The 121,896-nt window shown below is 42.4% G+C and overlaps 4 protein-coding genes and 2 long non-coding RNA genes across 7 annotated transcripts in view; 3 read left to right on the top strand and 3 right to left on the bottom strand.

Annotated features, from left to right (window-relative positions):
- Positions 1 to 263: 263 nt before the first annotated feature.
- LOC144683982 (uncharacterized) lies at positions 264 to 7,631 on the bottom strand. The gene is made up of 2 exons (XR_013577376.1): positions 7,327 to 7,631; positions 264 to 496 (listed from the first exon to the last, which is right to left on the bottom strand). It is a non-coding gene; the product is annotated as an uncharacterized LOC144683982 (long non-coding RNA).
- An 8,282-nt stretch (positions 7,632 to 15,913) lies between these two features.
- Positions 15,914 to 51,461, bottom strand: upf3b (UPF3B regulator of nonsense mediated mRNA decay). Its single transcript, XM_078547627.1, has 10 exons — positions 51,252 to 51,461; positions 49,811 to 49,917; positions 38,194 to 38,300; positions 30,771 to 30,896; positions 28,244 to 28,357; positions 26,857 to 26,900; positions 26,526 to 26,717; positions 26,279 to 26,433; positions 18,445 to 18,748; positions 15,914 to 17,710 (listed from the first exon to the last, which is right to left on the bottom strand). Exons 1-10 carry the CDS (start codon positions 51,360 to 51,362, stop codon positions 17,543 to 17,545), a joined length of 1,428 nt encoding a protein of 475 aa, XP_078403753.1. The 5' UTR covers positions 51,363 to 51,461; the 3' UTR covers positions 15,914 to 17,542.
- A 182-nt stretch (positions 51,462 to 51,643) lies between these two features.
- ndufa1 (NADH:ubiquinone oxidoreductase subunit A1) lies at positions 51,644 to 55,175 on the top strand. Its single transcript, XM_078547639.1, has 3 exons — positions 51,644 to 51,838; positions 54,755 to 54,844; positions 55,030 to 55,175. The coding sequence occupies exons 1-3, from the start codon at positions 51,737 to 51,739 to the stop codon at positions 55,048 to 55,050; spliced, it is 213 nt and encodes a 70-aa protein (XP_078403765.1). The 5' UTR covers positions 51,644 to 51,736; the 3' UTR covers positions 55,051 to 55,175.
- Positions 55,176 to 55,551: 376 nt separating this feature from the next.
- LOC144683979 (putative defense protein Hdd11) lies at positions 55,552 to 68,972 on the bottom strand. Its single transcript, XM_078547636.1, has 5 exons — positions 68,811 to 68,972; positions 60,278 to 60,390; positions 60,047 to 60,162; positions 57,915 to 57,979; positions 55,552 to 55,750 (listed from the first exon to the last, which is right to left on the bottom strand). Exons 1-5 carry the CDS (start codon positions 68,908 to 68,910, stop codon positions 55,650 to 55,652), a joined length of 495 nt encoding a protein of 164 aa, XP_078403762.1. The 5' UTR covers positions 68,911 to 68,972; the 3' UTR covers positions 55,552 to 55,649.
- Positions 68,973 to 77,731: 8,759 nt separating this feature from the next.
- On the top strand, positions 77,732 to 87,491 carry LOC144683342 (uncharacterized). The gene is made up of 2 exons (XR_013577240.1): positions 77,732 to 78,028; positions 86,861 to 87,491. It is a non-coding gene; the product is annotated as an uncharacterized LOC144683342 (long non-coding RNA).
- A 30,332-nt stretch (positions 87,492 to 117,823) lies between these two features.
- akap14 (A-kinase anchoring protein 14) overlaps positions 117,824 to 121,896 on the top strand; it is a 12,005-nt gene continuing 7,932 nt past the window's right edge. For both annotated transcript variants that reach the window (XR_013577239.1, XM_078546279.1), the window contains exons 1-2: positions 117,824 to 117,918; positions 118,325 to 118,433. Coding sequence is in view for 1 of the 2 variants with exons in the window: in XM_078546279.1 (XP_078402405.1) it covers positions 118,331 to 118,433 (103 nt within the window). In the remaining variant the exon portion in view is untranslated. The remainder of the gene's footprint in view (positions 117,919 to 118,324; positions 118,434 to 121,896) is intronic.

The raw sequence follows: 121,896 nt of genomic DNA, 5'->3' as shown, positions 1-121,896 counted from the left end.
TTATAATCGCTTGACCTCAGATTAAGTCTTCAGAGAGCACAGCTTTGAATTACTCTAGCCATGGCAATCAGGTTTCAGCATTTGTGCTCATAAATGCAGGTCTTTTTCTTTCTTCTAATAGAAATACAAGTTAGATATATAGGTTGGAGCTAATGGGACTCTTCGTTCTCTGCTAACATTTAGGACATTTTGACTCGCTTTGGACAAATTTCAATTTGGGCAAACTAACTTCCTCATTAGTTACATAATAGTTTGCAAGAATGTGGAGTAGTTTCAACTTCGCATTGAAACAAACTGTTGTTTAATTGATCTGAATGAACTCAGTTGCCAATGTAACTAAAATACAATAATTAAATGCATTGTCCAGGTGAAGCAACCTCAGATTCCATTTTTAAAATTCTTTCACGCGAAGGTGGCGGTGAGCTGCCTTCTTCATCTGCTGCAGTTCATGTGGTGTAGGTACACCCACGGTGCTGTTAGGGAGTGTGGCTTGTTACTAGATGGAATAGACACAGTTCATGTTATCATTCGCAGTATAATTGAGGTACAATGCCCCATTAAATTGTTTCTTCGATCATCTAACTGGATACCAGAACAACAACAATAACTTGTATTTATATAGTGCCCTTAATGGAATAAAACATCCTAGGGTGCTTCACTTGTGTATTACAAGATATGACACTGAGCCACAAAAGGAGAGATTAGGGCAAATGACCAAAAGATTGGTCAAAGGTTTTAAGGATAATTTAAAAGAGGGGAGGGGTGGCATAGTAAAGAGGCAGAGGGGTTTAGGGAAGAAATAATAGGGCTAGGACCAGCTAAAGGCACAGTTACCAACGGCGGAGTGATTGAAATTGAGCATACCCAAGAGGCCCGAATTGGAGGAGTATAAATATCTGAGGGTTGTGGGGCTGGAGGAGATTACAGAGTTAGGGAGGGGTGAGGCCATGGAGAGATTTGTAACCAAGAGTGAGAATGTTAATATGAGGCATTGCTTAAAAAAGGGTCAATGTAGGCCAGCAAGCACAAGGGTGATACTTAGGTGGCACTTGGTGCCAGGCTTCCGATATTACATAAGATAGTATCGACAGCATAAAAACATGGCATAAATTCGTTGCCAGGACAAATATAGCATTGACCAGTCTCCCCTTTGGCTCTCCAAAGCAAATTGTACGATATAAGGTGTAACCAAGTGGTTAGATAACTGTGGTTACACACCAAATGTCCATTTATCCTTCATCCAGTGTAAGCTGTGAGAAGTGGTGTAGCAACAATTTTCAAAGTGGCTACACAACAACATGCATGATATTTATTTTCTAAGGTTCCGAGAGCATGCACCACCTTCCCTCCCAAAAAATATTAATTTTTGATACATTATTTGGTCAGTTTTCCATCAGTTGGGTAGACTTTTATGTTCTGTCACATACAGGATTGGACACGCGAAAACCTACCCTTAGTAAGGCAAACAAAAACAATTAGATTTTTGAACAATGTGCATTGTGATAACCTATTACCGGTAAAACTGACTCTTATTTCAAATTGTTCTTTACTACCACTAGTTGCTTTGAATTCAGAAATTACAGTTCATGATATTAGCAGACAGACGCGTAATAAATATGTACAATATTCTTCTGACTGCTATTGCAAAACAGATGTTTTCTCAGTAATAGCACCTATACTTTCATTCTAAAATGAATCGATGATGATATGGCAGTAGAGAATAAAAAAATTACTGAATCGGCATGCAGCCTTGTCAATGCACAATTAACCCTGTCGGCTCCACAAACCTGTTCCCCAATTCCCGAGGCATATCTGTAGTTTAGAAAGCTTCACACTCGCAATGCAAAGCTCTGCACTGGGAAGGTGTGTTTGTAGGGTACTCTCTAGTGAATAAATCTGTGGAAGAAATATTCATGAGAACTAACTATAAAGCGCTAAATTTAATTTTTCATACTTAAGACTATGGCAGTTTGATATACTGCGGTATGCCGAGCAGACCATCTAGAAAGAAAGAACTTGCATTGATATAGTGCCTTTTGTGACCTCAGAATGCCCAAAGCACTTTACAGCCAATTAAGTATTTTTTTTTGTATACTGTTATTAATATAGGAACTACAGCCCCACAGTGAGCCAGCACACACTCGACTCTCCCTCCAGCAGCACCGCCGCACCCTTTTTCAAAGCTGCGCGTGCCCCCAGTTTCATTTTATTCTTCGCCTCATCCGTCGCCTCAACAAGAAACTTTTTCTCTTTCTCTCAAGTGCTAAGGAACGCAAGCTCCAACAACTCATCGACTCCAACACCCATCTGGGACCCTCCACCCCTGCTTGTCCCTCCATCCTCACCCCATCTTCCAATCCCAGCCCCAGCCGCGTATTCACTATACCCCCTGACCTTCCCCTTTCCGATGCTGAACGTTCAGTGCTCAGCAAAGGACTTAGTTTCATACCCTTACGCCCTCATCTCAATGAATTTCGGGCTCGGCATGATGCTGAACTCTTCTTCCGCCGTCTTCGTCTCCGTGCTCACTTCTTTGGGCAGGAGTCCTCTCCCTGTTCAACGGATCCTTTTACCCACCTCCAATATTCTCCCTCCACTTGGACCCCTCCCTCTGGATTCTTACCTTCTCTTGATCTTTTCATTCAGAACTGTCGGCGTGACATTAGCCGTCTCAATTTCTCTGCTCCTCTCACCCATTCTAATCTGTCTCTCTCTGAACTCACTGCACTCCGTTCTCTCAGGTCCAAACCCAACATTGTCATCAAACCCGCTGACAAGGCTGGTACTGTTGTTGTCTGGCGCATTGACCTCTACCTCGCGGAGGCTGAGCGTCAACTCGCAGACATTTCCTCCTACCTCTCCCTGGACCATGACCCCACCACAGAACATCAAGCCATTGTTTCCAGGACTGTCACTGACCTCATCTCCTCTGGAGATCTTCCTCCCACAGCTTCCAACTTGATAGTCGCCCAACCTCGGACGGCCCGCTTCTACCTCCTACCCAAAATCCACAAACAGAACTGTCCTGGCAGACCGATCGTGTCAGCCTGTTCCTGCCCCACGGAACTCATTTCTCGTTATCTTGACTCCCTTCTCTCTCCCCTTGTCCAGTCCCTTCCCACCTACATCCGTGATTCCTCTGACACCTTACGTCACATCAACAATTTCCAGTTCCCTGGCCCCAACCGCTTCCTCTTCACCATGGATGTCCAATCCCTCTACACCTCCATCCCCCACCAGGATGGTCTGAGGGCCCTTAGCTTCTTCCTTGAACAGAGGCCGCAACAATCCCCATCCACCACTACTCTCCTCCGTCTGGCTGAACTTGTTCTCACACTGAACAATTTCTCCTTTAACTCCTCTCACTTCCTCCAAATAAAAGGTGTGGCTATGGGTACCCGCATGGGCCCCAGCTATGCCTGTCTCTTTATGGGGTATGTGGAACATTCCTTGTTCCAGTCCTACTCCGGCCCCCTCCCACAACTCTTTCTCCGGTACATCGATGATTACTTCGGTGCTGCTTCATGCTCTCGTCGGGACCTGGAAAAATTTATTAATTTTGCTTCCAATCTCCACCCCTCCATCATCTTCACATGGTCCATCTCTGACACTTCTCTTCCCTTCCTTGACCTCTCTGTCTCAATTTCTGATGATAGACTGTCCACCAATATCCATTACAAGCCTACTGGCTCCCACAGCTACCTCGACTACAGCTCCTCACACCCCGCTTCTTGGAAAGACCCCATCCCATTCTCTCAGTTCCTTCGCCTCCGTCGCATCTGTTCTGATGACGCTACCTTCAAAAGCAGCTCCTCTGACATGTCCTCCTTCTTCCTTAACCGAGGTTTTCCATCCACGGTCGTTGACAGGGCCCTCAACCGTGTCCGGCCCATATCCCGCGCATCCTCCCTCACGCCTTCTCCTCCCTCCCAGAAACATGATAGGGTCCCCCTTGTCCTCACTTATCACCCCACCAGCCTCCGCATTCAAAGGATCATCCTCCGCCATTTCCCCCAACTCCAGCATGATGCCACCACCAAACACATCTTCCCTTCACCCCCCGACGGCATTCCGTAGGGATCGTTCCCTCCGGGACACCCTGGTCCACTCCTCCATCACCTCCTACTCCTCAACCCCCACTTATGGCACCTCCCCATGCCCACGCAGAAGATGCAACACCTGCCCCTTCACTTCCTCTCTCCTCACCCTCCAAGGGCCCAAACACTCCTTTCAAGTGAAGCAGCATTTCACTTGCATTTCCCCTAACTTAGTCTACTGCATTCGTTGCTCCCTATGCGGTCTCCTCTACATTGGAGAGACCAAACGCAAACTGGGCGACCGTTTTGCGGAACACCTGCCGTCTGTCCGCAAGAAAGACCCAAACCTCCCTGTCGCTTGCCATTTTAACACTCCACCCTGTTCTCTTGCCAACATGTCTGTCCTTGGCTTGCTGCATTGTTCCAGTGAAGCCCAACGCAAACTGGAGGAACAGCACCTCATCTTCCGACTAGGCACTTTACAGCCTTCCGGGCTGAATATTGAATTCAACAACTTTAGATCTTAAACTCCCCCTCCCCCCATCCCCACCCCGTTTCTTCCACCCCCCCCCACCCCCCCCCCGCTTTTTTTTCAATAATTTATATAGATTCTTCTTTCCCCACCTATTTCCATTATTTTTAAATCTAAAACTAAAACCTTGTTAGTCTTTCCACCCCACCCCCACTAGAGCTGTACTTTGAATATCCTGTCTTCCATTCTTAATTAGCACTTTTCTCAGACAAATATCACCACCTTCAACACCTCTTTGACCCTTTTGTCTGTGACATCTTTTGATTATCTGCTCATCTCCACAATCACCACACCCTCAATGTCTCTCTCTCCCCCCACCCCACCCCCCCCCCCTCCACCCACCTTAAACCAATTTATATTTCTCCCTTCTTCTAACTATGCTTCAGTTCTGCCGAAGGGCCATGAAGGCTCGAAACGTTAACTGATTTCTTCTCCGCCGATGCTGCCAGACCTGCTGAGTTTTTCCAGGTAATTCTGTTTTTGTTTTGGATTTCCAGCATCCGCAGTAGCTTTTAGCTTTTTGTTTTTAGCCTTAATATGAACCAAAACAAAAACAAAAATACCTGAAAAAACTCAGCAGGTCTGGCAGCATCTGCAGAGAGGAGCACAGTTAATGTTTGGAGTCCGTATGACTCTTCAACAGAACTAAGGAAAAATAGAAAAGAGGTGAAATATAAGCTGGTTTAAGGGGTGGGGGGACAAGAAGAGCTGGATAAGAGGGCCAGTGATAGGTGGAGATAACCAAAAAATGTCACAGACAAAAGGACAAAGAGGTGTTGAAGGTGGTGATATTATCCAAGGAATGTGCTAATTAAGGGTAGAAAGCAGGACGAGCAAGGTACAGGTAGCCCTAGTGGGGGTGGGGTGGGGTGAAGGAATCGAAAAAGGCTAAAAGGTAGAGATAAAACAATGGATGGAAATACATTTTAAAATAATGGAAATAGGTGGGAAAAGAAAAATCTATATAAATTATTGGAAAACACAAAAAGGTGGGGGAAAAACGGAAAGTGGGTAGGGATGGAGGAGAGATTTCATGATCTAAAATTGTTGAACTCATATTCAGTCCGGAAGGCTGTAAAGTGCCTAGTCGGAAGATGAGGTGCTATTCCTCCAGTTTGCATTGCGTTTACAGCCTTCCGGACTGAATATTGAGTTCAACAATTTTAGATCATGAACTCTCTCCTCCATCCCCAACCCCTTTCTGATTTCCCCCCTCCTTTTTGTTTGTTCCAATAATTTATATAGATTTTTCTTTTCCCACCTATTTCCATTATTTTTAAATGTATTTCCATCCATTGTTTTATCTCTACCTTTTAGCCTTTTTCGATTCCTTCACCCCACCCCCACTAGGGCTATCTGTACCTTGCTCGTCCTGCTTTCTACCCTTAATTAGCACATTCCTTTAGATAATATCACCACCTTCAACACCTCTTTGTCCTTTTGTCTGTGACATCTTTTGGTTATCTCCACCAATCACTGGCCCTCTATCCAGCTCTTCTTGTCCACCCCCCCCCCACCCCCCCCAACCAGCTTATATTTCACCTCTTTTCTATTTTTCCTTAGTTCTGTTGAGTCATACAGCCTCCAAACGTTAACTGTGTTCCTCTCCACAGATGCTGCCAGACCTGCTGAGTTTTTCCAGGTGTTTTTGTTTTGGATTTCCAGCATCCGCAGTTTTTTTTGCTTTTATCTTAATATGAACCAAACCAGCTCGGAGGTGAATTCCAACTCCTATGTCAGCAAAGCCGAACTATAGGTCAAATTCCTATTACTGAGAAAACATCTAGACCGCTAAAACCAACAGTTGACAGTAGTTTGAAAACCACCTGAATTAGTTTGAATCACTGAAACAAAAACAGGAAAATGTCGGGAAAAACTCAAACAGGTCTGACAGCGTCTGTGGAGGGAGAAACAAAGTTAACGTTTCGAGTCCGTATGATTTTTTTTTCTAGAGAAGGGTCATACAGACTCGAAACGTTAACTCTGTTTCCCCCTCCACAGATGCTGAGTTTTCCCAGCAGTGTTCTGGTTTTGTTTCAGATTTCCAGTATTCGCAGCATTTCGCTTTTATCTCAGTTTGAATCATAGATCACACTTTCATACTGGCCACGGGGTGAGAATTCTGGAGGCGGCGCGTTACCAGGGAACTGAGATTTGAAACATGCGGTACATTGAGAGCTGACCTCACCAGAAATCCTGAGGTCCAGCTCATCGGAATAGAATTAACATGAGCCTTTTTCTACATTGGGCGAGGCGAGGCGAGGCGCGGCGAAAAGGGTCACAGACCGACCGGGAAAAGCAGCAGAGGGCAAGCGTGAAAAGGCAGGGGTTTTCCTGTTCACTGGAGTTACAATGAACTGATGGGTGTTCTGTACGTTTGAGTCTAATCACCGAAGGAAGCCGTTTACATTTTACAGACCAACCCAGAGGATAACCCACCCAGTGAGAACTCAAATCCGCCTTCAGAGGGATTGAAGGAGTACTCATGCCTGAGGCATGGAGATCCGCTCCAGATCACGAGGAAGTCTTATTGCGACTCAGACTCGGGGCGGTGGGAGTCAAATTTCATCCCAAAACGGAAACCAAACTGATTTAAGAGTCCGATGAATATCACATCGCTGAAAGGGACCTGCAGCAAATCCAAATTAAGAAGTGGTCCGTTCGCATCGGTGTGGAAACAAAATTATCGATGTGAAACGGGCAGTCCAACCACTTATTAACTAACAGTAAATCACTTTTTGGAAACTCCATTATTACCTTCATTTTGAACAATCAATACATTTCTACGCGCTTTTAGCGACCAGCAGCAAATAAGCTTTGTGCAGACACCGTTAGATGTTAAATAATTAATTGGCACTGGTGGTTATTTTTATTTTTGTGACTACTTTCTCCCCTGTTATATCCTGCAGGCATTGAAACCTTGCTGGTTCCAACCTCCGCTACATTTCCCAACTTGGCTACTTTTCATGTACAGTAGTGTGTGGGCATTGACAACAAAATAGTTAACAGGGTGTTCCTCCCTCGGGTGCTTTGCAAGGAAATCAAAACCGCCCTCATCTAAAGTGCACACAGATGCTCTTTCAACAGGGATTGCTCAAGAGTGAGAACCGTGTCTGATTTCCTCCCCCCCTACCCCGGCTCTCTGGTTTGAGATCCGCTAACTCAGCCCCAGAATGGGCGGGGATTGAACCTGGGATTGAACCTGGGTGTGTGCAGTAATGGACTGACTTGCTGACCCATGGGACAACCTGACAGTTCGAACTGAATTTTTGCTTTTCTTGGTTGTCGGTGGTTCATCTCCCTAGCGCTCTTCACATAGGGGGGGGGGCGGTGGAAAGGTTTGGAGCACCTAACCTTCCGTTTTGATGAGGAATAAGTCAGGTGGACGCTAAAGGCATAGTGGCACTGTTTAAAGTAGAACTAGGATTGTTAACCAATTTGTCTGGAGTCTCCAGAAATTGAAGATCAATCTCCAGGACACAGCAACCCTGGAGAAAAATCATCGGGATATTAACATTTTTTCCCATCATTCTCTTTGAACATTTCTCCTCGCCAGATATAAAAATATTGAAAAGGATGGGGGAGGTGGGGGGGGGGAGGCTGTTTGGCTGACAGTCAAGCATCATCCAATTGGGTACTGAGTCTTTTTTTTTGCTTTCCTATTGGTGTAGGAAGGCAGTAGGTCACAATGATGGATGTAATGGCCAATGAACGGCTGGAGCGTGGGGGTAAGTCATGTGGTGAAACATCCAGGAATACATTTAGTCACAGTTGGCAACTGTAACCCTGATTTGGACTTTGGACTAAATGGGGAGGGATAGTCAATACTGAGGAGTGCAACAAATTACAGGAGGGTATTAATAAACTTGTAGAATGGGAAAATAATTGCAGATAAAGTTCAGCACAGATGAATGAGGGGAACTTTGGTAGGAAGAATAGGGAGGTCACTTATTTCTTGGAAAGTGCAAGCTTAGGCGAGGGTAGAGGAACAACAAGAATGTGGTGTACAAATTACACCAATCACTGAAATTTGCATGACAGGTTAGCAAGGCCATTAAAAAAGCAAACTAGCCTTTAGAATCGATAAGTGGGGGAAGTTATGCTAAACCTGTATCAAACCTTGGTTAGACCACACTTAGAATACCACAGAGATAAGAACAGGAAGTGCTGGAAAGGTTCTGCAGATCTTGTAGCATCTGTGGAGAGAGAAGCAGAACTTTTGTTTTGAGTCCAATGTGACTCTTCTTTGGAACGCATGCACTGCATTCAGGTTGCCTTAATATAAAATGGATATGGAGGCATTGAAGAGTGGGGTAGAGAAGACCTACAAGGATGATACCAGAAATGCCTGGGCATACATACCAGGAGGGAATGAACAGTTTAGGACCCCCACCATAGTACACAGAGGGGCTGTAGCCCATGTAAAACCCCTCAGGATATGTGCAACAGAGAATGTTTGACATTAAATGTAATTGTACCTCATAAATTTAACCTGTAAAGGCAGGTGTAGTGAGAATTTATGATGAGAATGATGGTGCGGCTATCAGTGCTCACTTTTATAATGAAGAAATCTGACAGCAACATCTGGATTATGGATGTGTCTGGTTAAATGAGGAAATCTAGAAGTTGCTGTCAGAGGTATCTTACTCCTCCACAGAACATGGTGTTGTAGTCCTGGCCTATAGGCTTGGGCACTGAAATGAATGCGATGGTGTGGACTTGCTGTATTCACAGTAAAAACTGCAGAACAACCCTCGCTGGTCCTCCCTCCTGAAAAATGTGGAGTTTTATTTCTGTAGAGGAAAATTGCATTGAAGGTTAAAACTTGCTTTACTTCTTCTGTGTCTTTTATTTCTCTCCCTTGATCCTATCTTTATTTTCCAATCTTTATTTTGTTTTCGGTACATCATTTAAATCTAATTTATATTTCCTGCTTTATACCTCCTGTCTCAGTGAGGACACTTCAATCTGATTGATTGCTTGCCCTGTTCACAGCTGCCACAAATCCCCTATTGAAAGCACCTGAATGAGAGGAAATCTCCACTGACAATGCTGCAAAACATTTGTGGGCAGCAGTCAGTAAGTGAACATCGAGCAGCATTTCTTTGCCACAGAGAACAAAATCCAGGACTCTTATAGTTTCAATCAAATAAAATCTTTGTTCTTGTGGGTTTGAGGCCACAGAATGAGAACAACAGTAAAATGGTACTTAAATTAAAATAAAATATTTCTGGTAGCACTAGCATCGAATAGGCAATTTAGGAGAAATTTCTTTACGTAGCAAGTGATTAGAATGTGGAACACGCTACCACAAGGAGTAGTTGAGCAGGTGCATTTAAGGGGAAGTTAGATCAACACATAAGAAAGATATTAGATGAGGATAGGTGGTAGGAGACTCGTGGAGCATAAATATTGGGATAGACAGTTGGGCTGAATGTCCTCTTTTGGTGCTACACTTTCTATGTGATTCTATGTAATTTAATGCTGTATAAGAACAAAATATGTCGTAAACAGATTGGCATATTGCTTACTTGAGATTTTTGTTGGCACACTTGGGGGACCTGGTAAATATTTAATAAGAATAAACGAGACTTTGAGGCTGCTTTGTGATGTAATTCAAGACACAGCAATTGTAATTTCGTCTGATCAATTTATCCTGAACCGACCACAGTGCTCAAAGAAAATAGCCATTATTCAGAGTGAACCTGGGTATTTCTAGTTGTCCATTGCAAGTAAAGAGAGCACTTAATAGAGCCTCTGCCATCCTGTGTTAACTCAATGTTGTGACAATTTTGCAGTTCTTCCTTTTCCCTCCATGTTTGATGCTCTAACTACAAAGCTGAAAAGATCAATTCAGGACTCTACATCCAACAACCTGCTCTGAAAACTCTGCTCACACTTTGACAACTGTGACAAATTCCACCACTGCAGCTAAGACAACCCACAATATGCTAAAAAAAACCAACAACATTCTAAATCAAACCACTCATAACATTCTAAAAACAAAGGCCAACTCACTGTGTTCCAATGTTAACAGATCCTGCAAAAAAATTCCAGGATCCAGATCCTCTCCTTCACCAAAAACAAATTAGTTTTCTTCTTGAGCCATACCCTATCTGTGTACAAGCTTAATTGAAATCCTTCCATTAGTTTGAGATATATTGTTTACAAACAAATCAACAGACCGATAACATTACCTCCACCCATGTTCAGTGCTGCAGGTAATTATATCTATGAGCGGATCTCCTGTGGCATTGCTCGCCAATAGTGCAGGATGAGGAGTACAACTTTTGACCATCTACTATTTGTCCTGATGCAGCCTAAATACAGTAAGGGTTTGCCCATTGAATACAACAAATTTATTGAAGAAGTTTTTAACATAAAAATCTCTAGATAAAATATCACCTACATAAAAGATGCTGAAACATACAGGCTTCATTGGAATATTTATGATTTCTTAGCACTTCATATATTTAAGACGCAACCAAATTTATTATTTCTTCTTGAAAACTTATTCATTTTATTTACATGGTATTTTTTAAACTATGCCTCTCATGGTTTGGCAATAATTGCTAAAGACACATTTTATCGTACTTTCCTCCGTCCTGAAAACCTTTCTTTTTCTCATTGTTTTAATGACTTAAAATAATAAATAATATATTCTCCCTTACTTTCCATGGTGTGTAGACACTTCCTGCTGAAGTCAATGACTGCATGGGGCTCAGTACAGGATAGGTTATGGTTCAACAGAGCTTTGGATGAGTTGAAGTTTACAGAGGGTGAAGGATGGAAAGCCAGCCAGGAGAGCATTGGAATAGTTGAGTCTGGAGGTGGCAAAGGCATGGATGAGGATTTCAATGACAGATGGACTGAGGCAGAGATGGACAACTTTACTGTTGTGGAAGCCAATGATCTTCGTGATTAAGGATATAGGGTCAGATGATTAAACCAGAGACGTCAGTAAACAAAGTGGAGTTGAGTGGGGGGTATGAAATCAATGTTGAGAGCACAGGGTTTGTGGGAGGGACCAAAAGATGAAGGATTTGATCTTCCCAGAGTTTAGCTTGAGCTTACCCTAGCTCATCCAAGGCTGAATGGTCCAACAAAATCTCAATTATAAAATTCTCAACTTTGTTTTCAAATTCTTCTGACCTCAGCCCTCTTCATCTCTGCAAACTCCTCAATCGCAACAACCCTCAGAGATATTTGTGTTCTTTCAGTTTGGGCCTCTTGCACATCCCCAATTTTAACAACTCCACCGTTAGGGGCCATCCCTTCAGCTGCAAAGTGTTAAGGGTTCTAAATAAATGCAATTTTGTTGTTTGCAAATGGTCTCTTCACAATGTGCTTCTCTACTGTTGACAGAGAATAAGAGCATGAACTATAGAATATTTTTCATCTCCTTCACAGTCAATTAATTACTTCAGAAGTGTAGTCGCTGTTGTAATACAGTCATTATAAAGGGCAAACCATTGGGTCTGAGGAGTGCTGGAACAATTTCAGGAACATCTCCACCTTGTTCTCCTTTACAAAGTGTGGCTAAAAAATTATTCAATTTTCAAAAGGTCCAGGCTGCACCAGGGCTGGACTGCACCTCAACCACCCTTCCTCTTCACCCTCAAACCAGGTCTCCCCCATATAAGCCGACTGATGTACCTGCATTTACTTAGCATACCAGCTTCAAGGTATGGTTGAGAAAACTCCTGCAAGAGAACCTCCAGCCTCAACCATAATCTCCCTCTCAAACCAGTGTCCTTGTTTGGGGCAAGTGGAGACCAAAACCAGCACGCCAAATTCTACACCTAATTTGAGATCCTTTTGCCAAACTCTTGCCAGATGTGTACTGGAGCCAGTTTTTAAACCCCTAATGTATTGCGACAGAATTGGATGCATGGGAACATACATCGCCTCCAAGTCACACACCATCCAAATTTCGACTGATAGCGTTGTTCCTTCATTGTCATTGGGTCAAAATTATAGAAACATCCTCCCTAACAGCACTGTGGAAGTACCTTCACCACAACAACTGCGGCAGTTCAAGGCAGCAGTCCACTATCACCTTCTCAACTAGTGAGGAGCAATAAATGCTGGCTTGCTACAGAAGGCCACCCACATCCCAAGACGAAACAAAAAAAAACATACATGAAACAAGACTTAGACAAAAATACTTTTTATTGTCACAATCACTTCTGGCTCTCTTCCTTTTTTCAAATTTAGAACTACCATAGGAGCAAATTACAGTGCTGAAAAATTAGCTTGCTACGCTGAAATTCCAGCTGCAGCCAAGTCTTGTGACAAAAAGATTGTGCAATAACAGTCTTGTAATACACAAAAAAACCAGGAGTCAATAGCAAGAACTAATGCAGGAACTAGATATCCAAAATGCCAAAGAAAACAGAACTGTCAAAAAGTGGTAAAAAGTCAAATACATACTGAAAAGCTTAACACCCAAACAGAACAGAAAATCCCAGCAGTACCTGGCTTATATAGGCAAGTAGCACTGAATGAGTGAGCAGGTGAAATTGATTTCAGAATTTGGCAAGGGATCAACTTGCATTGGGCTGCATTACATTCGGACTTCTAATGATGGTCTTGTATGCCCTTTGTGAAATCTCCAAAAGCTTAAAATCTTTTTCCTTTGTTGATTCTGGAACATTGCAATTCCTGCACTCAGGGCAACTGAATGGATGGAGGGAGGTTTGCTCTCAGCGTGTACTATATCACCGACTCAGCTCTAAAAAATGCAGCTAAGTGAGACAACTATTGGGGTGGGAGCAGATCAAAGGTAGTCTGTTGCAAAGCAAATAAATTGGCAGAATCAAACAGCACTAACAATGGGATATGTTTTCACCTTCAGGTCTGTCACTTCTAAACGATTTAAGAACTAGAGGAACTTTGGCCGAAAAGGTTTAAGTCTTTTGTCTAAGCTCCTAAGAATAATTATTCACGGCACCAGTCCAGATACAAGTTAAGGTAGGTCTGGGATGATGCAAGTGGTGAGGAGGAAATTGCATGCAAATCAAAATTAAAATGCCGATGACATTTAAAGGATAGAACACAATGTGGAAAGAGCTACGGTATATAAAAAATACAACTTGCTATTGGAGACTGTGCAAACAAGAGAAGAGCCACAGTGGACTGCTTTCAGGAGTCCAAAATTAGTTGCTCTCCAGCGCTAGAGTGAATGGGGACTAGCTATCTGTAGAAAAAGTCAAAGAATGAAATGATGCAATCGCAAAGTTTCTAAAGAGCTTTTCGGTCCAATGGTTTGTCACAAATTTAAATACTGTATTGAAACCAAAACAAGTTGCATTTATTTTGTGCCTTTGAAACAGGAAAACATCACATGGCATTTCACAGGAGTGATCAAGCTAAATGACAGAGTCATATAATGATATATTAGGACAGGTGAACAAAAACTCGCTCAAAGAAGTTTCAAGGATCATCTTGAAGGAGGAGAGGGAAAGAGGCTTAAGGCAAGAAATTGCAGTTTAGGGCCCAGGCAGCCGAAGGCACGGTTGCTCATGGCGAGTGATTAAAATCAGGGAAGAGCAAGAATTGTGGGAATGCAGATAACTTATACAGCCACTGACAGATTCAGCCAGTCACATTCAAAGAAAATCCCTTAAAAAAATTTTTTTTTAAATGCGACCCTCCATATCAATTCTCATGCTTTTCAATTTGTGCCTTCTGGTTTCCACTCTTGCCTCAGTGCACTTTCCAATATAACAATTTACATTTACACAGCACCTTTATTCAGTAAAATATTCCAAAGCACTGGGCTTTAAGGCTGATACAACTGAAGGCACAGCCAGAGATCGCAGGGGGGGGGGGGGGCGTTGGTGAAAGGATCTGGAAATGCACAAATGGCCAGAAGTTGGAGGAACACAGCATTCTCAAGGAATTGTAAGGCTGCAGAAGGTTACAGAGATAGGGATTGGTTGGAAAAATGTGGGTAGCAAAGCTGTGGAAAGATTTGAACATGAGGATAAAGAATTTTCAACGAGGTGTTCAACTCAAATATCCAACAAAGGTAATTAAATTAATCCCAAAATGTCTTCCTCTTTCCTCTTCCTGAATGTCTTCTTTCCCCCCCTCTTCTGGAAGAAATAATACTTTACATTGGGATATGGCTCCACAGACACCAGCAGCCTTCTGGTAAGTGATCATTGTTTACAGGCGAGTCTAGACAGCTTTGGTGGATTATCTGATGAGAGTAAAGTTAGTTACGATTAACTAACTTTTCCCTCATGCAACATCCTGACTATCAATGCTGGCTATTGGATATTAACGAGGACCAAGTTTGCGAAACTGTTAGGATTGCATGTGTCACGTTTTCTGTTTTATTGCTCTTGGTTCAGTTCTTTTGTTCTGTTAGCATCAGGAAGCAATGTTGAACTAATTTACCAGACAAAGGATTTTAAAATTCATCCTAAAATTTTCTTGGTGATTTTAAGATACATCAGGAGATATTTTTCTTCCGATTGATGGATTACATTCAAGGAGATTAATTTTGAGTTCAGCCATGGCAACAGTTTAAGTTGGTGTCTGTTTGTGTGCTGCAGTCTATCATAAATAAAGTGGGGAGGCTGGATCAGGGTGGAAATGTGTCGCTCCCTCGTGTAGCCACCAAGCAGAGGAATTGATATGGAGGCCAATTTACTTCCTGTTCTGTCTGTCCTGTGGGGATGTTTTCCCTTCAGATCCATCACAATGCCTTGCACATGCTTCACTGTACACACTTTTCCATTTGTATTTTCCTTTAAACCAAGATAGGTTTCCTTTACCCTTCCCATATTACGTGCCCATTGGAAATTCTAATTTACATTCTGGCAAGAAAACTCATGTCAAGTTGGCCTTCTCACTTATGCCTAGCCTTGTGCAGCCAGCTGGCTGCAGTGTGCATAGGGTGACTGCTGGAGGTGGGGAATCTCAACCCTAAACTACTAAGCCCAGGGCAATGCTCTTCATATTCACCAGGCAGAATCAGCACAGTTGTTCACCCACTGACAGTTAATTACATTTTGAGTAGTGAGTTCACCCATTGAGAGATCAGCTGTTAATAGCTACAGCGATTTTGCCAGCATGTATAAAAGGGCAACTGCAACAGAGATTTTGTACTCACCCCTTATTTGTGCATAAGTGCAGCATGTACTTGAGGACATATGGGGAAAAAGTAATGGTATGGAACGAAATTGGACAGCTCTTCCAAAGGAGCCAATACAAGCATGATGGCCTGAATAGTCTTTTTCTGTAAGATTCTACGACAGTCTAGAAACATACCCAAATTAATAAAGGATGCCGTTAAAACTGCTCATTTCTGGACAAAACGGAACTGCACGCACTTTGTCATTTATATTTATTGATTGCAAGTGTTCAACACTTAAAAATATAAACAATTCATGAAAAAAAGCAAATGCATAGCCTTGAGAATTAAAAATAGCAAAAATTTCAATTTTCTACTGAAGGAATCGTTTCAACAGTTCTTGGAATGTACCACCAGCTTTGCAACCTTTCTAATGCTAAATAAAAAGTAAAGCCAACAGTGTTTGCTGTTCCTAGTTGCGTTTCTTTTTGATTGTTACAGTTTCACAGGCCCTGAACATATGCACAATGTCCACCAGATGTAAAAAAGCACAAGGAACCAGCAATGTTGCAAATCAGGGATCAAGAAACAGGCTCAATATTTACCTGTTTATTCTGCCACACATGATCCAAAACTAGTTACACTCTTCAGAAGTAAATTTTCAAAATAAAACTGGTTACTGAACAGATTTGATTTCTCCCTTCTAGGAAAACCCCCCACAACCCCCCATCACAATGAAGTTCAACTGTTTATCCTACTCCAAAATCAGACTACCATTCCAGTACCTTTGTTTAATAAAAGGCGTACACATCTATCCATCCAACAGCAGGTTTCCATAACACTAAGCATCAACACATAAAGACTCCAGGTTGCCATGTTATCAGCACCCTCTGCTGGATGGCCAGGCAGTGGCACTGTTGGAGGCTTCCTAAGACAAGGAATAGTGCCACGAATGAAACGGTGAGGGAGTTATATTGAAAACAAATTTTTGATGTCACATGAAGAGGCAAGTATGAATCATTTCCAACTATTATATAATAAGTTCTTATATGTACTTTATATATGACTGGGCAATGGGGTACAATTTGAGTTAAAAGAACTGGATTGGCACAGAAACAAGAAATGAACAAAGTTAAATTTTTCTAAGCTGTTCCCACCGAAATCACTTTAACCTATTAACTAAACTTTTAAAGAGTATAAAGAATAAACTGAAGAATTACATAACCTTCAGTCCCTTCAATATAGATTGCAACCGGTACTTTTTCCAAGTTCTTCGTTATAGACAAGTCTAACCCTAAAATGCAGCACTTATAGCAAATATGAAAGAACAACTGCGAAATTCCACTCCCCACCCCTCCTCCCTGGGCCTTTTCATACATTCCACAAGTGAAAAGGTCAATAAGGCCACTAAGAATTTGGTCTCCCATGTTATAATCTGTAATGGTGCACCAAACTTTTATTTAACTTACGACCCAGGTAAGTTACTAGCATTTGCTGGTACAATTCTGCTGTAGCTGACAGAATATTTCCTTTACTTGCTATTTGCCTACTGAAGCAAATGATGGGATGTCATTAATATATCAAAGCTGTTGGCTAGAACATTTTCAGAGTCACTAGCACCTGTCTAGTAAGCGCAGTGTCTAATTTACATCCCAGTCAACCACCAACTGCAATAATCTTGCACCTTTGTGCCCTGTCACAATCGTGATGGCAAAATAAAACCTCCATTCTTAAAACAGGGAAATTACCAGTTTCAAATATTTTATCTGACAAGCAACCACACCAGTCTTGTTCTCGGAACTCCTCTCCAATAAGCACACTTTTGGACTTCCCCATACTTGCTTGGTGTGCCACAACTGCTCAACCTTTGAACTAGCAGCAGCCTTTTCATTCTTCACTCTCCTTTTCTGCAATATTCCTGGAAGCCTCAAATTCCTCTTTTTTCTCCTCACTTGCTTCTGGCTGCTTTATGCTGCTCTCGCTAGACTTTGCACATGTCATTAATCGGCTGCGGCTCCGTGCCCCCGGTTGGTACAGCTGCATAGTCGGGCGGTCCTGTAAATAGAAACAAGTAAAAAAACTGAAAATATCCAGATGTATTACAATTTTGAAAGCTGGATTAAATATCATCACATTTCAATATGGTAAAATGCCTTTTCTTTAATTAAGCACATTGCAGGCAATGCAATAAAATCTTAAGAGCAAAGTGCACAATTTATAACTATATTCCAGAGTAACACTGTCAATACGTCAATCTTAGAAAGCTTAAAACAGGATGTCTACATTGGGTAAACTCAGGCCAAGTGAGGTACCCTTAAAGGTATTCCTTACTTTTGAAATAAAGTGGATATTGCACTGTTTGGTTTCAATACTACCACAGACCAGGGTTAAAAAAAAACTTAGTTATTAGTAGCTATAAATTAACCTAAACATTTCCACACATTATATTGAAATCAAGCCACCGAAATTGTACTCAAAATTCACTTTCATGGAATTATTAGGAGCGGGGGTTCATGTTAGCAATTTTAACTAGTTAAGTCCATTAATTGATAAATTACATTCATGATTGCTATCTATGTCAATGCATATCAACCAAAAAACCAAAATCAATGTCAAGACATTTGATGAAATGGCTCCAAAATGCACTATCAGGAGAAGTGATGGCTGAGTATTATATTTGCAACATAGCTGTTAATATTGCTGTGGAAAGCAGTGCTGATTTTACCAACACCCTTCCTTTGTTCTATTTGTTTCTATTACAAAAGGCTCTAAAGGAAACACTGCTGTACCTTATTTCGGATTCGTTCCTTTTTTGCTATACTATCTTCCTTCTTCTCCTCTTTTCCTTTCTCCAACTTGTCATAGCTTGACGTAGTCTCGGAGCTCTCCTTCTTCCTGGCCTTTTCATTTGTTTGATCCTTTTCCTTTTTGATCTCTTCATCTTTTTTTCTGAAAGGTTTGTCAGCCTCACATCGTTCCCTTGCCTTCCACCTTTCTTCGTCCTGCCGTTTCTGACGCTCTTTCTCCTTCAGCCTTCTCTCACGCTCCCTTTCCTCTCTATCCCGGTAGTCTCTTCCACCATCATCTTCAACCCTGTCAGCCCAAACAAAGTAAAACTTACTCAGAGTTACAACAGAATTGTTTTTTAAAAAACATAAATTATATTTGTTTTGGGACATATTGAATGCTACCAAGGTTACATTTGTTGACCGTCACTTGTTGCTTTGAGAAGATGGTGCACCTTAATAAAGGTTTTAAAACTGAGTACTTTCTAGAATGCGTTAAGAGTCAAACAAGTAACATGGCGCTAGAGACGCATCTAGATCAGACTGGGGTGAACGGTTTTTCTTCCATGAAGAAAGTAAGTGAGGTAGTTGGATTTTTGTGACAATCTGACAGTTTCCTATTCATCTTTTCCTGATGCCAGCCAATAAATTAACAGATTTAATTTCACAACTTAACTATATGCAATTCATTGCATGCGATGGCTAATTGGTACGAAGAACGATAGATTATATTCTAGCACGTCAGATGAATAAGTGTACTGGTAAAATTGTATGGGCCAATTCATACCAGTTCTTTTTGAACACCATGACAATTTAGATTTCTGATTAACATGGCTCATTACAACAAGCCAAACGTGCAGCAAACTCCCTTTGCTTTGGTGTTGTCTGCGGTAATACTCTCATCTCTTAGCTAGGAGGCTGTGGGTTAAAGTACCACTCCAGGCTAAGATCAAGTGTTGCAGGGGCGACACCATGGTCCTGCCAAGGCAAGGTCGGGATGGAAGGGCTATAACCAATCGCAATCCAAATCCATACCGTGGGTTACCTATCACCGTCCGAGTCACGGTGAACCACAGCGAAGGAGGATCACCTATGGATCGGGGCTTCTTCACCAGGAGGATCCTGTTGAAGGCGTGCGGCTTCGAAGCTCCGGAGATCTTCACCCTGCATGACTCCCGTAAAGGTGGTTATTTTGACGTGATGTTCAAGCGGGTGGCAGACTGCGTCCAGCTCCTGAGGGTGTTCGAGGAGAAGAGAGACCTGCCGGAGATGAAGATCCTGACGGCGGAGCCGCACTTTTCTCTGCCGTTGCAACGGGAACATGTGGTGATGGTGCATGTGTACAACCCCTTCGTCCCTGTCGCCGACGTGGTCACCTTCCTCACCAGGTACTTCGATAAGGTGGGGAGCGGCACCGAGATTCGAGACGACTTGGGGATCTGGACAGGCAAACGCCTGTTTAAGGTCACGCTAAAGACCGATGGTAAGGGAGCCATTTTCCACCCTCCTTCCAGTTTCGCTATCGGGGGAAACCGTGGCTACCTGGTCTACGCTGGGCAACCCAAGCATTGTCGCTCATGCGGCAAGGCTGGTCATGTGGCGGCCAACTGCAGCGCCTCCCTCTGCAAGATCTGCAAACAGGAAGGGCACCAGACAAAAGACTGCAAACAGGCCAAGTGCTGCAACCTGTGGGGCGAGGCAGGTCACCTCTACAGGACCTGCCCCAAACGCTGCCGTACTTACGCACAGGCAGCCAAAGCCGACCAGGGGGAAGCAGAAGAAATGTTTCGTGTCACTCCAACCACCAAGGCCCCCAGGGAGCTCAACGGGACAAAGGAGGACACAGAGAGAGACAAGGAGGAGAAAGAGATCGAGGCAACAGAGAGCCAATCAGCAGCACTACCCCCTGTACCTCCCAGTCCTCAGGACAGCGAATCAATGGAGGAGGAGGCAGCAGTGGAAAAGCAGCAGGGGGAGTGGCGGACGGTGAAGAACAAGAAAAGTAAGAGGGAGCGAAGAAGAAGCAAAGGCGTTTCCCAGAGAAGCGGCAAGAGGCGTCTCCCATCCGACATGGATGACAAGGGCAGCAGCTCTTCGGATGATGAAGTGCCAGGGCGGCACCGACAGAAGAGGCGGCAAAGCTCCAGGGCGTTGGAGGACGAGACACCCGAGCTCCAGAAAATTGGAGACAACAAGGAGACCAGCGCACCCCAACTTTGCCTGCAACCTGAGGAGGCCAGTGCACCACAGCCCCTGGAATCTGGGAGCAGTGAGGCAATCATCGCACCCCAGCCCCAGGAAGCCGGGAACAGCAACACCCCAGAGGGGGTGAGTTTTGGAGAAGCTTCTCCAGCAAAGGTCATCTCAAAACCCACTCTCTACGTGAACCTCCAGATGCCACCGGAGCAGAACACGGCCAAGGAGATCTACCTCAGCCCATCCAAAGTGAAGGAATTTGAGCTCACTACGGGTATGAAGGAGCAGACTAAAGGTCTGGGACTCTCAGAGACAGTGGGTTTGGTAGGAGAATAAATGCTTTAAAATGGGTTTAAAGATTGTATCCATAAATGTGCGTAGCATTAAATCTACTACGCGATGTGTTGCGACCTTGGACTACCTAGCCAAGATCAAAGCTGACCTGTTGTTTCTGCAGGAGTGTGCGATACCGCACCTCAGCTCCTACAGGCAATGGTCACGATGGTGGTCCCACGGGCCATCGATCTGGTCGGGCGGAAACGACTCTCGTTCCTCCGGCCTGGGTATTCTGCTGCGGGGAGGTAACTTCACCGTCTCCGAGGTCAAGGAGGCGGTGGGCGGGCGACTCCTCGTAGCAGACATAATGTACAAGAACGCTCCACTCCGGTTAATTAACGTGTATGGTCCGGCACAAGGGGCTGAGCGGCTGGAGGTTTTTCAGCAGCTCCCACTGCTGCTGGCGACCTCCAGGCCGGTCATTCTGGGCGGTGACTTCAACTGCATCATCGATGCGGCTGGACGATCCGGCAGGGCCGGCAGCAGATTGGACGCTACGTCCAGATCCCTGATGGAAACAGTTAAGGATGCCAAGCTGCACGACGTCTTCAGCAACCCTGCAGACGGAGCGCAGCGTAGATACACCTGGTCGCGGCCAGACGGGTCCATTCGTTCCAGGATAGACTTCCTGTTTGTGTCCCGTGCATTCACAGTCAGATCCACCGAGGTCAAGCCGGTGTTCTTCTCTGACCACTGCCTCCTACTGGCGGACTGCCACTTGGAGAAGGACCTGAGGGTGGGCAGGGGGACATGGAAGCTAAATGTGCAACTGCTGACCCCAGAGAACATTGAGGAGCTCAAGAGGGATTACAAAGGTTGGAGAACCGTGAAACCCCTCTTTGAGTCCCTGACACACTGGTGGGAAGCGATCAAGGGAAGCATCAAGAGGTTTTTCATCCTCAAAGGCACCCAGAAAGCTAGAAAGGAACAGAGGGAAATGTCCCGACTCCAGAAAAAGATGCAGAATCTGCTCCGGCTGCAGTCGATGGGGGTCGATGTCAAGGAGGAGCTCCAAGAGGTGAAGGGCCAGCAAGCCTCGCACTTTGCCTCGGAGGCCTCCAAGATCATCTTCCGTTCCGGAGTCCGCTCCGTGGAGCAGGATGAGACGTGCTCACGTTTCTTCTTCCAAAAGGTACACAGAGAGCGCTCTGTGATCAGCAGCCTGAAGGAAGAAGACGGCTCAGTAAAGTCATCACGGTCCGACATTCTGAGGATCAGCAAATCCTTTTATGCCGGATTGTATGACGTGAAGCCCACGGACAGCACGGCCTCCCAGTCCTTCCTGTCCTCTATCACGGAGGTCTTAGACCACAGTACGCGGGAGAGCCTGGACAAACCGCTAACTCCTGATGAACTGACTAAGGCCCTTGAGTCCTTCGAGAAGAGTAAAACTCCCGGAAGCGACGGCTTGCCGGCGGAGTTGTATTCGGCTCTGTGGGACTTGATCGGCCCAGACCTGCTAGGAGTGTACGTGAGTATGCTCCTGGCCGGTAGTATGTCAGAATCCATGAGGAAAGGCATCATCACCCTCACCTACAAGCACAAGGGGGAAAGGGAGGAAATTAGAAATTGGCGACCCATTTCACTGTTGAATGTGGACTATAAGATTCTGTCCAAGGTCATCGCCAATCGGGTCAAATCCGCTCTGGAATTGGTGATTCACCCTGACCAGACCTGCTCTGTGCCAGGCAGAAAGATCTCTGACAGCCTGGCGCTGCTCAGGGATACGATTGCCTATGTACAGGACAGGGGTGTGGATACCTGCCTCATCAGCTTGGATCAGGAGAAGGCCTTTGACAGAATATCGCACACCTACATGGGGGATGTGCTCTCCAAAATGGGGTTTGGGGAGGGAATTCGAAATTGGATCCAACTGCTCTACACTAACATCAGTAGCGCAGTCTCAATCAATGGGTGGGAAACAGATAGCTTTCCGATTAAATCTGGAGTCAGGCAGGGCTGTCCTCTCTCGCCTGTCCTTTTCGTGTGTTGCATAGAACCCTTTGCCGAGTCCATCAGGAAGGATCCGGGCATAAGAGGAGTGACGATCCCAGGCAGTGGAGGCACTCAGGTAAAAGCCTCCCTGTACATGGACGACGTCGCCGTCTTCTGCTCGGATCCGCTGTCGGTGCGCAGACTGATGCACATCTGCGACCAGTTCGAACTGGCCTCGGGAGCCAAGGTAAATCGTGGGAAGAGCGAGGCCATGTTCTTTGGGAACTGGGCTGACCGATCCTTTGTCCCCTTCACTGTCAGGGCTGACGGCCTGAAGGTGCTGGGGATATGGTTCGGAGGGACCGGGGCATGCGTTAGAAACTGGAAGGAGCGAGTGGCTATGGTGAAAAGGAAACTGGGCATGTGGGAGCGACGCTCCCTCTCCATTGCGGGTAAGAACCTGGTCATCAGGTGTGAGGTACTCTCGCTGTTGCTGTACGTGGCGCAGGTCTGGCCCATTCCAGACTCCTGCGCGATGGCGATCACTCGAGCCATCTTCCGCTTTATCTGGAGGTCGAAAATGGATCGTGTCCGCAGGGACGCGATGTACAAGCCTCTAGATAAAGGGGGAAAAAACGTGCCCAACATCGCCCTCATACTGATGGCCACCTTTGTGTGTGGCTGCATCAAGCGGTGCGTAGACCCTCAGTACGCAAACACCAAGTGTCACTACGTGCTGAGGTTCTACCTGTCCCCGGTGTTGCGAAGGATGGGTCTGGCCACGCTGCCGCGGAACGCTCCAAGTAGTTGGACCGTGCCGTACCACCTGTCCCTGGTGGAAAAATTTATGCAGAAAAACACCTTTGACCACAAGTCCATCAGGCAGTGGTCAGCACGTAACGTTCTAGAGGCCCTGAGGGATAAGGAGAGGGTGGACCCTGTGGGATGGTTCCCCGAGCAGACTGTCAAAGTCATTTGGCAGAATGCCTCATCGCCAGAACTTTCCAACAAGCACCAAGACGTAGCTTGGCTGGTGGTGAGAAAGGCCCTCCCCGTCAGATCCTTCCTACACGCCAGGAGTCTCACCCCCTCTGCACGTTGCCCTCGAGGTGGCTGTGGTGGGGAAGAGACCGTTGTTCACCTCCTTGTGGATTGTGCCTTTGCAAAGAAAGTCTGGAGAGAGATGCAGTGGTTGCTGTCGAGGTTCATCCCGAGCAGTTCTGTGACACAGGACTCTGTGCTCTACGGGCTGTTCCCAGGGACACACACCGAGACAAACATCAACTGCAGCTGGGGGATCATCAACTCGGTGAAAGACGCGCTTTGGTCTGCCCGAAACTTGTTGGTCTTCCAGCACAAAGAGTTGTCCCCGACCGATTGTTGCGGACTGGCACAATCCAAAGTCCAGGACTACGTGCTGAGGGACGCACTAAAGCTTGGGGCAGCTGCCGCAAAGGCGCAATGGGGAAGGGTCGCTGTCTAAGACCTTTCTACCACAGCGCACCGAGAGACTGGGAACTGTTTAGAGCCCCTCGGGCTGTACAGATCAAAATGAAAGGCTGTAAATGATTGTAATACTGTTTGTACTGATGCACCTGGTGATACATTTTGTAAAAGTTTAACCTGGATTGTACCCTTGTAATGTTGTTTTTGAAATGGTTTGGAATGTGATTGAAGATATTTTATGAATAAAGTATATTTTTACAAAAAAAAAAACCACTCCAAGCTCACAATTCAGTACAACAATGAGATCGGTGCACTGTCAGAGCTGCCACCTTTCAGATGAGAAGTTAAACTGAGGCCCCTTTTGTGCACTTGGGTGGATGTAAACGATCCCAAGGCACTATTCTGTGGAACAGCCTGAGAGTTCCTTCTGGTATCCTGGCCAATATTTATCCCTCAACCAACATCTGCGAAACAGACTATGTGAACATTTATTTATGGGACCGACCTGTGTGCAAATTAACCACTGCATTTCCCACAATGCAAATTAACCTCAAAAGTACTTAACTGGCAGTAAAACTCTTTGGGACTTCCTGAGGTTGTGACAGGTTCTACATAAATGCAAATTCATTCATTCATAGTACAATATCTACTTGAATCATACCTTATTGATCCAGATAAGGGTTTGGAGTAGTTACCAAACCTCCAGTCTTTTTCCACTATCATACATAGATGCCTCACCATAGATTGTTCCTTCAACAGACAAGTTTAAACTCCCCACACTGTTCTGCAGTGCAGTATGCTAGCAGTCCAGAATGGAAAGATACAGATCTGAGCCCACAAATTCTAGCAAATACTCTTACCATAAGACTTAGGAGCAGAAATTAGGCCATTCGGCCTATCGAGTCTGCTCAGCCGTTCAATCATGGCTGATAAGTTTCTCAACCCCATTCTCCCGCCTCCTCCCCGTAACCTTTAACCCCTTACCAATCAAGAACCTATCTATCTCGGTCTTAAATACACTCAATGACCTGACCTCCACAGCCTTCTGTGCCAATGAATTCCATAGATTCACCACTCTCTGGCTAAAGAAGTTTCTCCTCATCTCTGTTCTAAAAGGTCTTCCCTTTACTCTGAGGCTGTGCCCTCGGGTCCTAGTCTCTCCTACTAATGGAAACATCTTCCCCACGTCCACTCTATCCAGGCCTTTCAGTATTCTGTAAGTTTCAATCAGATCCCCCCTCATCCTTCTAAACTCCATCGAGTATAGACCCAGAGTCCTCAAACGTTCCTCATATGTTAAGCCTTTCATTCCTGGGATCGTTCTCGTGAACCTCCTCTGCACCCTCTCCAGGGCCAGCACATCCTTCCTGAGATACGGGGCCCAAAATTGCTCACAATATTCTAAATGTGGTCTTACACAGGAAAGGAGGAGGTAGAAAATATATACAAGCCCGGCCACTCATGCCAACCCCAAATGAACATTTCGAAAGGTGCTTTAGCAGATGCTACAGCATATTCCAGTCTGTTGCCTTTGCCAGGAATCGATGCTCAAAATTGAGAAAGAAGAGGTTTATCTAAGCTAGCAAACATAGCTGATTGCTAAAAAAAAAAATCATCGAAAAATCACCTAGGAAATGCCTCAAGGTATACTGGAAGAAAAATACCAAGAGAAGTCTGATCAGGATTGACAATGCAGCGATTCTGAACTTATACAGGGAAGAACCCAGTTCTTGAGTGTTAAGCTCATGACAATGAGCTCAGAATGCACAATTCCTTACAATTTGTACCAAGTTCCTCCTTGAATGCAGTGTGCATGCAAACCACACCAATTTAGTACCATGGGCAAGAGAATGTGCATACTGAACCAGCAATCAAATAATAAGACTGGAAAAAGATACAAACAATTTAATTTATTCTCACTCACTTCTTTCCTTTATCTTCCCGGATGGCACTCTCCAGGCGTTTACTCTGTCCAGCGAATGATCTGTCCTCTTTAGCTCTTTCTCTCTCCAGTTTCTTCACTTTCTCCCTGGGCTTTTCTAAACTGGAATCATCCCCTTTATCTGACTTCTTCAGAAGCTACAGATACACAATGATATTTTGTTGACATATTTTAGAAAAATGTTAAATAAAAAGTGATTTTGTTAGAATATTGGCAGTATTTAGGGTACCTTTATCTTTGGTTCATCCTTTGATCTGTCCTTATCTTTATCAAATCCTTTCTCCAACATCTTCTTTTGCTTCTCTGCTTCTCTCCTTTTCCGCCTTTCATCCTCTCTCCATTTTCTCCTTTCCTCTTCTCGAAGTCGCCTCTTTTCCAGCTCTCTTCTCCTCCTCTCTTCTCTTTTTTCCTCTCGTATTCTCTGGTGTCAGAATGGTGTGGGGAAAGGAAGGAAATGGTGACACACAAGAGACAATCAGTGACATATTCTGAATAAACACAAAATTGCTTTTCCATATTTTGACTTTTTAATTACAAAGAAAAAACCAGGGAGTCATTACCTGTTTATTTTTCACGTAGTCCAAAAGGGGTGTGGTTTTCTTAGCTGTCAAATGGAAATAAATAATTATTTCATCCATTTACATCCATGCAAAAAACTTTTGATTTTGACTTCTGAATAAATAGCACCCTAATACTGGGAAAACATAAATATATAAAATAAACCAAATGGGAAATTCAGAAGAAACTTATTTTCCCAGAGAGTGGTGTGAATGTGGGACCACAGGAAGTGGTTGAGGCTAAAAGTATAGATGTATTTAAGGGAAAGCTAGGTAAGCATATGAGGGGGAATGGAATAGAGGATTAAGCTGATATAGTTGGACGAGGAAGGTTGGAAACAACAAGTGGAGCATAAACATGGTATGACTGGTTGGACCAAATGGCTGCTTTCTATCCTGTATATTCGATGTTATATCACATAACCCTTGTGGCAAATGGTTATTTGGAATAAGAGTCCATTGTGTCATGGGTTGAAAGTATTAATGTAAAATGAGCTAGTGTGAATGAGCCAGCATGTATAAAATGTGGTCAGTCCATTCGTGCACGTATAATCAGGGCTGAATTTCTTAGGGATAACTCTTGTCGCCTTGAGTGACTTTCTAGGATGCTTCTGAGGGTATCAAGAGTCAACTATTTAGAATGGACTAGGGGCACATGCCATCCCAGAATGGACAGATGTAAACAGATTCCTTCCCTAGAAGGGGATTAGTAAATCAGTTGGATTAAACAATAACCACAGATACCCAACTGTTTCAATGTCATATTTTCAGACGTCAGCTCACCAATTCATTGAATTCAATTCATGGTAAGATTTGAATTCATAACCGTGCTGATACTAGTCTAGTATTATATGTATTGGACTACTTTACCTGGTTTAGAATTTCATCAGGGCCATGCAAGTATGTGGTGAAAAAGGAGCACAGCAGCACAGCAGAAGAACAGAAGAACAAATACAAGCAGCAGATAATGGGAAATGTGTTTTAAAATAATTTAAATGGCATGCATGCAAGTTGTTCAAGGCAAGGCCTGATTATGCATGTGTGATAATGACAGATGCGTTTCTGCCTCTCAAAGAATTACCAAACTTCTGACTGGCAGATGAGAATGATGTGATGCAATGTATACATATAGCCCGGCAAAGGAACATCACAACCACAAGGGAAGATTAAGGAAATAAATCTTGTTAATTAGTGTAGCCCTACATTAAGGATAATCACATTTAGAAAAAAAAGTGCAGTTAAGGGTTTATACATTAAGATTGAAGGGCATACGATTGGTAAATTAATTCTGCATCAAATTTTGCAATTGTCATTTTTATCTACAAACTGTGACAGGTAAATGGATGTGAGCTTGGAAACTGATCAGACTTATTTAAAAAGCTCATTTTACCTGCTAACTCTTTCGTTTTGGCTTCGATTTCCTCCAGAAGTGTTTCGGGATTGTTTGAATTTTTCTCATCATCTGCATTATTATAACTCTCCAAAAACTTTTTATATTCAGGATCTGATATATAAAAAATACAAAAAAGTGAAAAAAATTCTACCAATTCTAAAATAAATATAACCAAGACTCAAAAAGAAAACAAGACAGAACCAAAGTATATATTTAGTTGGTCAGCCATTTCTTTGTTCCCCATTATAAATTCCCCTGTTTCTGACTGTAAGGGACCTACATTTGTCTTCACCAATCTTTTTCTCTTCACATACCTATAGAAACTTTCACAGTCAGTTTTTATGTTCGCTGCAAGCTTACTCTCGTACTCTATCTTCCTCTTCTTAATCAACCCCTCGGTCCTGCTTTGCTGAATTCTAAACTGCTCCCAATCCTCAGGTCTGTTGTTTTTTCTGGCCAATTTGTATGCCTCTTCCTTGCATCTAATACTATCTCTAATTTCCCTTGTAAGCCATGGTTTGGCCACTGTTTTACTTTTGCGCCAGACAGGAATAAACAATTGTTGCAGTTCACCCATGCGTTCTTTGAATGTTTGCCATTGCCGATCCACCGTCATCCCTTTAAGTAACGTTCCCAATCCATCATAGCTAACTCCCACCTCATGCCATCGTAGTTTCCTTTATTAAGATTCAGGACCCAAGTCTCAGAATCAACCAAGTCATTCTATCATATTATGGTCGCTCATCCCCAAGGGGCCTCTCATATCTCACTAAAAACTCATGCCTTTCAGCGAAGAAGGAAGAGTGAGCCACAACTCATTAAAAAAAATGTTCACAATTTCAGGAATATTTTCCCTGTTCCCTTTCCCCAACAAGTGGTATTAATACAGTAAAAAAAGTATATTACTTTCATAAACTTCAACAGCAGTCAGCATAGTAATTATAATTAAGCACAGCACAGTAATGATAAAGAGACCAGAACCCCAGCAACTGGCAATTCAATTTGCTCAAAACATACAGAATAAATATAGCCACTCTTTTATGTAGCTTCCTTTAGCCAAGAGGAGGACAGCCCAGACAATGGGCTTCTCTCCAATTACCAGAAATACTGGTCCTGGAGCAGCTACACAAATCCCTGGTATTGTCACTGAGTAGTATTCCAGAGACCCAGGGTAATGCTCTGGGGACCGGGGTTCGAATCCCACCAAGGCAGATGGTTAAATTTGATTTCAATAAAAAAAAATTTGGCATTAAAAAAGTCTGATGATGACCATGAAACCATTGCCGATTGTTGTAAAAACCCATCTGGTTCACTAACATGCTTTAGGGAAGGAAATCTGCCATCCTACATGTGACTGCAGACCGACAGAAATGTAGTTGACTCCTAAATGCCCTCTGAACAAGGGCAATTAGGGATGCGCAAGTGCGTGAAAGGTTATCCCATGAATGAATAATAAAAAAAAGCAAAAAAATTCATGACAACTTAACATTGGCATGTTAAAGCGTCACAGACCTCTGGGGCTTGAATCTGCAACATTTGTATTAACAAACTAACTGAGTATCCTAGGTCATTTGGTTTAAGAAATAGATTGTGCTTCAAATTAAACAACAAAGCATGAAAAATTGATGGCATTTTTAAACATTTTACCAGAATCAACATATTCTTCGGTTGCCTCCACCAAACATGAATTATTCTGCAGCTCTTTCGGACCTAAGACATTAGTGTTCCCTTAAACTAATGGAGTTAAAAATTAGTTCAACAAAAAAAAATCTTAAGAACGGGTATGATTTTGAATCCTGCGTTTAACCCAGCAACGTTACCAAATTTAGCCAAATTTCTTGATACAGGTCTCCAACCAGTGAACCGGACACGAGAAATAATACACTGGCCTAGGATTTGAAATGATATACCAAGTCATAATTACTTCTGAAGAACCTCTTAGGCCCTGAAAAATTAATTTTATATTGTCAAATTTTTACATTACGATACAAACTTAATAATTTTATAATAAAATACATCAATTTAAGACCTTGTTTGATATTTCAGCTTTTAATATGTAGATCCAAATCTTTAATTCACTCTCTGCAAAACTTACAAAAAGTGAAGGATAACCAGTGCATTTTACTTCCTGGTTTCCTGTCTGTGAGAATTCTTCTGTATGATTGGTTGCTTACCCTGCTTGATGACATCCCTGTTCCTGGACACCTTGAGCTCTATCTGACCTGGTGCCAGATTTGAATTGGGGGAAGGCAAAATACACACCACAAAGATCTCTAGAATTTTGAGATCTTGGAGGTCAGTGGCAAGCACTATTGCTTTGCTGCTGACTGAAAAATTCAGGCCTTCGCTAAACACATTTTCTACAGTGACAGAACAATGGTGATGAACAGGAGAGTAGTTTGCATCCTGTCCATCCAGCTGAAGGACATGAAAGCAGAAACAAAATGGAATAGAATAGGACAAGACAATTACAGTTTACAACAAAATGTTTACATTGTAAAAGCATAATGTAGATTCTCCATACCATCACTAAAATGTATATGGTCCATACCATCTTCAACACTTCCCACTTTTGCATCTTTTTTCTTGCTCTTCTTTTTTGGAATTTTCTGAAAAGGGGCAAATTCTACAATAGCAGGGTACTCCTGACCTATTGGTTGGGAGAGAGATAAACACAGGGGTAACAAATAAAAGGGTTCTTACAATTAAGAATGGATCAAACTAAACTTTCTGCCAGCAAAATATGTTTCTGTCATCTTAAATTCATTAACAAAACAAAACTAAAAGCATATGAACATACAAATTAGGAGCAGGAGGCGGCCATTCGGCCCCTCAGGCCTACTCCGTCACTCAATAAGATCTTGGCTGATCTAATTTTCACCTCAACTCCACATTCCTGCCTAACCCCGATAACCTTTCACCCACCTGCTTAACAAGAATCTATCTACTTCTGCCTGAAAGACATTCAAAGACTGCCTCAGCCACCTCTTGAGGAAGTGAATTCCAAAGTCTCTCAACATTCTTAAGAGAAAAAAAATCCTCATCTCTGTCTTAAATGGGCAACCCCTTATTTTAAAATAGGTGCCCCTAGTTCTAGATTCTCCCACAAGAGGAGACATCATTTCCACATCCATCCTGTCAAGTCCCCTCAGGATCTTATATCAAGGCACCTCTTACTCTTCTAAACTCCAGTGGATGCAAGCCTAACCTGTCTAGTTTTTTCTCATGAGACAACACACCCATTCTAGGTATTATTTTAGTAAACGTTCTCTGAACTGCTTCCAATGCATTTACATCCTTCTTAAATAAGGAGACCAATACTGTACACAGCACTCCAGATGTGGTCTCACCAATGCCCTGTATAACTGAAGCATAACCTCCCTACTCTTGTTTTCAATTCCCCTTGCAATAAACGATAACATTCTGGTAGCTTTCCTAATTACTTTCTGCCACTGAATACTAACCTTTTGCATTCCTGCACTAGGACACCCAGATCCCTCTGCATCTCAGAGCTCTGCAATCTATCAACATTTAGATAGTAAGCTTCTTCATTATTTGTCCTGCCAAAACAGACCACCTCACATTTTCCCACATTATATTCCATTTGCCAGGTCTTTTGTCCACTCACCTAACCCATCTATATCTTTTTGTAGCCTCCTTATGTTCTCTTCACAACATACTTTCCTTCCTACCTTTGTGTCATCAGCAAATTTAGCAACCATACCATCGGTCCCTTCATCCAAATCATTTATATAAATTGTAAAAAAGAGTTGAGGCCCTAGCACTGATCGCTGTGGCACATCACTCATCGCATCCTACCAACCAGAAAATGACCCTTTTATGCCTACTCCGTTTCCTGTTAGCTAGCCAATCTTCTACCCCTGCCAATATGTTACCCCTTACACCATGGGCTTTTATTTTCTGCAGTAACCTTTGATGAGGGACCTTATCAAATGCCTTCTGAAATCTAAGTACAGTACATCCACCGGATCCCCTTTATCCACAGCACCTGTTACATCTTCAAAGAACTCCAATAAATTGATTAAGCATGATTTCCCTTTCACAAAACCATGTTGACTCTGCCTGATTACCTTGAATGTATTCAAATGCCCTGTTATAACATCTTTATTAATAGCTAACATTTTCTCTATGACAGATGTCAAGCTAACTGTCCTAAGTTTCCTGCTTTCTGTCTCCCTCCCTTATTGAATAAAGGAGTTCGATTATTTATTTTCCAATCTAATGGAACCTTGCACAAATCTAGGAAACTTTGGAAAATTAAAACCAACGCATCAACTATCTCACTAGCCACTTTGATGAAATCCATCAGGACCCAGGGACTTGTCAACATGCAGTTCCAACACTTTGCTGAGTAGCACTTCCCTGGTGATTGTAATTTTCTTCAGTTCCTCCTTCCCTTCCAAGTCATGACCTACAGCTATTTCTGGGATATTACTTGTATCCTTATAGTGAAGGCCGATGCAAAATACCTGTTCAATTCATCTGCCATCTACTTATTTTCTATTATTAACTCCCAAGACTCACTTCCTATAGGACCAATGCTCACTTTGTTAACTCTTTTCATTTTTAAATATCTATAGAAACTCTTACTATCTGTCTTTATATTTCTAGCTAACTTTCCCTCATACTCAAATTTTTCCCTCCTTATCAATCTTTTAGGTATTTTTCACTGATTTTTATATTCTGTCCAATCTTCTGACCTGCCACTCATCTTTGCGAAATTATTTGCTTTTTCTAAGTTTGATATTATCTTTAACTTCTTAAGTTAACCATGGATCGTGGGTCCTCCCCTTGGAATTTTTCTCTCTCGTTGGAATACATCTATTCTGTGCATTCTGAAATATCCCCTTAAATGTCCGCCAGTGCATCTCTATTGACCTATCCCTTAACCTAATTCACCAGTTCACTTTCACCAGCTCTGTTTTCATGCCCTCATAATTGCCCTTATTTAAGTTTAAGATACTAGGCTTCGACGCACTCTTCTCTCCCTCAGACTGAATGCAAAATTCAATCATATTATGATCATTGTTACCTATGGGCATGTTCACTATGAGGTCATTGATTAATCCTATCTCATTGCGCATTGCCAGGTCTAGTATAGCCTGCTCCCCAGTTGGCTCCAGAACATGCTGATCCAAGAAATTGTCCAGAAAACATTCTATGAATTTTTCATCAATGCTACCTTTGCCCATCTGATTATTCCAGTCTATATGAGATTAAAACCCCTCATGATAATCACTGTACCTTTCCGACATGCTCCCACTATTTCTTATTTGATATCCAATCCTACTATGTGATTGATGTTAGGGAGCCTATACACCACTCCCACAAGTAACTTCTTGTCTTTATCATTCCTCATCCCTACCCAAACCACTTCTGTATCCTGGTTTCCTGAACTTAGGTCATCGTTCTCTAATGTGCTGTCACCTTTAATTAACAGAACCACCCCTCCACTTTTTCCCCTAACTTCCTGTCCTTCCTAAAAGTCACATACCCTACAATATTCAGGTCCCAACCTATGCCATTCTGCAGTCATGTCTCTGTAATGGCTATTAGATCGTAATTATTAATCTCTATTTGCACCATCAGTTCATCTGTTTTGCTTTAAATGCTATGTGCATTCAGATACAGAGCCTTTTATTATTTTTGTAATCTCTAACCTCATCTATTGATTTACTCTTAGACATGTACTCTCTGTTGCTTCCTGTCACGGTCTATCATTTCCCATATTAATAGCTTCCTCTGTTCCCTTGTCTCTGCTATTTGATATACCACATCTTCCCACATTTGATCCCTTGCCCCCACTATTTAGTTTAAAACCCTCTCTACTTCCCTAGTTATGCAGTTCACAAGAACACTGGTCCCAGCATGGTACAGGTGTAGATTGTCCCAACGGTACAGCCCGCCACTTTCACCAGTACTAGTGCCAGTGTCCCACAAACTGGAACCCATTTCTCCCACAACAGTCTCTGAGCCGTGTATTCACCTCTCTAATTTTATGTACCCTATGCCAATTTGCAGGTGTCTCAGGTATTAAACAAGAGATTAAAACCTTTGAGGTGCTGCTTTTTAATTATGTGCCTAGCTCCTCATACTCTCTACTCAGAACCTCTTTCTGAGTTCTGCCTATGTTGTTGCTTAATATTTTCTGCTTAGATTCATTAGACAAACTATGCAGTCATTTTAATTATTAAGTAAGAATACATTGAAAAATTAGGGTACAGAATATATACGAACATACATACATACGAATACACAAATTAGAAGGAGTAGACCACTTGGCCCCTCAAGCCAGCTCCACCATTCAATAAGATCATGGCTGATGGCTGAACTGATTGTAGTCAACCCCACATCCCTGACTACCCCCGATAAACTTTCACCCACTTGTTAATCAAGAATCTATCTAGCTCTGCCTTAAAAACATTCAAAGAATTTGCTTCCACCGCCTCGTGAGGAAGAAAGTTCCAAAGACTCATGACCCTGTGAGAAAAAATTTCTAATTTCTGTCTTAAACGTATGACCCCTTATTTTTAAACAGTGACCCCTAGTTCTAGACTCTCCTGCAAGAGGAAACATCCTCTCCAGATCCACTCTGACAAGACCCCCTCAGGATCATAAAGGTTTCAATCAAGTCACCTCAATCTTCTAACTTTCAGTAGGTAAAGCCTAACCTATCCAACCTCATAAGACAATCTGCGCATTCCTTGTACTAGTCCAGTAACCATCTCTGAACATCATCTAACGCATTTACATCTTTCCTTAAATAAAGAGACCAATACTGTACACAATACTCCAGATGTGGCTTCACCAGTGCCCTGTACAACTGGATCATAAGCTCCCTACTTTTGTAATCAATTCCCCTCACAATAAACAATAACATTCTATTAGCTTTCCTAATTACTTGCTGTACCTGCATACTAGCCTTTTGCGATTCATGCACTAGGACCCAGATCCCTCTAAATCTCAGAGCTCTGCACTCTCAACGTTTAGATAATAAGTTTTTAAAAAATTCTTCCTGCCAAAATAGACTGTTACATATTTGCCTACATTATACTCCATTTGCCAGATACTTGCCCACTCACTTAACCTATGTCCCTTTGTAGCCTCCTTATGTCCTCTTCACAATTTAATTTCCTACTTATCCTTGTGACTTCATCAAATTTTGCAACCATACCTTTGGTCCCTTCATTCAAATCATTTGAGGCCCCAGCACTGATCCCTGTGGTACACCTATCATTACATCCTGGCAACCAGAAAAAGACCCATTTATGCCAACTCTGTTTCCTGTTAGCTAGCCAATCTTTTATCCATGCCAATCTCTTACTCCCTACACCATGAGCTTTTATTTTCCGCAATAACCTTTGATGAGGCACCTTATCAAATGCCTTCTGGAAATCTAAATACAGTACATCTACTGATTCGCCTTTATCCACAGCACATCACTCTTTCAATGAGCTCCAATAAATTAAACAGGATTTCCCTTTCACAAAACCATGCTGACTCTGCCTGATTGCCTTGAATTTTTCCAAATGCCCTGCTATAACATCTTTAATAATAGCTTCTAACATTTTCCCTGGCCTGTAGTTTGTTGCTTTCTGTCTCTCTCCCTTTTTGAATAAAGGAGTTACATTTGCTATTTTCCAATCGAATGGAACCTTCTCTGAATCTAGGGAATTCTGGCCCTAACAATTTGCCCAATACCATTTCCCTGTGTTCCTTCCTCACTTCCATTCCTTGATTTACAGCCACTTCTGGGATGTTATTTGTATGATTTATAGTGAAGACCGATGCAAAATACCTGTTCAATTCACCTGCCACCTCTTTATTTTCCATTATTAATTCCACAGACACACCTTCTATAGAACCAACGCTCACTTTGTTAACTCTTTTCTTATTTAAGTATCTATAGAAACTCATACTATCCATAATTTCTCCCTCTTTATTAATCTTTTTGTCATTCTTTGCTGTTCTTTACATTCTGTCCAATCTTCTACCTACCACCCTTCTTTGTGCAATTATATGTTTTTTCTTTAAGTTTGATACTGTCTTTAACTTTTTTAGCTAACCATGGATGGTGGGTCCTCCCTTTGGAATTTTTCTTTCTCATTGGAATCTATTTACTCTGTGTTTTCTGAAATATCTGCCAGTGTCGCTATTGACCTATCCCTTAAACTCAATGCACCAGTTCACTTTAGCTAGCCCCCCTTTCATGCCCTCATGTTTACCCTTAAGTTTAAAACACTAGTTTTCAACACATTCTTCTCTCCCTCAACTGAATATAAAATTCAATCATATATGATCACTGCTATTTAGGGGGTGCCTTCACTATGAGGTTATCAATTAATCCTATTGCGTTGCACAATACCAGGTCTAATATAGCCTGCTCTCTGGTTGGTTCCAGAATGTGTTTTGTTCTAAGAAACTATTCCGAAAACATTCTATAAACTCCTCACCTACACTACCTTTGCCCATCTGATTTTTCCAGTCTATATGTAGATTAAAATTCCCCATGATTATCGCTGTACCTTTCTCACAAGCCCCCATTATCTCTTCCTTTATACTCTATCCCACCACGTAGTTACACCACTCCCACAAGCGGGTTCTTGTTTTTATCATTTCTCATCTAAACCCAAACCGCTTCTACATCCTGGTTTCATGAACTTAGCTCATCCCCCTTTAATGTGCTAATACCATCATTAATTAACAGAGCCATCCCTCCCCATTTCCTAACTCCCTGTCCTTCCCAAATCTCATGTACTCTTCAATATTCAGGTCCCAATCTATGTCATCCGGTAGCCATGTCTCTGTAATGGCTATCAGATCGTAGTTATTTATTTCTATTTGAGCTATCAGTTCATCTGTTTTGTTTCGAAAGCTACATGCGTTTAGATACAGAGCTTTTAGTTTTGTCCTTTTATTGTTTTTAAGCATTTAGCCTTATCTGTTGATTTACTCTTAGATTTGTACTCTCTGTTCCTTCCTGTCATGTTGTTTATCATATCCCCTATCATATCGCGCCTGCTTGTTACTGTTTTACTGAGTGAAGTTATACTCACTAACATTTGTACCACAGGAATCAAGTTCCTTTCAGATGTGCTATAAATCCAGTTATAGAGTGCTAACAGTAAAATATCATCTGTGCTATCAAATAGTACTTAAAGGGTTCCTTTTAAAAATTAAATCAACTATTTGAGTCCATCAGGATAAATGTCAAGTTGGTGTGCAACTTCATTCTCTGCTGTGTTCCACATATACTGATGGAAGTAAAGTAAAAGCAACATAAAGAAGCTGGGCTGATCAATACACATTACTGAAAAATAATCAAACAGTTTTATTTAACATTTTTTCACAACAGTTGCTCACAACTGCAAAAACCAGAGCATCAATCTTTTTAATAAAACGTATCTTGACTCTTTAGGGCAAAGATGGAAAGAGAAACTTTTCATTGTAATAGGATCCTTTAAAAGCACATTAAATATGATCACATCAGTACTCATTACTACATAATTATTAGATAAACATCTATTAGATACTACAGGGAAAAATTTCAACAATATTCCTTTAAGCAATAAAAATACTAAAAAGGAATCATCATTCAACATTCCCTCTCCACCTGTTTTGTTTGATTTAAATTTGAAAAGTTTGCTTCATACTGAGAAATACTAATAATGTTTCTGTACCTAATGTAAAGCTTCTGAGAATGGGCTTCTAATTTAGTTTCTTTCCACATCCCCATCATTGTTCGAAAGTTGATTTTTTTTTTGGCAAAAAGGTAATACCCAGAACAGATAGATACACAAAAGTCCTTACAATACATTTTTGAAAATGCACATTTGAAGGCAAAGGACTTAATAGATCCCAAATGAGGAAAGCAAACAAGAAGGAGTCAGCATGCTTATTAATGTACACAGTTAAAAACATCCTACCTTTGCTGTCAATGAAAACATAGCCATCAAACTGATCCCTGAAGAGGACAATGTCGTCTTGGTTTTTAAAGTTGATGTACGCTCTAGAAAATATGTGGGGAAATAAACTGTGGAAAAATAAGAGATTTTAGATAAGAATTAAACTGAAAAATGCAATTAACTTCCATTATTTTGCAGGAATGCTACACATTATAAAATTTGCAATCATTAGTTATAGTTACAGTAACATAAACAACAGAAAATTCCCTCATTAAAGCCAGATCAAGTTCAATAGAAGAATATAATAGAAGCATACAAGAAATAGGAACACGAGTAGACCATGTGGCCCAGAAGAAATTTCTTAGTCACAGTCCTAAATGTTCAACCCCTTATCCTGAGACTGTGCCCCAGAGTTCTAATTTCCCCAGCCAAAGGAAAGAAACTCTCAATGTATACCCTGTCAAGGCCCTTCAGAATCTTATAAACTTCAATGAGATCACCTCTCATTCTTCTAAACGCCAGAGAATATAGGCCCAATTTACTCAGCCTCTCATCATATAGGACAATCCTCTCAGCCCAAGGACCAACCTTCGCTGTTCCGGCTCCAATGCAAGCATGTCCTTTCTAAGATATGAAGTCAGTATTCCAACTGTGATCTTACCAAAGCCCTACACAATTTTAGCAAGACTTCTTTACTCTTGTACTGTACTTCAATCCCATGGTAATAAAGGCGAACGTGCTATTTGTCTTCCCAACTGCTTGCTGTACCTGAATTCCAACTTTGAGTTCCTTGTACGAGCACACCCAAGTCTCTTGGAACATCAACATTTACAAAGTTTCACACCTTTTACAAAATATTCTGCTTTTCTATTCTTATAACCAAAGTGAATAATCTCAACTTCCCCATATTATACTCAATCTACCATCTTGGTGCCCACTCACTTAATCTGCATATATTTCTTTGCAGCCTCGGTGTCCTCCTCACAACTTACATTTCCACCTAGCTTTGTATCATTAGCAAGTGAGATACATTACTCTCTCTTTGCCCAAGTCATTAATATAGACTGGATATAGCTGAGGCTCCAGCACTGATCCTTTCAGTACTCCACTTGTCACAGCCTGTCAACTTGAGAATGCCCCATTTATACCTATTCTTTGATTCCTGTCCGTTAACTAATCCTCTATCTACGCTAATATATTACTCCTGACGCCATGAGCCCTTACCTTGCCTATTGAGCTTGTGTGTGGTACCTTATCAAATGCCTTTTGGAAATCCAGGTATAAAACATCTACCGGCTCCCCTTTATCTACCCCAGTGGCTATATTCCCAAAAACCTCTAATAAATTTGTCAAACAGAATTTCCCTTTCATAAAACCATGTTGACTTGTTCTAATCATACTATGATTTTCTGTTAAGACTTCCTTAATAATAGATTCCCGATGACTGATATCAGGCTAATTGGCCTGTGGTTCTGTTTTCTCTCTCCCTCCTTTTTTGAATAGGAGTGTCACATTTGCTAATTTCCAATGTCCTGGGGATAGGGAATTTTGAAAAATTGTAGCAGCAGAAATAGTGATACTCTGGCTCTCTCTTTCAGAATGTTACGATGTGGGTCGTTAGGTCCTTGGGACTTGTCACATTTTAGCCCCTTATGGTCCTCCAGTATTTTTTTCTCTGCTGATATTAATTTCCTTCATTTCATCACTCTTTTTTGCATCTAGTTTACCCTCTACTTCTGGCATGCACCTTGTGTCTTCTACTGTGAAGACAAACATAAAATATCTGTTCAATATTTCTGCCATTTCCTCACTCCCTATAATAATTTCTCCTGTCTCTGCTTCTCAGGGACCAACATTTACTTTAGCTACTCTCTTCATTGTTATATATTTGTAAAGGTTTTTACAATCTACTTTTATATTTCTGGCTTTCATATTCTTATTTTCCTCTTTTATTAATTTTTGGTGACCTTCTGTTGGTTTCTAAAACACTCACAATCCTTAGACTTGCTACTATTCTTTGCAATCTTAAAAGCCGCTTCTTTTAATCTAATACTATCTTTAACTTCCTGAGTAAGCCACTATTGGATCTTTCTTCCTGAATTTTTGTTTTCCAATAAAATGTATATGTTGAACATTTTGACTTGTTTTTTTAAATGTTTTGCACTGTTTATTCATGGCTATATCTTTTAGTCTATTTACTCAATTAACCGTAGCCAGTTCTCCCTCATACTCATGAAACTGGCTTTAAGGTTATGATTATATTTGTGATTGGAGTATTTCACTTTCAAATTTGACAGAATTCAATTGTATATGATGACTAGTTCCCAGTGGATCTTTTACTATGAGATTACTAATTAATCCTGCCTCAGTTACACAATATTAGATCTAAAATAGCTTTATCCATACTTGTTTCCATAAGGTATTGCCCAGGAAACGGTCGTGAAAACATTTTACAAACTGATTTGCTAGACCATCCTTGCCAATTTGATTGGTCAAATCTATAAGAAGATTAAAATCCCTCACAATTATTATTTTGCCCTTGTTACATGCTCCGAAAATTTCTTGTTTAATGCTCTGTCCAACAGTATAACTACTGTTAGGGACCTATAAACTACTCCCACCAGCATTGACTCTTGCTATTCCTAATCTCCAACCATACTGATTCTACTTTAGGATCTGATTCAAGATCGGTTCTCACTAATGTCCTTACATCATTCTTTATTATCAGGGCTACCATTCCTCCTTTACCATTCCGTCTGCCTTTTTGAAATATTGTGTACCCTGGATTATTTATTTCCTTGTCATCATGTAACCATGTCTCTGTAATGCGATTAGATCTAAACCATTTGCCTCTATTTGTGCCACTAGTTCATCTATCTTTATCTGAATGCTTGAAGCATCCACGTTATGGGCTTTTAATTTCATTGTTTTACTACTACTGTTACAATTCCAGCTGATGTTACTACTGGACAAGTCAGATCCCAGAGTGAAACCCGGCTTGATAGGAACTGTTTTTTTTTAGAAACCGTGGAGGTAAGCTTCTGGACAAATTCACAGGATGCTGATGAACTTTTAACACAAAGAATAAAACATTTATGAAACAAGAACAATGAACTGTGTCACTGTTAGGAAATAGGGATAGTTTAAGTAAGTTATATTGGTATTTGTAGGATTTAGGAATGAGTTTTAGCTTTAAAGTTTAAGTATTTCTGTGTCTGTGTTAAAAAAAGGTCAAATGGAGTTTTAGTTTCACTTTATAAGGGTGCTTGCATTTCTAATAAGTTTTTTATAACTGTTGCAGCTAAGTTAAACAAACCAGGCTAGGAGAATTGAACTACTGCCTAGCAACAGGGGATCAGAGAGGCAGGTGCCTCCCACAGACACACACACACACACACACACACACACACACACACACACACAGAAGAAGAGAAACAATAATTTTGATTTGGGAGCTATGGAATTCAGTTTTTTTTTGGGTAAGTTGGTGTCAGGAGAGACTGGAGCAAAGGGGACAGATAGTCCCAAGCTAAGGAAAAGCCCAAAAATCCAGGGGAGTGGAAGAGGCAAAAATCCAAAGACAACCTTCTAGTCAAAGGGAGGACAGGAACCTGGAAAAGCTCCTGTAAAGTGAAGTTTAAGAGTGAGGGGCAGAGAGAAAGGCTCCAAGCTTCGGATTTAAAGGGACAAAAGCTGCTGAAAGCAGATTTAAAGCGAGGCCAGTTTGCAAGAGGCAAGAAAGTCCAAAGAGATGGCTGAAGGTCTATAACTCTTTGCTACGGGCATATGAAACAGTGGTGTACTGTTGACAGTGGAGTTGGTGAGAGAGAGTGAGTGTGTGGAAGACAGTTTGAATGCATGTGGTGACCTAGGGAAGAGGAACATCAGAAGGAGAATTCAAAACCCTGGAGGTGAACCCTTGTGGAAGGCACCTGTGAGAAAGCGTAGGTTTTGGAGAAGATTCCAAAGAGAGTTCTTGGAGAGTGGAGATTGGAAACCCTCAAGTAAAAGACAAAATTTAGTGAGACTGGTTGGACCACAGTGTGGCAAGCGTCTGGTGGGGGAGTTGAGTAGAAATCCATAACATCTGGTTGAGGTGACATCTGTCACTTGGTTTCAGGGTGTGGTGTGTCTGACCACAGGTTGCTATAGGTTTACATGGACTGTGTATTTACTATGGATAATAGAGTGTAAGATAGCTTTTGTAACTGGAGTTCTTACAAATCTGTACATATCTGTAAATGTATAGTTGTCGGTGAAGGAGTATTGTAATATAGTTAATCTTTTCTTGTTGAATAAAATGTTTTTTTTGTTAAAAAAAGTTCATCAGCTGACTCCTGTGCCTCTGTTCAATAGCCACTCTCCACGTATCTAAACAAACAAATAAAAGTTAGGATCTATCAACTTGGGTTCCACCCTGGGATCAGGCTTGTCCAGTGGTAACCTCAGCTGGGGATTGTAACAATTACACCAGACAAAAAAGGTTGGAAAGATCTCAATACAAACACAAGAAAATAATTTAAATATTCCGGATTCCTTCATCCCAGCTATGTTTTTTACAGGTACATACAAATTCAGAAAAATAAAACAATTTACCATATACTCTAATATTCAGGGTAAGTATCCAGTACAGATGAACCAAATGGTGAATTTTAGTCAAATACACCACATCCAAAGTAAATGACAGATGTGACCAAGGCAGATTCTATGGTTTCTCAACAATTCACCCAGATGCTTGTCATACTGTGAGCCAACTGATCTCATTGAAACTCTGCCTGTCTTTCTCATGAGGGCTTCCAATCTCTACATTTGAAGAACTCGCCTGGGAATTATCTCCCGCACGTCGCTCTCACTTGGATGGCTTCAACCAGGATTCACCTCCAGGGTTTCAATCTCATCTTCTGAGATTCTTTTTTCCTGGATCGCCATGTACACTCAAGCTTCACCTTTCAAGCACAATTTCAAATCTTTGGTTGTGCCAAGCAAAACACCCCTGCTCCAAAAGGGTACCTTTGCCCTTACACGGCACTGAGTCACCAACCTTCGGCTGCCCTCTTGGATCGTCAAGGTTTCTCTCGGGAGCACTTCGCTTCAAGTCTGCTCCTTGCAGCTCTCTCTCTTCAATTGAGCCTTTTGCTCTGCTCTTTTTTCTCAAATGTACTTAACAGGATCTGTTTCTGATCTCTGTCCTTGTCCCTTACCTGGAACCTTCTTCTGGGACTTGCATCTGCCCCACTCCCTGGTTTGGGTTCTTCTTCTTTGTTTGGGACTTTCTCCCTGTCCCTGTTCCTGTGTCCTGCTCTCTGGGGCACCTTCTCTGCAACGGTGCTAGAGGTCACCTGACCCGCAATTTCATGCTGTTTCACTTTTCTTTGGCACATATGAACAGGGCCGGTTCCTGACTGACGAACGTAAAAATGGATGAACTACACATGCGCGGCCCTTTCCCGGCCAATGCACGCGCAGAAGTTCCGAGGCCTGCTGGGAACTGTAGCTCTCAAACTCTGATTTTAACTTAAGCTTTTTCTCTGTTTTTTGTTTCATCACTGCCCCTTTCTTGAAAGAAAGCTTCACCACAGTGAAGTTTCTTTACAATAGCTTTATACTTTCTTTACAAGACTTTAGCATCATAATTTTCTAACAAATAGCTTATTACGTTCTATACAAATAAACTTTTCCTTTCATTTCACAACTACAACTACAACTGTATTATGCAATTGCAAAGGTTTAACCAAAACACAAATCAATACATGTAATAAGAACGATTAACTGAATTTTAACCTCAGAATTATCATAACTCAATGCTTGCGTTTATCCCACACCCTTTCTTTAAACTCCGAATAGAGCACCAACAATTGGACATAATCTTTAAGGTCTACCAAAGGTAGTGAAGATACATTAAAGTTTTCTTTAGCAACATATTGACCAGCTTGTATTTCTATTTTGTACTACAGTTTCAACCTTGCTGGTGAGACTGCAAACCAATACACTGGTGGTCTTCCCCTCTTCAAATAAGGCTGTCTGTAAGTCATATATGTATGTCAGCATAGTGGTATTGTCACTGGACTAGTAATCCAGAGACCCGGGGTAACGCTCTGGGGACCCGGGTTCAAATCCCACGGAGGAGATGGTGGAATTAAAAGCCTAATGATGACCATGAAACCATTGCCGATTGTTGGTTCACTAATGTCCTTTAGGGAATGAAATCTGCTGTCCTTACCTGGTGTGGCCTACAGCAATGTGGATGACTCTTAAATGCCCTCTGAACAAAGGCAATTAGGGATGGGTAATTAATGCTGGCCTAACCAACAATGCCCACATCCCATGAATGAGTTTTTAAAAATTGTGAGATACAAATGTCTTTTGTCTAGGTTTCTCAACTTTAATACAGAAGAACATGGGATTTTTCTTACTCTTCTCCTCTGGGAACATGGGCCCTTTATATTTGCAACAGACACCATGTAAGTCTGATCAGCAACCAACTTCAAAATTATCTTCCTCACTCATTTCTTCCATAATAGGCCAGGCCATAACAGATTTTCTCTTTTCATCGTTTCAATCAACACCAGATGAATAAACCTGCGCCAAGGGACTTTCCCTCTCTTCACTCAAGTCATTGTATAGTTTATCCTCGAGATGTTCCACAGTATTTTGCACATACTCATGTTCTTCCCATTGACATTTAAAAAATTGAACTTTTACTTCTGCTTCTTTCACAATTTTATCCAAGTATTTGTTTACTCTCTTCTTTTCCAATTCTTTCCCAAGCTTGTTAATCTTTTCATTTAGCTCAGCAACCACTCTGGTGATTTCAGTTGTCTTTGTTTCAGAGTCATTTGTCAAACCCTTAAACAACATTCACAACTTTGCATGGATATTCCAGTACATTTCAGAATCTTTCTTCCATGGTTATTGACTGCTCTTTAGACTCCTTCAATTCACTCATTAGGTCCTCAATCTGTCTCTGAAAACTCTCCCTATCGGCTTTTAAATTCAGGACCTGGTATTCCAAACCATACATCTCATTCTTTTGGTTCTCCAAATCATATCGGAGATCAAGAATCTCATTGCTTTCTTCATGACGAAGTTCTAACAGTTCATCAGTCTTAGCTTTTAATTCTGCATTCAACCAACTGTTCTGATTCACCAGCAATTCCTTTTCCTATTCAAGATATCTTTCATGATACTTCATAGAGACTTCTGATGCTTGAAGTTCATCAAGTTTTAATTGAAGAATCTACCTTTGTGACATTTGCTTCTACCAGTCTATCATTTAGACATTTCAAGTCCTCATTCAAGCGTTCCACTTCCTGTGACTGATGCTCAATTGTTCTCATCAATTCTCATTTTTCATTAGCAAACTCATCCTTTGTGCATGAAAGTTGCTTCGCTACATTGATCAGGTTATCCTTCAATTGCTTATCAGCAATAAGCTTCTTGTTTTTGGCCACAGTAATCTTTTGGAAAGATCAGCATGATCAAACACCTTCTACAATACAGTCGTCGCCATGTTACCGTCTCCGCTAATCAAAACATTACCCAGAATAAAATCTACCATTTCAATAGGCATCAAGGTACAATTGCCACTGTAACAATTCCAGTTACAAAGTCACTTCATAAATTGACTTCACATAAAGAAACGGGTTTATAAGCTCCCATGACTATCTCCTTTAATACCCTTTCCTTCTTCAAACCGTCTGGGAACACAAATTGTGTCAACAGCCACCATCAATGACTGATCTGCCCCAGTGCCTCTCAAAATTTTAATTTGTTTACTTATTTTGTTGGAGGAATAAGGGAGCGCTCCTCCCTTTGAGACAAAACATCCAGAACCTCCAGTACCATGACACTCTCTAGCAGTAGAAAAAGAAGAATTCTCTGGACTATCCTGAGCTACGTCCCCCTTCCTAGTTGGTTCTGAGGGAACACGTTTGACCTGTACCACTGCTACAGTTTTAAAACCCATTTCCTTTCCTGGTGTAGCCTTTTCTGAGGATTCCTTAAGCATTCCTACTACTGCCACCGGTTTACCGTTCAGCTTCCAACAATGGGCTTCGAGATGCTCTGTCTTATGGCAATAAGAGCATACCGATTTATTTTCACCCCTTTTATTCTCTACACTATCCTTTTTCTTGACTGGACATCTTCTGCCTTCTCCACAAAGCTAGACTCTTTCTTCTTCCTCCAGTTTCCCTGTTGATTCCCATATGACTATTTCCTCACATGTACCTGCCAGAATTCAACTGGGATCTGTGAATTCTTAAAGAAACAGGTACGTGGAGGTACTGGTCATAGGAACAGGATTTGCTGTCAAGTCTATTAGATTTGTTGGAACACAAAAATGGCTTTGACTTTTGCTAAGATTTTTTTCTGCGAGTGTAAGAGCTAACAGTGGATCATTTGAAATCCTTGACTAAGGTTAAACTGAGAGCGATAGTGGGTAAATTGAATGTCGAAATAGAGCAGGGTAAGGATAATATGATTGAAGAAATTAACCCACCATTTAGAATTAAAAAGAGAGAAGCCTGAAATTGACGTGACACTTAGCTAAGATTCCATTCCAAATGAAGTAGCTTGAGGTAGGAAGAGATAGAGAAAAGCAGAAGCTTGACCTGGCAAAAGAGGAGGAAAAAAAATGGAAAAATGGAAAGCTTGAGCTTGAGTTTCAAAGAGGGAAAGAAATTAAACATGACTTGGCTAGAGAAAAGCTTAGAATAAAGGAAAGAGGAGGAGAGATAGTAGTTCAGAAGATGATTCTGATTCCACTGAGGATTTTGATGTAACTAAAAATTTTTGTTTAGTGCCTAAGTTTGCAGAGGATGGAGTTAAAAGATGTTTCTCCTTATTTGAAATTGCTTGTATGGAGATCTTTCCAACCTTGCTGTCTGGCTTAATATAGTTCTTAATATTAGCTCTTACACTTGCAGAAAAAAATCTTAACAAAAGTCAAAGCCATTTTTGTGTTCCAACAAATCTAATAGACTTGACAGCAAATCCTGTTCCTATGACCAGTGCCTCCACGTACCCGTTTCTTTAAGAATTCACAGATCCCAGTTAAATTCAAGGATTTTTAATCCCACAAGAGCCCCCACTTTGTTACAGTCCCTCAGTGGAGGTTACTACTGGACGAGTCAGATCCCAGAGTGAAACCTGGCTTGATAGATTCTAACTTTTTTTTAGAAACCGTGGAGGCAAGTTACTGAACAAATTCACAGGAGTCTGCTGGTGAACTTTTAACACAAAGAATAAAACATTTATGAAACAAGAAAAATGAACTATATTACGCCAGACAACAAGGTTGGAAAGATCTCAATACAAACACATGAAAATCATTCAAATATTCAGGATTCCTTCACCCCAGCTATATCTTTACAGGTAAATTCAGAAAGATAAAACAATTTACCATTTGATTAAGGGTAAATATGCTGTACATGTGAACCAACTGGCAAACTTTGGTTAGGCAAACCACACTCCAAAGTAAATGACAGATGCGACCAAAGCAGATTCTGTAGATTTCTCAACAATCCATCCAGATGCTTGTCACACCGTGAACCAGTTTCACTGAAACTGTCTGTCTTTCTCACTAGGGTTTCCAATCTCTACATTTGAAGAACTCGGCTGGGAATTCTTTCCCACATACTGCTCTCACTCGGAGAGCTTCAAACAGGGTTCATCTCCAGGGTTTCAATCTCACCTTCTGAGATTCTTTTGCTCTGTCTTGCCACGTACACACAAAGCTTTCCAGCACGATTTCAGATCTTATGCCATGCCAGGCAGAACACCAATGCTCCAAAAGTGTACCTTTGCCCCTGTGGCCCGCAGCATGAAATCACTAAGCAGTGGCTGTCCTCTCGGATCTTCTCATCGTTTTCTCAAGCCCACTTCACTTTAAGTCTGCTCCTCGCAGCTCTCGCTATTTAATTCAGACCCTATTACTCTGCTCCTTTTTCTCAACTTTATTTAACAGAATCTGTTTCTGATCTCTGTCCTTGTGCCTTACCTGTGACCTTCTTCTGGGACCTGTTTCCACCCCCACTCCCTGTTCCGGGATCTTCTTTGTTTGGTACCACCTCCCTGTCCCCCTCCCAGTGACCTGCTCCCTGGGGCGACATCTCTGCAATGGCGCTCCTCTTCAGGTCACATGACTTGCAGTTTCACGTTTCTTTTTTTTCTGCGCATGTGTGCAGGGCCGGTTCCCAGCTGAAGGATGTAAAAAATGGATGGACTGCGCATGTGTATGACACTTTCTCAGCCTGTGCACATGCAGAAGTCCCAAGACCTCCAGGGAAATGTAGTTCCCGAACTCTGATTTAAACTTAAGCTTTTTCTTCCTTTTTTTTGTTTCACCACGCTACTCCCTGCATGGACCTTACTCACTGATGTATAATCACCATTAAACACTCTGTCCCTTCCTGTCCCACTCCTGTTTGTTTTTACCAGCATTGCTACAACATTCTGTTACCTCGACTTTTCTCCTTGGATTTCTAAATCTCCCTTCATCCTAACCCTCCTCCACTCTTTTAGTTACATATTTATTGTGGTTCAGAAATTGAACTCAGACCCAACATAACAGACACAAACCGAAACATAATTTTAGGGTTAAGGTCAAAAGGCTGAAATTTATTGTTCGAATTGCTGTGCAAGAGTTAAAACAAAGGGTGAAAAACACTACAGTTGAAATTTCCCTAACAGGTCAGCCAAGCTCCGTGAAATAAGAAACACTTAAAAAAATTGCACTTGTGAGCATTCTCTCTTATTTTGTAAAGATTAAATCCAGAAATGGCTGCTCACAAATCAGGTTCTTTATGGTCAAAGTTTTTGCAGTTCAGAGCAGTATTGCAAACAAACAGTGTAGAAGTGCTGCCCACTGGGAGTGTTAAAATAAGTGTCGTTCTCAGTCAGTTCTGAAGAAAGCTCCTTGACCTGAAACATTAACTCTGTTGCTCAGAAGCTGCCAGACCCGCTGAGTAATTCCAACACCTTCTGTTTTTATTTAAGATTTCCAGCAGCCGCATTATTTTGCTTTTGGTTTAGTGCCCAAGCTGAGCTGGTATGCAAGATATACTCAGTCTGCCTGGAGGTAACTTTGTGCATGTGCGTTGTCACACATATGCAAAGCCATGTTCTTCAGGACTACTTCTTAATGTTAGAATGGGTGGGAGCAGCCTCATATTATATGGTCTTATTAAACAACATTGCAAGGTTCAACTATACACCGCTTCACACAGTGCCAAGTACAGGTTGTACAAGACAGCAACCTGAGGTCTTCTATGTTCCACGGGCAGACTGGGATCTGACTTCAGAGTTGTGTTGCCAGTTTTATCAGATGTGTATTCAAAACTGTTCTGCAGCCATCAGACTTATAATCAACATGATCAGAAAATGGTTTCAGTATATACGTGCAAATTAAAGTCTAGTATCTTTTAGTGGGGTTCTAAGTTTTCGCTAACTGATGGCACTATGCATATTGCACCACAACATTAGTACTTGACCAATACCACAGGAGGTTGAGGCCATCAGCACAAGTAAGAGTTTAAAGGAAACAAAGGGCAACTGGCTTTGAATTTTAAGGTAATTTGATAATGTGGCCCTTATGATTGAAAAAGTTTGATACAATTCTGTTACAATAACTACTTACCTTGAATTGGTAGAAAAAAATTCAAAGTAATCATGCTCAGGCAATGGGGCAAGTTGCTCTTCTAGCTGCTCTTTTGTCAGACTGGGAGGCAAACGACGGATCACCACCTAATGGGTAAAGGCAGTTAAAATATCTATCAGCTGCTTCTTTTAAAAATATTTACAATGTTAATGTTAGAACAATTTTTAAAATAGCTTTAAGTTTAGGAACAGATTGCTCTGATTAGGCATCCAATGAACCACTTCCTCTATGAACATCCAAACTACAGAAGCACAACAGCAAACAATGCAATTATTGCAGCTTTGTAACAAAAAAAGTGATGAGTGCTGAAAAGAGACATGCTGTCAAAGCTTTTCATCTTGCACTCATCAGCACAAACAAAAGAAGCTCAATTTCAAAAAATCACAACAATTTATACTACAGGAGAAAAGGGCGCTGATTGATTCGCAAGTTGAGTCTGACTGGCTGAGGTACTGTCATGGAGAAAGCAACAGGGAACTATAGGCTTTCCAATCTTCTGGGAAATTCAAAAAAGGCACAAAGCTGGAACATATTCCTTTTGTTTGCAGAGAACAGGTACTTGTGTGCCAACCTTTCAGCGACCTTTTCTCCTATGGTATAAATTGCTGTTGATCTTAAAGTTGGCATTCTTGTGTTCGTCCTGATGAGTGCAAGACAAAAAGCTTCGACAATACGTCTCTCTTTTCAGCAATATCCAAGTTCTGTATGACCAAGCAAATGCGATGAGCCTACTGTAGTGAGCAGATAGTAAGCAAACTATTGTTGAAGAAACACCCTAATGACACAAATGTCTACGATTAAAGAGGCTATCTTAGCATCAGGATCATTTAAGCATCATAAATATTTCCTTAAAAATTGCTTTTAGTTGAAACAGCAAATGCTGATACCATCAATAAAACTGAGGAAGGCAAATCTGATATAAAAACAAAATGCTGCAAATGCTGGAAACCAGAACTGATAAAGGGTCATCCACCTGAAACCTTAGGTTTGTTTCTCTCCACAGATGCTGCCCGACCTGCCGAGTATTTCCAGCATTTCGTGCTTTTATTTGAGGCAAATCTGAAGCAGTTGGAGAGCTGACTTAAACTCCAGCATGACTCAGCCGTATAGTAATTCCGTTCTTTCAGGCTCTTATTATTGTTGTTGTTGTCACAAAAAAGTGCATTTTTCACATGAATCACTTACAACAATGAAAATAAGCATTCATTAGAATTATGTGCATAGGTAAACAAATAATGAGAAACCAGGAACTTCCAGAAAATAGCCCAACTGCCTTGTTGTTGCATATTTACACTGACAGGTTTAATTTACAAAGCTGAACGTGAATTATTAACAAGAGCATGTTATGATAAACGCCAGCCATTTAGGCAGACGTTGCTTCCTGAACTTAATCCTGCCTCAGGCCTGTTGCTCCACAAACCTTGGTCAAGATCTCTTTCTTCTCCTTCTTCTCAGGTCTCTCTGCCCTCTCCTCCAATTTAACCTCCACCTTCTTCTCCCTGGGTTTGGTATTCTCCTTGTCTTCCTTCATATTTAATGACGCACCCTCCAGTGTACAAGCCTCCACTCTTACTCGCTCGCTCGCTCCCAACTTCAGATCAGCCTGGCCCTTTGCTCCCTGTCACGTCACTCAAACGCGCCTCCTTTCCTGATTGGTGGGTGGAGGCGGGGGGGCGGGGGAGCGGGGGGGGGGGTCATCTCTGGCAAGTTACCGCGAGATTTGAAGCGGCCCCGGCTCCCCTACTCACTCCGGGCCGGTTCTCGCGAGGTTTTGCGGCGAGAGAGTGTGTGTGAGGGAAGGGGTCAGGGGGTCAACGGTTGCTAAGAGTGGGCGGGGCAGTTTCTGCGCATGCTCGGTGCGCCCCGAGAAGGTCAGTCGGTTGGTGGGACGGGAAGAGATCAAGGATGTGGTTCGAGATCTTGCCGGGTCTCTGCATTATGGCTGGCTGCCTGACGGTGCCCGGACTCGCTACCATCTACCTTCACAAGTGGATGAACGGCGGCAAGGTAACCCCGGCCGGTTCAGCTGCATTTATGTAGCGCGTTTCCTAGGGTTGCCAACCCTCCAGGATTGGCCTGGAGTCTCCAGGAATTGAAGATCAATCCCCAGGACTCTGCTGTGTGCAATCCTGGAGAAAAGTCGTCGGGACTTGAAAAAAGATTTTTTTTTTCACTTTCTTTGAGCATTTCTCTTTACCAGATATAAAAAAATATTGAAAATGTGGGGCCTGGGGCGAGGGTGGTGGTGAAGAAATGGCTGATAGCCAGGCATCATCAGGCTGCCTGAGTCTTTTTGCTTTCCAGTCGGTGTAGGAAGGCAGAACGTCACAAGGATATATGTGTTGGCTGAATAATGGCTTTAGCATGGGGGCAAGTCATGTGTTGAAACCTCCAGGAATACATTTAACCAGCTCTGAAGAAGGGTCATACGGACTCGAAACGTTAACCCAGTCTTTCTCTTCACAGATGCTGTTAGACCTGCTGAGCTTTTCCAGCGTTTTCTGTTTTTGTTTCAGATTTCCAGCATCTGCAGTATTTTGCTTTTATACATTTAATCACAGTTGGCAAACCTCCTTTCACCACCTCAGGGCCTCCTAGAGTCTTCACAGCTGATCAGATCCCCACAAATAAACTGTGCAATGTTGGTTGAACAACAGCTTGTATCTGTATAGCTCCTTTAATATCTCAAGTCTCTTCGGCAGAGCATTATTGAGGGATAAATAATGGCCCAGGGCACCAGGGGAGACCAAACTCCACCCCACCCACTCCTAGCCTTCCAGATGCTGTCTCGGGATCTTTCATATGCACCCGAGAGGGCAGGTGCTGCCTTGGTTTAACACCTCACCCTAAAGTCGATGCCTTCAGCAGTGCAGCACACTCTTGGTGCTGCCATTACTGAGACACAACTGACACAGTTGCCTCAGTCCCTGTGGAAAATAAGCTAGGATTCAAGTTTGTGACAGTTATCCCCATGACATCAGTTAGAAGTGCCTCTGTCTGGGCATCAATTGAAGAGAACCATCTAGAAGACACAAGTCAGGATGATGGACTACTCCTCAGTTACTTGGATGACTGCAGCTCCAACAACACTTAGGAAGCTCAGCACCATTTGGGACAAAGCATCCCACTTGATTGGCACCTCATTGGCCACCGTAAACATTCACTGACTTCACAACTGATGCACAGTAGCAGCAGTGTGTACTCCCTACAAGATGCACTGTAGCAACCTGCCAAGGTTCCTTTGACAGTACCTTCCAAACTTGGGACCTCTACAAACTGGAAGGACAAGGGCATCTGCAAGTTCCCCTCCAAGCAATACACCAACCTGACTTGGAATTGCATTGTGGTCCCTCTACTGTCATTGAGTGAAAATTCCTGGACCCCTCCAACCATTGTGGGTGTACATTCAAGAACCACCACATTCTCAAGGGCAATTAGGGATGGGCACCAAATGCTGGCCTTGCCAGCAGCGCTGACATCCCATGACTGAATATAAAAAACCTTGTAATTTTCACCTCCTCTTAGAATCCTGTGGGGCAAGAAACATGTCTGAAGTTCTGCTATTTTTAAAGGGAATTATGAGATGGATGTGGAGATGTTCTTTATCCAGAATCTAGAAAAGATTCTAAGGGCACAATTAAAACAAAAGGCAAATATAACTTGAGCAGTAACTACATAACAATTATACTCGACTGAAGTGAATTAGTTCCCTTTTGAAACTTTCAAAAAGGAATTTTCACAGATTTCTAATTGAACAGAGGCAACAGAATTACAAGCTGGGTCATTCTTCATTTCTACATTCTTATGTTGTAGTCAGTGTTTCCTCAAAGCTGCAGGGCTGCGCTGGTTTCCGTGCACAAGTCTGCCCCTTTACGTTATGGTGCAAAAAAATTTAAAGGAACCACACTCTTAAACAAATTGGCTGTGCATTCCAAAAAAAGAGGGTATGTTGATTATAGTCCAACCTCCTAATGGAAAGGAGTAAAATTGGATGCATGTCAAAAACATTAGGAATTGATGCCTCAGATCACCTGACCATGTTCTTGTCATGCATCCAACCATGTTAAGTATTAAAACCTGTTTAAAAGCCACAGATGGAATAGAATCCGCAGAGTTGGGTTAATGAAGTGCTCCATCAATGGTACTCTTGACTGCTGGAGCTATATGAGAAACCTTGGTTGACATATTCATTGATTTTTCATAGACACACAGACACACACATTTACCCTTTCCACTCTGGGAATGCACCATGCTTCAGCTTAATGGAACAGCTGAGATTGAGAACTCTCCACTTGAGCAATCACACGCTTGAGAAGTATAAACTTACTGTAGTACGTTAAGTGCAACGTCTATGTCCTAATATCTCCATATGTGGCTTGGGGTCAAATTGTGTCTGGTGCTCATGTGAAGGGCCTTAGGATGTTTGACTACATTAAGGGCGCTGTATAAATGCAAGTTGTACACAGTTCTCAGCTAGAATAGAGAAAGAAAACTTCAGATTCCCTTTACAATTGATAATCTAATGGTTTGTTGTGAATTTATATGATGTATCTAACAGCAAAGTAACTTTCCAAATTTAAATATATCCCTAATCCTGTAGCCTTTTAAAATTCTGGCAGTTAAGAAGTTTCCTTTGATGGGATTGCATTATTCGACTGTCTCGTGAGTTAAGGATAATGTGAGGAATGGGGCTGAAATTCACTCAATCAGTGGAAGAGTCCATTCGAAACCACTGGAGTAATACAGCTCTTGGCAATAAGATTAAAGGTGTACATTTAGGCTTGTCAGTATTTAAAAAATAATCCTTGGTACTTATTAAATCAAGGGTTTACTTTCAGCATAAACAATGTAGAATAAAGAACTACTACTACCTGCTTTTCAAAAAAACATCCTGATAACATGTTAATGATTGTTTATGTTTAGGAAAAGCGCATTGCTCGTTTACCGTATCATTGGACCCTGCTGGATCGAGACAGAAGAGTGTCTGGTTGCAAAACCTATTACAAATCAAGGGTAAATTCTTGAGCCTAAGTTCAGAAGTTGCTTGTTTTGACCACAGTTGGCTGCACTTTTTATTGCTAAAAAATAAAAGGTTTTTAAAAAACGGTGCCAAGTCAATTAAGATTTAAAATAGTCTTTGTTTTATTGGGCGTAATTATGGAAAACTTATGCTCTACTTAACTCTTCTGTTTTAACAGGGATTAGAAAACATCGACTGATGGGCTTTTCACCTCAAACTACGGGACCCATGAACCTGCAAGAGAATGGTCGCCAAAACCTGAACTTTAATCTTGGTTTCATGAAGTAATTTAGAATAAAATTGAAAATAAAAATGTGAACTAGTTATGTAGGGTGCCTCTTATTGAGGATGAGTTCTTGGAGGGAGGGAATGGATCATCTACAAGCAAAAAAAAAGTGGGTGGATTGGAACAATGAAAGTGCTGGTATGGGAGACTGCTATATTCAGTTAAGCAGATTTCTATATTTCACCTTTCAGTTACAGACCTTGTCAATTTGCATTCGCTTCTTCAGCATGAAAAGATTTGATCGCCATGTGCTAAAAGTGTTAGACAAACGTAATAAGGGAGAGGGAACACAAAATAGTAAAGTGCCATACACTTAAGAATTTCAGGAAAGCAACTTCAAACCAGACTATTTAAAATATGTATGAGAAAGCGCGAGGTCAAATTGGGAGAAATAAAAAGATTTATTTGTTTATTATTCCTCAAACTGAATCACTTATTGGAGATACTCTCATAATTACAGCAAACTGTTAAGGGACAGATTATAACGTCTGCTGGTTTGTTACGTATCGATGTTAGTTATCGTATCCGGTGATCAGGAAGGAACATAAAAACAGTGTAGTGATGATGCTGATTCCATAGGCGATCTTCACAGCACAACATGCAATTCCTGCAGCTAGAAAGAAATTAGATAATTAATGGTTGATGCTTTGAAATCCTTATAGGAAGGAATTTAAGTCTTATTCCAAAAGTACATATCAAGCCACATGGTCAACAGATGAAAGTTGGACCTTCAAGGCTCTTTCTAGTTTATTTACATAGAGAAATCAATGTGAAGACTCATCATGTAGGACATCCCAAAGTTTTCTTTCTATTCATTCTTGGGTATGGGCATCACTTGCAAGGCCAGTATTTATTACCCATCTCTAATTGTCCTTGAGAAGGTAGTGGTGAACTGCCTTCCTGAACCTCTGTGGTCCATGTGGTGTAGGCACACCCAGAATGTTGTTAGGGAAGGAGTTCCAAGATTTTTACCCAGTGACAGTGAGGGACAGACCCATTGTTCCAAGTTGGCATGCTGTGTTACCTGGAGGGGAACCTGCAGGTGGTGATGTTCCCATGTGTCTGTACCCTTGCTCTTCTAGGTGGTAGAGGTGGCGGGTTTGGAAGTTGCTGGCAAAGGAGCCTTGTTGCAGTGCACTGTATAAATGTTACACACTGCTGCCGATCAAGCGGGTTGCTTTGTCTTGGATGGTGTTGAGGTTCTTGAGTGTTATTGGAGTTGCACTCATCCAAGCAAGTGGAAAACATTCAATTGCACTTGTGCCTTGTAAATGGTAGACAGGCTTTGGGGAGTCAGGAGGTAAGTTACTCGCAGCAGAATTCTCAGCCTCTGACCTGCTCATGTAGCCACAGTAATTATATGGCTAGTCTATTTAATTTCTGGTCAATTGTAACCCCCCAGGACGTTGATGGTGGGAGGATCCAGCGATGGCATTGCCACTGAGCATCAAGGGGAGATGATTAGATTTTTTCTTGTTGCAGATGGTTATTGCCTGGCACTTGATTGATGCAAATGTTACTTGCCACTTTTCAGCCCAAACCTGAATGTTATCCAGATCTTGCTACATGCAGTGAAGTACTACTTCAATATCTGGGGGGCGTTGTGGATGGCACTGAACACTGCAATCATTAGCAAACATCTCCACTTCTGACCTTACATTAGCAGGAAGGCCATTGATGAAGCAGTTGCAGATGGCCCATGACACTACCCTCAGGAACTCCTGCAGCAATATACTTGGGCATTGCTGCTGGAAGGCGCATGTAAGAAATTGGGGTTAATCTGGTAGTAATGATTAGCTTGACACTAATGTTAGATTTTAAAAACCTGGGAATTCTAGAAGGCAATATTGACTGAAGGAGATTAAGAGCTTCCAACGTTGTGACATTCTTAGGGAAGACTGTGATGAGTCTTAATTTCACACGGGATGTAGGGGGAACGAAGATTATGTAAAATGGCTTATTGAATGCTTAGAAGGACACCAAAGGAGCTTTGATTAGTATTCATAAAGACAGAAACAAAATGAGATGGGGAAAGAGAGATTACAGCAGAAAGTGAGAGATGGATCACATAACAGACAGGGTTTTATTTGTAACCCAATTAGGACCATGATGGATATTGTGTTGGAACTACTTCAGATCCTCAATTGCTCTTGGTACTTTTTGGACTCTGTGGCAATTGACAGGGATGAACAATATGTCTGCCCATAAACAGATGGGTGCATATATTTCAATGAGGGACATAAGTAATTTGCACTGTAGCAGAGCAAGATATGTCTCTGAAGTCGATTGCTATTGTGGGTTTAAATTTTTTAAAGGCAATAAAAATTATGTAATTGACCCCAGAATATTGATTTTTTAAATTAGCATCTTTAACTTGAAGGCTCAGATGTTGCTGTAATATTGTCATGTGTTTTCTGGCCCTACTATGGGGGTCCCACCTGAGATGGTAAAATCAGCTGGGGTCAGAGGCACATCTTTGTGGGAAGAAAGTCATGGCTCACTGAAGGCAGGTCTGAACTCCTTAAAAGGGGAAAACATAGGGCAACGAGTGTTATAGTCAGCAGTAAATTATAGAGTTCATTTTACATGGGTTTAATGTTAACAAGGAACCATTCCAATGGATTTAACATCAATGCTTGTAGTCATCATAGAATGTTATGGTGAAGTTGTATATTTTAATTTCAAAGCTGGAGATTAATGAAAAACCGCAATGTCCCAAATAATCCCAATGGCATGAAATTAAGAACTTACTCCGATTTGCATTGTTTTTCACTCACCTTTGGTCACAGGTTGCGATTGGACATCAAGCCAGTAAATTTCACGAGACTGAGCCACAGTTGCCCTGTAATGGGAAACAAAATATATCACTAATATATCACCACCTGCAAGTTCCCCTCTAAACTATACACCATCCTGAGTTGGAACTAACTCGTTCTTTCATTGTTGCTGGGTCAAAATCCTGGAATTCTCCCTAACAGCACTGTACCTACACCACATGGACTGCAGCGGTTCAAGAAGGCAGCTCACCACCACCTTCTCAAGGGCAATTGGGGATGGGCATCAAATGCTGGACTTGCCAGTGACACATCCCATGAACAAATATTTTTAAAAAGTGTTGTTTGTGGGAACTTGGTGTGCGCACATAGGCCGCTACATTTCCCACATTACAACAGCGATTACAGTTCAAAAAGTACTTCACATTCCAATGTCCTGAGGTCAGGAAAGGCACGATATAAATGCAGGTCTTGCTCTTTTTGTTACTGATCAAGGACTACTTTCTACCTCAAAGCTGTTCTCCATTTTAAAATCTTAACCCTGGACTGTTTTATAAGACTTTTCTGATTTTGTCACCTTTTGGTTTGAGATTTTTTTTTCTTTCCCTCTTTCTGTTTTTTTCTCTTACAAAAAATGTTTTTCACAATTTAACCTCTACCAGAAAATGCCCTCACCTGACACAAGTTTCCTCCACCATTTCCGCCAACTCCAGCATGATGTCACCACCAAACACATCTGTCCCTTACTCCCCCATCAGCATTCCATAGAGACCGTTCCCTCCGGAACACTCTGGTCCACTCCATCACTCCCAACACCTCATCTCTTTCCCACGGCACCTTCCCATGTAATCGCAGAAGGTGCAACACCTGCCCCTTCCCCGTCCACCCCCCTCACTGTCCAATGGGTCCAAGTACTCCTTTCAGGTGAAGCAACACTTCACTTGCACCTCCTTCAACTTGGCCTACTGCATTCGCTGCTCCCAATGCGGTCTCCTCTACATTGGGGAGACCAAACACAGACTGGGTGACCGCTTTGCAGAACACCTTCGGTCTGTCCGCAAGCATGACCCAGCCCTTCCTGTCGCTTGCCATTTCAACACACCACCCTGCTCTCATGCCCACGTGTCCATCCTTGGCCTGCTGCAATGTTCCAGTGAAGCCCAACGCAAACTGGAGGAACATCACCTCATCTTCCAACTAGGCACTTTACAGCCTTCCGGACTTAACATTGAATTCAACAACTTCAGACCATGAACTCTCTCTTCCATCCTCACCCCTTTTTAAATTCCCTTTTTCAAAATGTATTTTTATTTTTTATCCATTTATTTTCATTTCAATTCATTTATTCATTGTTTTATCCCCTTTTCCACCCTTTTTCCCCCACCACTGCCCCCTCCCCCCACCCCACTCCCATCTGTTCCTTGTTCCATGTTGTTCTTTCACAGGGTGCTGACCCTTGTTATGCTATTAACACATTCTTCTTTCTTACCTTTATGCCACTATCAGCACCTCCTTTAGCCCAGACTACCATTATCACTCCCTTTGTCTTTTCACCCATGACATCTTTGTCAATCTCTCCTTAGCCCCCACCTATCTCTGGCCTTCTTTCCAGCTCCATCTGCTCCACCCCCTTAAACAGTATAAATTTCATCACATTTCTACCTCTCTTTAACTCTGAAGAAGGGTCATGCAGACTCGAAACGCTAACTCTGTTTCTCTCTCTAAAGACGCTGTCAGACCTGCTGATTTTTTCCAGCATTTTCTGTTTTTATTTCAGATTTCTAGCCTCTGCAGCATTTTGCTTTTATCGTGCTGTTTTGTCTACTTGCTACCACCGGGTGGCACCACAAAAAGCCATCTCAAGCATACCAGTGGAACTCTTTCACTTGGTCCCACTCGGAATCAAAGCAAAACTCTCGCAGTTGCACATCATCACTGCAACTAATACAACATTACTTTGTTATAAAAACATGAAATAAATATACCCAGCACCAGCAGTGAAGGATTTAAAGGCTAATATTAACTGGAGGAAGTTCCTGTATTGACAGAGTTCCCTTTGGTCATTCTGATGACCATGCAGAGATATGTAGCTTAGAACTTGCACCTTGCGTATGGATTTTAAATTCAATACCTACATGAATTTAACAGCATCAGGACAGGCTGACTCAGGAGGGATCCACACAAATGTGGTGGAATTATTCTTGGACGCCATGTTTGAGTGAGTAACTGCAGCTCCTAGGTTTCCAAAGCACTAAATTTGAAAAATCATATGTAAAATATTGAAATAAATACATGGGTGGCAAAATAGAAAGAACGTTTTCGAAAGAAACAATTTTGAACTTTGTGTATTTCGGCCCTGACTTTACCTGTAACAGTTTGGTGTTTTCAGGTGGGTCTTGCCAGGATCCCAGTGGAGTGGTGCTTCTATCCTTACGAGCTTCCAATATGAAGCCATGATATTGCAGCCCCAGTATTTGAACTGAATGTAACATTAATATACGTGATTAACATTATGTCTGTCAAAATTGAACATTCTTTTTAAGCCTTTCAGATTAACCTGTCAGTTTTAGTACCTCTGTACTCGACCCTTCACAACTTGCATACAGAGTCTAGCAATAAGTGAGCTAGGGTTGCTAACTGTGACTAAAGGTATTCCTGGAGGTTTCATCACATGACTTTCCCATGCTCCAGCCATTAGTCATGGAAATTGATCTTCAATTCCTGGAGACTCCAGGCCAGTCCTGGAGGGTTGGCAACCTTAAGCCAGCACACACTTGTGGGGCAACAGGTCTCCTTTTGTAAAAACAAAAAACTACTGCGGATGCTGGAAATCCAAAACAAAAACAGAATTACCTGGAAAAACTCAGCAGGTCTGGCAGCATCGTCGGAGAAGAAGAGAGTTGATGTTTCGAGTCCTCATGACCCTTCAGCAGAACTGATTATAGTTAGGAGAGGGGTGAAATATAAGCTGGTTTAAGGGGTGGGGGTGGGGGGAGAGAGAGAAGTTGAGGGGGGGGGGTGGTTGTAGGGACAAGCAAGCAGTGATAGGAGCAGATAATCAAAAGATGTCACAGACAAAAGGATCAAAGAGGTGTTGAAGGTGGTGATATTATCTAAGAAAATGTGCTAATTAAGAATGGATGGCAGGACACTCAAGGTACAGCTCTAGTGGGGGTGGGGTGGAAAGACTGACAAGGTATTAGTTGTAGATTTAAAAATAAGGGAAATAGGTGGGAAAAGAAAAATCTATATAAATTATTGAAAAAAACAAAAGGGAGGGGGAAGAAACGGGGTGGGGATGGGGGGAGGGAGTTTAAGATCTAAAGTTGTTGAATTCAATATTCAGCCCGGAAGGCTGTAAAGTGCCTAGTCGGAAGATGAGGTGCTGTTCCTCCAGTTTGCGTTGGGCTTCACTGGAACAATGCAGCAAGCCAAGGACAGACATGCGGGCAAGAGAGCAGGGTGGAGTGTTAAAATGGCAAGCGACAGGGAGGTTTGGGTCTTTCTTGCGGACAGACGGCAGGTGTTCTGCAAAGCGGTCGCCCAGTTTGCGTTTGGTCTCTCCAATGTAGAGGAGACCGCATTGGGAGCAACGAATGCAGTAGACTAAGTTAGGGGAAATGCAAGTGAAATGCAGCTTCACTTGAAAGGAGTGTTTGGGTCCTTGGACGGTGAGGAGAGAGGAAGTGAAGGGGCAGGTGTTGCATCTTCTGCGTGGGCATGGGGAGGTGCCATAGGTGGGGGTTGAGGAGTAGGGGGTGACGGAGGAGTGGATCAGGGTGTCCCGGAGGGAACAATCCCTATGGAATGCCGCCAGGGGAGGTGAAGGGAAGATGTGTTTGGTGGTGGCATCATGCTGGAGTTGGCGGAAGTGGCGGAGGATGATCCTTTGAATGCGAAGGCTGGTGGGGTGATAAGTGAGGACAAGGGGGACCCTATCATGATTCTGGGAGGGAGGAGAAGGCGTGAGGGCGGATGCGCGGGAGATGGACCGGACACCGTTGAGGGCCCTGTCAACGACCGTGGGTGGAAAACCTCGGTTAAGGAAGAAGGAGGACATGTCAGAGGAACTGTTTTTGAAGGTAGCGTCATCAGAACAGATGCGACGGAGGCGAAGGAACTGAGAGAATGGGATGGAGTCCTTACAGGAAGCGGGGTGTGAGGAGCTGTAGTCGAGGTAGCTGTGGGAGTCGGTAGGCTTGTAATGGACATTGGTGGACAGTCTATCATCAGAAATTGAGACAGAGAGGTCAAGGAAGGGAAGGGAAGTGTCAGAGATGGACCCTGTGAAAATGATGGATGGGTGGAGATTGGAAGCAAAATTAATAAATTTTTCCAGGTCCCGACGAGAGCATGAAGCAGCACCGAAGTAATCATCGATGTACCGGAGAAAGAGTTGTGGGAGGGGGCCGGAGTAGGACTGGAACAAGGAATGTTCCACATACCCCATAAAGAGACAGGCATAGCTGGGGCCCATGCGGGTACCCATAGCCACACCTTTTATTTGGAACAAGTGAGAGGAGTTAAACGAGAAATTGTTCAGTGTGAGAACAAGTTCAGCCAGACGGAGGAGAGTAGTGGTGGATGGGGATTGTTCAAGGAAGAAGCTAAGGGCCCTCAGACCATCCTGGTGGGGGATGGAGGTGTAGAGGGATTGGACGTCCATGGTGAAGAGGAAGTTGGGGCCAGGGAACTGGAAATTGTTGATGTGACGTAAGGTGTCAGAGGAATCACGGATGTAGGTGGGAAGGGACTGGACAAGGGGAGAGAGAAGGGAGTCAAGATAACGAGAAATGAGTTCCGTGGGGCAGGAACAGGCTGACACGATCGGTCTGCTAGGACAGTTCTGTTTGTGGATTTTGGGTAGGAGGTAGAAGCGGGCTGTCCGAGGTTGGATTGTAAGAATTCTTACATTAATAATCAGAATCATTTAAATTATTAGCTTCCTGATTATTGTTGCAATGATTTCCTGATTATTGAAGCATTAGGCAGCTAATTATTAATGCAATAAGAATACGAACATACAAAACATGCGAACAAGGAGCAGGAGTAGGCCATTCAGCCCCTTGAGCCTGCTCCGCCATTTAATAATATTGTGGCTGATCTGATAGTAACCTGAAATCTGCATCCCACCTACCGCCGTTAACCTATCACCCCCTTGCTTACCAAGAATCTATCCACCTCTACCTTAAAAATATTCAAAGACTCTGCTTTTCAGGAAGAGAGTTCCAAAGATTCATGAGCCTCTGAGTGAAAAAGTTTCGCCTCATCTCTGTTTTAAATGGGTGACCCCTTATTTTTAAACAGTGACCCCCTAGTCCTAGATTCCTCCACAAGAGGAAACATCCTCTCCACATCCACTCTGTCAAGACCCCTCAGGATCTTATATGTTTCAATCAAGTCGCCTCTTACTCTTCTAATCTCCAGTGGATACAAGCCTAGTCTGTCCAACCTTTCCTCATTAGACAACCCACCCATTCCAGGTATTAGTCTGGTAAACCTTTGCTGAACTGCTTCCAATGTATTTACATCCTTCCTTAAATAAGATGACCAATACTGTACACAGTACTCCAGCTGTGGATTAATTGGTGCTCTGTACATCTGACTCATAACCTCCCTACTTTTGTATTCAATTCCCCTGGCAATAAATTATAATATTATTTTAGCTTTCCTAATTACTTGCTGTACCTGCATACTAGCCTTTTGTGATTCATGCACTGGGACACCCAGATCCCTCTGCACCTCAGATCTCAGCAATCTCTCAGCATTTAGATAATATGCTTCTCTTTTATTCTTCCTTGTATAATTAATTGTTTAATTAATGTAATTAGATCCTGATTATTAATGTAATAGGGCGCTGATTATTTATGCAATAGGATCCTGATTGTGGATGCAATATGCACCAGGCGATTAATGTAACAGTATCCTGATTATTAATGTAGTAGTATCCTGAATCTTAAAGTAATAGGACTCTGATTATGAATGTATAGGAACCTGATTCAGAATGTCTGAGCATTGATGTAGTACGATCCTCATTATTGATGCAATAAGATTCTCATTATTAATGTAATGGAATCATGATTATTAATACATTATGACCCCGATTATTGTTGCAAGATTATCCTGATAATTGAAGAAATAGGATCTCTGCAAAAAAAGACCCTGGACCACTTAGATCTTACAGGCCTTTTTTGCAGCAGCGATCGGGCCTCAGAGAGGAGTCTATTATGCCATGCCCACCAACAAAAAAAACACAAAGATTTAAAGGGGCTCACAGCTATCAGAAATTAGCCCAAGTTCCACAGTAGCCCTTGCTGCCTCGGAGCTTGCGACCTCAAAACCTCTTCTCGTGGCTCCACTGGGGCTTGCAACCAACAGTTTTAGAAGCCCTGTCTTAAAACGTGAAATCTTGTCATGACATCTGCTCAGCTATTAACTGGAATTTTGAATTTCGTTTGAAAAGTTATCAATCTCTACCGGGATCGTAACTGTAGTAATTATGGTTTTATTTAGTGTATAATGTACCTTTAAGAATAATACTTGTTAAGGAAGATCACATGATCTGTAGTAACCAATAGAAGAGTAGCGCGGGCCACCTCAGTAGTCAGTGTAGAGATAGAGTTGGAGTTGAAAGCACACGTGTAGTTGCTGCTGAGTATATTGTAAATAAACTTAATGTTTCCACCCAAGAAGTGCCTGCAGATCAGTTCTATCATTAATAGCACAACTCGGCCATCCTACAACAAGCTGGCGATTAGGATAAAAAAAGATCGAACAGAACAAATCCAATTAGAAAGAAATTGGCACTGTACCTCGCCCAGCGATTGTAAACAGTAATCTCCGTTAAAATTGAAGAAGCTATCCTCTCTCAAGATGCCACAATTTGGGAGAATTGATCCATTTCATCCAGCCACAGATGATTGGTCTCAATACATAGAACGCCTCACGTTCTTTTTTCAAGCAAATGAGATTACGGGGAAAGAGAAGAGGCGAGCGATCCTCGAGTACCTGTGGGAGCAAAACCTACACCTTGATTCGAAGTTTGACGGCACCCAGTGTCCCAGATTCGAAGAATTTCGATGAATTGGTGGACCTCATGAAGGGTCACTTTCAACCAAAGCCCTCAGTCATGATGCAGAGGTTCAGGTTTAATTTGTGAAATCGAGCCCTGGGTGAGACAATTGCATGCTACGTGGCAAATTTGAATCATCTAATGGAAAATTGTGAGTTCGGTACGACTCTAAACGACATGCTCAGAGATTGTTTATTGTGTGTGAAGAGGACACTATTCAGAAAAGATTATTGTCCAAAGTGAATCTGGATTTCAAGAAGGCGTTAGAGATAGCACTGGCCATGGAAAGTGCACTGAGAGATTCAAAAGCAATACAGGGTGCTCAAAATGGTGCCGTCCTCCACATCGGGTGGGAAACCTCAGCTGAAAATGGCGCGTAAAGGCAAGACTCTGCCATATAGCGGAAAACAGCCCCCACGAGCCAAAGAATAAAGAAAAATAACTTAGCGGTGAAATCAAAGGATAATTTTAACAGAGGTGGAAATAATCAGTCCATTAGCGATTGGCAGTTTAAAAAAATAGAATGCCACTATTGTCATAGAAATGGACATATGGTGAGGTAGCAATGCAAGGAAAGATTCAAGCAGGCTTGTAAACAAAAGAAGAAGTGCAATGAAATCTACAATGTAGAAGAGCCTGAAACAACAAATTCAGACATTTACTCGTCGTTTAGTCTGAAAGTTGGAAAGACAGAACCAATATTCATCACAGTGAAAGTAAATGGCAAACCTGTTAGAATGGAAGTGGACAGGGGAGCTTCCACTACAGTAATTGGGGAACATACCTTCCAATTTCTGAATAATGGTGAACATCAATTAAGTTTAGAAGAAACAGCCGCCAGGCTAAAAACATACACGGGTGAAGACATCAAGTAAAAGGCATAAGCAGAGTGACTGTCCATTATGGAAGCCAATTGGCAAAGCTACCAGTGTTCGTATTGAGAGGCAGAGGACCAAGCATTCTAGGGCGACATTAACTAAGGGAAATCAACCATGATTGGCCACTGGGATTCCAAAAGGAAGCTGGAAGCATTCCTGTTTTGAAAAAAGGAGTGCGTAAGGACTCAACAAGCTGAAGAGATGCAGGCTGTCTTAAGTCAAAACCTGGAAGAGCAACAGAAGGAACTCAAAGCGACCCTGCTTGATGACAGAGTTCGAGACGAGGTGAGCACCCTCCAAAAGGAAAAAGAAAACCTGCTGAAAGACCTTCACACACTACAAGATTTCCTCAGGTCAAAGGTTGTACCTCTGGAAAAGTATGAAGAGAACCAGGAAGAATTCAGCACTTCTCTAAACAAACTGAAGGATGAGTTGGCAGAGAAGATACAACAATGCACAATTTTTAAGGAGGCAGCAAACAAATACAAAAAAGAGATGGAAGAGCTGAAGAATCAGCTAAATGAAGCCAAAGAGGCTTTGGAAGCAAAAGCGCAGAATTTTCCAAAAAGCAGACAGATAATGAAATTTTGGGAGACTCAGCCACTGAGCTCAGACAAGTTGAGCTTGCATCTGAGAGAAGTTTGGTCAACAGTGAAGTCAAAAAGACGGCCGAGATTAAAGTCTGCGCTAGAACGAAGAAGGCACATAGAAAGAAGATTCATAAATGCTAATTGGGCCTTAATCCTGGCAGCATACGAATACACTTTCATATATAGGCCTGGCAATCAAATTGCAAACGCCGATGCCCTTAGTCATTTGCCTTTATAAGAAAATGATGAGCATGTCCCAGTTCTATATGAACTTGTTTTACTGTTAAATTTCTTAGATTTTTTCTCCGATATGTGCTCGACAGATCAGAGACTGGACAAGTCATGACCCAGTCCTATCTCAAGTATGAGAACAAGTGCTACATGGTTGGTCACAGGAGCCCATATCTGACAAAATGAAACCGTACTTCAACAGAAGACATGAAATAACCAGCCAGAATGGTACCTTATCGTGGGGAGCACGAGTGATAGTTCCTCCAAAGGGAAGGGACCCACTTTTAATTGAACTACGCAGTGCCCATTCAGGAATTTCCCGAATGAAGACCATAGCACTCAGCTATCTATGGTAGCCTGGGATGGATGGCGAAATAGAGAGTTAAGTAAAGCACTGTATGCAATTCAGCAACCGCAAAAGTTGTCAATGACAGCTCTGTTACATCCATGGAAGTGGCCAGGTAGACCCTGGCGCAGTTACACATTGTTCCCAGGAAAGGTCCAATGTAGTCAATGTTTCTGCTCATTGTCAATGCCCATTCAAAATGGTTGGACATATATGAGGTGAAGTCACCAACATCAGCTGCTACAATTCAGAAACTACATCAGAGTTTTGCCATTCACGTGCTACCAGAAGTAGCCACTTCCGATAACAGCATGGGCATTTACGAGTGCTGAGTTTCAACGGTTTATCGGCTTCAACAGTATCACTCATGTGAAAACTGCACCGTACCACCCTTCCTCAAATGGACTAGCCTAAAGGGCAGATCAAACATTCAAGGCAGGCATGAAAAAGCTAACTGGTGATTCCTTGGCAACCAAGCTAGCATGCTTTCTTTTTCATTACAGGATTACCCCTCACACAACAACAGGTGTCACACCTGCGGAGTTATTGTTAAAACGCCGACTCAGGACGAGATTGAGCTTAATAATGCCAAATTTAGAGGGGAAGGTGGAAAGGAGTCAGGGAAGCCAGAAAACTAGACACGACTGGTATTGTCGCGAGAGGAAATTTACCGTGGGAGTGTCGGTATACGTGAAAAACTTTGGGGAAGGACCAAAGTGGTTACCGGGTGAAATAAGTACAGTGACTGGACCTCTATCTTACCATGTGGAGGTGGAAGGCCGGATCGTCTGTAAACATGTGGGCCACTTAAGGAAGAGAGAGACAAATCATCAAGATTTGGTTCCACTAGTGATCATGACCAGGTCTGCATTTCCTGTTGAGAATACTTAACCCAGGACTGATATGTCTGATATTCCTGTAAGAGTTGAGGATACAGAACTGCAAGTGCCCACCTAATGTTCAGGCAACTCTGGAAAAGGAGGTTCCTGACAAAGAATCTGAAGTTGTGGAGCTGCGACGTTCCACACAAGCCAGGAAACCACCTGAAAGAATGAACTTGTAAATTCCTTACCCAGTGTAAATATTATGTTGTCTTGAAAAATATGTACTTGTAAATATAATATGTATAGCTCAGTTAAAGGGGAAAGAACATAGTAATTATGGTTTTATTTAGAGTGTAATGTAACTTTAAGAATAATACTTGTTAAGGAAGATCACGTGATCTGTAGTAACCAATAGGAGAGCAGCACAGACTACCTCAGCAGTCAGTGTAGAGATAGAGTTGGAGTTGAAAACATACGTGCATTTGCTGCTGAATATTTTGTAAATAAACTTAAAGTTTTCACCCAAGAAGTGTCTGCAGATCAATTATATCATTAATAGCACAACTCGGCCACCCTACAACAGTAACAATAGTGAGAAAGGTTCTGCCTATGATGTCCAGGGGAATCGCAGGTCAGCTAAAGTACTCAACCGACCTTTTTGCTCTTCAGATCAACCCAATTTTATTTTAAATTCATGCAGTGCAGGCAGTCAGTCCCTAATACTTAATTTGGATTATATTTCACACACGCAGCTTTACTCCTCACCGGGACCCCACCTCCACCACACCCTCCATCACATTTTCCTGAATGTGCCAGGCCGTTCTTTTTTAAATGCTCATTTGATTTATAATAGATGCCATGAGGCATACCAGATTTGTCTTGTCAGAAAAGGCAATAATAAATTATCATTGCAGCAGCAGCAGCGAGACAGTAACTCCAGCATTATACAAAAGCATACCTTGTATTGGCGTTCCGGGTTGGTAGGTGCTTGCTCCAGTATCAATGGTGTAAGGTGCGGTGTTAGACTGTGGCACAACTCCAGAGTGTCTAGGCATCATGCTTTCGCAAACAGATGAAGGAGCACCATAAGGGAAGCCTCTGCTTAAACTGGGAATGTTCAAAAGCACAATGCAACACACAGAAAGTAAGCTCCTAGAGACCATTTTTGACATTCTATATCTGCCGCTTCCAATGGCAGGACTGCAAACTATTTGCAAGGTGGTTAGGTTTGACGTTAGCTTCCTGAGATGCTGTTTTGCTGACTCATTCTTGATAATAAAGTCCTTTCTTTTTTTTATCTCCATACCAAGCACACTTGCAATTATTTTCAATGAGGTATTGCTTGCTTCTGAGTTACATTTATGAAATCATTTTAATCATTGGTTAGATTTATATAAGAAAACAGATCTCTCTATTTATTAGATGCCATGCTTGGCATATTGTTTTAATCAGTGCAAATACTTCAAAGAAGAAATAAATTCCAACCTGAATATCTCAGTGTGAAATGTGCTGAAGCAATTGTTAAAGCGAAAACCACTCAAAAGTGAAGGGTGGATTTATATCATCAGGTTTGTTTTCATGCAAAGCACTGGTAAAAAAATTGGAGATAGCATTTCCTCTCGCCTCTGCACCAGTAGATTAGGGGTTCAATACCACTCCAGAGATTTGAACTAGGTTGTACTGTACTCAGTGAATGCTGCACAGTTGGAAGGAATGTCTCTCGAATGTGACACTTAAATCCCTAACTGTCTGGCTTCTCAGGTGGACTTAAGAGACTTTAACCACAATTTGACATACCTTATAGCGCAACAATGTAGAATCTGTGTTTAGAGGGTTACAGCAGTGTAGCCACTATGTAATAAACCTCACTTCCCTCTACACCGTCAAACTGTGGACTCTAAGGGATCTGTAAGATCATCAGATTTCTATCCAATTAGGGCTGTGTACATATCACGTTCCATCAGCACATCATCCCAAGAATTCTGTACCCTATATTTTTCTGTGTGTCTTAGTTTATTGGCATATGTCTTCTGATTTATTTGTGTGGCAATAAAAGAAGTAATTTTCTTCAATGACAGCACTCTTTCCCTTTGGGTAACTGACACTGTCTTTCAGAAGTTAGGGTGAGCGGTCCTCAGAGGTTTTCCAGTGCTTGTAAGGGATTGTTCACACAGAAAAGAGTCTGCATTAGTTACAGTGACAAACTCAATAGTGAACTTGTAACCATCCCACATAATAACTGCAAAGAAAGGTCAGTGGGAATGACAGAACAGCTGTTGGTTGTGAATGTGTTGCTGGAGTTTACTGTTTCTGCACATATTAAATATGACAGCTCAGCAGGACAGCAAGAGTGAGACTGGAGTCTTATTTAATGGTTTGTGAAAGGTATGTATTTGGCATATTGTTAGCAGTGGAACAGCAGCATTAACGATACTTTGGTCAAAATTGATTTATTAAGAAATACATTCCTTCAAATTTTAGCTCCAGTTAATTTATATTTTGCTGCTGTGTGTGGGGTTGGTAATTAAAAAACTCCATTTTCTGGCATAACAAGTCAAATTCATACACATCGGTACTGGGATATAAGGTGAATGATTGCTCTGTGGCTTGGCCTTAGAATAAATAGCTATCATACCTTTATACTTTGACTGTATTAACATTTTGGCTTTTGTGTTAAAACGTATATAGTCTTCCCTTAACATCAGTCATCATTAATGTTTCATCTTGAGGTATGAGAACTTACAGGTGTTCCCTCAGTGTCCCAATTAAGCACGATGAGCAAGTAGGACACTTGGGAAAATGGAAGCTGTAAGCAGAATGTTGCCGAGAGTAAAGTTGTTCGCAGCCAACAACAACTTGCATTTATATAGCACTATTATTTTGTTTATTCATCATGGGATCTGGGCATTGCTGGCTAGGCCAGCATTTATTGCCCATCCCTAATTGTCCTTTAATGTAGTAAAGCATCACAAGGTGTTCACATAATAACCATAATAAATCTAATTGTCACCCCTTTATTCCCTGGCCAATATTTATCCCTCAATCAACATCTAAAAACAGATTATCTTGTCATTTTCATATTGTTGTTCGTGGGATCTGGCTGTGCACAAATTGGCTGCCATATTTTCTTCATCTACAACAGTGGCACTTAAAATGTGTCAACGGCTGCGGGATGTTCTGAGGTCATGAAAGGTGCCATCTAAATACAAACTGTTTCTCTCTTCATCATTCAATGAGAAAACCAAATAAACAATATAACAATGAATTGCAATGATGAATTCTCGGAAACAATGCAGAAGACTCAGAAATTTCCCCAACCCACTATTTATGTCAATGGCTGTTACCTAAAACAGCATACTCAAGCACGCTCAGCACTTTGATTAAAGCCCTTTTGAATTCTTGAGTGGGAATTTTGAGCTGACATACTTTAAATGACAAAGCCTATTCCTGAAGTACTCTTTCTGAATGAAATCTTAACCTTTGTCAGTCACGCTGCACTGCTCCATTGTGATCTATTACAGGATTGCAAGCATTGGCTGATCATGTACTAGAAAGACAAAGGGTTCTTTATTAAGCTTGTGCCTATGTTTGATACCTCCCACTGATTGCTATTAATACAAGTTTTGTTTCACGTCTAGCCCGGCAGTTGAATTACTCCTTTTCCATTCAGCAGCTAAAGAATGATAAAAGTAAAAATGTGTTTGAAAATGCCAGTGCTACCAGGGTTGGTGGCATTGCATTTTTATGAGTGTTTATGGCACACATACACAGACAGCCAGCAATAAGCTTACTTCACCTGTTACCCATAGGTTTACCAACAGTGTGCTACAGATTGCAGGCAACTTTTTTAAACTTTGCACCTTCCACAGAGGATTGACTGTGGACCTGAATCTGTTTTAACACTAGTATACCTTTAATTCGCACAGAAACCTTGTTTCTTTAACAATTGCAACTCACATTTACTAATTTCATGTGACCTGTCTGGCAGTCTTCAGGTGCACCGGGTTGATCAGAGCAAGAACTATTTCAGGTTAAAAGTCAATTCTCCTTCTCTGTATAGACCCTTCTTCAGATGAGCATCTTGGTGGACCCACTGACTACATCCCCTCAAATCTCCTTTGTCTTTGCCTGATGGTGCGTTTTCCATTTCTTCTTCACATGGTCACAGCTGTTTGTTTTGCAACTTTTCACTCCAAGCAGAACTTTTTTTTGTCATGCACCCAGCAGTTTCTCTCTCGAGGCTGCATCCCATTTTCGGTTAAAAGGCAAAATACTGCAAATGCTGGGGAAAATGTAATCTTAAATAAAAACGAAAAATGCTGGAAATACTCAGCAGTCTGGCAGCAACTGTGGAAAGGGAGAAAGTACCAGGTTCCTGGAACATTAACTCTTTTTCACTCCACAGATCCTGCCTGACCTGTCGAATAATTACAGCATTTTCTGTTTTTATGCTATAATTGGTAATTGCTCGTTTGAAAAGAGCAGCCTGTTATCAGTTTCTCTTTCAAAGCTCCATCGTCTTTGTTCCCTCATGACTGTCCTTTGTGCAGCCACCCTTGGTCACACAGTTTGAGTTTCATAGACCTGTTTCGGTCAAGATGCAGGAAAGAAAAGTTGCTGACAAAAAGCACTAAATGTTCTTTTTCTAAGAAATGAGATTATAGTGTGCTTTTTTAAAGCATTTTAAATTAAGGTCTCTGGCCTAAACAGAATTGATAAGTTGATCTTCAAATGGTCATAACTGGCATTAAAAATAAAGCAAGCTAATATCGGAAGTAATTTCAGGTGAAGATAGCGTAAATAGTGAAGGTAGCATGCATGCCGGACAAAACATTGTTGCTCAAATGAATGAGCGCTTGTTTCTCATTGCAAATGTTGAGAATTTAAGCCCAAATCCTATTTGCCACTCAGCTGAATGAGCTTTTACATAACTATGATTAAATAGGATATACAGCACAAAAACAGGCCATTCGGACTAGCCAGTACATGCTGGTGTTTACGCTCCACACGAACCTCCTCCCATTGACCATTGTAACCCTTTATTCCCTTCTCCCTCATATGCTTGTCTAGCACCCCCTTAAATGCATCAATGCTATTTGCTTCACTCCCTGTAGTAGAGAGTTTCACATTCTCACTGCTCTTTGGGTAAACAAGTTTCTTCTGAATCTCCTATTGGATTTCTCGGTGACCATCTTATATTGACGGCCCCTAGTTATGTTCTTCCCCCCCAGGGGGAAACATTCTCTCTATATCCACTCACTTAAAATCTTTCATCATTTTAAAGTCCTCTATTTGGTCAGCCCTCTGCCTTTTTTCAAACGAAAAGAGACCCCTAGTCTGTCAATCCTTCCCTGATATGTATACCCACATATTTTTGATAGCATTCTTATAAATCTTTTCTGCACCCTCTCCATTGCCTCTATATCTTTTTTATAATATGGCAACCAAAGCTGCACTCAGTACACTAAGTGTGCTCTAACCAAGATTCTATACAGGTTAAGCATAACTTCCCTACTTTTCAATTCTATCCCTCTGGAAATAAAGTCGAGTGCTTGGCTTGCTTTACCTTGCTAAACTGTGGTGCAATTTTTAGTAATTGAAATATTTGTACTCTGAGATCCTTTTGTTCCTCTACCCAACCTAGACTTGCGCCTTCCAAGTAATAAGTGACCTCCTTATTCTTCCTACCAAAATGTACTACCTCATATTTATCTGCATTGAACTTCGTTTGTCAACCATTTTCCCATCCTGCAAGTTTATTAACATCCCCCTGTAACCTCTTGCAGTTTTTGTGCATCAGCTGCATGTTAAGGTGAAATGCTTAGTCTGTGGGTTAATATGGGAAGGAAAAATAATGGACTTGTTTGAATTACCTGCTATTTGTATGAACAATAAAAAAGTTTACAGGTGAATTGTTTCTTAACTCTAGATGAAAAAGTCATTATGTCAAAGGAAAGGAGAAAATAAAAACAAACCTTTTCCTACATTACAACGGTGACTACATTTCAGAAGTACTCCATTAGTCGTGAAATGTTTTGGGATATCCTGATGCTGTGAAAGGTGCTCTATGTTAATTGTATAAATTAAGGTTGTGTCTACTGATGGAGGGGCTCATCGGATAATTACTTCTACCCATAGTGCTAGGGTGGTGGGGGGGCCTTGAGGGCACCATGGACACCGGAAATGACATTTTAATTTAAGTTTAAAAGTTTCCTTTAAAGTTTTTTCTTCGTTACCTCACATTTGCCATTCAGCTTCAATAGGTGTCCTCTGGTTCTTGATGCTTCAACCAATGGGAACAGTTTCTCTCAATCTACTCTATTCAGGTCCCTCATGATTTTGAACACCTCTATCAAATCCTGTCAACTTCTCTTCTCCAAGGAGAACAGCCCCAGCTTCCCCAATCTAAAAGTCCCTCATTCCTGACATCATTTTCATTTCTGCCCCTCTCTAAGGCCTTCTCATCCTTCCTAAAGTGAGGTGTCCAGAATTGGACACAATAGTCTAGCTGAGGACAAACCAATGTTTTATCTTTGGCTCCATTTGGCAGCTGAGAGGTTAAAAACTTATGCTTAGCCAACTCACCTCAGAACTGACTCCCATTCACCTGAATCCTAATGATGCTGATTCTATCTTCAGTATGATTCATTGCAATGCTGAGGGGAGGCGCCATTGATGGAGGTCCCGTCTTTTGGAAGATACATTAAACTGATGCCCTGTCAGGTGGACATTAAAAAAAACCTCCTGGCTTTATTTTGAAGAAAATGGAGGGAATTCTCCCCAGTATCCTGGCCAACATTTATCACTCATCTGGTCATTATCTCATGGCTGTTTGTGGGACTTTGTTGGCTGCCGCATTTCCTACCTCCCAACAATGATACTTCTCCAATGTCTTCCGGCTGAGTGGGACTACTCTCACCTCATTTCATTCTTACCTATTTAATCAGTGCCATAGAATCATTTGCAACGGCTTCTCCTCCTTGTCCCACACCATTACCTCTGGTGTCCCCCAAGGATCTAACTTTGGTCCCTCCTATTTCTCATCTACATGCTGCCTTTTGGTAACACCATCTGAAGGCACAACATTAGTTCTCACATGTATGTTGACAGCACTCAGCTCTACCTTACCACCATCTCTCAATTCTTCCACCATTGCTAAGTTATCAGACTGCTTATCCGACATCCAGTACTGGATGAGCAGAAATTTCCTCTAATTAAATACCGGGAAGACTGAAACCATCCACTCCAAACTGTGCACTAGCTACTGACTCCGTCCCTTTCCTTGGCAACAGCCTGAGATTATGCCAGTCCGTTCGCAACCTTTGTGTCACATTTGATCCTAAGAGGAACTTCCGAACTCATATTCGAGCCATCTCTAAGACGGCCTATTTCCACCTCTGTAACATTGCTCTACTTCACCCTGTCTCAGGTCATCTGTGCTGAAACCCGCATTCATGCCTTCGTTACCTCTCGACTTGACTATTCCAATGCACTCCTGGCTGGTCTCCCACATTCTACCCACTGTAAACTTGAGGTCATCCAAAACTCTGCTGCTCATGTCTTAACTTGCAGCAAGTCTCATTCCCCTATCACCCCTGTGTTCGCTGACCTACTTTGACTCCAGATCAAGCAATATCTTGATTTTAAAATTCTTATCCTTGGTTTAAAATCCCTCCATGGCCTCGCCCCTCCCTATTTCTATCATTTCCTCCAGCACCACAACGCTCAGATATCTGCACTTCTCTAATTCTGGCCTTTTGAACAACCCTGATTTTGATCACTCCACCATTGGTGGCCGTGCCTTCAGTTGCCCAAGCCCTAAGCTCTGGAATCCCCTCCCTGCACCTCTCTGACCTCTCTGTCTCGCTTTCCTCCCTTAAGAAATCCTCTTTGACCAATTAAGCTTTTGTTCATCAGTCCCTGGAGGCAGTGGTTTTGTACATACAGGCTACAGGCTTTTCACACTTGTTGGATCTTAACCTGTTTCCCTTACAAACAGCCTTCTCTCCTTTATACATATTTTCCTCTTTGAATGCAAATTCCTATTGTTTAACTATCTTTTGAACTTTACCTCGTTACTAATAAAACGTCTATCATAGTACCAATTCCACCAGTAATCTTTGGGAAAAATAAATAAACACACTATTTCTTACTACTTCTGCTGGCTAGGTATACATTACACCCCCTTCTTTGAATTCAAGCCACTATAATTTGTTTAAAAATGCAAATGTTCCCTTTACACTTCACATTCTAAAACTTCCCCATGTTTACCTAATTAACATTTCAAACCTAACTTCTCTTCTTACATCAAAGCACCCAGGCTAGCTGCCTCTAATTCAATTAAGTCACACACATAGACACATCCCACTATTACGTTATTTTACCATAAATTCCAATAACATTATGGAAATTATTATATCTTCCTGACATAGCTTCACCTGTTGCTCAAATTTTTGGGATACCTTGCCCTTCAAGGGTAATCTGTGGTAGACTGGGCACTTTTCAGGGCTGAAAATGGTGGCCATGAGTTTGTGTGATATACAGCGCGAAATGATCTGATCAGGGTAGTCATTATCCCAGAAGATGTCTTTGATGCGCCCTATTTCTGCATCAAGCTTGCATGGTGAGCAAATGGCTTGAGCCCTATTTACGAGGTTGTTGTTAAGGCCATTCTTATAGCGCATGGAACTGTAAGAATCCCAACACTTGTATTGACCAGTGAAAGTAGACTTGCAGTAGACCGGGGTAGAGAACACCCTGGCAGGTTTCTCAACTAGTACGTCAAGGATAGGGGGTTAATTTGACTGCTCCATTTCAAAGGTGAATTTGAGTGCAGGATGGAGCCCATTAAGACATGCAATGAAATTATTACATGCAGCTGCAGATTTAAATATAGCAAACGTATCATCCACATATTGGAAATATGCAAGGGGTAGGAGGTTGGGTGTCATTTCATCAAAGGCACCTTTCTCATGGAACCCAACAAATATGTTTGCGGGAGCTGGGCCTGGAAGGGATCCCATGGCAGCACCGTCTATTTGGGCATACATGGTATCATTAAAACTGAACTCAACTGTGTGAGTTGACAAGTTCATAAGCTCAATGAATACTGATTCACACAATGGTGCCGGGTCTAGATCGCCAAGATCGCTTTGATAAAAAATCTTTTTTTCAGCAATATTTATGATTGTGCCCATGCACCTAAGGCAGATTGGGAGATTATAGCCAGTGCCTCTGCAATTTCAATTACTGTTAAAGAAGTTGATTGTTTTGCTAGTAGTTTTCATTTGAATGGTGTGGGTGTGCAAGGCACACACACACACACACACACACAGCAACGCTCCTTTAACTTTTTTTTAAAGCATTCAGTCACTGATTGGCTGAACTCCGACCCCCCCCCCCCCATAACAAAATGCAAACACCGTCTGTGTTGTGCACCTGCACTTGGATGACAGATGGATTATTCCGCCTAACTGAGCTTTAGGATTAGCAGTGCATTAAATTGAGAGAGAGCAGTTCTTGCTTCCTAGACACAGGACTGTAACTTAGAGGCGATTTGCCTGTTGGAAACGGCGAGAGGATAGCTGCAGTGTAAATGTTGTTCAGTCCAGTCCTCGGTGTAAAAGGTGGAAGAGCTGGACAGAGCGGTAGAAGCAGTGTCAGAGACACATGGGCTCAGCTGAAGGCCTCTCCCCTCCTGGCGGGGCTGCATGAATGAATTCGATCATCTGCACAATTGCAGTCTAATTGTTGCTTTGAAAAATAAATAGAAGAGCGGAGGATGATGCCCCTATTAGCACATCTATTTGCTGGGTTGCTATAGTGAATGGGGTGGGTGGGGTCCCACATTACAGTGGATCTTCTCCACCCACTCCCTCCCTCCCCGGCTCCTGCGGTGGGGCTGATGTGTTCAGTGATTAGTCCAGCCTGTGGCGCTCGCCTCGGTCACAACATGCTGTGGATTGGGAAAGGCGAGTGAGGGTCTGGAAGCTCGGGCCAGCGCCATGGGATGCACCCCGTCCAAAGCGACGGCCGTCTACACTCAGGACAAAGTGTGCAGGGACCTCGACACTTGCTCCACCGTCGTGTCAAGCTTAAAAACTTCTTCTACCGGAGAGAGACCCTCCCAGAAAGAGCAAATCTGCAAAACGGAGACCAAGTCACCCTTTTTAAATGGTAGGAACATAATAAATAAAATTAATAAATAAATAAACTAAAGTACCTAGCAACTGTAAAGTAAAAGTAATTGCAAGGCTATGAGGAAAATGCGACGAATTGGATAGCCTTTTAAAAGGGCTCACACCGGCAGGATGGGCCGAATGGTTTCTTTCTGTGCTATAAATGCTCAGATTCCACTTATTAATGATGCAGTGGAGATTTATGGAATAACATCAGAACTGTACTAATCTGTAGCGTAGCATCGGTTTATATTTATACAATTATATTACATTGAAGTTTTTGTTTGATGCCGAAGACTAATCTCGAGATCATTTTAAACCAGTGACATTATTTCCCGCTCTCGCTGTTCGCCAGTCCGCAGTACATAACCTGGAATAAATTTCCCACCGTTATTTTTAACAGCTCTGAAAATGTAGTTTTTGCCCAGCCGAGTTTCCCATATGGTTCCTCTTGCGCCAAGGGCTCCGCTCGCAGCGCAAAGCCGGAAATTTACCGCGAATGATGCACGTGGACGCGATTCCTCTCATCCCCGTCGTATATGTTTGTCAAGGAACGGTGTTATCAAACTGTGTTTTTCCACAAACGCCACTAAATCAGAATCCGAGTTGGTGGAAGATTTAGTCTGTCACTGTTTGTAAAGACAGGTCAATTTGTTTTAATTACTTGTTTTCTGATTTTTGTCACATTTGGTAAACAGGAAAATTTCCCCAGATTTTGAGGACCATGTTATGTACATTTTAACCTTTTGTAAAACTGCTAGGATAATATTTCCTGAATATTGGTCATCAGGTGACCTGTGTGTGCTTTGCAGTGATGAAGTTCCACAGTTACTATATATGGTCAATGTGACCACCTGAAATGGTTTTCATTTATGGACCCTGACAACATCTGGATTATTGTCCTGAAAGCTTGTGCTCCAGGTCAAGCCAAGCTGCTCCAGCACACCTACAACACTGACATCTACTGACAAAGTGGAAAATTAGTCTGGCATACCTGTTCACAAAAAAAAACAGGGCAAATCTAATCCGGCCAATTACCACCCAACCAGTTTACTCTCATTCATTAGCGAAGTGGTGGAAGATGTTGTTGACAGTGCTATCAAGCGGCACTTACTCACGAAGACCTGGCTCATCACTGGTCAGTTTGGGTTCCACCAGGATCGCGTAGCTCCAGGCCGCATTACAGCTTTTGTCCAAACACGGACAGAAGAGCTGAATTCCGGAGATGATGGGAGTGATTGCCCATGACCGTGTGTGGCATCAAGGAGCCCTAGCACAATTGAAGTCAATGGGAATCGGGGGAAAACTCTCCAGTGGTTGGAATCATACCTAACACAAAGGAAGATGGTTGTGGTTGTTGGACACCAATCATCTCAGCCCAGCACATCACTGTAGGGGTTCCTCAGGGCCAACCACCTTCAGCTGCTTCATCAATGACCTTCCCTCCATCATAAGTTCAGAAGTGAGGATGTTTGCTGATGATTTATACAATGTTCAACTCCTCAGATAATGAAGCATGACCTAGACAACAGTCAGGCTTGGACTGGCAAGTGGCGAGTAACACTTGCATCACACAAATGCCAGGCAATGACAACCTTAACATTCAATGGCTTAACCATCGTTGAATCCCCCACCATCCACATCCTGGGAGTTGTCATTGCCAAAAATGTAACTGGATGAGCCATATAAATATTCTGGCTGCAAGAGCAGGTCAGAGGCTGGGAATTCTGTGGTGAGTAACTCGCCTCCTGACTCCCTAAAGCCTGTCCACCATCTACAAGGCACAAGTCAGAAGTGTGATGGAATACTCTACACTTGCCTGGATGAGTGCAGTTCCAACAATATTCAAGAAGCTCAACATCATCTAGAACAAAGCAGAGTGATGTAAGATCACATGACAACAGTGTATGCTGAGAGAGAGTTCTATGTGAAACCTCATGCTAAGGCTTATCCTGTACACAGAAGAATGTTTAAGATCATAATCTGGGGAAATTTGTGTGATGCAGATGCAACAGCCTTGCCTCCAGCAGTCTCTCTCGATCCTAACCAAGGACAACCTAAGCTAAGGCCCATAACAATGATAACAGATGATGGTAAAGACAATGGAACAAGCACCAAGAAAATGGCCCTGTGACTGAAAAAGTAACAAGCAAAATAGCTGCAAGGAAAGGACAATGCAGGCACAAATGCCACAGAACTCGAAGAAATGCTAGAGTGAAGAAAAGCCATAGAAAAAATCCTAACCTTACCAGAATACTTTGAACATGTGGAAGGCTGGGATTAAGCTGAGAAGTACCAGAACTGGTGTTATAGGTTTACCAAATACAGAACCGCTTCAGGATTAACAGAGAAGCCTAGCAAGTAACAGGTCAGCACTGTTCTCTATGCCATAGGTGGTAGTGCAGATGAAGTAATGGTCAGACAGGGACTAAATGAAGGAATGGCAACAAGGGAAGATGTTAGAAAAGCTAAAGCTATTCAGCTTTAGATGGACACAACTATAGAAAAGGCAATGTTCAATAGATGTACCCAAAGACCAAGAGAGAACGTAGATTCCTTCAGTAATGATTTATATCAAATAGTTGACAATTGCGAATATGGAGTCCTGAAAGACAAATTAATTCGGGATCACGTTGTAGGAGTCTTAGAGAAAACTTCATCAGATTTTCTATAGTCGAGAGAAGATTTAATGCTATCAAAGGGTGTGTGGTTAACAAGGCAGGCAGAAGTAAGAAAGCAAAACCGTGTATTTATTTGAGGTGACAGAGATTTTGTGGAGAAAAATGACCAACATAGCGTCAGTTTTTAGGACACAGAAGTAGCAGTGCACCTACTCAGGGAAAACTGGGAAAGAGTGAAGAGGGCATGGTAGTCGCCATTACTCCGTGTTTTCACTGTGGTGGGAAATGGCTGCATCGACACAAAGAATGCCCTGCCAAAAATACAGAGTGCCTTTCCTATAAGAGGAAAGGACATTTTAAGGCCGAATTCTGCAGCAAAATGCTCCTAACTCAAAGTTAAGGAGAAGCTAATTAAAGCATGTAGCATTCAAGAAATTGAAGATGCAAAGGACAAGAAGTGCCATTCTCAGGAGAAGTTACAGGATCTAATGGGAACTATTGGAGTGCAGACATTATGATCAATGGACATAGAACAAACTTCAAATTAGACACTAGAAATGGAGTTTCAGCTCTTTCAGACACAGAACAGTGGCTAAAGCAAGACTTCCTCCAGCCATTGATCATACAGCTGCATGGTCCAGGCGGTGTTCAGCTGAAAGTCAAGGGACAGTTGACTGCTAAACTTCAGTACAAAGGAAGAAAAATCACAGAAACTTTGTATGTGATTCACAACCAAGAGTGTTTACTATTAAATCGAAAAGGTTGCACAAATCTACAACTCGTCTCCAAGGTAGAAGAATTGGAAGGCCAGGACAAACCGAAAAGAATTCAAGACACAATCTCCAAACTTATTCAAAGGTCTTGGGAAGCTGAAAGCATCCTATCGCATCACATTGAGACCAGATGCCAAACCAGTGTGCTTGTTCACCCCAAAGAAAGTTCCACACCCACTTTTACAGAAGGTGAAGTGAGAAATTGAGTCAATGCTGCATCAATGGGTAAGCTCACCTGTAACAAAACCTACAAGTTGGTGTTCAAGCATGGTTCCAATACCAAAACCGAATGACTCACTGCGAATCTGTTTTGATCTTGCGCAGGTAAACAAAGCTGTGGAAAGGGAGATCCACTGAAAGCCACTTCTGGATGAGAGTCTGGCAAAGTTGGCAAAAAGCACAATTTTTACCAAACTAGAAGCACACAGTGGCTTTTGGCAACTACCTTTGGATGAGGAATCCCTCACCACACCGCTTGGGAGATATTGCTTCAATATATCCTTTGGTATTATATCAGCATGGGGATTTTTCAGCGGACGATGACAAGTATTCTACAAGGATTAGAAGGGGTCAGCTGCCACATGGATGACATCCTGATTTATGGGTCCACTATATCGGAGCATGTTGCCAGAGTGAGAGCATTATTGCAATGCTTGCAAGAAGGAGGACTAACTCTTAATGATAGGCGTGACTTCTCACAACCAACCATCAAATATCTGGGACACATCATTCATGCATCAGGGCTGATCCTCAAAAGACCAAGGCAATCAAAGATTTTCCACTGCCTTGCAACCTTACGCGCTTCAGCACTTCATGGGAATGGTCAATCAAGTTGGAAAGTTCTTACTTCATCTGGCACATGTAAATGCAACAATCGTTTAGGCAGGACCAAGCATGGTGTTGGGAAGAAGATCAACACATTTTGTTCCAAAGGATAAAATAGATGCTGATTTCACCAGACATAAAAGCTCACTATGATCCAGAAGTGCCTACGGTGGTTGCCACAAATGTATCATCAACTGGACTAGGAGCAGTATTTCAAATTCAGAGAGATGGTAAACGCAGACCAGTGTACTATGCATCTTGATCATTGAAACAGAACAAAGATACTTTATAATTGAAAAAGAAGCATTAGCAGCTACGTGGGCTTGTGAGAAGTTTGCTGACTACATCTTGGCCTAAAGTTTACCATTGAGATGGACCACAAACAATTGGTTACGTTATTAAGTGCAAAATAATTAGCAAAATTGCTGCCAAGAATCCAGAGAATTCACTTGAGGTTGATGAGATTCAATGCTACAACCAAGTATGTCCAAGGAAAACAACAGTCTTCAGCAGACGCATTCACATTTTCCTGTTGAAAAGCCTGAACAAGAGGACATAAATTTTGTTGAAGATGTGGAGTCCTATACCACATTGACCACAAAATTTCGATCAGCAACAACAAAAGGCTAAATGTAATTGAAAAGAAACAAAAAGCAGATGAAGAATGTGCTCAATTGCAGGAATACTGCTTTAAAGGGTGGCCAGAATATGTTTCAAATAATCTCGTCTTGAAGCAATACTTCCAACAATGAAGACATCTGTGTTGTGGATGACTTGCTGATTTATGATGAGTGATTGATCATACCCAGAGACCTCAGACTTGAGATCTTGGGTATTACAAAGTGCCTTGCTAGAGTGCGAAATTCTGTTTAGTAGCCAGGGATCTCAAAATCATTACAAGAAATGATTTCAAACTGTGCAATCCATTGCCAGGAGGAAGAGAACCACTGGTGGTATCCTCATTTCCACCCAGACTGTGGGAACATCTCGGAATGGATCCTTTTGAAGGGAAGACATTCCTCATTGTAGTTACTCCAGATGGGTTGAGGTTAAGCATCTACATGGTCCCACCTCACAAGTTGTCATTACGTTACTAAAAGAAATTTTTGCCTTAAAATGGTGTTCCAGACCTAGTCATTTCAGACAATGGTCCACAGTTTGCCCATGAATATTTTAAATAGTTCACAGAAGCCGATGGGTTTGTCCACATGACTAGTCCACTCAGTTACTCGCAAGCTAATGGGGAGGCCGAGTGAGGAGTAAGGACGGTGCAGGCTTTGTTGAAGAAAGGTGACGATATCAACATAGCACAGTCGAGCTAGCATCCCACGCTGCTGCAGGATGGTCTGGCCCTGTCCAAACTTCTAATGGGAGGATGACTGCAGACTCAGCTTCCTGTTCTTCCATACGTGCTTAGGCCATGTCTCCAAAGCAGCAGATGTAAAGAGAGTAAGGGAAAAGGAGGATGAGTCTCACAAATCAAACCAGAAACTATAATCAACATCACAGAATGCATGATTTACCACAACTCCCAGGCGGTGAGTCAGTATGGATTCAGGACCAAAATCGCGAAGGCCAGGTTTTAAAGTACTGCATCTGCAATTTTACCTTGTGGAGACCAAAAATGGTACAACGAGAAGAAACAGAAGCACACTTTTATATCCACCTTCAATGAAATGGACCCATTACTTAGACAGTCAGAAAGATGACCGGGAAGAAAGATGGTGGTCTCTGATGATTCACACATTGCTTTACCATGTTCAAGAGAGAACGTGGAGAACTTGAATCCTATACGTCCTCTGAGAGAGAGCTGAGAACAAAGTCGGGGAAATTGGTGAAGCCATCACAACTGTGACGTGAACCAGGGATGAAGGCACAGAAGTTTCAGGGGGAGATGTAGGATAATGTAAGTAACGTATTTAATAGAGTCAGAGACTGTGTGGGGTGGGGTGGGGGTGGTGGTGGGGGGGGGGGGGGTGGAAATGTAAAGAGTTAATGTAAATAGTCTACATCATCATCAGTGATATAAGATCACATGACAACAGTATGCTGAGACAGAGTTCTATGTGAAGCCTCGTGCTAAGCTTTGTCCTTTACATAGTTAGAAGAATGTTTAATAAAAGGTAAAGTTTACCAACAGCCTTGCCTCAAGCAGTCTGTCTCGATCCTAACCAAGGACAACCTAAGCCAAGGCCCACAACAATGATAACTGACCCACCACCACTGGTGCACAGTGTCAGCAGTGTGTACCATTTACAAGATGCACTGAAACAACTCGCCAAGCCACCTTTGCCAACATAATACAAACCAGTGACTCCTACCATCTAGAAGAACAAGGGCAGCAGATTCATGGGAACATCACCACCTGTAAGTTCCCCTCCTAGCCACACACCATCCTGACTTGGAATTATATTGTCATTCCTTCACTGTCGCTGGGTCAAAATCCTGGAACTCTCTCCCAGACAACACTGTGGGTGTTGTGGGTGTAGAGATTTGCAATAAATGCTGGCGTTGCCAGCAACACTCACATGCCTTGAATGAATTAAAAAAATCACTTGAGGTGGTTGGAGAGGAATTTTCCAGTTTTTTTTCCCCCCCGTTTATTGCCCTGGCTTTTTCTGTTTTTTTTATGCCTATTCCAGAAGATTACATGGCAGCACAGGTGGGAGAAAGTGAGGAAAGGGGTTGGGATGTAGGAAGTACGTAGTTATGATGCACCAGGCAGGATTGATGGACCACATGGTCTTGTTAAATGTTCATATATGTTGCAGAAATACAAATGTTTTTAGCCTATTTTTTGCTTTTCTATCCTTGACACTAGCAGCTGAACTGGGAAATGATACTATGGGAGCAGCATCCAATGGCAATTTGCTGTAAAGCCTAATCTTTATGTGTGTGTCTGGAGCTATGAGTGTTGTTAGGCCAGTCCATGGCCTGAAGTCCGTTTGCATTTTCCAGCAGCAGTTATTCGATAGTAATTAGGAATGAGAATCATGATTGATTTTGCCCTTACCTAATCGGGGAAAACTAAGGTCAATTATAGTCCTTCCACCACTGTCCAAGCTGAGACCTGAGCACACATCTTACCTTCCTGGCCCCTATGGTGTCTGGGGTTGGGTAACTGGGTCACATTTTTGGCTATAGACTAAATTCGCCAACAATGGCCTGATATTCAACCACCATATTTAAACTCTAAACGCAACAATAATTGACCAAGGATGACAATGTTATATGTTGACCAAATGCGCAGCACATTTACATGTAAGCCTTTCAATATGTCATTGATTGAATGGAATTACTTTGATTAAATGAGGATATTGGATTGATTGTTTATGTATATGGGATATGGGCGTCACTAGCAAGGCCAGCATTTATTGTCCATTTCTTGGAGAAGTTTTGGGAATATGGTGCATTCTTGAGAAGACACAGCTAAGATACTGTGCTCCTCTCCGCAGATGCTGCCAGACATGCTGAGTTTTTCCAGGTATTTTTGTTTTTGTTTTGGATTTCCAGCATCCGCAGTTTTTTTGCTTTTATTTTACAATAAATCATGCCTGCTAGTTTAAGCCCTGCTATTCAGTAGCCCAGTCTCTGTAATGATGTGATGATTGTTACACCTGGCACAATTTACAAAGACCACTTTATTATGATTGGAGAACTTAAGAGATATTTTGGCTGACCTTGTACTTTTAACAGTAATGCAATTTAAAAAAAAAATCTTTTCACGGGATGTGGGCATCACTGGCAAGGCCAGCATTTATTGTCCACCCCTAATTTCTCTTGAGAAGGTGGTGTTGAGCCACTTTCTTGAACCTCTGCAGACTATGTGGTGTAGGTGCACCCACAGTGCTGTTAGGAAAGGAGTTCCAGGATTTTGACGCAGCGACAGTAAAGGAACAGTGATATATTACTAAGTCAGGATGGTGTGTGGCTTGGAAGGGATCTTGCAGATGGTGGTGTTCCTATGCATCTGCTGCCCTTGCTCTTCAAGGTGGTAGAGGTTGTGGGTTTGGAAGGTGCTGTCGAAGGAGCCTTGGTGAGTTGCTGCAGTGCATCTAGTAGATGATGCATACTGCTGTCACTCTGCGTTGGTGGAGGGAGTGAATATTTAAGGTGTTGGATGGGGTGCCAATCAAGCGGGCTGCTTTGTCCTGGATGGTGTCAAGCTTGTTGGAGCTGCACTCGTCTAGACAAGTGGAGAGTATTCCATCACACTTCTGACTTGAGCCTTGTAGATGGTGGGCAGTCTTTTGGGAGTCAGGCGATGAGTTACTTGCTGCAAAATTCCCAGCATCTCCACTATCTACATGGCAATTGGTGATGATTCACTCTGGGTGGGAAAATCACCCATTTTTAAACTTAATGAACACGCTACAAGATTGGAAGCATAAATGTGTGAACATCTAATATTACAAATAATTTATTTTCAATGCAGCTGTCACTCATTGCTTATTGAGCACTGCATGAAATACAGAATTACAGAATTACAATCACATAATACATATTATTGCCATAATTCATTTTGTTTTCTTTGGTGTTAGCATGATGGCCTTTTATATTTGAAGCAGCTAATGTTGCTTTCTGATGAAAAGTGCATTTGTGTTCTTTCAGTTCCAAGGAATGACTTCCATAAATGTGGTGTGGCACGCTTACCCAGCACGGACCCCCAGAGCACCCAGGATGTAACCCAGCCTTGCAGTAAAGAAAGTCTGAGCGACAATGACTCATCAGATGAAGAGGGGAGCACCAAACATTGATCCTTGAATGCAGAAAGACAAAAAGAACCAAGCCAATGACTATTAATTGAAGTTATTCTAAAATCTTTTACATATGACTTGAGTGGCAGATAGGGCATTGCTAAAAACTAGACAGTTGTTAATAAAAATTAATAGTGATGTTAAAAAAAACCTACCAATAGCTTTGCCAGTAACCTTGTGAACGTTGTTGTAAGATGTTATGCCATCACAAAGGACTATGACAACTCAGTTACCAGATGATACGAAGCAGCGCAGTTATTATGCCTTAATTAATGGCAACTGTTTTAATTTCAAGAGTGCAATTATTGGTTCTGCCTACCTGCCCGCCAGCCAATCCCTAACAGGCTATAGTTATGAAACAAAGAAAAACCATGCTTTTGATTGTGTGTAAATTGAATGTTTTGATCTAAAATCTAAAAATTAATCATTTTATATTATGTACAAAGTAATCCTATTTTATGTAATAAAAAACACAATGAGCCAGACTTTGCTGCCAACAGTACCATTCATTACTTTTGTGCTTGTAAAAGTTAATTATCAGTGCCAGAGAGGTTAATTGGCAGTAATTAAGATATAAGACACTGTTAAAGAGTAATTAAACTGGAATGGACAAAGCCTAACTCTTTTTATGGCAAGTTGAATTCACATTTATGATGTTAGTACTGGAACTTCACATTGTACAATGATTGGGGTGTCTATCGGTGAGATACTGTTATTGGGCAGCTTCTGGAGGAGCAGGACATCTCAAGCAACAATTTCCTGATTTCTGCATTTAACTCCATGTGCATGGTTGCTGTTCAATTACCACATAAACAATGGTGAGCGCTGTTATCCCCATTGTTACATCTACTGTTATATCAGCCCAATGCATATCAACAATCAGACCAATGTCAAAACAATCCTATCGTTAAAAACAAATAATCTTTACTCTCTTTATCTACTTATGTAAACAGGAATAACCTCTCTGTGGGCGACACTCTATCTCACTCAAGCCTGCATTGTTTAAGTGTGTAAAACTAGACAGTATTGGTATAATTTTAACCGTATGAGTCATTGTAGCTAAACCCAGTTCTGTCAATATCATTCACAAATATACATACTTCTTGCAGAAGTTACTCAATAGCGAGCTAAGATTTTACTTGTTCCTTTCCTAGTATGAGGTACTGGCTAGTGTCAAGGTTCTCAGTTATGAGGATAGACTTTAGCAAACCTGCGTTTTCCAGCCTAGAAAAGATGGGTGGAATCTTTCCAGCCCCACAGGGATGGGTTTGGTAGCCAGAGAATCACTCGTAATGGCTTCTTTTCCTGCTTCAGCAGTGTTACCCCTGGACCTAAATTTTCCAGTCTCGCGCATCGCGGGATTTGTAGTGGGCAGGATGGACAATTTAATGGACCAGCAAAAGGTCTGTTAGCTTCAGGCAGGAATTTCCGGTCCTGCAGTGGGCTGGACCAGAAAATCCCGCCCCTGGAGTCCCCCCAGGATCAATCCTAGGCCGCCTCCCATTTCCTATTTACATGCTACCCCATGGCAAGATCGCCTGAAAGCACAGTGTTAGCCTTCACATGTATGCTGACGACACTCAGCTCTACCTCACCACCATCTCTCTCAGCTCCTCCACTGTTAATAACTTATCAGACTGCTTATCTGACAGCCAGTATTGGATGTGCAGCAATTTTTTTCCAATTAAATATTGGGAGGAATCCCTCCATGGATTATTTTCAAATAATCTGGTCTTGCCCCTCCCTATCTCTGTAATCTTCTCTAACCCCGCAAACCGCCAAGATATATGCACTCCTCTAATTCTGGCCTCTTGTACATTCTCATATAATCACTCCACCATTGGTGGCCATGCCTTCGGTTGCCTAGGCCTCAAGCTTGGAATTTCCTCTCTACACCCTTCTGTCCCTTTAACTCACTTTCCTCCTTGAAGACACTTTTTAAAACCTTACCTCTTTGACCAAGCTTTTAGATCATTTGACCTAATATCTCCTTATGTGGCTCAGTGTCATACTTTATTTTATAATGCCCTTGTGAAGGACCTTGGGATGTTTTATTGTTAAAGGTGCGATATAAATATAAGGTGTTGTCGTTGTGTTGGGGACAAAGTGTGAAGCTCGCAAGTTGGGTTGGCTCCCTGCTGTGATCTCACTAAGTGATCTTGCCAGAGTTGGGGTCAATCCGGAATTGGCAAGCCAATTGGAGACAAGCTGCTGATGTTATCGGGATCTTCCCTGTTCAGACTAGCACCCCCTACTGAGTCAGGAGGCCAGCAGCAACTTGGGGGCAGTCTCTTTGCAGCAGGTGAGGTTATGCATTTTGGCAGGAAGAATCAGGGAGCTGAATATTATTTAAATAGAGAAAGACTGCAGAAAGCTGCAGCACAGAGGGATTTAAGGGTCCTCATGCATGAATCCACAAAAAGTTAACATACAAGTTCAGCAGGTAATAGGTAAGGCCAATGGAATGTTGGCCTTTATTTCAAAGGGAATGGAGTACAAAAATAGGGAAGTCTTGATAAAACGACACAAGGCACTAGTTAGACCACACCTAGAATACTGTGAACAGTTTTGGTTCCCTTACCTAAGGAAATATATACTGGCACTGGAGGCAGTTCAGAGAAGGTTCACTAGGTTGATCCTGGGTATGGAGGGATTTTCTTATGAGGAGAGATTGAGTAGGTTGGCCTGTACTCACTGGAGTTTGGAAGAATGAGGTGCGACCTTATTGAAACATATAAGATTCTTAGGGGACTTGACAGGGTGGATGCTGAGAGGTTCTTTCCCCTTGTGGGATAGTCTAGCACTAGAGGGCATAATCTCAGAGCAAGGGATCATCCATTTAAAACAGAGATGAAGAATTCCTTCTCTCAGAAGGCAGTGAATCTGTGGAATTCTTTACCGCAGAGGGCTGTAGAGGCTGGGTTGTTAAGTATATTCAAGGCTGAGTTAGACAGATTTTTAATAAGAATCAAGGAATATGGGGAAAAGGCAGAAAAGTGGAGTTGAGGATTATCAGATCAGCCATTTTTATTTCATTCTTTCACGGGATGTGGGCTTCGCTGGCTGGGCCAGCACTTATTGCCCATCCCTAGTTACCCTTGAGAAGGTGGTGGTGAGCTGCCTCCTTGAACTGCTGCAGTCCATGTGGTGTAAGTACACCCACAGTGCTGTTAGGGACGGGAGTTCCACGATTTTGACCCAGTGACAGTGAAGGAACGGCGATATACTTCTAAGTCAGGATGGTGAGTGACTTTGAGGGGAAATTCTAGGTGCTGGTGTTCCCATCTCTCTGCTGCCTTTGTCCTTCTAGATGGTAGTGGTTGTGGGTTTGGAAGGTGCTGTCTAAGAAGCTGCTACTGTACATCAGTGGTGGAGAGAGTGAATGTTTGTGGATGTGGTGCCAATCAAGCGGGCAGCTTCGTCCTGGACAGTGTCCAGCCTCTTGAGTTTTGTGGGAGCTGCACTCATCTAGGCAAGTGGAGAGTATTCCATCACACTCCTGACTTGTGCCCGTAGATGGTGGACAGGCTTTGGGGAATCAGGAGGTGAGTTACTCGTCGTAGGATTCCTAGCCTTTGACCTGCTCTTGTAGCCACAGTATATATGTGGCTCGTCCAGTTCAGTTTCTGGTCAATGCTATCCCCCTAGGATGTTGATGGTGGGGTTTTCAGTGATGGTAATGCCATTGAACATCAAGGGGCAATGGCTAGGTTCTCTCTTGTTGGAGATGGTCATTGCCTGGCACTTGTGTGGTGCAAATGTAACTTGCCACTTGTCAGCCCAAGCCTGGATATTGTCCAGGTCTTGCTGCATTTGGACATGGACTGCTTCAGTATATGAGAAGTTGCAAATGATTCTGAACATTGTGCAATCATCAGCGAACATCCCCACTTCTGACCTTATGATGGAAGGAAGGTCATTGAAGCAGCTGAAGATGGTTGGGCCTAGGACATGACCCTGACCAACTTCTGCAGTGATGTCCTGGAACTGAGATGTTGACCTCCAACAACTACAATCATCTTCCTTTGTGCTAGGCATGACTGCAACCAGTGAGGAGTTTCCCCCCTGATTCTCATTGACTCCAGTTTTGCTAGGGCTCCTTGATGCCACACTCTGTCAAATGCAGCTTTGATGTCAAGGGCAGTCTCTCTTGCCTCACCTCGGGAGTTCAGCTTTTTTGTCCACGTTTGAACCAAGGCTGTAATGAGGTCAGGAGCTGAGTGGCCCTGGCAGAACCCAAACTGGGCGCCAGTGAGCAGGTTATTAATAAGCAAGTGCCGCTTGAAAGCACTGTTGATGACCCCTTCCATTACTTTACTAATGATTGAGAGTAGACTGATGGGGCGGTAATTGGCTGGGTTGGATTTGTCCTGCTTTTTGTGTATAGGACATACGTGGGCAATTTTCCACATAGCCGGGTAGATGCTAGTGTTGTAGCTATACAGAAACAGCTTGGGAAGGGGTGCGGCAAGTTCTGGAGCACAAGTCTTCAGTACTATTGCAGGAATATTGTCAGGGCCCATAGCCTTTGCACTATCCATTTCTGGATATCATGTGGAGTGAATCTAATTGGCTGAAGACTAGCATCTGTGATGCTGGGGACCTCCAGGGAAGGCCAAGATGGATCATGCACTTGGCACTTCTCGCTTAAGATTGTTGCAAATGCTTCAGCCTTATCTTTTGCACTGATGTGCTGGGCTCCTCCTTCATTGAGGATGGGGATATTTGTGGAGCCTCCTCCTCCAGTGAGTTGTTTAGTTGTCCACCACCATTCACAACTGGATGTGGCAGGACTGCAGAGCTTAGATTGATCCGTTGGTTGTGGGATCGCTTAGCTCTGTCTATTACTTGCTGCTTATGCACGCAAGTAGTCCTGTGTTGTAGCTTCACCAGGTTGACACCTCATTTTTTCATTTTTAGGTATGCCTGGTGCTGCTCCTGGCATGCCCTCCTGCAATCTTCATTGACGAATCATATCTGTAAGATATGATTCCGTGAGTATAACTGTCAGGCTGTTGCTTGACTAGTCTATGAGACAGCTCTCTGGCACTAGTTCTCAGATGTTAGTAAGGAGGATTTTGCAGGGCTGAGTTTCCTGTTGCTGTCTTGACTGTTGTTGGTTATAATAGTCTTGTGCTATGATGACCAAACTTCAACTAAATTAGAAAATCTATACAGGTAAATAATTCCAGTCTTTATGTTGCAGCTAGTATGTGTATGTGTGTGCACTTATTCTAAGATACCACTTCATATACCATCAAATATCATGCCTTGTTCACAAACAATAGCTTCAGTGTTGTGATCCACCCAAATTTGGAAATGTAGCCAAAAGAATGCTTCAAGTAGCTGGACCATGGATACAAGAATGTGGGTGGATTTATATTAAGACATTGATTAAAGTATTTTATAAATAACAGTATTCACCTTTAGCTAGACTAGGTACAGGCCATTAGAGTTGTGTGGGTAGAAGTCTATTGCACTGTCATTGTTATTGTTTTAATGAGGGTGACACAATGCCACAGTGTTTTAGAAATTCAAGGCACCATGCCACAGAGAACCAACGATTAGACAGACACTTTCAACAGCATCATCAAGAGGAACTGAGAAATATTGTATTGCCATTTGCCCATTAAGAACAAGGAAATCTTGAGAACACGTCACCCCACTAGTTGCCTGCAGAAGAAGTCTTCACGAGGAAGTACAGAAAATGGCCTGCCACTAGAAGGTAATTTCACCAATTCTGCAGTCCCAGGAGCAAGCTGCACTCAAACGGAGGAGAATTTTGAGATAAAGTTACCAAGGAGCTGATTTTCTGACCTACACTTCAATTGAGTGTAGTCCCCCATGTTAATAGCATCTATATGGATTGATGAAGTCAAAACCAAGACACATAATTTTTCATAATTGAGAGTTTATTGACTTGTTCAGTCTCACAGCTTTCTTCCATAACACCCCAGTGCACCATCTATCCCCTATTTATATTTTTGGCCTCCAGGTGAAAGTGGTCAAAGTATTTTGTTTAAAATTGGTTCAACTCAAGTTTTGTTGAAATTGCAGACAGAGTTGCAGCAGAGCAATCCTGCAACTTCTCCTTCTCCCACAGGATGCGACAGTACAAATCTCTGCCTCCCAACTTCTACTCCAGTGTCCCAGCTGACTCTCTTTATACTCTTTTGAGAACTAATAAAAGAAAATAAACTTATGAAGAAATAAACTAATGAACAAATTAACAGTCCCTTAAAGGGGCACCATAACAAAAAGAAAAAAACTTTAAAGGAAATTGACTCTTTTTATACTCTTTTGAGTAGACAAATAGAAAATAAACCAATTAACAAATTAACAGCCCCTTAAAGGAGATTTCCTACTTATATGTGCTCAAAGACAATTAATACCCATCACCTGTTTCTCTTAAACGTAACAACGTAATTGACATTAACAAACCTTAATAATATAATTGACAAGGCATTAGCATACCATAGGAAATGTGGGATCAGTGAATTAATCCATGCTTTAACACAGACTATGATATTTATATATCTATTATTTATAACTTACATCCATATATGCTTCCTATCTACAGATGCTGTACAAGTTTCAAGGAATTTCTTTTGGTTTGGTGAATAATAAATGAATTGTATCCATAACACTGAGTGCTCCAAACATATGAACATGAAAAACAGAAATGCATGACCTTAAAACTAATTAGGTGTTAGTCAGATATGTCTTGGCAATTGACAGTATTTTTCTTATTTTGTTCTGGCAATGGAATTGGATGAACATCAAACATTGTAGAGTTTAGAGATTACTGGGGCTTTAATCTCAGGACAGCAACTTTAGAACTGCCAAATAATTGACTGTTCTCTCTACAAATGTGCCCTCTAGGAGTTAGAATCGGAGTATCTGGGTCTTATGGACTTACAAAAATGGTATCGGTTGCAGTTGCAGTTGACCACTTGCAATTCAAATGAATTCCAGTCTTTGACACAGACATGCAGACTTTTTTGATTTTTCAGATTTGGATTTAAATTAATAGATTGAGGGAATCGATAATATATTACAAGATGATAAGTTAAATCCGGATGAGGAAGACTGATTTACTTCAGGTCATTCATTCAGAAATATTTCATTGTCCCCTCATCGCAGCACACAGTAATTAGGAACATGGAAACTGAAAAAAAATCCCTGATTCAGCTCTACCCAGAGGTCCAGGCTATGTGTTAATCACTTTGTGCTAAATTTGTGTTTTGCTACTTTGAATCTGGCCCTGGGCTGGTTAGCACAGTTGACAAGATGACTAGTGTGTGGCTCAGAATAATCCCAACAGCCTGGGTTCAATTCTTCTTCTGGTTGAGATAGACTTGGGGCCTGTCTCCTGGCCTGTCCCATGCTTGATGTGGAGTTGTGCCTCTTAAGCTATATAACCAATTGTCTCTCTCTGAAAGAGACAGATGCCTATGGTCCCTTGTGGACTATGGCTAATTACTGCATACTTTGAGTCTGCATTCTTTTATCTGACTCTTGCTATTTAATTTGATTTTTTTTTATATTTACCTCTTTATATCTATCTCTTAGTGTGTTTGTAATGTAATGTAGACCTCTCGAAGATCCTAGAAGTTACCTTTCAGGTTTGAAAAGATGAACTTTCTCCAGTCTTGATCATAGCTCAGTCCTCTTGATGCCAGGCTTCAGCCTTGTGCCTATTCTCTAAAACTATGCTGTTGCTTGATTACCTTCCTTGTATCACAATGGCCAGGCTTTGTACAAACAGAAGACTCTGCACACAGGCGTTTTATTTGGACGCTATGATTTTGCTCATATAGTGCAGTAGTTGGACATGTTGACCATTGACAATATCAGAATTCCTAGATCCTTATCAATTTCCTTAGAAATGTCAAAATCATTCATAGAGTGTATGCAGTATTTTTCACCTGTCTCTATTTAATTCCATCCACCTATTTGCATATTTTGTATTCCCTGAGATTCTGGCATTAAATCAACTGCCGACACACCCCACCCCTCCTCTTCCCCAGTTTGCTTTCATGTGCAAATGTAACTAATTTGAATTGGGGTTTGGAGTCCAAGTCATTGATGAAAATTAGAAAAAGTAATAGTCCAACACCTGACCTCTAGGCCACCCCACTCAGCACTCCCCAGGTTGTCCTTCATGCGGAAATAACTCCTCTTTCTAATGCTTCCAGTTTACCACCCTTAAACCACATTTCTTATCCATTTCTATCGACATCCTTGGGGGTTACCATTGACCAGAAAACTGAACTGGACCAGACATATAAATATTGTGACTAGAAGAGCAGGTCAGTGGCTGGGGATCCTGCGGAGAGTAACTCACCTTTTGACTCCCCAAAATCTGTCCATCAAGGGCACAATTTAGGAATACTCTGTACTTGCCTGGATGAGTGCGAGTGCAACAATAGTCAACAAGCTCGACAACATCCAGGACAAGTAGCCCACTTGATTGCATGCCATCTACCACCTTAAACATTCACTGCCTCCAACACTGTTACACAGTGGCAGCGGTGTGTACCACCTACAAGATTCATTGCAGAAACCAAGGCTCCTTCGACAGCACCTTCCAAACCCATGACCTCTGTCACCTAGAAGGACAAAGGCAGCAGGTGCATGGAAACGCCATCACCTGCAAGAACCCCTCCAAGCCACTCACCATCCTGACTTGGAACTATGTCACTGGTCTTTCACTGCCGCTGAGTCAAAATCCTGGAACTCCATCCCTAACAGTACTGTGGGTGTACCTACACCACATGGATTGCAGTGATTCAAGAAGGTCATTTAGGGCATTTAGGGATGGGCAATAAATGCTGGCCTAGCCAGCGACACCCACATCCCATGAAAGAATATATATTAAAAAAATTTTCAAGTTTACCTTGAATCCCCATCTCACTGAGCCTAACTTGTAAGTTTTTGCATTGAACTTTATCAGTTGATTTTTGGAAGCTTAAGTTCCCCTTATCATTGTGGCTTTCTGCAATCCAAGTTGTAAATACATTTGAAAATGTTTAAGGGCATGAATGCTTCGGTTATGTTTTGACTTGCCTGCATTTTAAGCCCACCAGTACAAATGTGTTAATGCTGGTATGTTTTAAAGCCTTGAGTAACCTGGTATAAAATATTCATTATAGCTTCTGGTTATCCTCTGTTACATGACATTGAGAAAATACATTATTTTTCCACATTATATGTGTTACAATTTTATTCAGTGTACGTATCTATGTATATAAAATTACTGTGAACTGCGTTTGCCAGTGTTAATGTTTCCCAGAAACAGTAAGGCAAAGTAATAAAGTAGGTCTCAGCATTAATTTTAAAATCAGTTTGCAAAGAAATTAGACAGGAATAAACTTTTACAATAACCAAGTGCCCAGTTCAAGTAAATGTCATGAAGTTAATAGGGGGGATAAGGTTGCTGTTTAATACATTAACATGAGATGGAACTTGATGTGAATAGTTACTCATGTTTGGACAAAATTATAGGTTTAAATAAATTACTGCTTGATGAGAATGTATCCTGGAGTGTGTTTTACTGTAAAATACTCATTGTTTAACTTTTGTCATTTCCATTAGGATTTAGTTTGCTTGGATAGCAAGACTGGAAAGGATACATTGAGATTTTAATACAAATGTACGAATTAGGAGCAGGAATAGGCCACTTGGCCCCTCGAGACTGGTCCGCCATTGCATTAGATCATGACTGATCTGATTTCAACCTCAACTCCACATTCCCACCTACCCTTGATAAACAAGGGGTGAAAGGTTATCAAGAATTTATCTACCTCTGCCTTAAAAATATTCAGACTCTGCTTCCACTGCCTTTTGAGGAAGAGAGTTCCAAAGATACACGACCTTCTGAGAAAAAAATTTCTTCTCACCTCTGTCTTAAATGGGTGACCCCTAGTACTATGGGTGACCCCTAGTACTAGATTCTGCCACAAGAGGAAACATCTTCTCCACATCCACCCTGTCAAGATCCCTCCGGATTTTAAAGGGTTCAATCAAGTCCTCTCTTACTCTTCTAAACTCCAACAGATACAAGCCTAGCTTGTCCAACCTTTCCTCATAAGACAACCTGCCCATTCCAGATTTTAGTTTGGTGAACCTTCTGAGAACTGCGTCTAATGCATTTACATCCTTCCTTAAATAAGGAAACCAATACTATACACAGTACTTCAGATATGGTCTCACCAATGCCTGTATAACAGGAGGATAAACTCCCTACTTTTTGTTTTCAACCTTGTTGGGAGAGCATTTGAGAGTCAACCACATTGCTGTGGGTCTGGAGTCACATGTAGGCCAGACCAGGTAAGGACCACAGATTTCCTTCCCTAAAGAACATTAGTGAACTAGATGGGTTTTTACAACAATCAGCAATGGTTTTAAGGTCATCATCAGACTTTTAATCCCAGATTTTAATTCAATTCAAACTCCACCATGTGCTATGGTGGGATTTGAACCCAGGCCCCCAGAGCATTACCTTGGGTCTCAATACCCCCTCAGTACATACCCTCAATACCACTATGCCACCACCTGCCCTTTTGTGTCATCAGCAAATTTAGCAACCATACTTCCTATACCTTCATCCAAATCATTGAAATAAATTGCACAAAGTTGAGGCCCCAGCACTGATCCCTGTGGCATATCACTTGTTATATCTTGCCAACCAGAAAAAGACCCATTTATGCGTATCCTCTGTTTCCTGTTAGCTAGTTAATCTTCTATCCATGCCAATATGTTACCCACTACACCATGAGCTTCTATTTTTCGCAATAACCTTTGATGTGGAACCTTATCAAATGCCTTCTGGAGATCCAAATACAGTACATCCAACAGTTCCCCTTTATCCACAGCATATGTTACTTCTTCAAAGAACTCCAATAAGTTTGTCAGACATTATTTCCCTTTCATAAAACCATATTGACTCTGCCTGATTACTCTGAATTTTTCCAAATGCCCTGCTATGTCTTTAAAAATAGTTCCAACATTTTCCCTGTGACAGATGTTAAGCTAACTAGTCTGTGGTTTTCTGTCTCTCTCCCTTTTTGAATTAAGAAGTTGCATTTGCTATTTTCCAATCTAATGGAACTTTCCCTGAATATAGGGAATTCTGGAAAATTAAAACCAGTGCATCAACTATCTCACTAACCACTTCTTTTATGACCCTAGGACGAAGTCCATCAGGACCTGGGGATTTGTCAGCCTGCAGGTCCAACAATTTGGTCAGTACCACTTCCTAGGTTTTCCTTTTAAATGTCCACTACTGCATCTCTATTGACCTATCCCTTAACCTAATTTGTCACCACTTTTGTTAGCTCTGCTTTCATGCCCTCATAGTTGCCCTTATTTAAATTTAAAATACTAGTCTTAGACCCACTCTTCTCTCCCTCAAACTGAATGTAAAATTCAATCATATTATGATCACTGTTACCATGGGTGCCTTCACAATGAGGTTGTTAATTAATCCTACCTCATTGCAGGTCTAGTATAGCCTGTTCTCTGGTTGGTGCCAGAATGTGGTGATCTAAGAAACTATCCCTAAAACATTCTATGAGTTCCTCATCTAGGCTACCTTTGCCCATCTGATTTTTCCAATCTATATGTAGATTAATGCCCCCCCATGATTATTGCTGTACCTTTCTGACAAGCTCCCATTATGTCTTCCTTTATACCCCGTCCTATTGTATGGTTACTGTTAGCGGGCCTGTACACCACCCCCACAAGTGATTTCTTAGGGAGAGGTGGTGGCATAGTGGTATTGTCACTGGATTAATAATCTAGGCACCCAGAGTAATTCTCTGGAGATCCAGGTTCAAATCCTACCATGCCAGATGTTGGGACTTGAATTCAATAAATATCTGGAATTAAAAGTCTGACAGTGACCATGGAACCATTGTCATAAAAACCCACCTGGTTCACTGCTGTCCTCACCTGGTCACAGTAATGTAGTTGACTCTTACCTCTGAAGTGGCCTAGCAAGCCACTCAGTTCTTTCAAGCTGCTAAAAACAAGTCAATAACGCTTAGGAAATATCAACAGGATTAGACAAGGTCAACATGTATTTATGAAAGGGAAATCATGTTTGATAAACCTACTGGAGTTTTTTGAGGACATAACTAGCAGAATAGATAAGGGAGAACCAGTCGATGTGGCGTATTTGGATTTTCAGAAAGCTTTTGATAAAGCCCCACGTAAACTTAAAGCACGTGGGATTGTGGGTAATATATTGGCATGGATTGAGAATCGGTTAGCAGACAGGAAACAGAGAGTAGGAATAAATGGGTCTTTTTCAGGGTGGCAGGCGGTGACTCGAGGGGTACTGCAGGGATCAGTGATTGGGCTCCAGCTATTCACTATATATATATCAATGATTTGGGTGAGGGAACCAAATGTAATATTTCCAAGTTTGCTGATGACACAAAACTAGGTGGGAATGTGAGTGGTGAGGAGGATATTAAGAGGCTTCAATGTGATTCAGACAAGTTGCACAGAGGGAGTGCAGCGAAGGTTGATCAGACTGATCCTTGGATGGCAGGATTGTTGTATGAGGAGAGATTGGGCCAACAAGCCTATATTCATTGGAGTTTAGAAGAATGAGAGGGGATCTCATTGAAACGTATAAAATCCTGACAGGCTAGGTGCAGGGATGATGTTTCCTCTGGCTGGGGGGTCTAGAACAAAGGGTCACAATCTCAGATACGAGGTATGCCATTTAGGACTGAAATGAGGAGAAACTTCTTCACTCAGAGGGCAGGATTTTACGCGTCGGCAAGCGGGGGCGGGGCCCACTCGCCGACACGTAAAATGACCCATGGTGACGTCGGGGGCACTCCCGACATCACTGTGCCCCATTTAAATTTTCAGGAAGGCAGGGGTGCAGCGAAATCAGCTGCGCACCCACTGCCCTGTCATTGGTCAGTTGGGGCCATTGACAGAGGCTATTAAGTAATTAAAGGACCTGCCCGTCCAACCTGGCGGGCAGGCCAGGAGGCCCGGCGCGAATTGTAAAAAGCATGAAACCTCATCCGCATGTGGGATGAGGTTTCATGTAGCTTTTAAAAAATTTTAATAAAGTTTTTGTGAAAATTATGGACATGTCCCAACTCATGTGACATTGTCACATGAGGGGACATGTTAGGTAATTTTATTTTTCTATTTTTATCTTTTTTATATTTTGAGCCAATCTCCCTGAGGCTAAGTGCAGCCTCAGGGAGATGAATGCACTCTTTCGTGTGCATGCGTGAAAGAACGCACTCTCAATTTTGTGACCTACCCCCACCCCCCCCGCCCGCACAGAAGCATATAGTGCTTCTGTGCGGACGTCACGCTGGGTGGGCCTTAATTGGCCCATCCACGTAAAATGGCGCCGATCGGAAGCGCACCTGTGCGCGCCCGCCCTTCAGCTTCCCCCCCAATGGGGGGAAAATTCAGCCCGGAGGGTGGTGAACCTTTGGAATTCTCCACCACAGCTGTGGAGGCCAAGTCACTGAATATATTTAAAAAGAAAATAGATTTTGAGACTCCAAAGGCATCAAGGGGTTTGAGGAGAAAGTGGAAGTATGGCGTTAAGATAAAGGATCAGCCATGATCATATTGAATGGCGGAGCTAGCTCGAACGGCCGAATGACCTACCCCTGCTTCTATTTTTCAATGTTATTTTCAATGTTTCTTGCCTTTATCATTTCTCATCTCTACCCAAACTACTTCAACATCCAGGTTTCCTGAACTTAGGTCATCAGCCTCTATTGTGCCAATACCATTGAACTGATAGTGCAAATAGAAATAAATCAGTACGATCCGATAGCCATTACAGAGACACGGCTGCAGGATTAATTAATAGAACCACACTTCCACCTTTTCCTTGCTTCCTGTCCTTCTTAAATGTCATGTACCCATCAATATTCATCCTTCCTAAATGTCATGTACCCTTCGATATTCAGGTCCAGTTTGTGTCATCCTGTAGCCATGTCTCTATAATGGCGATCAGATTGTACTGATTTCTTTCTATTTGCACTATCAGTTCATCTGTTTTGTTTTGAACGCTATGTGCATTTAGATACAGAGATTTTAGCTTTGTCCTTTTATTATTTTTGTAACCTCTAGCCTTATCTGTCGATTTACTCTTAGGGGAGAATTTTTAGCTCGGCAGGGGGGCGTATGCCCAACCTGACCGAGCGTAAAATGACGGACGAGCATCCCGATGTCATTGCGCACTTGCGCGATATTTCGGTCGGGGGGGGCGTGCGCCTCAGTCAGCAGCGTGCCAGCCGATAATTAAAAGGCCTATTAAGGCCATTAAAAAGTTAATTGAAAGACATTTTTCGCTGCCTGTCTAACCTTATAGTTGGCGGGGCAGGCGAAAAGGCCAAGCGACCTTTGCATTTTTTAGGGAACCTCATCCACGGGCAGGATGAGGTTTCCAACAGCAAACATAAATAAAATAAAAATTTTTAAAAATTTAACTAATAACGTGTCCCCGCTCATGTGACTGAGTCGCATTTTTAAAATCTTTAATTTTTTATTTTGAAAGTTGTTTATCTCCCTGAGGCAGCGCTGTGTCTCAGGGAGGTTCTCAAGCGCCCACTCGCGCGCATGTACAAAGTTCACGCTCGCCCTCCTCCCCGCAAACCCCCCCCCCACTCCCAGCACAGGCAGCGCTAAGCGCTGCTGCTCGTGTTTCTCGCTGGGCGAGCCTTAATTGGCCCGCCAGCGTGAAATTGCAGTGCAGGCCCAAACGTGGGCGGCGGTCAGCTTTCCCACAACCCTGGCCCACTCCCGCTGAGCCCGCCCGACAAGGGAAAATTCCTCCCCTTAGATTTTCAGTCCCTGTACTCTGTCCCTTCCTGTCATGGTAGGCTTATGAGTTCCCACATTAATACCTTTCTCTTTTGCCTTGTCTCTCCTCCTTGATTTACCACATCTTCCCAGGTTTGATCCCTTGCCCTTCCCCTATTTAGTTTAAAACCCATCCTACTTCCCTAGTTATGCGACTCTCTAGAACACCAACCCTGGCATGGTTCAGGTGTAGACCATCACACCAGTACAGCCCCTGCTTTTCCCAGTACTGGTGCCACTGGCCCACAAACTGGAACCCACTCCTCCCACACCAGTCTTTGAGCCATGCATTCATCTCTCTAATTTAATGCGCCCGATATCAATTTGCACATGGCTCAGGTAATAACCCAGAGGTTATTACCTTTGAGGTTCTGCTTTTTAATTTAGTGCCTAGCTCCTCATACTCTCTATGCAGGACCTCTTTTCTAGTTATACCTATGTTGTTGGTACCTACATGGACCATGACAACTAGATCCTCCCCCTCCACTGCAAGTTCCCCTCCAGCCCTGAGCAGATGTCCCAAACCCTGGCACCGGACAGGCAACACAACCGTCTGGACTCCCGCTCTTTGCTGCAGAGAATAGCGTCAATCCCCCTCACTATATGGTCCCCTACAACCACTACATTCCTTTTTGCTCCCCCACTTGAATGTACCATTTTGCCATGGTCAGTTTGCTTATCCACCCTGCAGCCCCCACCTCAAATCTATTGGACAATTGCAAAGGCTGAGGCTCCTGCACTTCTGCCCTCTGGCAGGTATGACTTGCAGTCACACCCTCCTGTCTCTGACCACTGACCAAATCAGATGACTCTATCTTAAGGGGTGTGACTGCCTCCCGGTACAAAGCATCCACATAACTTTCCCCATTCCTGATGCGTCGCAGTGTCTGCAGCTCAGCCTCCAGCTCAATTACTCTGAGCCGAAGCTTCCCGAGCAGCAAACACTTAACGCAGATGTGTTTGTCCTGGAACACACTGGCAACCAGGAGTTCCCACATGCTGCAGCCTTGACACATCACTTGTTCTGCCATCCTTAATGTGTTTTAATTAATTACTTAATTATATTATTCAGTTGTTTATTTTCCTTTCTTATGCATTTTATTAACCTTACCACCAGTTTTTATACTATTTTAAACCTTAGGAATAGAATAGACCTTAACCGCTTACCAGACACCCACCAACAGCTAGCTTCTTTAGTAAGAACCAATTCCTACAGGGTGAAAAAGTTAGAAAAAGCAAAAAGAAAGGAACACCTCCTTCCCCTCTTCACCAAATTCCCACACTCACCAAACTCCCAGGTTTGCAGTTCCAAACTGCAATAGTTTGCCAATATAATTCTAGAGATTTTCGTTGTTTACAAAACTGTTAAAAATTAAAATCTGGGGCCTTCTTGTAAAAATCTAAGATCATTTTTCCGTTCTACTTTTCTCTAAATGATATGGAGATTTTTGAACACAAGAAAATATCTTGATCCAATTGCAAGTATTTTTTGTATTCTGGTAGCGATGTGTCATTCACTAAGTGAACTTCTAACCCATAGAATTAAAAAAAACATGATTTACCTTTATTAGTTCTCTTCCTGAGTTTCTACCCTCACTTCATCATATATGTTACATGTAAGAACAAAAAGGTGTCTCAGACATCTGTGTTAAAATTCAATGTTACAACACTTCACAAATAGAAGGGGAATAGAATAAATGTTTTTTTAAAATCCCAAAGCAGCAGAAAATGTTTCTGTTGACTGAATAATTATAACACTGATTGCCTCAATTAGGTTAATGCAATTGAGCAATAATTGTACTGGCAATTAAAGTGCATTTAATTGAATAACTTCAAAGAGTGAAAGAACAATACTGTTGTTAAACAAGTGCATGTTATTAGGTTTTATTCATGTTCTTTATTCTATGTGCAATTGTGGGTGAAATTTAATGCACCCTACCCCACCGGAGGTGAGTTTGAGGGTGGAGGGAGCACCATTTGACCAGGTGGGTCCCTACCTCCTCCCCGCCTCCCCCCGCCCCAATTAAGTCCAGGGCGGGTAGTTTGCAGGTGGTCTTCTCACCCAGATGCCATTTGAAGTTCTTAAATGGGAAATTAGTGCCCACTTAAGGGCCTCATCCCACCACTGCTGGTAATCAACCAGTGATGGGCAGGGGCTTTGCCTGGCGGAGAGACGGAAAAGCAAAGCGGCCCAGTGTGGGGGGAGTGGGGTGTGGGGAGGTCCCTCATCCCTCACACACAATGCCTGATTGAGGCTGCAGTCTGTATTCTCTGGAAAAACCGGCAGTCTTTAAAGAGGCACCAGAGGCTGCCACCAGAAATGCTTTTTACACACCTGAATGTGGAACTACAAGGAGCAGACATGCTCCTCCTGGCTCCATGTTAGAAATATGGGCAACTACCAGCCACCATTCCACACATGGTCCCCATGTGTCCCCACACCTCTCCCCCACACTGCTGTCCCTAATGATCCAAAATTGGAAAAGGGCCTGACATTAGGGCCCTGGTTCATAGAGGCAATGGGCTTAATGCCCATGTCAGACAAGGAACCCAAGAAGACTCCAGTGCACCCTAACCAATATGGTGCACGGAATGATCACGCTGGGCCATATTGGATCCTTCAGCACCCATTCTGCCACCTGAATAACATGCACAACGTAAACAAATTTGTAGGTCATTGTATTCAACTCTTCTCGGCAGACACAGTCACAAACTAATTTTCACACGAGGGGTAACTTCTTCACACTTTGACTTGTTAATTTACAGAATAGACTGCCACCTAGTGCAGTGAAAGTTAAACATTTAAAGTTTCAATGGACAAAGTAGAGATTCCTGATTCAAATGAGAATCGAAGACTGTGGGCTTAGAAACATGGTAAGATGTAAAGCTCAGTCAACTCACAGCTATTTTGAGGGCTATCAAAAGAAGTGATCTTTTGATCTGTAAGGTAGGGTCAGGGGATCAAGTATATAGATCCTTCTGCAACATTCAGTATTTTACATGCGTGATCAACTGCCTTTTCTGTTCAGTGGTTTATTTTCATTCCAAAGTCTCAGGATAGCAGTAAAGGCAGATATTCCAAATTACATTTGATAAAGTCCACTTACTTCATTCAACAATCTCACTCTGGCCCAGATACAATCATGCAGTGATATTAACTTTACATAGTCAATAGAAGTAACTCCCTCCCAGTGACTCAGTCATTGACCCTCTTTATTGGGTCGAAGATTCTCTTCACAAAATTAAACCAAAATGTTACAATGTACAAGTATAATGTACTTTCTATTCTAACGAAGGCAGAACATTTCGCCATCTCCGTGTGTTTCTCTTACAGGCTCCTTTTGTGTTTTTCTGCTAGATATGTCTCTGCTGCTCTCTCAGTTACTGTTTCCTATCTTTACTCTCCTTTTCCTCTCACTGGGTCCCTGTCGCACTCCCTTTCCTCTCTGAAAAAAGAGACATGCTGTCGAAGATTTCCATCTTGCACTCATCAGGACAGATTCGCTAGAATACCAATTCTCAAAGGGGAACAACAATTTGTGCTGCATGAGAAGAGGGTGATGATTGGTTGGCAAGTGGACACTGATTGGTAGAGCCATTCCCAATGGAGAATGCACTAGGGAACAGTTAACTGCAAGCTTTTGTTTAAATTCAAACCAAGCAAGTCGACTCTGATTGGTCAAAGTATTGGGGAATGAACCAGGGAATGGCTATCCTTCAAGTTTTTCAGTTGAAAAAGGTGCAATGTGTGAATAATTCTTTTGTTTGCAAAGGACAGGGCCCTGTGTGTGAACATATGTAGCATAGCTTCTAGCACACATCCATGAGCCACACTGCAAGCCCAACTCAATCTTAAATTGGTTTTTAGTGCAATTCTTAGCACAATCAGGATTGTTTAGCAAGTGTTGTACAATCATGGAAACACATTTAATGTTGGACATTATATTCTGAGTTTTGCAAGCACGGGCTGGTTGAGGACAGTCAGCACTTTGCCTGTTGTAAAGAGCTGAAGGGTCATGCTCTTTCATACAATCCCCAAGTCGTTAGGATGCGTGGCCTACATACCTGGCATCACACCAGCACATCAGAGTCCACTTTCAAACCGATGAGCAACCACTTGTTATGCAGTATAAATTGTTGTTCCTCTTTGAGATTTGGCATTCTTGCATCAGTCCTGATGTATGCAAGATGAAAAACTGACAGCATGTCTCTTTTGTTCAGCAATACTCAAGTTCTGTAGTATCAAATGACTATCTCTTTTCTTTGTGTTTTTAATTCCTTCTGACTGTTCCTGGGGATTTCCATGTTACTCTATCAATCTTTCCCAACTATATCCTTTTCTCTCAATGATTTACACTGCTGCTCTTTTCTTTTAGAAATCTCTTCCAGCTCTCTAACTGGAACAGTTGACAATGCAGTATTACCAGTTCATCTACCCTCTGGCTCCTGAATCACTAACCAGTGAGTTGTTACTGCTTAGATGCTTAGATGATCAAAGGAATGTCCTGAAACATCCCTGCCAACTCATGAGAGTCTCTGGTTTGTGACCAACTAAAATAGAGAAGTTCATTTTGGAAAACATCGAACACATCAAGAGGAATGTGCAGAGACAAAGTCAAGGTGTCAGAGGGGATGCACAAGCCTCCAAACAACCCATCTACCCAAACCTTCAAACACCACCTGCCCTGCATGTGCCAAAGTCTGGAGATTGTACATTGGGCTTATCAGCCATTTCAGAACCCATCGAATGGAATGGAAGCAAGTCATTCTTGGTCCTGAGGGACTGCCTAAGAAGAATATAGCTTAGAAAGGTCTTAAAGATAAATTCATTTGACTTCCGTGAATCCTGCTACGTTTGGAAAATTGGCATCTTCACATGTGTCCTGATCCTGAACATGGACCTAAATGAATGGTCTCCTCCTATTCCTACACTCTTGCAAGATTCTAACCACCACCAATTCTACCCTACAGTCAGGTAATAATCATTGGTGGCTGTGCCTTCAGTTGCAAAGGCCCCAAACTCTGGAATTCCCTCCCTACACTTCTCTATCTCTGTAACTCACTTTCCTCCTTTAAGACTCTCCTCAAAACTTACCTCTTTGACCCAGCTTTTGGTTATCTGACCTAATATCTCCTTATGTGGCTCGGTGTTATACTTTGTTTCTTAATGCGAAAGCGAAGTGCCTAGGCAAGTTTCATTATGTTAAAGGCGTTACATAAGTTGTTGCCAGTGTTGTGAAGGATGGGTCTGGCCACGTTGCCACACTCCATTCAGTTGGACCGGGCCATAACACATGCCCTTCTTGGAGAAGTTTATGCTGACAAACAACTTCAACCACAAGACCATCAGGAAGTGGTCTCCACATAGAGTCCTCGAGGCCCTGCAGGAAAAGGAGATGGTGCACAGTATTGGGAGGTTCCCTGAGCAGACTGTAAAAGTAATTTGGCAGAATCCCTTATCACCAGAGCCTTCAAACAAGCACCAAGACATGGCTTGGCTGGTGGTGATAAGGTATCCCCCCATCAAATCCTTCGTGCACACCCAGAGTCTCACCCCCTCTACATGCCGCCTTGATGCAGCTGCAGTGAGAAAGAGACCATTTCCCAGCTCCTACTGGAATGTGTTTTTTTAATCATTCATGGGATGTGGGCATCGCTGGCTAGGCCAACATTTATTGTCCATCCCTAATTGAGAAGGTGGTGACGGGGGACTGCCTTCTTGAACTGCTGCAGCCCATGTGGTGTACCTACACCCACAGTGCTGTTAGGCAGGCAGTCCACGATTTTGACTCAGCGATAGTGAAGGAACGCCCCCTTCTGTGTGGTAGTGTTCCCATCTATCTGCTGCCCTAGTCCTTCTGGATGGTAGAGGGCATGGGTTTGGAAGGTGCTGTCTAAGGAACCTTGGTGAGTTCCTGCAGTGCACCTTGTAGATGGTACACACTGCTGCCATTGTGCGTCGATTGTGGAGGGAGTGAATGCTTCTGGATGGGGTATCAATCACATGGGCTGCTTTGTCCTGGACGGTGTCCAGCTTCTTCAATGTAGGAGCTGCACTCATCCAAGCAAGTGGAGAGTATTCCAACACACTCTTGACTTGTGCCTTGTAGATGGTGGACAGGCTTTGGAGAGTCAGGAGGTGAGTTACTCGCCACAGGATTCCTAACTCTGGCCTGCTCTTGTAGCCACAATATTTATATAGCTAGTCCAGTCCAGTCTCTGGTCAATGGTAATCCTCAGGATGTTGATGGTGGGGGTTTCAGGAATGGTAATGTCATTGGAAGTCAAGGGGCAATAGTTAGATTGTCTCTTGTTGGAGATGGTCATTGCCTGGCACTTGTGTGGCATGAATTTTACTTGTCACTTGTCAACCCAAGCCTGGATATTGTCCAGGTATTGCTGCATTTGGACATGGACTGCTTCAGTATCTGAGGAGTCATGAATGGTATTGAACATTACGCAATCATCAGTGAACATCCCCCCTTCTGGCCTTATGATGCAAGGTAGGTCGTTCATGAAGCAGGTGAAGATGGTTGGGCTGAGGACATTACCCTGAGGAACTCCTGTAGTGATGTCCTGGAACTGGGATGATTGACCTCCAACATCCACAACCACCTTCCTTTGTGCTAGGTATGACTCCACCAGAGGAGAGTTTTCCCCCCTGATTCCCAGTGACTCCAGTTTTGTTAGGGCTCCTTGATGCCACACTCAGTCAAATGTTGTCTTGATGCTAAGGGCAGACAATCTCACCGCACCTTGGGAGTTTAGCTCTTTTGTCCATGTTTGAACCAAGGCTGTAATGAGGTCAGGAGCTGAGTGATCTTGGCGGAACTCAAACTGAGCATCAATGAGCAGGTTATTGCCAAGCAAGTGCTGCTTGGTAGCACTGTTGATGACCCCTTCCATCACTTTACTGATGATCGAGAGAAGACTGATGGGGCGGTTACTGCTCTTTGTGGTCAGGACATACCTGGTCAATTTTCCACATTATTGGCTAGATGCCAGTGTTGTAGCTGTGGTGGAATAACTTGGCTAGGGGTGCGGCAAGTTTTGGAGCACAGTACTATTGCCGGAATATTGTCAGGGCTCATAGCCTTTACAGTGTCCAGTACCTTCAGCCATTTCTTGATATCACGTGGAGTGAATCAAATTGGCTGAAGACTGGCATCTGTGATGCTGGGGACCTCTGGAGGAGGCCAAGGTGATCATCCACTCGGCACTTCTGGCTTCAGCTTTATCCTTTGTACTGATGTGCTGGGCCCCCCCACCATTGAGGATGGGGATATTTGTGGAGCCTCCTCCTCCAGTGAGTTGTTGACTTGTCCACCACCATTCATGACTGAATGTGATTGGACTGCAGAGCTTAGACCTGATCCGTTGGTTGTGGGATTGCCTATCTCTGTCTATTGCTTGCTGCTTATGCAGCTTGGCACACAAGTAGTCCTAAGTTACAGCTTCACCAGGTTGACACCTCATTTTTAGGTATGCCTAGTGCTGCTCCTGGCATGCCCTCCTGCACTCTAAATTGAACTAGGGTTGACCCCTTGCTTGGTCGTAATGGTAGAGTGGGGGATATGTCGGGCCATGAGGTTACAGTTTGTGGTTGAGTACCATTCTGCTGCTGCTGATGGCCCACAGTGCCTCGCGGTTGTCCAGTTTTGAGTTGCTAAATCTATTCGAAATCTATCCCATGTAGCATGGTGGTCCTGCCACACAACACGATGGAGGGTATCCTAAATGTGAAGAAGGGACTTCCTCTCCACAAGGACTGTGCGGTGGTCACTCCTACCAATGCTGTTATGGACAGATGCATCTGCGGCAGGTCTGGAACAAAATGTAATGTTCATCCCAAGCAGCTTCCTACCGGAGGACTAGGTGCTCTATGGGATGTTCCCAGGGACCCAGACTAAGGCCAACATTAACTGCTGCTAGAGGAACATCAACTTGGCAAAAGATGCTCTTTGGTCTGCCCAAAGCCTGCATGTCTTCCAGTGCAAAGAGCTGACAACAGTCTACTGTTGCAGATTGGCACACTCCAAGGTCCTAGACTACTTGCTGATGGACGCACTAAAGCTAGGGCACCTGCTGCAAAGGCTCAATGGAGAAAAAAAGACAATCTGAGGCCCTCCCACCATAGTACACAGAACGGCTGGAACTCACGTAAAAACCTTGGACGTTATTCACCAGAGAATGTTTCACATGAAATGTAAATACATATTGTAAACATAACATATAACAGCAAGTGTAAAGGAGGCCTTGTGGTATAGTGGTGGTGTCCCTACCTCTGAGTCAGAAGCTCTGGGTCCATCATCTACAAGGCACGAGTCTGGAGTGTGATGGAATACTCTCCACTTGCCTGGATGAGTGCAGCTCCAGCAACACCGAAGAAGCTTGACACCGTCCAGGACAAAGCAGTCCACTTGATTGGCACCCCATCCACAAACATTCACTCCCTCCACCATCGACACACTTTGGCAGCAGTATGTACCATCTACAAGATTCACAGCAGGAACTCACCAAGGCTCTTTATAGACAGCACCTTCCAAACCCATGGCCGCTACCATCTAGAAAGACAAGGGCAGCAGATACATGGGCACACCACCACCTGGAAGTTCCCCTCCAAGCCACACACCATCCTGACTTGGAAATATATCAGCATTCCTTCATTGTCGCTGAGTCAAAACCCTGGAACTCCCTTCCTAACAGCACTGTGGGTGTACCTACACCATATGGACTGCAGCGGTTCAAGAAGGCAGCTCACCACCACCTTCTCAAGGGCAACTAGGGATGGGCATTAAATGCTGCCTAGCCATCGACACTCACAACCCATGAATGAATAAAAAAGTCTCACTTCAGGACTTGATGGCCATGAAAGGTGCATTCATAATATGGCAAAACAGCTTGATTATTAGTCTGTAAATTGTTCCAATACATCTGATGGCAGGTAGTAAAGAGCAGGACTTTGCCAAGCATAGTCATGGACCAATCCAATGGAAGTCCGTCATCATCAATTCTCTCTGAGGATATGGTACTTGGAGGAGGAATGGGGCAAGTGTAGTATAGCACTTTACTTAACAGCTCAAATTTGACATTACATAATGTACTTTCACAAGTTTTAAGAATAAGGTATGTTTTTGGAAAAAGAACAAGAAAGAAAGACCAAACTGGCATTGTAGGGCACCTTTCACCATCTCAGGACATCCAAAAGTGCTTCACAACTAGTAAATACTTTTGAAATATAGTCACTGTTCCAATGTAGGGAAACATAGCAAGCAATTAGTGATCAGCAAGGCCCCACAGCAATGAAATAAATGTTTTTTTGTGGTTATTAATTGCAGGTTGATCAGAAACCGATTAGCATTTGCTGCTCCTCTTCTCAGACTTAAATATGGTTATTTTCCCATTTTTAAAACGCATGTTTTATTTTTGATGTGTTATTTGATTCAGTCCTAGGTAAATACATGGTAATTATCAGCTGATTCACAAGCAGAGACACCTTTTGGAATCACCCCAGCACATTACCACTCTGAAAATGATCACCAAGTGACATTATTATTACTGCAGCCCAGTCGATTGATTTGAGATGACTTCACAGTTACAATCAGTGAATAAAATGAGGTCAATGACCATAGCGACAGAAAAAAAATTAACTCTCTATGGAGAAAAAAAACTATGTGAAGAAATGCGAAGATTTGGAAGCAAAGATATAAATCATATACAACTACAATATGCAGCCAACATGACTATACTATCAGGACTGTTACAGAGCTGGTAATGATTTTAACCACTTCTGATAATGTACTACAGTGAGGTTTGATGGAGAAAAAATATAAGTGAATAAAATATTTACTGATGAGGATTCAAGTTGTGGGAATACGAATGTTGCAGAGTTTCATGGACCTGAACAGGCCCCAGCCAAAGGAAATTCATCAAATTTATTAATCAAAATTACGTTTTAGCAATTTGGCATTGCACATAGCAACAGTTCACACAATAATAAAAACAGTATCAAAGTGAGATGAGAATGACTGCCCTTGACATTAAAGAAGCATTTGTCCAAGTGCGGCATCAAGGAGCCCTAGCAAAATTGAAGCCAATGGGATTCAGGTGAAAACTCTCCACTGGTTGGAGTCATACCTAGCACAAAGAAAGATATTTGTGGTTGTTGGAGGCAAATCATCTCAGTCCTGGAACATCACTGCAGGAGTTCCTCAGGAAATGATTGCTAATCCCAACCACCTTCAGTTGTTTCATCAATGACCTTCCCTCCATCATAAGGTCAGAAGTGGGGATGTTTGCCGATGATTGCACAATGTTCAACACCATTTGCGATTCCTCAGATACTGAAGCTGACATGCAAAAAGACCTGGACAACATTCAGGCTTGGGCTCATAAGTGACAAATAACCTTCAGTGCCAGGCAATGACCACCTCCAACAAGAGAAGAATCTAACTATTTCTCTTTAACATTCAACAGCATTACCATCACTGAAACCCCCACCATCAACATCTTAACATTTACCATTGGCAGGAACTTAACTGGACCAGCAATATAAATATGGTGGCTACAAGAGCAGATCAGAGGCTCGGAATTCTGCAACAAGTAATCCACTTCCTGACTCCCCAAAGCCTGTCCATCTACAATGTACAAGTAAGGAATGTGATGGAATACTGTTATGATCCCCAGCTGGACAAGCCTGATCCCAGGGTGGAGCCCAGCTTGATAGATCCTAACTTTTATTTGTTTGTTTAGATACGTGGAGAGGGGCTACTGAACAGAGGCACAGGAGTCAGCTGATGAACCTTTAACAAAAGCAAAAAACATTTATTAAACAAGAAAAGATTAACTATATTACAATACTCCTTCACCCACAACTATACTTATACAGATATATACAGATTTGTAAGGATAGCACAAGTTACAAAAGCTATCTTACATTTTAATGTCCACAATAGGTACACAGTCCATGTAAACCAATGGGCGACCTGTGGTCAGACACTCTACACTCTGAAACCAAGTGACAGTTGCCACCTCAGACAGACGCTATGGATCTCTCCTCAACTGCCCCCCAGATGCTTGTCACACCGTGAGTCAATCAGTCTCACTGAACTCCGTTTTTCACAGGAGGGTTTCCAATCTCCACTTTCCAAGAACTTGCTTTGGAATCTTATTCCAAACCGATGCTTTCTTTCAGACACCTTCCGCAAGGGTCCACCTCCAGGGTTTCGAACTCTCCTTCCAATGTTCCTCTTCCCTGGGTCACCACATGCATTAAAGCTGTCTTCCACGCACTTTCTTTCACTGTCTCAGCTGCCAACAGTACTGCTTCTCATGCCCATAGTGAAGAATTACAGACCTTCAGTGTCTCTTTGGACCTTCTGGCTTCTCACAAGTCTTTATCTCTTTAAGCTTGAAGCTTGGAGCCTTTCTCTGCCCCTCACTCTTAACCTCACTTAACAGGACCTTTTCCAAGTTCCTGTCCTTCCTTTGACTAGACGGTCTGCTTGGGACTTTCTCCTGTTCCGCTCCCCTGTATTCTTGGGGACTTCTTTAGCTTGGGATTTGCTATCTGTCCCCTTTGCTCCAGTCTTTCTCTAGCAGCTACTTTCAACCAACTATAGCTTAGGACTGACTATCAGCCCTTCCTAGGTTGCTTCTGCTTGGCAGCTGTCTTCAAAACCAACTGAACTCAAACAGGTTCCAAATCAAACTGCAGTTTCTGGTTTCTTCTGTGTGTGTCTGTGGGAGGTACCTGCCTCTCTGGACCCCTGTTGTTAGGAAACAGCACAACTTTTTCTATTCTTGTGTTTGCTTAACTTCTCTTAGAGTTGTAAAATTCTCATTAGAAATACAGGCACCTTTTAAAGTGAAACTAAAACTCAAACTGACCTTTTCTTAATGCACGGATACAGGAATACAAATCAAACTAAACATTAAAGCTTAAACTCATTCCTAACGCCCACAAATACCAAAATAACTTACTTAAACTATCTCTATTTCCTAACAAAGCTCCCCACTTGCCTGGATGAGTGCAGCTCCAACAACACTCAAGAAGCTTGACACCATCCAGGGCAAAGCAGCCCACTTGATCAGCACTCCATCCACTACCCTAAGCATTCATTCCCTCCACTATTGGTGTGTAATGGCAGCAGTGTACACCAGATACAAGATGCACTGCAGTAATGCACTCAGGTTCCTTCAACAGCATCTCCCAAACCCACGGCCGCTACCACCTAGTAGGACAAGGGCAGGAGACACACGGGAACATCACCATCTGCAAGTTCCCCTCCAAGCCACACACACATCTAGACTTGGAACCGTATCACCATTCCTTCACTGTTGCAGGGTCAAAAACTCCATTCATAACAGCACTGTGGGTGTACCTATACCATATGGTCTGGAGCGGTTCAAGAAGGTGTCTCACCACTGTCTTATCAAGGACAATTAGGGATGGGCAATGAATGCTGGGCTTGCCAGCGACACTTGTATTCCATGAAAGAACAAAAAATAAGTAATACATGCATCTTTAAACCAAGAATTTCAGCATCAGTGCAGCAGCATGATCAGCTCTCACATGGCACTTGATTCTTCTTCTGGTGGGATATCCTCCTCTAGGCAAAGCTTTGTGAGGCTCACGTCGACTATTGTGACAAATCGGCTATGATTTCCCATTATATGGTTCTTGCTCATTGCAGTGTGAGTGAAAGTGAGGGAAGAGTCCAATTCTGTACAATCCAGCCTGCTGCCCCCACTCCAACGCTAGGCTTCAATACCCTGAATGATGGACATATGAACAGAGAATGTTGGAAAAACTCAGCAGGTTGGCAACATCTATGGAGAGAGCAACAGAGCCAATGCTTGAGGCCTGTGGCCCCTCCTCAAAGCTGATGATGGACAGTTGTGCTTTTGTGTTCAGCTTCCCATTCAGCTTCTCCATGATGTTAAAGCCAGATGCAATTATCTCACTTGGTTTTATGGATGATTTAAACGTGTAGACCCCCATTTTATCGGGCATGCAGACCTTCCAAAGGTCTTGTGTATCTCCAATGTGTCCTGTTTTTTCTCACTCCCTCAACAGTTCTTGTGCATTTGTTCTTGTGCAATTTGCCTCCATTCGTCCTTATCATTTGTTTCTGCAAACCAGGGCCTACAAATATCAAAGCTTCCCAAAGCCTCCTCAGTGATTTCTGCATATTGCAGTCTTGGCAGTTTAATCTCACGATGTTCAAATATCCATAAGATGTTATTAATTCTTTTCCTTCAGGGCTATGTAGGAAATTCTATTAGGTATTCTTAGAGGAAGGCAGATTAGCTTCTCCATGACATTATGTTTGTAAACAAGGCCTCTCTATTCAAAGGTTTATATGCTTCTGAACACCAGTTATATTGTTTTTTCTCCCTATAATTATGCTTTATGTCATTGCTTTTATTATCTCCCTCTCGATTTTAAGAGCCCAATACAAACTACATTAGCAAATGTATTCGATGTGCATCAACAATATAATTGGCCAAATGCGTACAACATAAGATCCTCTCCAAAAGATGCAAGCTTCAGATCATCTAATGAATGCAAATGAGAACATCAGGTTTGTGCTTACTCCCTGAGAGCAAGAAAGCATTTTAATTAAGAGTCGAGTTTCGGTATGGAAATAACATGCTTGGTTATTGAACAAACAATGGCATTTTCCTTTGTTTTGTTTTCACATTCCCTGTTAACCAATCCTTTGAACCTATCAACATTAATAAGTACTGCATACTCAGGCATACATTAAACGTAAATCAGCTTTGCTATAATGTTATAGTCATATTTGAAATTGTAGCATAGAACATTAATTTTTAAATATGTAATACAGTTTAAAGGCAAAAACTCAAGTCATTCCCTATAAATATGACAGTTCATATTGACAGGATTGTTCAAAATAAGGAGTTCTACAAAATAATTTGTTTTGGAACATTGAAATTGAAAGTTTATGGAACTTATTGTTATCCCCATCAACTTTGCTGGTTCTTTTCCTGTTGCTGTTTTTGATTAAATCTACAATTAGAAGATATTGGTAATGTTACATAACTGAGAATTAAACAGGTTAGGTGTAGACATTTGTAGTGAGCCATTTGCACCACACAAGTGCCAGGCAATGACTATCTTCAACAAGAGAGAACCTAACCATTGCCCTTGACATTCAATGGCATGACCATCGCTGAGTCCCCCACTAACAACATTCTGGGGCTTACCATTGACCAGAAACTGAACTGAGCTAGCCATATTAAAACTGTGGCTACAAGAGCAGGTCAGAGGCTAGGAATCCTGTGGTGAGTAACTCACCTCCTGACTCCTCAAAGCCTGTCTACCAACTACAAGGCACAAGTCAGGAGTGTGATGGGATACTCTCCACTTGCCTGGATGAGTGCAGCTCCAACAACACTCAAAAAGCTTAACACCACCCAGGACAAAGCAGCCCGATTGATTGGCACCACATCTGCAAACATTCACTCTCTCCATAATCGACGCACTATAGCAGCAGTGTGTACCATCTACAGGATGCACTGCAGGAACTCACCAAGGTTCCTTAGCAACACCTTCCAAACCCATGACCACTACCATCTAGAAGGACAAAGGACAGCAGATAGATGGGAACACCACCACTTGCAAGTACCCCTCCAAGTCACACACCATCCTGACTTGGAAATATATCACCGTACCTTCACTGTCGCTGGGTCAAAATCTTGGAACTCCCTTCCTAACAGCACTGTAGGTGTACCTACACCACATGGACTGCAGTGGTTCAAGAAGGCAGCTCACCACCACCTTCTCAAGGGCAACAAGGGATGGGTAATAAATGCTGGCCTAGCCAGCGATGCCCACATCCATAAATGAATAATAAAAAAATACTCGCATTGGAAAAGCAGTAGCAGTCTTCAAGAAATGCAGCCAGATTTGAAGGTCGATTCTGAGGGTTAGGTAATCAAAATAATTTACATATGCATCTTGCTAAATTGTCACCAGTTCATGAGGGCTTTAGATGCACCCAGACTTGGAATGAAGAGAACAGCATCTCTTAAAGGACTGCTGTCCTTTTCCAAGTATTCATTGTGTTTTTCTTCACTGATATTAGGATTGACAGAATCTTGCTGGAGGGCGAGGGACGGCACTCCAAATGGTCCCTTGGAATGAGGAAGCAGCGGATGATTTGGTAGGAGAAATGAGACAGAGAAGAGAAGCCAAATCTGGGAGGCCAGCTGTACTGCAAACGTTTTTTTTAAATCTGTTCTTGACATTTGGACGAGGCTGAATGTTATTGCCTAGCTGCCCTGAGGTGTGGGTTGACTTCCTCCTTGAACCACTGCAGTCTTTGTGATGATGGTCTGGCCCCGGGAAAATTTGGGTTGCTGGTACTCTCGAGAACGTCTGAGACTGCTGGGCACCAGAGGCCGGAGTTGTTCAGTCAACATAGTCAATAATCTGATGATTTCACAAATCCTGACTGAATCATCAATGAACGATCAGTACAAAATCAGTTTAAACAAAATAGTAACTTCTATTTAAAAGGGGCTCAAGCAATAAGCTCCAAGTTATAAATAATACCAAAGGAAAGTTATCCAACCAAAAGCATCAAGTTATTGTGATCTATTGAAACTGCGAAATATGAATGCACGAAATTTAGTGAAATTAATGAATGCACGAAGATTAATGAATTGCAAATTAATGAGGATTAGAAAATTTGGTACAGTGAGGAGGAATACGATGGCTTGTTTTAATGTAATAATGTTTTAAATATAATATATTTATCATGTGTAATATAATGTATTCCCTAATCTGATTTGTTGCTTATCCATAATTGCACCGTGCGTCAATTTCATTGGTTCTGATTCAAACCCTGTTACAAACGCCAGACGCGTTCTATTGGTGGAGATCGACGTTGCCCTGGTTACTGTTGTCAATGTATACTTTGCGTAACCAGGATACGTTGCTGATAACAGATTTGCTGTTGGTGAATAGGCCAAATTTCTCGGTAACAGAGGCACATCGGTAGAGCTGAACAGCTTCGTGAAACGGTAGTTTATATCCATCAGCCTAAACACAGCGTTACCTAGAGGAAGAGTAAAATTGAAAGGAGCCGAACATGTGTTCACAGCCTTTCAGCAACTGTGGAGGGAGAAACAGAGTTCTGGCCGAGGATCTTTCATGAGAAATAGAGAACCCAGTTGTCATCGATCTGAAATGTTAACCCTGTTTCTCTCTCCCCGGATGCAGCCAGACCTGCCGGGTTTCCTGTTTTTTATTTCAGATTTCCAGCACGCTATGGTTCCACCAGCTGCATTAGCTTTTTGGTTTAAAATTGGTTCATTGACACGGGGAAGTGGGCTGCAGCCTATAGGAAAAATAGAGTCAACAAAAATTCAGCCACGGGTGCATGTTAATGGTTAACTTAAACTATGAGAAAGGGTTTATTTTATGCAGGTCTTCATGGACCATTTCACCGAGCTGTTAATGCAACAGGCTGAAGTCATAGTAAAGAATGTTCTGCAGAATGCCAAGAGGTACCTTCAAGATTTGCTGGTGGAAGAAGGTAAGGAAGAGACTCCTAGGTGGACGTAAATGATACCATTTTAGCACTTATGTTATATTTCCCAATTCTCATTTACTATCATGTTTTTTATGCATCTTAATTTTTATATAGCTAGAATGATGTAACCTGAGCTCTCCCTACATCCATTCATGAGCACATTTGGCTGCCGCTCCTGCCCCGGGTCTATTAATGTGTTGTTGCTTTTTCTTTTGAACTTCTATTCTCTTTACCCCTCCTAGACTCTCTTTATTATCATCCCTCCTTTCACTTCTTCCTCTCAGGTACTCCACACCGCTCCCCCCCCCCCGCCCCCCCACCACGCCAATTCCCTACCTCATCCCCTCAGTACTCCCCCACTTGCCACAGTCCCAGGCTCGACTCCGTCTTAGATAAGCCTACAAATTCCCTCTGTGCCTTCCTTGGCATCGTCCGAAGGGCTCGTTGAGGCACTCGGCACTGGTTCATTTTGAGCAGCAGGCCCAATTGTCCCATGCCACTCTCTCATCAACCCTCTCACCCAATCTGCCCTCTGGGGGCTAACTTTGCCAATCGTCTTCCTGTCCAGCTCACCCCTCCCACTGCTGACCCCCTGGACTCTGCAAGTGGATGATCTCTCGTCATCTCTCTACACATCTTCCTGCAGAATATCCGTTCAGTTGTGAACAAGGCTCTTGACATCCATGAATTTATTGCAGATGATTGCATTAACATTGTGGCCCTAAAGGAAAACTGGCTGCTGGGTTATGACACCTTCATCCTTAATGAAGCCTCCCTGCCGGGCTACATCTTCCACCACTTACCCCATCAAGACTGTCACTGTGGTGGCATGGTGCCTATCATCAGATTATACCTTGGCCTGACCCCCTACCCCTCTGGCACTTCCTCCTGCTTGTTGCATCCCTCTCACCTCTCTTTCAAAATCATTGTTCTCCAACGCCCTCCTAAGTATGATAACAATTTTCTCACTGCGATATATTCACTCCTTTCCTCCCTCAGCCTCTGCACTGGATGACTTCTCAGAGATTTTAACCCCCATTTCAACATATCAAGTTTTCTCTCCTCTTAGTTCACTGCCCTCTTACTCTCCTTAAATCATTCCCTCCATGTAAACTCCCCAAACCATATTCACAGCCACACTCTTGACCTTGCCACCTCACATGGCCTTGCTAGTTCCAAAGTATCAATTACATATAAGATCTCTGATCACTTCCTTGTATCACTCACCGCCCACGTCCCCCTTCCACACTCCACCACTACCTCCCTCTGTACCCGCCCTGGAAAAAGCGATCCCCCAATTCATTTACAATGGCACTTTCAAAATCCCAACTATCTAACCTTTGACCCTCCATTCACCACAACATTTCTGCAGCTACTGATTTACTGAACTGCACCCTCGCCCGCACCTTCAATGTCCGGGTACCCAATAAAACTGTTACTCTCTCTCACCCTGGCCTTTCCCCTGGTACAACCTTCATCTCCGCCCCCTTAAGTCCATGGGACACAGATTTGAAAGGACACAGTGGACAACTGGTTTAGCCACCCACTGCCAGGTCAGACTGGACACTTAAAACACTATCGGGTCTGCTCTTGTCTGCTAAAACTGCTCACTATCCCAGGACCACCCTGGAATGCAAAGATAACCCCCGGCTGCTTTTCTCTTCTTCTTATCCCTGTCTCCCCTGTCACCTCCACCCTCACCTCCAACAAGTGTGTGGGGCTCATGGACTTCTTCGTCACTAAGATCGAGACAATCCGATCAGCTGCCTCTGCCAAGTTCCTCTCTTCCACTAGCCCGCCTGGCCATAATATTGACCATCTGTTTCAAACCTTCTTCCACTGAAATTTCATCCATGCACCTTCAGACCTGACTATCCCAGTGCTCTTCTGGTTGGCCTCCCATTCTTCACCCTCTGTTAACTTCAAAATATCAAAATTATACTGCCCTTATCCTATTTGCTCACCTATCACCCTGTCCTTGCTAATCTACCTTAATTTCCAATCCACTAAAGCCTGCAATATAAAATGACCAAACTTTGTATGTAAACCTGCAGATCAAAACATGTCCAACAACACTATGCCCACAAAGGATATTTTTACATCAAGTCAATAATTATGAAAATAAACGATTAGAAAGTTTAAAAAATAGTTTTTAAATGCTCTCCTACATCGATTTACATCTTGCATTGCATTGCAACGTCATGTGTCAGTGAGAAGAAAGAGGACACCAAAGAGAGGAAAGAGTTAATGGGGATGGAGGGGCTGAAACTTTGGCCAGAAAGGAAGGTTTCTGACAAATGTGATAATGTTGTGAAGCAGAGTGGTTTACAGAGAGTGTTTCACAAGGTAATGGTGCAGTGACTGCAAGAGTGACAAATGATGACATAGCAAACAATGTGAGGAACAAACAGTAAGCCAGAGTCCAGGGGGTGACAAATGCCTGTTCAGCTAAGTAGTTGGAATTAGCATGTAAGTAAGAAGGGGCAAACCCGAAGAGAAATTTGCAAAGAAAGACCTCAAAACCAAAATACTGGAGCACATGGAGCTGATGGAGCTGGGCAATATAGGAGTAATAAGAATGTGGAAAAGCCACAGACCTTTAGGTTAATTGAAGTTTGTTACTGGGGAAGGAGGGGAACACAGTGACAAAGACATTCCCAATTCAGGGCTTGAGCATGAAAATCTGCACTGACACTCCAGTGTAGTACTGAGGGAGTGCTGCACTGTTAGAGGTGCCAGTTTTCGAATAAGACATTAAACCAAGGCTCCATCGGGTGAATGTAAGAGCCCATGACACTATTTTGAAGAAGAGCAGGGGAGTTATTCCTGGTATCCTGGTCAATATTTATCCCCCAATCAACATCAGAAAAACCGATTAACTGGTCTCTATCACACTGCTGTTTATGGGAGTTTGCTGTGCACAGATTGGCTGCCTCGTTTCCTGCAGTGATTTACACTGTCAAGAGTACTTCATTATCTGTGAAGCACTTTGAGATGTTCGATGATAATAAAAAAATGCTATTTAAATGCAAATCTTTCTTTCTTTCTTCCGATCAATGTTCGCTGCGACGAAGAAATAGATTAGAGTTTCAGCAGCAGAGGGAGAGAAGCAGGAACATAATTAGACCATGATCCTGAAGTGGGAAAAATAGCTGGATGTAGGGCATTAAGAATGGCTCAGAGTTAAAGTGGATTCTGCAATTGCGGGCTGCCTGATTCAGCCTGAACAGGCAGCTAAGAAGACTGATTGAAGCAGTATGTCAGCAATGAAGGTGCTGGTAGGAAGCAGCTTCAGTTTTGCTAAGGTTGAGCTGGAGGATATCAATGACTCATCCAGGTGTGGATGCTGGAGAGTCAGTCAGATGTTACAGTGGTACCAGTGGAGTGGGTGGTACAGTGGAGAGGTAGAGTTGGACATGAACAGCAGACATGCAAATGTTCACCCTGTGTCACCAAGGGGTGGCAA

The sequence above is a fragment of the Cetorhinus maximus genome, chromosome 8, assembly GCF_964194155.1.
Source record: "Cetorhinus maximus chromosome 8, sCetMax3.hap1.1, whole genome shotgun sequence".
NCBI classification, from domain to species: Eukaryota; Metazoa; Chordata; class Chondrichthyes; order Lamniformes; family Cetorhinidae; genus Cetorhinus; species Cetorhinus maximus.
The sequence above is the reverse complement of the archived record's forward strand: the minus strand, read 5'-3'. Positions and strand labels throughout refer to the sequence as shown.

Excerpts from the sequence above, each read along its gene's own strand:
- upf3b (XM_078547627.1), bottom strand. The coding sequence starts at position 51,362 with ATGAAGGAAGACAAGGAGAATACCAAACCCAGGGAGAAGAAGGTGGAG. Across the intron at positions 38,301-49,810 it reads TTTTTTTCTACCAATTCAAG|TTTATTTCCCCACATATTTT; the intron begins GTAAGTAGTTAT and ends ATTTTTCCACAG. Across the intron at positions 28,358-30,770 it reads CCATATACATTTTAGTGATG|ATCCTGAATATAAAAAGTTT; the intron begins GTATGGAGAATC and ends TTTATATATCAG.
- ndufa1 (XM_078547639.1), top strand. The coding sequence starts at position 51,737 with ATGTGGTTCGAGATCTTGCCGGGTCTCTGCATTATGGCTGGCTGCCTG. Across the intron at positions 51,839-54,754 it reads AGTGGATGAACGGCGGCAAG|GAAAAGCGCATTGCTCGTTT; the intron begins GTAACCCCGGCC and ends GTTTATGTTTAG. Across the intron at positions 54,845-55,029 it reads AAACCTATTACAAATCAAGG|GGATTAGAAAACATCGACTG; the intron begins GTAAATTCTTGA and ends CTGTTTTAACAG.
- LOC144683979 (XM_078547636.1), bottom strand. The coding sequence starts at position 68,910 with ATGATGCCTAGACACTCTGGAGTTGTGCCACAGTCTAACACCGCACCT. Across the intron at positions 60,391-68,810 it reads ACCCGGAACGCCAATACAAG|TTCAAATACTGGGGCTGCAA; the intron begins GTATGCTTTTGT and ends TGTTACATTCAG. Across the intron at positions 57,980-60,046 it reads CCTGATGCTGTTAAATTCAT|GGCAACTGTGGCTCAGTCTC; the intron begins GTAGGTATTGAA and ends TTCCCATTACAG.